Source organism: Anomalospiza imberbis, chromosome 8 (genome assembly GCF_031753505.1).
Source record: "Anomalospiza imberbis isolate Cuckoo-Finch-1a 21T00152 chromosome 8, ASM3175350v1, whole genome shotgun sequence".
Classification (NCBI taxonomy): domain Eukaryota; kingdom Metazoa; phylum Chordata; class Aves; order Passeriformes; family Viduidae; genus Anomalospiza; species Anomalospiza imberbis.
Window position 1 is genome coordinate 27,240,185 of NC_089688.1, and position 123,739 is coordinate 27,363,923.

At 40.3% G+C, this 123,739-nt stretch overlaps 4 protein-coding genes across 9 annotated transcripts; 3 read left to right on the forward strand and 1 right to left on the reverse strand.

Annotated features, from left to right (window-relative positions):
• The first annotated feature begins 6,684 nt into the window (after positions 1-6,684).
• On the forward strand, positions 6,685-21,580 carry HABP2 (hyaluronan binding protein 2). Its single transcript, XM_068198563.1, has 14 exons — positions 6,685-6,694; positions 7,438-7,494; positions 11,630-11,758; positions 12,538-12,645; positions 13,065-13,181; positions 13,496-13,615; positions 14,240-14,411; positions 14,846-14,934; positions 15,064-15,295; positions 16,202-16,347; positions 16,687-16,821; positions 18,320-18,465; positions 19,335-19,535; positions 21,109-21,580. The coding sequence occupies exons 1-13, from the start codon at positions 6,685-6,687 to the stop codon at positions 19,509-19,511; spliced, it is 1,638 nt and encodes a 545-aa protein (XP_068054664.1). The 3' UTR covers positions 19,512-19,535; positions 21,109-21,580.
• On the reverse strand, positions 20,753-69,063 carry NRAP (nebulin related anchoring protein). Of its 3 annotated transcripts, none has more exons than XM_068198078.1 (42): positions 68,808-69,063; positions 68,449-68,543; positions 67,659-67,737; positions 65,347-65,451; positions 64,699-64,803; positions 63,925-64,032; positions 62,998-63,102; positions 62,339-62,446; positions 61,254-61,358; positions 58,364-58,468; positions 56,522-56,638; positions 55,053-55,157; positions 54,019-54,126; positions 53,221-53,325; positions 50,805-50,903; positions 50,191-50,295; positions 48,526-48,633; positions 47,592-47,693; positions 46,877-47,074; positions 46,553-46,657; positions 44,201-44,299; positions 43,092-43,196; positions 42,531-42,638; positions 41,593-41,904; positions 40,446-40,550; positions 38,305-38,403; positions 36,393-36,497; positions 35,888-35,995; positions 35,352-35,465; positions 33,831-34,028; positions 32,365-32,469; positions 31,252-31,350; positions 30,338-30,442; positions 29,865-29,972; positions 27,955-28,266; positions 27,038-27,142; positions 26,272-26,370; positions 26,049-26,153; positions 24,389-24,496; positions 23,412-23,723; positions 23,015-23,167; positions 20,753-21,168 (listed from the first exon to the last, which is right to left on the reverse strand). In XM_068198078.1, the coding sequence occupies exons 1-42, from the start codon at positions 68,877-68,879 to the stop codon at positions 21,067-21,069; spliced, it is 5,205 nt and encodes a 1,734-aa protein (XP_068054179.1). In that variant the 5' UTR covers positions 68,880-69,063; the 3' UTR covers positions 20,753-21,066. The 3 variants fall into 3 exon arrangements, with proteins under 3 accessions (XP_068054179.1, XP_068054178.1, XP_068054180.1); XM_068198077.1 differs by having other exon boundaries at positions 67,650-67,737; XM_068198079.1 differs by lacking the exon at positions 38,305-38,403 and having other exon boundaries at positions 67,650-67,737.
• Positions 69,064-75,394: 6,331 nt separating this feature from the next.
• Positions 75,395-96,959, forward strand: CASP7 (caspase 7). Of its 2 annotated transcripts, none has more exons than XM_068198080.1 (7): positions 75,395-75,509; positions 76,683-76,795; positions 91,265-91,413; positions 92,281-92,409; positions 92,869-93,044; positions 94,700-94,838; positions 95,391-96,959. In XM_068198080.1, exons 2-7 carry the CDS (start codon positions 76,683-76,685, stop codon positions 95,612-95,614), a joined length of 930 nt encoding a protein of 309 aa, XP_068054181.1. In that variant the 5' UTR covers positions 75,395-75,509; the 3' UTR covers positions 95,615-96,959. The 2 variants fall into 2 exon arrangements, with proteins under 2 accessions (XP_068054181.1, XP_068054182.1); XM_068198081.1 differs by having other exon boundaries at positions 75,476-75,501; positions 76,681-76,795.
• A 1,399-nt stretch (positions 96,960-98,358) lies between these two features.
• On the forward strand, positions 98,359-115,890 carry PLEKHS1 (pleckstrin homology domain containing S1). 3 transcript variants are annotated; one of them, XM_068198083.1, is made up of 15 exons: positions 98,359-98,550; positions 100,115-100,249; positions 100,676-100,767; positions 100,859-100,965; positions 102,361-102,495; positions 103,679-103,754; positions 104,418-104,525; positions 105,184-105,279; positions 108,330-108,440; positions 109,425-109,540; positions 110,903-111,112; positions 111,338-111,439; positions 111,808-111,943; positions 112,705-112,796; positions 114,468-115,890. In XM_068198083.1, the coding sequence occupies exons 2-14, from the start codon at positions 100,201-100,203 to the stop codon at positions 112,771-112,773; spliced, it is 1,407 nt and encodes a 468-aa protein (XP_068054184.1). In that variant the 5' UTR covers positions 98,359-98,550; positions 100,115-100,200; the 3' UTR covers positions 112,774-112,796; positions 114,468-115,890. The 3 variants fall into 3 exon arrangements, with proteins under 3 accessions (XP_068054184.1, XP_068054185.1, XP_068054183.1); XM_068198084.1 differs by lacking the exon at positions 98,359-98,550 and adding an exon at positions 99,432-99,644 and having other exon boundaries at positions 100,706-100,767; XM_068198082.1 differs by lacking the exon at positions 98,359-98,550 and adding an exon at positions 99,433-99,644.
• The last annotated feature ends 7,849 nt before the right edge of the window (positions 115,891-123,739 follow it).

Consider the following 123,739-nt stretch of genomic DNA (forward strand, 5'->3'; position numbering starts at 1 on the left):
TAATAGATGCTGAACTTAGCTGAAAACACAGAAAACAGTCTTAAATTCATATTTTCATCCTTTTCTAGAACTATCTTTATAATTTTTATTTGAATCTGGTTTTAGAAGTTTTTATAAGAAGATAATTAATATATATTATTGGTGAAATATAGCAGAAGTCAAACATGGGTTTAAGCAGTAGCTCATGCTGAGTCAGTCACAATAGAACAAGAAAATACTTGGACATTCATGGATCTGGCAGGTTTGGAGCAGAACCCTAGGACAAAAATTTTCATTCAGTTCTTTCATACTACCTGAAAAGAAGTTGATTCCATCTGCATGAATCCAAACTATTTCCATAAAAGGCATAAAGCTGCATGGAGAGCACTGAAATTGGTCCTTTACTTTAGAATATGTGATGCAACTGCATCAAAGATTGTCTTCAGACATGGCAGGTATTCTTGGGTTGGGGTTTTTTACCCCTGCTTTTCATTCCACTTCTGCTCAGCAAGACACTGTAGTAGAAATGTGCCTGCCATCAAGGTATATTGTGTTGTTAAGTATTCCTTAATTAGTCAAAGAGAAAGCCAAAGAACTCTGCTGCAACTGAGCTGTGTATCCTCAGTTATCCAGACTTGTATTGAAGCAACTTTTCTGGAATGCACTGAGAGCTAAATGACACACTTAAATGTTGTGCTGAGTTGGGCTAGAGAAATCTGGAACAGGACAATGGGAAGTTGGATCCCACAACACTCCAGTGACAGCTCTTCCCGTACACCAGGCTGCAGCTCCCACTTAATAGTGTTCTAAAGTGATTCAGCACATGTTTGCAGGAAAAAAAGTTATTTTTAAATCTACCGGTATTCAGATCAGGCCTTTTCCTTGTATCAGATATCCCTGCAAACTCACCATCCCTGGCAGCGGGGAGGAAGACTTGCAAGGGTCAGAGTAGCAGAGGTGGCTCTTCACTGAATATTTTGGAACTTCAAAAAATTGATGTCCACTTAGTTGTGTTGGAAAGTGTTTTGAAATCATGAGCCTTGTTTAATCCAATAACCAAGTGCACTTAGTAGTGGAAAGGGAAGGATAAAAGTATCACATTAAGATCAAACAATTGCAAAAAAGAAGCCCTTATCATAAGGGCCTATCTCCCTCTTGGCCCACAGAACACAAGATACTGTTGCCAGCAGTGCAGGTCTTTCCTTGCCTCAGGCACTTGGAGACCAACATTTTAGGGTGTTCCAAAGTCTACTCTGTCTGACATCTTTTTCTAGCCCCCAGCGGATCCGTTCCTGTTGTAAACTCCCACTGCTGCTTCCCTCACCCTCACTGCAGGGCTGCACCACGCACACAGGGCTTCACGCTGCGCGGTGTCGATCACTGTGAAGAGAAGCGAATGCTGCCAAGCCCTCCTGGATTTGTGGCCCACCAGGTGTAATGCCCTTCTGCAGTGCTCACCTAAATTCGCCTGATGCAGCAGGAAAGCAACAAAGCCCTGGGAGCGCCCCCAGCTAATTTTGCACCGTGCTCTCAGAGAGGGAAGCGTTCCTCCCTGACCCCCGAAGGCAATCAGCTTATGCCCTGCAGCGTGCAGGTTGATATCCCGTGTAACTAAAGGGACTTAATGACTTTGCATAAGCTTTAAGTCTAGCAGCATAACCTGCATTCCCAGTACTGGCTGCAGGAGTGTTTGATAGCACAGGCACTCGTGTTAGTGTGACTAGCTGGCTCCCGCAGCCCCCTGGAACACATTTTGTAGCTTCCCTGCGCCGTGGCATCCAAAGCTGACCCCATTTTTCACCTGGGAGCACGAGTGCACTTCAATCACCAGTGAGCTTTGAAAACATCCAGCTGCTACCAGGCCACCTCTTACAGAGCAAAGATTAATTTGGTAACTTTGATCTCTTGGAAAACAGGAGCAGGTAACTCCTGAGCAGAGGACCAAGCTGGTTTCAGCAGCGCCTCTGAAGGATCTTGCTTTTGTTTTGGATCCCTGTGGGTTTTGTATCAGGAGCTACCATGAGAAAGGTTCACCACTAAATAATCAGCAAAATAAAGATTTTAAGTGTGAGCTTCTCTGGGTACTCTGGGACTGGTTGATAAGGAACACGCCATTTACTCTGATGCACAAATTGCAGTTCAGTGTGGTGGCAGGAGATGCCTTGTTAGCAGAGAAGTGAAGAATTGAAGAGGTTTTGGTGGAATCCTTTCAGAGAATGGTTTCCCAGGCTAAAAACACAACATGTGTTGCATGTGTGCTCCAGATGATAATATGCCCTGCTTTCATTATACTGCAACCATGGCCTTGGCTGAGAAATACAATGTCATTGCTGGAAAAGCCACTTTCTCTTGAAGTTCAAAGACTGTCACTACCCAAGATGGTTGCAGGCAAAAATCTGGCTGATTGTAAGAGCATCAGAACTGTCGATTCCCTCCTCCTTTGGCAAGCAGCCCAGACAAAGGTTCCTACTGAGAGCTGTCAGCAGGATCAAGGGGTTCACTACGAGAAGGCAGTATCTGTGTCTGCCCTCGTGGCTCCTTCATGGCTTGTGTCACTTGTGGATGGAAGCTGATCAAATACCCATCTTCATTCTCCAGTTCAACCCCATCCCACCTCCTTCTTGGCTGCAAAGCTGTGACTGCACACATGAACAAATGAAAGCATAATATTTGTTTTTCTGCCGCAGAGCTCACTTTGTGACAAGTTGCAGGAGAATTTGCAGGACTTATTGCAATTGAGTGAATAAGCCAATTCCTACCAATGCAGTTTAATACTGGAATTCCTGAAGTGCTTTGTTGCAGTGTCTGTGTATGTATAGAGCTGATTTTTGTCTCTCTTGCTACACTGCCATGCAAGCTTGAGCGATTGCACTGTTTTCTCTGGAAGTCTGTTTTGCACACATGTAAATTCACAGCATAACTGGGTTATCACCTTTTTGCTCTCTTTCTCCACCTGCTTTGGTGTTTTAGTGATTCATTTTTATTGTAATAAGAGGTAGCAATGTACCCAAGACACAATAAATAGTTCAATTGGAGAATGGTCTTGACAGCTGCAAATAACTTCCCTTGAATTTAGGGCCAAATCTTCCTGGGTTTATTCAAAAAGAATTGCTGGAGATTAACTGGACATTTTTGTCTGAGAAAGAGCCATAGGATTCCATTCTGAGATAAAGAAAGCTCATGGTTCTGTCATTCCTCTTTGAAATCTATTACATTTCATTAGTCTCTCTTTCTTAAGAAGTTGAAATGGAAAAATTGCATGTATCATGTATGTACAATGTAATTAGTACAAAACATATTTAGAAAAATTTTGAAGATTCTTTGGAGAAATGACATTTTAGTGAAGTGCTAATCATTACAGTGACAAAATACAAGAAAGGTCAGGTGAAATTAGGATATTTTGAATGTCACCATTTTTTTCTAGGAGACCTATAAATGTAGTTGGCTCCATAGTCAGCAGTGCACTGTACCCATATAAAATGTCCCTCTGAGTTTTTTTTTTTTTTTCTTCTTTTTACTGTTTGGGGGTTTTTCGGTTGGGTTTTTGTTTGTTTGTTTGTTTTTGGTGTGTCTTTTTTTTTGTTTTGTTTTGTTTTGTTTTGTTTTGGTTTTTTTTTTTTTGTAGGGTTTCTTTTTTATGAGCCTGAAGTAGTAAAATTTAAAATTGCTGCCTGCAAATTCTTCCAGCTCTGTCCCACTGCAGAGCTGCTATGAACAGAACCCAGTGATTTTATTCCCTCTTGAGAGAGCACACAAAGTATCGGTGTCGAGCTGCAGCAAAGGAGACCGTTTGGTGAAACCAGCCCACGGTCTAATTTCTTCTCCTCCCGCCCCGCTTCCTTTTGTTCAAATCCTGCTCCTCCTTGGGCTCAGTGTTGCACCTCGTCGGAAGGACAAGATCCTCCTCTGCTGGCCACGAGCAATACGGCACTGCAGGCAGGAGGCCCTGCCTTCTCTGCCCCTGCCTGCCTCCCTCCTGCAGCCCCCTCCTGGACCCCCACCCTGTGCACCCTCCGGACAGCCTTCTTCTGTATCCATGTCTAACATCCTGCATCCCCCATCCTGCATTCCACATCCTGCATCCCCCATCCTGCATCCCCCATCCTGCATCCCCCATCCTGCATTCCACATCCTGCATCCCACCTCCTCTCCTGGAGGGGGTGAAGGGGAGAGCTCCAGCACACAGGAGGGAAGGGATGAGCTCTTCCTCCTCCTCCGCTGCACACCACCATGGCAAGCTTCACGCCATGAGTCAAAAAGCTGAAATTTGGCCCTCTCCTGGCTAGCAGGGGTGAAAATGCTTCAAAACCAGTGTGGTCTGGTGAGTGGTCCAGGGGACCCCAGGACAGAGAAGAAAACTCTCCATGCTGAGTAGTCAGCTCTGCCTGAGGTTTTGCCCCCTGTGGCTCTGCTGCTGCAGCTTGTGACAGGCACACGAGGAGGGAGAGCTGCAGCACAAAAGGAGATACAGGAGCCTTACAGTAAAGATTGTGTTTAACTCCTGGATTCTTTCTGCTGGGTGCTCCAGAAGCCTTTGTTCCCAGTAATATTTATACTGTGGCAGCAGACAGAGGCTTTCATCCAAAAGCAGGAATCAAAATCTGGGACTCGGTCACCAGCCACCAAGCTGAAGGATGATACTGTAAACCTGCATAGTGCTGAGGGCACCGCTTTATTGCAAGAGGGAGTTTAGGGTACCTGCCTTTCTGTGGTCAGCTCTACCCACGTTTGGACAGAGCAGCAGGTGGATAACCTGGGAAAAAGTAGTGTAGCACAATGCTGCATCTCTCATCTTTCCTATTTGCTTGGGGAATGAGCACTGTGAGACTGTCATCTCCACCCTACAGCTGGGGAAACTGAGGCACAGAACAGCCTGGTGCACCTCACTCAGCCTGGGCTGAAACCCTCCAGCATTCCCTGGGGTGCCAAGGGCTGCCCCCAGTGCAGGAGCAAACTCACTCAGTCAAACCTCTCAGAGCCAAACCCTTTCCAACCCCATAAGGCAAACACCACAACAGGGCAGCACTAAGAGCTGGAGAGTGAGATTAAATGTTTCTGGCATCATCCTGCCCCCAGTGCTGCTTCCTTGTTCTTTGTTTCATCTGTTCCTCTAAAAGAGAGGAGTACACTTGCAGGGTTTGTTTTGGTCTGTGTTTATGGGTGAACACTACCACTAATTGTAAATGGAGCAATTAGACCTTTGCTTTATGCGCTTTCCATTGGGGTCTGGCAAAGGATCTGACAAATGCTGTACCTGCACTCAAGAAACATATACACCAAGGACAGAGCTTTTACAGCCTTCTCATTTACCATCATCTCTGCACTCATTCAGGAGGGGCAATTGTGTGAGGATGTGTGTCCTTCCAGCTGCAAAGGATTTAGTTCTGTATGTGTGTGGCTCACTCAAATGCACCTGGGAAGGGGCTCTGCCGAGTGGTTCAGGGGACATTGCTCTCATTAAAGTCAGTGGGGAAGAGGAGAACTGGAGTTTCTGTTCTCCCTGGCTCAAACACAAGAGGGATGCAAAGGTGCCTGAAGCAAAAGCTCATTTATATATTCCAGACAATATTCACAAACGTGAATTCTGAGCTTTTTACTTTGTCCTGCTTCTTATTCATTGCTTCTGATTCATTTGTTCTTAGTCTCAACCAGCATTATCTGAGAATATCTTTCTTCTATATTTAAAGTGTGACTAAACAGGGCACATATTTACAGTTAATTGTATCTGTAGCAATGCATAGGTGCACATAATAATTGCGTGTGTATGTATACTGTCTTTACTATCTGTGTTGAATTGTTTGGAAATACATTTTATTCCCTAAAATTATGTGAGGGATGAAGAATAGCAGCTTCAAATCTCCTTCACACCCACTGTTATCATGTGTGTCCTCACTGCAGGTGGGTAATCTTGTCCTCAGCTGGGATTTAGAGCAAGAGGAAAAGCAAACGGAAATTGTCACACTGGGGACGTGTCCTGGTGTAGAGTCAGTGCCTTTCCTTTCAGAAAAACCTCACTCACACTCTTCAAAGGCTAAGAGCTGTTTTCCTTCTTCTTCTGTTCCCTTTTGTTGCTTGCCCTTGATCATGAGCCAAACAGGAAAGGCTGGAGCCCCACATTGGAGGTGGGACACATGGCATTTCCTCCTGGAGAGTGCCAGAAATATTCTCCTACATCCAAAGATTGTTGACAGCCTTCCAGCTCGGGGGTCCAGGTCCTACTAGGTGCACCAAGTGTAAGGTCCTGGGCCATGCTGCATTGCCCAACATCCATTCTGCCACCTGGGCACCTCCCAGCCTCCGGCTTTGGCAGCCAGCTGCAGCACAGCCTCTGGCAGCATCTCAGAGAAGCTGGACGAATAGCCAGTGTGCCATCACCTCATAAGCAAAGAGACAACTTAACTCATTCAGGTCAGGTTTGCCCCAAATCAGACCAGCCTAGCAGCTTAGACTGTATGCTTGGAAAAGCCAGACGTCTCCCATGGGTTGTTGACATTTTGTTACCCTTTTCAAAGAGCTCTTAAAATCTAGGTCAGTTAGCTCCAAAGTGGAGGGGGGGAACAGCCTTATCTGGATGTCCAGCACTACAGGCAAACAGAATCTTTGTACTGTAAGCAAAGCTGTGTGCTGGCTTCTGCTTTATCCAGAAAATGACTCTCTGACCTTTATTATCTCATGCAGGCTTCTCATTCTTCCTTCGGGGCCAACATGATGGAGGGTAAGTGGTTTCAGTTTCTTCATTTCAATTTCTGCCTGCCACAAAACTGAGAGGCTGACAACCTGGTTCATCAAGACCCTTCACTAGTGCCCAGTGCTGAATTATATTAACTTCATAGAGAGCCTTGCTGTGCCTAAAATATGGTCTATGATCAAGTAGAAAGTCTGTTTGACTTTGGACAAGTAATATGGTGAGTTCTTTCAGACCCCCACATGTGCTCTGTCAGTGCAGGAGACAATGCTGCATCATGTCCCAGCCAGGAGTGTGTCTGACACACTGGAGACAAAAACAGAGGTACAGCAGCAGTACCAACGTGCAGCTGATCACAGGGTTCTCCTGGATCACACCTGGAACTCTCAATTCTGTCCCAAACCAGGACTTTTCTGCCATTCTCTGTCTTCTTGTTCTTTGGGGACTCATGGGTGGTACAGTGGGCCATGGTCTGGAGGAGAGGTCATGGTGCTGGGCTGCAAACCTCACAGAAGGATAAGCAAAGAGCCTAGTTTGGGATCAAAACTGGAGGTCAAATAAATGAAGGCTGACTTTCCTTTGCAGCATGCAACTAACTGTGGAACTTATCCCTGCAAGGCTTAGTCCTAAGTGCTAGAAGATTCAGAAACAAGCCCATGCAAGTAAAAATCGTTAAAGGCTGTGTCGCATTAAGATGTTGATAAGGGAAAAGCTGTGATGAATATTGTGTGAGGATGTGTAGGATGTGTGAGGATTTGTACACCCTTTCACAGCCTACGTGGTCCATGTAGAAGGTTACGGTTTTACTGATAAATTTGGTATTTTTGCAGGTAAGCCCTGCTCTTTATTTTCTTGATTTCAGTGGCTGTTAGACCTGAGTTTATAATGCATATCTAATTAAATATTACAATAATTTTGCTCCTTTTCCTTCAAAATAATAAGGTGGATTTTAGTATGCACTCATTATTCATCTGCATTCCTGTTCATTCCAGTGGTATTTGGGCTTTTAAGTCAAACCAGAAATCTTGTTACTCATACAGCAGTGCCCAAATCAGTGTTACTGTTCTAACAACCTGTGTGTAGAAAACAAATTTCCACATCATTTTTATGTCTGAGCTCAGTATTTGGGTTCTGCAAATATTTGGCCACAGTCATGCACTTGATTCAGGGTTTGCACAGCCTTGTGCAAACTGGTTGATCTGCTTTTTGATGGTAGCTTATCCCTTTAACAATTTCTTAACTCATTCCCTGCCTTATGGTGTATGGTCCTACATCTGTCCCCCCACTGTTCCTAAAATCTCCTACTCCCCATCCCCCTTAATGCCTCCACTCCTTCACCCCACATCCATCCCTCTGAGGAAAAAAGTGCTGCAAAACTGCTTTTAAGTAACAGCCACAAAACTATTTGAAAAGCTTTCTGGCTTTGTTGTTAGCTGCTCTCCCTTCTTTCTGAAGCTGCAGCTACTCCCAGCCACAGCCTGCTTGGGAGGGAGGAAATACTGTGAGGTCTCATCTCTGCAGAAGTAAATGTGGAATATCTCATTATTTAAAATACAGTCAGGATTTCAGCCTCATAAAAATAAGACTGCAATAATCTCAGAGCTGGGGACAAAAAGTATTTAGGGGGGTGGTAGGAAAACTCATCCTGCTTAAATTAGGCCAGATTTCAGTCAGTCTCCAGAGGTTCAGAGAGCTTGAATAAATGCTGGGTACTTTCTGGCACTCTTGATGTGTGTTGGCAATAGGCTTTAACTCTGCACATCACTCATCTTGACAACTGCAGTCCAACAAAGTTACCTCGCAATTCAGGTCACCCGATGGCATCCTAATGCATCACTTTCCCACTTGGAACATTAGTCATCACTTGATCCAGGGAAGGTTTTGAAAACAGTGTGACTGTCGGCATTGGGGTATCTGTTCTCTCCGTAACAGAGAGCCCGTGTCAGCTAATGAACAAGGGGATATTGATCAGAAATCCATTGCTTGATTGACAGCTCTTGACAATGTGAAAAACTGCAGATGAAAGCTTGCACAGTTTAAAAGATCACCCAGACCTCAAAGCTGATTTGAAGCTTTAAAAGTCAATCTCTGTCTATCAATTATGGGGGGATTTTTTGTACTACACAGAGGAAAGTTATTCTTTGAAAATTTGCATGCAGGATGTCTAATTTAATTTCATGTAATAGTCACATTTCAGTGACAAATGTCAGATCATTGCTTTTTTAAGCATGTTAAGGTTTTCCAGCACTTACAAAGAACGAACACTCTGATTTAGTAATATGTTTAAATCAACCAGTGATCAGACTTTGTGCTTTAATTATGTGCTCAGATAAAAAAAAGTGTTGCTTTTGCTTTACTAAACCTATGGCTTGTTATGAATAATTTAAAAAAATGGAATGGGAGCACTTCTTAAATAAGATATGTGGAAGCCAAATAGTTATTTAGTGTCAGAACAGTGATAAATAAGAAGACATCACTTAGTTTGAAATCATATGCCCCAGTGAGAGTTTTCTGGTCTTTGTTTTTCACTGCTTCATGCAGCTGGAGATGACATGGAACAAGTGGGAGATGGGAAACATCATTTATGTGACCTGTAGGAGCTATGTCTGTTTCTCAGTTTCATGAAGGATAGCAATGGGGAAAGCAGGGACACTGGTCATTTCTCAGATCTGTTGCACTCTTACATCACCTTGGCTGGTTTCCCAGCCAGTAACCTCAGCTTCCTGATTCCTATATCCACATGGGGGACAGGGTACCCAATAGGGTTTGCTGATGTCTTCTGAGCCTTTTCCACATGCACCCTGAACTCCATGCCTTGGCCATTACATTTCTTGGAATGGTAATTGCCAGCCCTTGAGGGGGTTGCTCAGGGTTGGCTGCTTTACCTCAGCCCTGGCTACCTGAAGCTGCCCACTTCAAGGGCTGCTGGGTGCCCAACTGGCCTCAGGTGTGCTATAGCCTCTCCCAAAACTGCCCCATCAGTGCACATGGAGGATTGTGCCCCCAAACCTCTCAGAGCCACCAGAAGCACATCTTGCAAAATGTGAATTACATCTTGGCCGTCTTGTTTACAGAAGAGATGAACTTAAAAATCGTTCCTAACATGTCAAGTAATTACATAAGTATGCTTAATAAATGATTAATCTGTTGCTGAGAAATCATGCCAAACAAAAATCAAGTGACAGTAGTGTCATTTCTTAAAAACACACACAGAGCAGTTGGCTTAAAAACCAGGGTAGATGATTCTACAATGGCTTAGCTATTTGTGCTCATTCAGGGCACTAATTTTTCCTCTGTTGATTCAGAAGAGTCTTCACCAGCCTCTGTAAAGCATGCTGGCATGTTTTCAGTCTGCCTTTCGCAGTTGTCACTCCCCTGTTCATCCTTCATAACTTTTAGCAGGTATATTTTTCCATAAAAAAGGATACCCGATCCTCCAGACAGCATCTGTGGAATAAAAGCCAGCATGCCTCTCTAAGATTCTGAAAATAAACAGGGGATACAAAATCAGACTACTTCAGACAGTTCCCTCAACCTCAAGTCGTTTGCAAAATCTCCTCTCCAACAAAGTGAACTTGGAGGCTGCATTTCAGGCAAAACTTCCTTTTTGTTTTTCTTCCTTAACTACATCACATTAATTTTAATTTTTTTCAGTGTAGACAATGTCCTTATCTTTCAGCAAGATCCTTCTGTTCCTCAGCAAGGCGCACACTTCTGCAACACTTGCACATAGTCGAGACTCAGCTCCTGTGGAAATAATGAGCTGAGGAAAAGGAGTCTTGACTTGACATAGCAATAAATGAGGTGAAACTTTCCTCTATTTTTTTTTTTTGTGAGAAACGAGAGTTGGCATGTAGGAAAAAAAAAGAAAAAAGATGGTTCTATTTTAATATGAAATATAAAACATCCATTGTACAAATGTGAAATTTCTTTCTTTTTTTCAGAAGCAAAGAAAGAATAAAGATAAAGGCTGCAAGTGAATGAATGAGGAGAGAAAACTAAGATAATGCAGTCGATAATCAGTTCAAGGCAGAGCATTATCCATGGGGCCATCGGTCCAGCCCTAGGGGAGAGCTTTTTAAAATGTCTCTGTACGTAGCTTAGCTTTGCTCATTACCACAGCTTGTCTCTGAAACACTGGAGTGGCTTCCACTGGCAAGAGCTGTACCTGTGCAAGGAGCCGCCAGTCCACTTTAATCAAACACCCCCTGCGCGGCTGGCAGAGCCACGCTCCCCGCGGGCTCCGGGAGTCCTCTGGCTCCTGTAGGCCTCGGGCTGGCAGAGGCAGGGATGGGCTCCTCAGCACGTGTCTGCAGTGCCAGGCCCTCACGGCTCGGAGGCTGTTTTGTGGGTGAGAAGTCACGGAGTTTTTGCAGGTGCCGTGGGCCCTCTGCTCCCCCTGATTGCTCAGACTGGGACTCTGTGTCCCCGCACACAGCGGGGCCCCTGTGCTGGGGAGGGCCCTGCCTCGTTCTGCAGCAGCAGTGGTGATGGTCAGCAAAGCAGCTGGACAAAGAAAATCCCTTCTTCTTACAGGAACCTGAATAATATCTTTTTGTGCTGGTACCAGCCTCATCATCTGCCCTGGCTGTGGTACCACAAAGAGGGCTCCTTATGCTTTTGCCTGAAGAGCCTGGTCTGCATCCCCTCTGGGCATCCTGGCTGTCACCAGAGGAGCCAACTGGGCAGCCAGAGCCCCAGTGCCCTCCAGGAGCATCCTCGAGGGCAGCACTGGGTCCAGCTGTGCTCAGGATGGCCATACTGAGCACTAGATGAGCTCTGCCTATGCCAAGGAAGAGCCGAACAGCGTCTTTGGTCCTCAGGATGTTCATTAAACCCACTGACATCCCAAATGAGCTGAAAGGGAAAAGTACTGTCCATCTCAGGAATAACTTCTTTCATAATTTGTCTCCTTCCAATTTTAATTCCTCTGTTCTTTCACTCTCCTCTCACCCCTCCCTGCAGATGAGGCTGATGACTATGAGAACTATTACTACTCTACAGAACCGAATCAGGACACTAACCTCCAGCAGGAGCTATCGGAGGAATTTAGCTGGATCAAGAGATCATTAGGTGACATCTTTGACATGGAAGGTACCTGTCAGGGGTGGGCAGGAAGGCAAGGAAGGGGTAAAATCCCAACCCTGTGCTTGAAGCATGAGTGTGGCAGGCCTGGCTGCCAGCCTGCTCTCGAAATGCTGGCATCAAAGGGATGAGTTAGGAGAATCGTTTGCAGTGTTCTTCTTTGTATTTCTCTTGTAAGGATCCTGTGTTTTATCTCCAGGTTTCACAGGATGGATTCTGATCATGCAGAACATTTCTGATTGCTACTACAAAAAAGCACAGGCTTATTTGTCTATAGACACTGTAAGATGTAATTGCTGTTTTCATGGGATATATGTTCTGTATTTATGCTAGGAACCAAATGTAGAGCAGGTTTCTTTTTTTTTTTTTTTTTTTTTTTCTTCTTCTTCTTTTATCAGTTGCAGGGGTTTTATTTCCTTTTCATTTTTTGTTTGCCAAACTTCAGGAGAACAGGAAAGGATCCTAGAGATTGCTCAGGGGACTCAAAAGGAGAGGCAGGGAAGTTGCCTATCTCTGCTCAAAGGAAGGGATTTGTCCCATTACAACTCTGTAATAGGGCAAGGGAATAGAGGATCTCCAGACCTAAAGCTATGAGCCACTGCAGCTTGGAATAAACTCTGCAGCAAATCATACCACTCCTGTGGGTGCTGAGTTGATGCACAAGCACAGCACTTGTTACACAGGATGCTGTGCCCAGGAAGACAGACTCCTGCGACCACAAAATGCAAGAAGAAAAAGCAGGTGATGAGGGTTGAGAGACTGAAAGATCTTCATCCTTACCTCTGCAGACTCATGCTCCTCCAACCCCTGCAAGAATGGTGGTACGTGTGAAGCCAGAGGAAGTGACTTCAGCTGTCACTGCCCCAAGCCATACGGTGGGACTACATGTGAAAAAGGTAATGGCTCTTTTGCTAACCTACACTCCTTATTTTGGCAGTTAATGCTACTGTTGCAACTTTATAAACCTGCTGTTTGCTGAGCTGAGTGTTCTGACAGCCCAGAGCAGTCATGTCCATAGTTCTTAGGACCTCATCCAGGCCAAAGTCTGTCTAAAGAGCATCCAGTAAAATAAACTTCAGGAGTGCAGAGAGTGCTCCTCTGTGCCCTGCAAGGTGGGCAGTGGGGAGCTGCTCATTGGTACACAGATTTTTTGCCATAGATGCTGTTAACAAGAAATGAGATCCCAAGTCCACATCTGCCAAATGAAAGCTTCCTTGGACCATCAAGGGAAGGCATCTTGCCATGATCCCTGCAAGGGCACAGCTTTTGTGCACACACAAATGCTGATTATGTACTTTATGTGTGTTTTCCACAGTGGAGGACATGTGTCTGGAGAAGAACTGCCACTTTGGTGACTGCCTGATTATATTAACCCCACCCTATTTTAAGTGCAGCTGCAAGCCTCCCTACAAGAGACCCTCCTGCCAGCGTGGTGAGCACTCAGCTGGGCACAAATTGTGGTGGGGACAGCACCATGGCCAGTCTGCAGTGGGAAATCACCCACTGCAGAGGGTGATCCTGCCCTAGTAATGCTGCAGCTCCCATCCATGGGCCTGGCCAGTGATGAGTTGTGTTTGATTTGAGGGTGGTGGTTCAGTCACTGGTAAACCCCCATTCCACAAGGTATCATGAGAACTCAGAACCAACAGGCTGAGTGGGAGCTCTCCCCAGTTTCCATTGGGATGCGAGTGGCTGTGTAGTGTTCAGCACATTGACAAGGCTGTTCTGTGTTTTGCACATTGACAGCATCCAAACAGTGCAGCCCAAACCCTTGCAAAAATGGAGGCACCTGCAAACGGAACAGATACAGATCAAAATTCACCTGCGAGTGCCCTGAACCTTTCAGAGGGAGATTCTGTGAGATCGGTATGTCACAGCCCCTCAGGGGGAGGGCTGAACCTCCAGAGAGCCAGGGGCTGGCTTCCCCCTGCAGCCAGACTAGCTGATGCGATTCCTGTGGTGACCTCTTGTCACTGGTCCAAGAGCCTGACTACACCGGGGCACCGGGGACCTTGGAGAGAGGGTCAGAGGAAGAGGCTGACTTCTGCAGCTACTGCTGGCAAAGGGACTTGAAACAGTTCCCACCTTGGTGTTTTCTAAGTGTGCTTTGGCAAGGTCCCACTGGTATATAAGAAGTGAGGTCCAGAGGTCCTCAGAGGCTGCACATCACAAGACGTGTTGGGAAGAAATGTTGGGATTTCCTTAAACATTCAAAATCTGATGTAGCGAAGATGCCTGCCCAGTTGCCTGTGACTCTTTAGGCTGAGGGGCCTGCTTCTGATAGGTGACATTTGAAGTCAATCAAGCTAGATGTTGGGACATTATTCTAACTTCTGGCCTGTGTGCAATAAGAAACATAATTACTTGTCCCAGTAGGTACTTCTGATCCTCCATAAAATGAATGTAGGACAAGAAAGGGAAGGAAGAGGAACCACTTTGAGTAAAGAGCAACACAAAAGTCATTTTCATATAAGCATTGTCTTTCTACAGGACCAAATGATTGTTATGAAGAGGACTCCTCTACATATAGAGGTAGAGTGAACCAAGCAGAAAATGGTAGGACCTGCCTGCACTGGAATTCCCACCATCTCTTGGACCATCCTTTTAATGCCTTTATGGAGGATGCTGACTCATATGGCATTGGTGAACACAACTTCTGCAGGTAATATTTTGAAGAAGCAGCTGTAGAGGTCTGTATCAAAGAGATCCTTGAGAACAAACTGCTCACGAATTTAAGAAACTGATGGTGTTAAGATCTCACATCTTTTTAGACACTGCCTGCCCATAAAACACCAGAATGTTAGAGATGCCTTCTCTAACCATGCTGATATGAGGCTTCCAGAAGCTGCCCTCTTTGTTTTGAACCAGTCCCACATTTTTCATATGGCTAAGATAGGGAATAGGCATGGGAATAGTAAAATGGCAGTATTGTATGCCTCACTCAGGCCTCTTCTTTGTCAATCTTATGAAATATTATCTTTGTTCATCTCCCATATGGGAACATGAAGCTTCCCCCTAAGAATCCTCAGCTCCTTCACTAATTTCATGAAGATTTCCCCCATCCCACTGGCTGATTCTCTCAACTGTTCCCTTCAGGAATCCTGATGAGGATGAAAAACCCTGGTGCTACATCAGGAAAAATAATGAAGTGGACTGGGAATACTGTGATGTTTCACCCTGCTCAGGTAAAGAATTAGAAGCAAGTGATTTGGCAGCATGTAGGTGGTCTAGAGCAGCAGGCAACTCCCTGCTGCTTAACCCTTCCAGTCTGATATTAACTCTGCATTGTACATCTGCTGTCTCTTCCAATGCAGCTGAAGAGACCCCAACAGAACCCCCTACAGACCCCCCTGAAATATTCCAAACATGTGGACAACCAGAAGTTCGTAGGACACTCAAGAAGATCTATGGTGGATCCAAGGCTACACCTGGAAAACATCCCTGGATGGCATCACTGCAGAGACAGACTCCAGATGGGAATGAACATTTCTGTGGTGGAGTGCTAATTAAATCATGCTGGGTTCTTACTGCTGCACACTGCCTTGAGTAGGTGCATGTCCTATCTTTAGGGTAGATAAATGTATAAAAATCAGAATGGTTAGTGAAGACAGCTTGGTATCCAACTTATTTGCAATCAACATGATTGCTAGGAGTCAAATTGAAAGGGAAACACATGTGTGGACAGAAAAAAAAATGAACGCATTCAAAAAAAAGGTTTATATGCTTGAAAATGGGAAATAACTGAAAATAACAAATTTAGGCCCCATTCAAACAAAATGAGCTAAAGAAGTTGTGTGAGAGGAAAAAAGGAGGAAAGTAGGAAGATTTTGCGATGTGTAAGAGAAGAATTCTATGCAAACTTCAGGAGATATTGGGATGCCATAAGCAATCCCAATATCACCTGTTACATCACCTATTACATCAGAATTAAGTTCTTCAAAACAGTCAAAATATGCACTTAGCTTTAATTTTTTTCTGTGTCAGCTGGCTTAGAATATTACATTTCCTTCAACACTTGTATTGAATCAGTTGGAAACCACCACCCTAGGAAACAGGTAAATTACACACTGGAAATAATTTCAACACATATGATTTAAAATATGCTCAGACAATGGCAAGCAACTCTACTCCCATGGCTATATGAGCTGCCACTCATCATCACTGCCACAGTAATAGACTGTGCACACTGCTACTCTGCCCTAAAATGCAAACAAAATCATGTACATGCAGCTTTAAATCACTTTATTTCATGATTGCAATAAGTTAAGAGCACATACATTTTCCAACACCACTGCTTTCCTATCTAAGCCTTCCTATAATGATTTTAGGAAATCTCTGGCCAAGCTTTACAACAGGCAGAAATATCTTGACTTCTTGTTACTAAAAATGCAGGTTTACACCACCACTGATATAAAATGTCTGTATATAAATGACTTTTTTTTTTTTTTCCAGAAACTCAAAAACAAAGATCCAAGTCATCCTTGGCAAGCAGAACCTCAAGAAGAAAGAGGATCATGAGCAAATATTTGATGCAGTGCAAATAATTTTACATGGGAAATACAGAGAGGAGAGGGATCATGCCCTATACAACGATATTGGTAAATCCTTTATTTGATATTCTCGTGGCTCACCTCCAACCTTTGTTGTTTGAAGTGCCTCTCTCCCACTAAAGTCAATGCAAAATTCTCATTGAGACTATGCTCTGGAAATGATCAGGCCAAACTGTGATCTAGACCCGTATGAATCCTGGGATGTAAATTGTGATGGGCAGGCAGAAGTCACAACTTGGGAGGAGCCAAACAATAGGAACAGGTCCAGCATAGGGGGGCAAATGGAATGTTGGGTTTATGCAGCTTGGCATGGTAACACCTGCTAACAATAGTTAGGGATCAAAGTTAGCTCCAAATACTTTTTCTTATTGTTTATCTCCTCTCCAGCTCTACTTAAACTGCAGCCTGTTGACGGTTACTGTGCAGTGGAAACAAAGTATGTGAAAATAGCATGTCTCCCTGACTTCTTCCTTCCTGCTGGGACCTCCTGCTTCATTTCTGGATGGGGCGATACAGAGACAGGTACTTGTGGGCTAACTGGATTTTGGTGGGTACTCCAGTGGCAAGGTGGGCTGCTACTTTCAGTAGCAATTGACAGACCCAAATGAGGACCTAGACACTACTGAAACCAAGACATGGAATTCAAAAATAAAGTTAGCTAAACCATGCCATGCAAATTACTCATTAACAGAAATCTGCAACTGCTAAATCAACCAAACCTTTCAGAGTTCTGATGACTGATGCATTTTTTAGCCTGCCATCCATCTCTCCATGTCATGGTCTCGTCTGAAATCAGCTACAGAAGCGAGGCAGTATCAAGAGAGGCTACTGTATAGCTTGTGTGTTTCAAGACAGGACCAAGAAAGACAGGAATTTTCACATGGTTTTCCAGCCCATTGGGTCAGATAAAGCTTTTTGGAAGCAGCATCTGGACCTTCAGATGAACTGAAAAATAAAAAACCATCCCAAGCTTTTCAAGTTCAACTAGCTCTATCCAAAACCTTTTCTTACCCACGGTAAATCCTAAGGGGAGGAATTATTATGCTCAAAAAAAGATAATGGCAATTTTCTGAAAAATGCATTATCTCATGTTCTGATTGATGTGTTGCTGTAAAGCAACAGAAGGTAAATGTGTCACTGAGGCTGCAGTAGGTGTCCTAGTGCTTTGTGACTGATACAGCCTGATACGCTACATGGGACCGAATTCTCCCTTCATATAACTCCCACTGAAGTCCACAAGAGACAAGTGTGTTCATTTGATCAGAATGTGCCAACAGAATTTAATGGACATTTTTTTAAAAGTTCCAAATAAAAAGTCTCCCTTAAAAAGGGTAAGGGGGGTTTTATGAGATTTTCCCCCCAACAAAGAATATCAAGTACCCTGTACGTGTTCAAACTAAATGGCTCCTTCTTTGAGCAGAGCTATTATTAGCATTTCAGGAAATCACTGCAGAAATGGAATATTTCCTGAAACTCAAGAAGAACCAAACTTATAAACCACCTTTAATTATCTACAGATGTAGTACTTTGAAACTAAGGCTATTGCCTTTAGATGTCAAGTTATGTCTTTAGATTCACTGTAATTAATCATTGCCCTTAAATATTGTATGATTTTCAGTTTTCATCTGTTTCATTAGCTTGCATGTTAAAGCATCTAATAGTAGCAGTCTTAGAAGTGCTGAGCAGCTCAAAGTCCCATGGGGACCTCTGGGAGCTGCAGACAACAGAACCTTGGAAAAGCAGGATTACACAGAGAGAGTTGATTGGAACCAAATTCTGAATACCTGACTTATTTAGACAACAACTCTGTCCTGAGTGAAACTTCAGGCTCCACCTCATTGGAAACTTATCATTTTAGCCAGATAGTTCTTTCCTTCCCAGGCTAGCACATGCATGCCCTCTTCTCTTCCCCCATCTCATCTGTTTGCCAAGCAAGCTTGTATTTTGAATTCAATTGTATTTTGAATTATGACAGGAATGGGAAGAAAGTGACTTCATTGTTTTGGTGCACATCCCATAGGTGACCCATCCCACCAGCTGTTAGATGCCAATGTCAAGCTGATTTCGCAGAGGAAATGCAATGAACCCAAACTACATGATGACAAACTGGATGATAGCATGTTTTGTGCAGGAAACCTTCGGAAATCTGGAATCGATTCTTGTCAGGTCTGTTGCTTTTTCTGTATTTGAGCACTAATTTTTTGTGTAAAGAGTCAGACTGTGCAGAACTTTGGCAATGTGCTGCATATGTATCTGTTCTCACATCAATGTATTTCAACAGTTTTTCTGCAGTACACTTTAAGCCGTCCATCCTTAGAGCTAATATTGCCACTGTCACCTACAGGTGGATCTGTGGAATCAAGAGACTTCTGAGGCAGTTTGTCATAATAACCTGAAAACTTGCTCTTTTTTCCCCTCAATTTTGTTATGGCCTCTACCTCGACTGCCAATACTAATCTGATTTTCACTATCAGAGCTAAGGTTTGCAGGGAGTCAATATTGATGTTTCTTTGCATTACAGCTAACACAAATGTGAAACAAGTTCATACTTATACCATTAAAAGGTAGGAAACAGTTTGAACAAGACTTCCTAACGTGCAAATTACCACTGTAAAGTATATTTTGCAATAGAAATCAGAAATGCAACAAAAAAATGAGCAAACAACTCAGAATAAGGCTATTTTGAGGCATGTGAGACAGCTTAAGTTTTCAGTAATGCCAGGGATCACATCTTTATCTTTCTGAGCTCAGGCTCTGAATTCCTGGTACTTTCACGCCTGGGAAATTTCATGTGACCTTGTCAGATTTATATCACAGACTGGAAGAAAATGAAAACTTACATCCAAAAAGTCTGCTATCATTTGACCTGGTCACAGAACTGCAAGTCCACTTTAGGGGCTAAGCAGCATCTGATGGTACATCTGTTAGGAAAAAAACATAATTACAGCTTCAAAGTCTTGTGATGAGAGAGAAGCATTCTGATTTCGGTTACTATTTTGCTTCATGCTTTGAACATGTGTGCTTTCCTTCATCAGGGAGACTCTGGAGGCCCGCTGACTTGTGTACAAAATGGCTCCTACTATGTGTATGGCCTTGTGAGCTGGGGTGAAGGATGTGGGTTAAAAAACAAGCCAGGAGTTTATACCCAGGTGACAAAATTTACCACTTGGATTAACGCTGCAATTCAATCTTCATCAAGGTCGCATCATTAGGAGAGAGTTTTGGAATGACAAATGGTAAGATTGAGAGCTTTACTGTTTTTATTCATTCCCTAAATGCCTGATCTTTGATGAAAAAGATTACTGATATTTTCTCATGGCCTACATGGGACATCCTTTAGCACCATCTTGAAAACAGCCTTAAGAGTGTTAGCAAGAATGTCAGTGAGAGTTTTTCTGTTGTGGGCTTTGAAATAAGCCCACATTTTGTAGTTAAACAGATAGGAAATTAAAGCTACTCCATTTCTTCCCCAAACAAATCAAAGGCCTTGATATCATGTTTCTAGATCTGCTTTTCAAGCCATGAAGATTCTCCCATCTCAGCTGCTGCCAGACATTTCCTCTTCCCCTCATGCTTCTGTCTAAGGTGTGTTTTTTATGAACTCACCAAAGCTATTGGTGTGTGCTCTTAAAGTCAGTACCATTTCTCACACACATAAGAATCACCATGTGACTGAGTTTGCAAGTTTGCAGCCTTTGGAATTTCCTGAGGAGGGAAGACCAGGCAGGACAATTATTTTTAAAAGCACTTTTGTGAGTAAATAAGTACAAATTTCATTAGTGATGCATTTCAGATTGAAAAACCAAACAAACTTTCAGTACTAGAATTATTCACTTTATTCCTGACTAGAGAATAATTACATGTTATGCTCCAGATCTACGATGGCTTATATGTACTTAACCAGTGAAAGCTAGTAGTATTAAATGCTATTAAAAAAATCTGTCTAAAGCCATTGGATAATTTGAGAGGTCTCATAAAATGTACCTGTAAAATTGTGTTATCATTCTGCCCTATGATTCTGCACAGAAATTTAAAAAACAAGGGATTGGTATTAAATCAGGATATAAAGAATAGACTTGTTTGTGAAGAGTCAATTTCTTAAAACAGTAATGTCACTCTTACTTGAATTCCGGGGTTTACAACCTTCTCTAAGCAGCTACCTAATCTGTCAATAGCTACCCCTACTGCAAAGAGTAATTCTGAATTTTTATTTTGGAAGGTTTGAAAAAAACTGAAGAACTGATTGTGACCTGAATACATCCTGATAGTCTAGAACAGATTCCCTGATGTCTGCTAGAAGACCTGCCTTTGGCAAGTCAGTGATAACTTTTCCCCCACTGGCCTTTGACTTGTTCATCTCCTAAACCACCTGAATCCTGCTTTTGTACTCTCTTAGGTCAATGGTGCCAATATTTCAGGAACACAAAAATATCCAAAAATTACATACATGGAATAAGAGTCACCTGATTTATTCATTACAAATTATTTCATATTCTACCATCAGTGGTACAAAGCTGAGCCTGCCAGTCATCTAGTACTAATTTCATTTACAGCTTTAAATAAATAGCAGAATCTGTAATACATTCAGTGATAAATCACAAAGTATCCACACAAAAATAAAATTATCAATTATAAATTGCAATGTTTTGGTTGCCTCTTAAAACAAAAATTCTTAAATGCCATCTGTTGTGTTTCCCAGAAAACTGGAAAAGCTACACGATTTGCAGGACAAGATGAAGATCTATTTATGTTATGTCATGCTTCTGTTTACTTCTGATAAAGCTGCATTTGCCTTCTCTTGACTTGCAGAATTTCTGAAGCATCAGGATTGACTCCAGCTTGCTGAGATCCTTCTGTCTCCAAGTGGTCCTGTAAAATCACAACCCAAAAAACTGTGAAACCTGCCAGTAGATAGGGGAGGGTTTTAACTATTATTCTATAACAATATTTTCATATTCAAAATTACACAACTGGCAAAAAAATGAGGAAAATCTAAATCACTGTTCTGCACTGAGTGAATTTTTGCTGTGGAGAAGGGCAAAAAATGGACCTGTTCAAGTAAGTCAGATACCTGACATACCAAAGGACTAAATGTGCTCAAGTCCTAGTTTCTATTTTGAAATAAAAAGCAAATCAGCAAAGACCTGAGTTCCACATGGATTGCACACCTGTGGGTTTCCCTGGGACCATCAGGTCATTATCATACCTTTGACTTAAGAAGATACTGCCTGTAGTTCCCACTGCCTCCATTACTCAGCCATAGTTTTCACTTATTTCCTGAGCAACTGTGGAAACCCGGGGCACTGGGAATATTTCTCTGTCTGCTCTGGGGTGTTCTGACCCCCAGGAGAACACTGACTTCGACCCTCATTCATGGAGAAAACTTCCAAAGCCTCAAGGTAAACTAAAAACCACAAAAGTGTGAAATAGATTGTAGAGATTGTGGAGAGTAGTGTAGTATGCCACATGAGTGAGAAATTTAGGTTTTAGGATTTTTAGTATGTTCTAGATGGGTTCAAGATGGAGGCTATAGGGTGTTGTCTTGAGTTCCTTTCTTCTTTCTTCTTCCTTCTTCCTCTTTCTTCTTGGGTTTAGGTGGTATCTTGCAATTGGGTAGAAAAATCCACATTGCGGGTCTTTAGGGGTCAGTTATTGGGTAGAAAGGAAAATAATTTAGGTGTCACTTCTTAAGTGGGAAGGTTAGTTTTTTATTAGACTTAAAAGGCCTTGTAACAAGAGATTGTTGGCCATTTTTGTGCTGTTTTTCCTGCACGCAGAGTCTGGTGCAGACAGTGTGCTGAAGTTTTGATAAGATAATAATAAACAGAAGCTGAAGACCAAAAATGTTCAATGTGTCTCTCGTTCCTGACACAGAACTGCTCCAGGAGGGACTCCCCTGCCAGGGGAGCCCCCAGGGTGTTGCCCAACTTGGGGCCCACAAGCTCACAAGCAACTTTTCAGGTAGGAATGTAAATCATGGATATATACTGTTTCTCTTGGTCTGGATTATTGTTTGACTTCTTACCAAAGTTAAATGATCAAAGTATTTCAAGTGCAGTGCTTCTCTTTCATTGTAGCTGAATGCTTCCTAACTGTAAGGGCTACAAGATTCCTGTATGGGCTTGGACTGCTCTCTTGTGCTGGGACACTGCAGACTGGGAGTCATCCCTGTGACAGAAGGAAATCCTGGAAGATCCCTGCTTGTAATATCTTTAACCTTGAGCTGGACAGAGGCAGAGGAGGCTGGAGCATTGCCCCTTTGCACAAAGCCTCCCACAGCACATATTATGCTGCCAGGAGCCTACACTCAGCCTGTCAATATGGCTAGCAGTGGAGATTACCTGACAACATGGAATTACATGGCAACACGTGGTTCCTGATGAAACTAGGAAAAGACAATGGGGCTTGAATGGGGAGTCCCTTCTACCTCTGCTTCTGCTTTCCTCAGAGGTACTAGGACACTTGGAGATATGACATCATCCACAAGTTGGGGAAAACACATCCTGACATGACACTGCTGAATTCCCTTCAACGGTTCCTTCAAATTAAGATGTACACTAATGCACAAAGCTTCACGAGGGAAGTGCACATAGCCTGTCCAGGTAATAGGGAGAACTGTAGACTCCAGGGAGCATTCTAAAGTGTTAGACAGGATGGGTGCAGGTAAGGAGCAGAGCTGTTGGGATTTGTGAGAAGGATGGTTTGCTCTACTTACAGCTCCAGGTCTGTACTGAGTAGAAGCCTGCAGCAATCCCATTTCCCGAAGGTATGCCAGCTCAGCAGCTCTTCTTGCCATTTCAACTTTGTGAGAGCCTGGGGGAGTCCAGCCAATGCCTCTGAGCCAGTTCAAGTCAGACTTGTATTTTATCTGAGAGAATGAAACATGCACCAGGATGTATTATTTTGTTGCACTCTAACCAAATCACATGCCCTGGGTATTCAACAGAGAACATATAAAGGAGCGGCAGAGTCAATAATAAACAAATTATTCATTTTTAGCAAGCAGACTGTGGTTCTTTCAAGGTGATTTTGTTGGCAGGTAAGGTTTGCAAAGGAGATTGCACAGACAGCACCCAGCTCAGGGAAGGACCGTGTTGCTCAGCCACACTTACATCACTCTGCAGCTTGTAGGCCTGCTTTGCATGTTTCACATTTAGCTGCTCAGGGTCACAAGTGTATTGGTGCAAGGGCTGCCTGTAGTTAACATTGCTTGCAAGCTGCTGGCTTCTCTTGGCATGGAGGAATCCTGGCTGGTTGAGGTGACTCTGGAACTGTCCCATGTTTAGGGCATAATCACTCCTGTACTGGAGGTCACTCTGGAGTTTCCCCACTCTGAGGACATGTCTGATTTTGGGATCATCATTTGCACTGAGGAATCCAATCTGCTGGCCTCTGTCTCTCAGGAAGGCTTCTCTGTATTTGTACTGCAGGAAGTACAGAGGAAAATCTCATTTTCACATTCAAATTACCTTCAAATTCTGTTATGAAATAACTTATCCTCCCCTGGCTATCAATCATGTTTCCTGTAGTGCACAAAGACCAAGGGTTTGTTTGATATCAAACCACATCTCCTAATCTAACAAGACACTTTAGAAGAATTACTTTTGTGATCATTTTTAAAGGAGTGGAAAGACTTAGGGGGCCCAAAATGCTCATCTCTCAAAAATAATCAGAGATCCTCCTACTGTTGCACTCTTGGGTACACACAATACACAGCTCAACCAATGAAGCTCCTCCATCTTTAACTTTCTTGCCAGCTGTGGTCTTCTGTGTTCAAAGATAACCCACTTTATCCTAGACCATGCTTTAACTATTCATAGCCTAGTATCTATATTATTTGATTAAAACATAATATGTCCTATTCCCAAGAAAAACTCTTGGCACATAAGACAGAACAGCCTGGTTTTGGACATTACTAATGGCAGACTTTAGCTGGAAGACTTTGCACTTAACCAGCACTTTGTTTCATTGGATCACCAATTTTCCATGCCAAAACAAAGATCACTCATGTCAGACTTCACCCATTTTTTACAGGATGGGGTGGCATAGGAAGAGGGTTGGGAAGTGCTTGAAACAGAACAATTCTTACATCACTAGCAATCTCTCTTGAAGCCTTTGCTGTCTGGAATGGGATGGCGTCAATCCTAAAATCATAGCCAGATGCCCTTGTCTGCTCCCAAGATGTTTTATACAATTTCTGTGTTGAAAAGAAAAGAAAAAAAAAAGTTATTTCCCCCTGCAGTTTCTTAAATGCAGTCCCATAACTGCAATAATAAATGTTTTATCCTACTGGGCTTATTTGTATCAAGAGTCATCAGTACTATCTCCAAGGTTTTGATCCAGTTCTATAGTACTTCAACTTCTTTTCTATTCACCATAATGATAAAATGCCTCCTCTGAAAAGTGCCACCAGGGTTTCCTTTTGTACTTGAATGTGGTTGTTTTTGATGTGATTTAATTTCTATTAGAAACTGTGATGCATCAGTCACATCAATATTGCATTGATATTGCCCTTATTCTCTCTTTTGATGCATCCACTCACAGTATCTTGGGTTTCCTGGCATCCTAATTTCAATACCAGTTATTTCAAGCTTTTCAAATGATCCTCATCTCTATCCCCAGCCACATGTGGCTTCATTAACTCATGTGGAATAACAGCCGGTTCTAATGTGACTTTGAGGATGTAAATCACATTTACATCCTGGAGAGAAATTGCTCTAGATTTGGTTCTTCTTCTATTAATAGCTTTCTTAAAATAGCTTCCAGTCTGCAGGTCCTACTACACGGCCATGGCATCTTAGCTGACATTTTCGGCTGTCCCTTTCTGATTTTATTCATTTGCTTTCTGTCAGTCTTTGATTCATCCCTTCTGGGGTTTGTGACCATAGGAAGAGAAGCACAAAATCCACTCCACATTTTAAGACAATCTTCTGTTTCACTGGTGACTGTAGTGCTAGGTGGTAATAAATTTGAAAGTAAATTTAGATGCCAGAAAACCTGCAAGACAGCCAGGGCAGAAGCAATGTAAGCATCACTGTACACCCTGCTAGCAGGGATGACCTTTCATTTGTGTGCAATCCTTGCACATAATATTTACCTTTTTACATTTTCCTATTGCTTCAAAATGTAATTTCTACTTGTTTCTTTCACCTATCTCAAAGCTCCTAGCAAACTAAGGTCATTCTGACCCTACAGGTAAAGACAACAGCTATTTAGTCAGGGAACAGGACATTAGGAATAGACTGAGTTCCTCTGTATGAGATAATGTGGAAACAAATTCTCTTTAAACTAATTCCACTCACTGATTCAGTTACATCCAGATTGATGACAACTATGCTTAAGGGATCATTTCAACACAGTGTTGCAGCTTCAGAAAGGTAGAATATATAGTCTAGGAAAGAGGAGTCTCCCTCCTCTCTCACCCAAACAAAACCAAAAATATTTTAATTTATAACTAATCATATCTATAATGAAGGTTTGAAATTCTTAATAATAGCTTACTATTATTAGTAAGTAATACTAATAATATTAGTATTTTCTACTTAGCCCTAGAAAATTAAATGAATGCTTAAAAGGAAAATTAGCAGACTTTACCCGATTCCTCCAGCCCAAACCTAGCAACATGTTCACTGCCTCTGGCTTCTTTTAGTTCTGGTCAGGTTCAGAGAACTTGGCTTCTACATATATGAAAGTTTTTATTCCCAAAGAAGTTTACCAAGTCAGCTGCCCAAAGGAGAAGGTTTACTTACATCACTGATGTAGAGTGCATTCTGGCGGGCTCGGATAAAATCCGGATGATCGGGAGGCAGCGTGTACCTGTGCCTGTCTTCAGAACCTCCAGCCTTGTACAGTCTCTGTGGGGCCAAAAGTCATTGAATGCAGGTGATACTGGAAGCAATGTCAAGATCAATTCTTTTATGCATTATGGTACAGCAAAAGTTAAGATCACTTATACATTAGAATGAAACCTACGTCATTGCACTGGAGGTAGCTGTTTTTGGCATGGATCAAACTTGGAGAGTCAGACACAGCAGTGAACTTCAGACTTTCTGGCTTCTGACGGTACTTTATCTGAGAGGGGCAGGAGGCAACAAAAGCAAACAAAGGCAAAAAAACAGGAGATGTTTCTGTTAATGATATATGACAATTCCAGGAGTGTGATAACTGGGGTAAAATATAAAAGACACTTTCCAAAGCCGCTGTTCTGCTTTAGTCTCAGTTGCTCTTTCAGCTAGGGACTGGGGATGCCTTTGTATCAGGCACAGAACTTTTTTGTGAGTGTGTCTATGTGTGTGTGTGTGCACAAAAGACTTCCCACTAAAATTGACATGCAAAAAGCTTTTGAATACTACACTTTTGACAGCTCATAATTTTTCTCCATTAATGCATGATACTGAGCAGGCAAATGCCCCTTCATTGTGGTTGTCAGTGCTGTATCTTTCTATACAACTTCCATAACCACCTGCTTAGAATTTCATAATGGAGTTTCCTGCATTTATTTATTGCTACATGTTTTGCTTATACTCTTGTGTTTCATTTGGAATGGAAAATATTCAGCAGGTGTCACACAGTGGACTTGCATCTCCCATACTGCTTCTTGGTAACTTACACCTTGTATAAACAGGCTCCCACATCAAAAGGAAATGATAAGCTACATTCGTAAGTGTCATGTAACGAGGAGCCTTGATGGTAAACAATTCCTACAGACTTGCTATCCCATGAAAGATTTATCAGTTACCTCACTGATGAGCTCTCCAGCCTTCTTTACACTTTCTATCTGCGGAGATCTCAGAGCCATCCAACCAACTCCTTTCATGAAGTTCAGGTCTGATTTATAGCGATGCTGTTAAAAATGAAAATCATTAACTATCAGTTTTGTATCCACAGCTATTAAGGTTTTTTTTAAAAACTCCCTGGTTCATATTCACATTTTGAGGTTTTTCATTTGCCATGCACATATCAGATCGTAAAGCCAAACTGTTTGCATTTGTTCATTCCACCAGGAATTAAATAATGTATCATATGCAAGTTACAAGAGAAGGCCCCATGAGTGAATTAGTATGACTCAAAGCAGTAAGTAATAACCTGTTTGTACTGGGCGTAAAAGAACCTCGTTTGAAATAATTTTATGAGGTGAATACAAGTCAGGAATACTAATTATTTTATCTGGTTCATGGTTCCTCGTTAACCCCATTTCTAGGAGGACACATTACTCTTTCTTTACTCACATTAAAGGCTTGCTTTTAGCTCCTAATCTATTAAAGAAAATCAGGCAGACCCAATAAAAAGTGAAAGTCAGCAAAGTGCCTGGAATCCCAACAATCCTGACTTCACTTTAGAGTCATAGTGTCTCACTCTATGACTGTAATCCAATCACCCAATTTTCATTTTTGTTCTCCCCTATATGTAAAAAGGACATGACAATCAACTAACTCATGTGTGCTGTACATTACTCTACTAGGCAGTGAGGGTATCAGGCAAAACCATCATTACCATTTGTCTGGACTCCTGACTTGGGGTTCTAAAGGAAGAGCCAAGTGCTGAGGTTCTCCCTCACATCCTATCCTGTCCCTCTCTAGGCAGGCTCAGGAGTAACCTGAGCTACTGGTACAGCCTACCTACTGAGGCTGGTAGGGTCCAAAAGAAAGGTTTTACCTCACTCTGCAGCATGTGGGCTCTTTTGGCACACTTCATCTTCATGTCTTCAGGGAGTGCTGTAAATTCATGGAGTCTCTTTCTGTAATCTTGATCACTTGCTAAGGCCTGGGCTTTCCTGGCATGGACAAGATTGACCATGTCCATGGGCAGATGAAACTGAGACCACACATCTTGGGATCCCTTCTTATACTCTTGTTCACTCTGTAATTTGGCAGCATGCAAGCAGTGCAGCAACCTGGCATCGTCCAGAACACTCCTGGCACCAATGCATTTTCCTCTCTCCATTACAAAATTGTGTTTATACTGGTACTAAAAAATTTAGAAAAAGGGTAAAAGTGAAAATGTGCCAAACTTAGGCAAGCTATTCCAGATAAATAACTTAAGATAAATTACTAAAACATCTATGTTTTCTGTAAAACCAGTCAATGTATGTAGCAGTAGAAAGCAATTGTCTGAATATCTCATTGCTCTCAAATTTAAATACCACAGGAGCTGCAACATTAAAGTTAAGTGCATCTCATTGCATTTTTTGAATATGCCCAAAACATTGATCATGTTTAACCTCAAATCATGTACTTTTATTATCTCTCTAAGAATTCTATTCCTATCACTAGGAATGAGAATGTGAGAGAAACAAACAAAAGACAGAAGAAAAAGAAATCTATACAAAAGCAAAACACCATGCACTCTGTAGCCTTCAGATTTGCAAATGCCACCCAGCTATTTTAAAGAGTAAATTCAGATTTCCTGGAAAGAATAAGAACCAGCAACCCCTCATTCTCATCTTAGCTGGTACTATGACTCTCCCTGTGATCTTGCATTTATCCTTTCTGTGAAATAGTGATGATGATGATAATGCTTATTTATACAGCATCAACAGGGTGCTTAGAACTTTAAAGGGAAGGCCTGGGCCCTGAAGAGTTCTTAATGTAGTTGAAATGGGATAATAACACTTATCTACCACACAAGAGAGTTGTGGGGATTAAATTACAGCATCTAATGTTTATAAAGTGCTTCCAAGATGAAGGGCCAAATTCAGATCTGTTGTAAGTGGATGTAATTCTATTACAGACTTGTACCCTCTAGGGCAGATCTGAAGCTGTAACCAAAAGCACTCTGCAAAATATGGTTAAGTATATATTATAAATTACAACTAGAAATGGTTGCTTCATTAAACAAACACATGTGAAATATATTCATATTTTACCACATTAGAGATAAAGCATGCAACTAAATACTACACAAAATGAAGACTTTTTCCATCTTCCTAGAATTTATTAAATATCTTGTGAAGGAGGGATGAGCTTAGGCTTTCAGAGAAATGAAACCACCATGTCTGAGTGTTTTGCATACAACAATCCAAATGACAGGATATTTACAAGGATAAGATAACCAGTTTCCTCTATTTTAGAAGTTAAGGGGATACATATTTACAGGAATTTGCACTAATTTTTACTTCCTAACCAGACAGGGCACTCCTGAGTTTTGGTGATTCAAAGAACCCTCAGCTTTTTCTGACTTCATTTCAATTTGGAAATAACAAATACTTCCAAAAGTCAGCTCAAAACAGAGTGGACAGAGTTAGTTGGCACTTTATAATATGGGGAGCCAACTGCCTGAAAAAGAGTAGAATTCCTTTTCTTTCTATTTGCAAATACTTTAATTCATTTGCTATTTCCCACTGGAAGATGTTTAACCTGGCTTGGTTCCCGATTAGCAGCAATTCTTCCTCTTCTTTTTTTTCCTAATTCACACAAAGAATCTCATTCATAAGTAATATATTCTGTCTCACACTTGTCTCACATGGTTATGGAGTTGCTTTAATTCAGTAAAATCTGCTTTAGACATTGTTTTACATGAAGTTAACAGAAATTAGGCAAGAAGGGAGGTTGAATCATTCAACTCACATCACTGGCAATTTCTCTGGAGGCCCTGGCAGTCTGGAACGGGAGTGCTTCCATTGTCAGCTTGTAGCCTTGAGCACGTAGATTATGCCAAGATTCTCTGTATTTTGCCTAAAGTAGGAAAGGCACATGTAGACTGCTGCTTTACTTTTAAATGCACAAAGGAACAAACAAAGGAACCATCTTTCATTTGTTATTCTGTGTTACAGTCTCATTCTTTATAATCAAAGGATTTTTTTTTTAAATATCTTTGGGAAATCCTACTAACTCAGACAAAACATGTCTCATTCTTTATGTAGATTTAATTTACTCACAACCGTATGTATGCTAATGGAGATAAATATCATTATAATCAAATCAGGGAAAGCATAAATAGAATAGACCTCAAATTTCCTCTTCTTATCCATCTTCCTTGCCACTGCACAATTCATCCTGCATCTGAAATAATTTTTAAGAAATACTGAAAAAATTCTTACATCACTGAGGTTGGCTGCATTTATTCTTGCCCGTGTAAACTCTGGCAGACCCAGCGTTGGTGTGTAGTGATGCCGACTGTCCTCTCCTGCTGCTTTATACAGGCGCTAGGAAAGAGATCAAAGAGACAACAGAAATTAATTTTCTCTCTTGTTTCAATAATACAACAGCAGAACTTAAGTTGTTAATGATTGTGACAACTGTAGTCAGCCATCACTGAAAATAGCTGAGGATATAGTTGAAATTGCAAAGTTTTTTTTTTGTGGGCATAAAGATGTGGGGCTTTTGCTGGGCATAAAGGACATTTACATTAATTTTTATAAATATATGATGGGTACATTCTCAGCTTTGCATTGTTATGTTCCCAGAAGGGCAAAAGTAGACCTAAGAATATCAAGGGCATCATGAATGCGTGTGAAATAAAAAGGCAAGAATTTCTGGTAGACTGGGCATATTTTCCAGCTTGATTTTTATTTCAAGTTATTATATATGATTTTGATAATTTTTCTATAGGTTTTGTCTTGTTTTTTCAGAATTTAGAAACGTGATTTTTTTCTAAAAAAGAAAAGGGTCTTTGAGAAGCCCTCAAAGGTGCATCACAGTATGCAAATAAGCTCCCTCTACAACACCGCACAGTCCTGATTTTTGAGTCTCTGTTTCGTGCAAAAAACTTGATAATGGAACTCTGCTGTATGGATACTATGTGAGCTTTTTGAAAGAGATTGAATTGAAAATGGTATTAAATGTTTGGGGGAAAAAAAAGGGTGATCTAACTGTGAAAAAGCACAAATCAGTGATGCTTTTGGGTTTTTTGACGCATTTAGCTTTCAGAAGAGGGTTGTCTCTTTCCCAACTCCATCCCCAGCTTGCTGCATTTTGAAAAGCGTATTTTCTGATTCACGTTAGGAGAGCCTACCTCATTAGCAATCATATTGCTGAATTTTGCATGAAGGAGGCCAGGAGAGTCTGTCACCGATGTGTACTTGAAGGAATGTGGCTGCTGACGATATTTACTCTGAGTTCACACACAAAGAAAAATGAGCAGAATAAGTAAATTGCCTTGTCAGATAAGGGATTTTTTTCCAATTCTAGTGGTCGAGTACTGCTTTTTGTGCTTAAAACTCTAGTTTGTCTATTGATCCTCAGACTAATTTACCTTTTGCTATTCTGAGTTAGGTGCATTCAAGTCTCACAAGGAAAATGAAAAGTAAATAAGGAATAAGACATGAAAGAAAAGTGCTGCCATGATGTATATGCTGAAAACAGTAATGAGATTATTTCATCCATGGGTGTCATTAACCCAGGGTAGTGAAATTACAGCAAAGGTGATGCAGTCCAGAGAGAGAAGGAGCTGCACAAACCCACTGGATTTGTTTTGGTGAGTAAACAAGGTTTCACCTGGCCTGTGGCCCGACATCAGAACTGTGAACAAAACAACTGCAAGATCACTTGTTCCCTAGAACACAACTGCTACTTTTCCTCATTTCACATATATGTGAATATGGGCAAAGGATGCAAGATTTGAAACTAGGACAGACTGTATGAAGAAAACATGACAGATGAAATAAAAGTCCAGTTACAGAGGGAGAAAAACAACAGCACACAAAAGCAGCAGGTGAAGAACAGACTGACTGTAAAACAGGAGTAGAGATGAGGACCCTGTAGTATTCTGAGCACTGCACAGCTCATTCTAATTTTGGAGAAATAGTAGAAGGTACTTATTATAGTTAGGCACAGCTTTATTTTTAGTTGAAAAAGCCCATTTAAATTCCTAAATAAATAACATAAAATAAATACCTCCTGGGTCTGAAACACGGGAGAAAAGATTTGCAAAATAAGTTAGCAAAGTTTGCAAAGCCTAAAACTCCATCAGGTTCACCCATCTGCAGTTAGGACACGAGTGGAATGATCAAACGCAGGGGAGGGAGTGTGGCATTATCCAGTGAGTCACTTTGCCAGCCCAGTCTAATAGAAAGACATCTGGCAAACTCTTGTTCGTAGTGGAGAAATCAAAACCCTCTTTTGTTACCTCGCTGATGAGTTCAGAAGCTTTCTTCTTTCCTTCAATCTCCAGAGCCCCTGGGGTAATACATCCAATGCCTCGCATAAAGTTCATGTCAGAGCGATATAAATTCTAAGGAAAACCAAGCAGAAGTAATTACAAGTTTGCATTTGAGATGCCCTATATTTATTCACCGAAAAATATGCAATAACTCCATTAAAATTAGTACCTACCACAGAGAGTTTGTACACATTGCCCTAAGATCTTGTGTCTATGAATGTGTCTGTGTGAATACAGCCCTGACAGCTCTACAGCACAGATGCAGGATTCTGAGGACTACTGACCCTCATGAACACCAAATGCTGCTTCAACTTCTGTCTTCCATTTGTAACCTTGAAAAAACCTTTTTTAGGTACATGAATTTTCTTCATATATTATGCATAAATCACAGGTAGATATTATTGATTTATAAATATACATAGAATGAGATCAGTTTATAAAAACATAAGGAAATATGTTTTTTTCTTTCTCTTTTAAATGTGAGAAACTGCAGACAAACTAGTCTTGATTTTTAAGAGTTCTGAATGGTCCTAATATAAGCAAGGAACACTAAGGAAAAATAGCACTGAACCATTGCATACACTTCATTAAAATATTTTCCAGACCACCAAACCCAGCAGTGACTCCCTGTAAATATTAATTTTTCAAAAGTTAGCATAAGGTTCCTGATAAATACATGACAACAATATTATTTCATTTGATAATGAGAAGGATGAGCAGTAGGATGGATGAAACCTGCTTCAGAATCTCTGATTATGTGCATTTCACCCAAATTAGGATCACACTTGTTTGGACACATCCTGTTATCTCTAAGTCTGTTGGCTGAAAGTGTTAAGGTGATATACAGTAGCATTTTGTGGCCAGGTATGTTTTTAAGATACAGCCCCTCCTGAGGTCTGCAGGGGCAATATGATCTATGAAAAGCCCTTTGCTCAAGGTTCTGCCTATAGATTTGTAAGGCATTATTTAGTTAATTTTACTCAAGACTATGTAGGGAGTTAAGCTCATCCTTAGAATTTCAGTGGATATGTCTTGGGCCAGAGTTTATAAGTGTCTTACAAATCAAATCTTTCTTGTGAAAGTACACATGAAATTTCATCCAGATCCAAACCAAGTCGTTAATACCAGTTGGAAATGGGTTTGCTTTACAATGGGTATTTTAACCGACTGTGCAATCATCCTCTCTTGCAAATCCTTCCCTACCCAATCATCAAAGACCACTGGACTTTATCTCTTGGTGTAGTGTGATCACACACTTTATTCCACTGCCCAGTAAGATAAATGTCTCGTTCCTACACGTAATCAAGGGGGAACAGCCCTTGTTTATCCCTCAGCTGCTGCTCAAACACACGCTGCCAGTTGGCATGAGTTGGAGCAGAACTGTCTTGCAGCAGAACCAGCGGGGGAGTATCCCTGGGACACTTTGCAGTCACCTCACTCTGCAGTCTGTGGGCGTTCCTGGCGCAGCGCAGCCTCACGTCGTCAGTCAGAGCCGTGTACTGGTGGAGCAGCTGCCTGTACTCCTGCTCACTGACCAGCGACTGGGCTCTCCTGGCATGCACCAAGTGGATCATATCCAGAGGCAGGTGGAAGTGAGACTTTGTGTCCTCAAAACCTTGCTTATATTTCACCTATCAAATGAGAAGCAGATCACATAGATATCACAGCAAAGTAATTAAAATTCAGGTTTTGATCAGAAGAGACGTTCCTCGTATTTCTTCCATTTTGCAGTATAAATTATTCTTTTTAAAATAAGTTCCCTAACTTGTTTAAACATACTGTGAAAGAACAGTAATTATAATTAGAATATGAGGCAGCCTATTCTTCAACAAAAAGTAGCCATCTATATTATATAAAATTAAACTGTGATTATTTAGTTAGTTTTTTGTTAAAACTTGATACATTGAATCTATAAAATTAAGCAAACTGGCAAGAGAAGTCCTAATTCACTGCATTTTTAGAAAGTGCCACAAAAAGAGGCAGCTACTGCCTGAGTAAAACATGCAAGCAGCCTTATTTATATTAGAATTAGAAAAACCCTCAGGTCAAAATATTTGTTGGCTTGGCCAGTTTAGTTTCATAATTTTAGACTACTATTTAGTGCTGGGTTTTTTTTTTCCACTTCTTGTGTCTGTCCAGGAGAAGAAAGGTGCAGAAATGTTCAAAGAACTTTTTTCACATGACATTTCCCAATCAGATTATGCAAATTTGAGATGTCCAGCCTGTTCATCCGGATAATGAACATCCAGAGCTATTGGTGGTCACCAAATGACTTAGAGTAACCTGACAGATGGATAAATTCTTCAAACCCTTTCTACTACCTGTTTGTCTAAGCCTGCCATCACTACAAGACCAGCACTTCTGAGAACCAGGAACACACTCCCATATATTTCACTGCTTTCTGGATGAAGCCACAGTCTTCAAAATGCACTGAAGAGCTACAATTCTTATAAGCAAACAACAAATTATGTCATTCTTAGCACATGTCAAGACCAGGTGGGAACCATTCCCCAACCAAAAAGGTCCAACTTGAAATACCATAAACTCTTCCTCTGGTCTTTCAGAAAAACAATAAATTGAAAATCAACACTGAATAACCAATTTCATTTACTTCTGTACAAAGACCAGTGCTAATTCTCAATTAGACCTGCCTCGGAGTGATGCTTTCAAAGAGTAAAATATTCTGTGATAGGTAGCAGTGGTATGAAGCAGAGGAGTGTTCTAGAACACAAGCTTCTTTTACTGCCAAATTAATGTTTTTGTAAATAACATAGAAGATTGGCAAGAATATCACAATTATATTAACATATCTGAAAAGTGGGACAGAAAGCCCAAAGTTTACAATAAGTATGCTATTATACAGCTAGTCCACAGCTAAGTGCATCTTCCTTCAGGAACTACTCACAGTTAGGAAAGCAATTCAAGAATGCCCCCATCTTCTTCCTTGTACTTACATCACTCTGCAGAGCTGTTGCACGGACTGAATGAGCAATACGAATGTCACCATCCAGGCCACATGAGCCAGCCATCTGCCCCTTCATTTTCTGAAAGGCCTCCTTATATTTGTGCTAAAAAGGAAGTAGGAGCAGAAATGTGGATAGGAGTAAAGAGAAGTATTAGTCCAGCTGTTAAAACCTGAATAAAAGGGCTTTCATAAGATAAGTAAATTCTGACAATATTCAGTATGATAATAAATCTGAATGAAGCTCTAGGAAGACCTCACCCAACTGCAACCCCCGTGACTGTGCAGTCACTGCAGCAGGTAAACTGCTCAGCTTTGCTTTCACAAACCTGCCTTTGCTTCTTTACCAACAACACCTCACTGTGGCTGCACCTCCAAAAGCAGCACTGACTAGTCCGAGGCCAGATGTGTCCCAGATGCAGAGCTGGCTGGACATGCTGTTTCCATTAAAAGTTACTCAGCAGGGCAGATACAGTCTGGAGTGACTGACATGTCCTACTGGACAGTATCAGCAGTAGGTTCACGTACATCACTTATAATTTCACCCGAAGCCTTTGCTGCCTGGAAGGGGATGGCATCCAGTTTCAGCTGATATCCACCATCTTTCATCCTTCTCCAGGACTCCTTGTAACGAATCTAGGAAATATGGAACAGAAATAAATAAAGAAGAGTTGCTGTTCAGAGGGTTGACATCGCAGCATTATTGAAACCCTAGAAATGCTACCAGATGAGTTTCATTCTATTCTAATGCAGAAGGCAAACACAAATGAAACTATCAAGGCACAACAGGAATTATTGCAAGACAAATGTCCATTATAAAAGATTATTTATTTGATCATTCTTAATCTTTCTAATGTAGGTGAAGTTGGATAAGAACTTTGATTTCCTACATTACTTCAGAAATATTTAGACCATAGAATGATCATATACTGGAGAAATGAAAGAAATCTAGTATGATTTCCTGTTTAGGACAAACAGCAAGCACTATCAACATTTCCACTTTCATTTAAAATATTAAAGGACAGGTTTATACCTCACTGATATTCATAGCATTTAATTTGGCCTGGAGGATTTCAGGAAGATCAGTTGTTGGTGTATACTGATGCTTTATACTCTCTCCATGCTCCTTGTACAGCCTCTGCAAACAGAGATGAATTTCAGTAGCAAGTACTCGCTACATGTTCAATCATTAGTTCAAACAAAAACATTAACAATTAAGTTTATGGAAAGCAAACACTACAGAAAAGCAGCAGAGGCATTAATAAATACAGGTAATTGTATCAGTCAAAATGGATTCAAAAGGCTTTGGGATCTGATACACTTATCAGCTAGAGTATGCTAGAGAGGAGCTCCTTGAAGTTTTGAGTGTGTAAATCAATGTATATGAAAATTCAGATATTTGAATATTAATTTGATAAAACTTCTAACATATGTGGGTGGGGAGAAGAAAAACAAACAGTAGTGATTAACAGTGTGCAGCAATGAGTAGCCCACTAACACTTTGAAATTCCACAGAAACAGGGAGTGGAAGATCCCCAGACACCTCTCCAAAGCTGTTCAATTTTAGCAGATAAATGGGATGGTAATTATCTGTGCAATTACTCCAAATTTATTTCCAGAGTTAGTTGCTCAATAGTCATTGGGAAGAGATTGAAACACCTCAGAAGGTGATTTATCCCATCACAGAGGAGGTGTCTGTGTGTGCCACTCACATCAACCCTTGGAGGAAGAACACAGAGCTGGCCCAAGACCAGGTAACTTTCAGATGTTTGCAGACAGATAAGAGGAGTTCTATGCAATTAACTGGAACTGGAACTTCCCCTGCTCTGGCTATGCAGAGTTTTCCTTATATTGTTTTTCTTTGCTAGCCTAGTTTTCTTCTTTCACTGACACCATAACTTTCAGATGGGTACAGACAGACCTTTCCTTGGCCTTAGATATGACCCATGTCTGGAGCACCTGACTTGCCTTTCCCAGGGTATTATTTCTGCAGAAGGGTTTGAGACCCTCTAGATTAGAATGGACCCCTCCATTTCACCTGTCTGACACTTTTTTAGCAGCTGGGCCCACTTGGATTGCAGCTCCATAAGAGGAAAATTAATGAGAACTCCATGTGTGAAGAAGTAGAGCACCAGACTGATTTTGACTGCGGCTCAGTGAAACAAAATTACTTATATTTATCCTGCCTGAGATGTAAGCCTTTTGGATCTTATTAATTAAACCAAAGGCACAGACACCAAAAGTATTACAATAGCATGTGTTTTACACAAAGTCTTTCATCTTCTCCTTCACTTTAAAAATATCTATTTTCAAAATAAAACATCCTCTCATGTTTGAAACTTGTCTTTTTTGAGTGACTTTTGCTTATTATTCACTTCTGTATTATCCCAGTTAAGTCTACAATATTTTTAAATCGCTCTTCTATTAAAAATAAACATGTTTAAACACCAAACAGCCTCAATTCTTCCCTTTAAGGTTTCCCCTCCTGGATTTCTCTCTCAGCAGGATGACAGCTTGAAATAATTTATTTTTCGTTCCTTGTCATGCTGCCTTACATTTTTTCCCAAAGAATATACAGAAACTGAAATTTGAAAGATCTGTTTGAAAAGGGGAAAGAACCCCAAACATGTTCTTCCATAATGAATATCAAAAGGCCAAAATTCTTTAAAGGTCAAAGGTCAGTCTTACTCCTAAATTTTACTTCTGAAAATAAATGAGACAGAAAGTGCTTTCTGTAGGAAAATCCCATTCACTTCTGAAAGATCTCCTCCCAGTCCAAGTTAGAAACATGCTCTTTGTGGGATGCACCACACCAGAATACAGAAGTTTCATGGTTCCAAAGGATAATCTCAGAGAAAGAAAGAGAGAGAAAGCCAGTGCTTCAATCAGGTCGTTCAAAGAGGATACCACTCTTATAATCATAATGTATATACATTATAACTTACATCCACAGCCTGGTTATAACTAATTCTAGCCTGGATCATCTCAGGAGTGTCTTTAATACTGGTAAACTTCAAAGCATATGGATGCTGACGGTACTTCTTCTGTTGAGCAGAAAAAGATCAAAGCTGTGAATTTTGTGCTGCTCTTTCATGCTATTTGAAAGAGAAAAATCATAGGTTGCTGGAGATTAGAGTGAATTTGTGAACATAATTATTATTCCTCTTTCCTCATCTTTATGTCCTAGGTACTTTCAGATTAATATTTGTTTCAATTCAACAATAACCTTTTGCCAATTAATATTAATCTTTAAATATAAGAAAAATATTTCAAAATCTGGTTCTGCTTACCTAAATACTCCAGAACTCAAGATTTTAAAATCTTTTCTACAATACTTCAAATACAGTATGACCGATTGTATTTTTAATTTACAGTTCCTTTAAGCAAGAAATGATAGACAGTTGTAGTGTGTTAATAATGGCAACTATTTAACTTATTGGTCAGGGGTTTAGGTTACCTCCTTAAACCTGCAGCAAATCTGTGCAGTCATTGACACAGTACCTAATTGTTATGGCATATCTTCTAGATAATGATACTAATGTTGCTTGCTGTTAAGGACTCACAGTACCTTCTGAGAGCTTCTTGGTCTTGTTATATATACATGATTAAGGTGTAGGGAGTTCAGTGGAAAAACTACAGTTTTTTCATTTGGCCAGGTCACTAAAAGCTTCCCTTCCTGCAGGACTTGTCTTAAATCCATCAATACCTTTATCACTTCTCCAAAGAGCACACACTAAATTTTCCAAATGCCTGAGATAAACTCATGGCTTGTAATTTTCTTTAAATTTGAGCTGTGACCCACAGAAGTTTATTTGACGCAACATCTTGACCCTTCGAAGACTAAAAATACCAATGTAAAACACATAAACACTTTAAAGTATTATAAACTTAAGTAATGTTTTGGTTTCCAAAAGTAATATCTTAAAACTGAGCAATCTTACTGAGTTTAACAGGGAACAAAAGTGGTTTATGCCTTGTCTTAATCAAATGTGGAGAAAAAGCAGAGTTGACCAGAACATCTCTGCAAAAAATTGCTAGAGATTATATCCTGGCAATTGTTTTTTATCAGTATTAGAAGGACTGGTCACTATATGTAAGGATAAGGCTCATAGCAACCTAATATTACTTAGTACTCACAAAAAGGTTGAGATTAACAATCTAGGGGGTTAAATTTCTACTCAGCAGTTTTCACTACTGAAACACCCAATTGGAATAACTATACAGATTCACAGTTACTATTCCAGCTGGCCTTACTGTAGCAGCTTTTATAAAGCTACCTTGCTTGACACTAGCTGAGGATTAATTGTGTCTAAAAAAATCATCCTTCTTCACAATGGATGATTACATGGGGGAAGAAATAGTGTTAGCAATCAGTCTAAAAGATGACTGTATTTTTCTGAGACTCCACACTCCACAGACTGAATGGACACATGATTAATGCATCATAGTTATTGAAAAAACACAGGATTCAATCTCTTGCAGCAACAGATTTGTCCAGCAGGACTACCTCTGAAATAACAGAAACAGAATTCTATGAACCTTTTAGCCATTTCCACCAGAACTTCATTTGAAGGCCTCATGGGACAGGCACGAAGTACTCTAGTCTGACTTTTCCTGTAAGTGATATCGGTTATAGGGAGAAATAAGGATGAAAACTGCTTGGGCTGATAGATAGCTACAGACAGAGATTCTATATGAATTTCAATGAAAAACGAGCAAGAAGGAAACATGTATCTGTTACAGAAGAAGGTTCTGGGTCCAATGGCTCCATCTTTTCATCATCTCTCCTGTTTTGGTTCATTAAAAAGGTAGGCTAGTGGGTAGCAATTGAGCACTGTTTGATTGCCATTATTATTCATAATATCATTTGTCACCTACTTTGTTTTTGCAAAGGCTATATGGACTCCTACTGGTATGTGTTTGGTATCTGGTTTCCCTCTAATTACCAGTCCTATCCCTGGTTTTGAGGGCTTTCATGTGGTATGCCTTTTTCTTTCCCCTTTGAGTGGAAATTATTTTAATTTTATACAGACATTTTGCACGCATTATACAGCAAATTCTGTTACATGCTGTCATGAAATCTCACCTCACTAATGAGTTCTCCTGCCTTCTTAGCCTGTTCCACATTTAATGACCCAGTGGCTATCCATCCAGCTCCTTTCATCCAGTTCAAATCTGCTCTGTATCGGTTCTGACAAAGAAAAGAAAATGTCCTATTGTTGGTGTTCATACACTTAAAATGCCATTAAAGGATTCAGACATCTCCAGAACAACAATGAAGTCAAATTACTGTCTGCTTTTGTTTTATTCACTATTGCAGAGTTGCAAGGAAAGCAAAAAAAAAAAAAATAATACAGAATAAAATAGAAGTATAAGGACTCATTGTGCACTATGCCTTGCAAGGTAATTTTTAAAAGTGGTCTACACCTTACTGTTGCTTGCAATTTTTACTCTAACTTCAGTTTTATTGTATATGGAGCACTTTTTAAAAGATCATCTGTGACTTGCAATAAAAAGAAAATGACACTTAGCATTTCCCAAAGCATAAACTTTTGTTTTACTGGTGAGAAAGCATTTTGGTTTGTTTGTTTTTCCATGTGTTTTGAAGGAAGAAGAGAACAGGAGCACTTCTCACTTTCCTCACAAAATCTCTCCTACCAACAGTACTGCATTTCAAATGCTTGGCTGTAAGTCAGGTTTCTCTAAGCTGTCACAAAGGTTTCAGCAGCCATACCTCAACAAGACCTATACACATTTCTGTCTCAGTCTCCTTGAAAAGTTCTGACTTACAACCTCAGAATGGAAAGTTTAACTCAACTGTTTACAGTATCAGACAGTTCATCTGATGGTTACATGTGGTGTCCATATGGAATTTTATCACCAATTTTATCACCATAAATTTCTTAACCTCCCTGCACATTAGAAAACAAAAATCAATGCACATCATATAGGAATCCTAGTGTTTTATTAGCATTTGAAGTAGGCTTTGAAGAAGCCATGCTCATAAACGGAGTTATAACCCTCCTCAGAAGCACTGCACAACTTAAATATACCTCTTGAGGAAATAAGTGGTTAATAGTTACTGTTAATACCCACTATTTAACAGCTGAAAAAGTAGGTGCATAAAGATGTTGTGGCATTACAAGCATAAATGCCAGAATAAAGTCAGCCCTAAGTGGGCTGAGAGTGGGCAGGATGAGAGGGCACTGAAACAGGTGAAGCTCTGGACTTACATCACTTTGCAATCCGTAGGCCCACTTGGCCCATGCCACTTTCCTGTCAGTAGGCAGGGCTGTGTACTGATGGAGAGAGGTCTTGTATCCTATATCTGTGGCCAGATTCTGAGCCCTTTTGGCATGAACAAGATTAACCATATCCATGGGGATCTGGAACTGACTCTTTGTGCCCTCAAAGGCCTTCTTGTACTCCAGATCACTCTGCAACTTTGACATCTGCAGGGAGTGAGCCATCTGCGAATCTTCCTCCACAGCTTTTACCCCAATGAGCTTACCCTTCATCTTCTCATAACCTTCCTTATACTTAACCTGTGAAGAAGAAAACAGACCAAGAGTAAATGTTTTCAGCTGCCAAACTGACAGCTCTACTGGGAGTAAAGCAATGATCTGTCAGTGGTGTGGCATGCCGGGTCCTCAATACAAGCAAGAAAGAAGATCATTTGCAAAAGAGAACTAGAATGCCTTAGAAATTAGAGTCTATGAAGAATAAGCCCTTTCTTGATGATAATAATATGTTCACAAAAACCTGTAAGAAATATTTTCTTTTTGGTTCTCTCTAGGAAAAACAACATTCTTCGGGCACGGAGGTAAGAAGGTTCTCTCAGGAATTTTCTGGCCAGGCAGAGATATATTAAATTATGTTGTTTCACAAGAGATTTCCACTTCATTTTGAGTTCTAAAATTCACCCTCGGGTCAAAATGAGACTAGGAAAACACAGTCAGCATGTGGGGAAAAGCTCTGAATGGCTCAGAGCAAACCATCTGACTAATTACCGAATGCCAATCACCCAGACAACTCTTCCATCGCTGCTTAGCATGAATCGAGTGAGGGTGGCTCAGGGCACTGAGACATATGTGACACATCCCCAACACTAGCAGCAACCTGGACTGTCAGCTGTCCTAAGAAAAAGGAGGCTGATGGAGACCATACTCACATCACTTGCCAGATCCCTCTTTGCCTTAGCTGTCAAGAATGACAAAGCATCCAAACGAAGCACAAATCCTTTCTCCTTCTGCTTCTCCCAGCTACTCCTGTAGAGTTTCTAAAGAGATGACAACAGGACAGTTTCTTTATTACTATCAATCCTTTCTCTTTGTTCTACAGTCACAGTGAAAGCTCTCAAGTAATGAGTCCCTCCTGCACTCCATGCCCAGAGACCGTATGACTACAGATCAGATCCTGGTGTCGTCCTTACATCCTGTATCTGTGGATACTGTGGTTACTGCAACCCCAACATCTCAGTGGTTCCAGTGAAACTGGCAGTGTGCCACTCACCTGGAAGCATGTGAAAAGTGCACAGCTTCAAGCTCCAGAAGTGGCAAGTCTTCAGAACAGTAGATGTGACTACTATTTATTAGGAGCATGGAATTAAATTTCGAGTTTTTATATCAAAAACGTGAGGACCTTCTCTGAGAAAGAATATAACTTCTACCTAGAGAACAATTATTTCACTGCAGCTGTAACTATTCACGGGAGTGAGGGAATCACACAGTACCTCACTGATATTGGCAGCATTTGCTTTGGCCAGCATGAAGACAGGGTCATCTTTGCTGATGGTGTACTGATGAAGAAACTGCTCTTTCCCTGACCTGTAGGCAACCTGTCCACAGGAAGCAAAGCAGGGTCAACAAGCAGTGGTTCACATTTAATGTTGAAGGAATACTGGTTAAAACACCCCAAATATTCAAGGATTTGTATGGGTTAACTTATCTGGGAAAGTTATTCTTTAGCATCTTTAACTTAAGTGTTAAATATGGAGTTAAAAACTGACCTACAGAGTCAGGTTGACCAAAGTACTCATGGTTCAATTTCAAGGAAGCTGTGAAACAGCACATATATCAGGATACTTTAATTTTATTTCCCAAAGTTAGCTACCTATCTAGCTATAAAGCTGACAGCAATTCATACTCTATATAAAATGCAAGAACATATTTCACCCAATGTTAAACTGCAGCTACTTCTCGGGTAGAATGAAAGTCTTTAATGGGACATAGAAACATAGAATTCTAGGCATGAAATGAAGGATACTAGCAATTGAATCTGCAGAGAACATTTGTGACCTAAATGTAATTGCTCACACGATACTCCAGTGAGGACTAACATTACAACTTTGAATGAAAACATCAAGGACCTTTTATGATCTGAGTAGAAATCATCCCCATTTTATATTCCAGGGCTATGACAGCAGAGAAATGAACTTCTCTGTTTTAGCCCATGAAGTTCTTGGAGGAGCTGTTGAAAAACTATGAAAATATGCCCCATTCACAAAGTATTACATTTCTTACATCCCACAGAAGAAGTCCCTGCTATAAAGCTTGAAATCTATGGTTACTATTCTGTTTTCAGCACACACAGAAAGGCAGCTTGTCCAGCACACAAGAGATAAGCACACCAGAGATTCCCAATGGTGCTTGATTTTTGTTGCTGTTGTTCTTGTTCAAAGAATTCAAGGAAAGAATTAATCAAATAAACAAATAAAACCCCTTAGAATTAATCTGAAGAAACTTTATATATTGAAAGGTTTCATGACTGTGTACATATGTCAGGAATGACCACATTACCACTAAGCTGCTTGAAAAGAGACAAATTCAGTCAAGGACTCACATCACTTTGAAGTTCCTGGCTTTTCTTGGCGTGCTTGATCTGAGAACTGTCAGCCACACTGGTGAACTTCAGAGTATCAGCCTTCTGCCTGTACTTTTTCTGCAGCAAATTAAAGCAAGTTACACAAAATTTTCTGCAATACTTGTCCTCCCCTAAAAATGTATCACTTTTAAAAAATACATGAGTGATAGAGCCAGAAGTGGCCTGTAAATTCGCAAGACAGTTTTAGCACAGATATCAACGAGATAAGCTTCCAAGTCCGGTATTTTGAGGTAAGGAGGGCAGTGCATAGGTTTGTGCCAAATGCACTGTTGCTGACACTGCAGGCATGGATGCCTTTGGTGCCAGATGTGCTGTTTACATATCTTACAGGACCTAGGTTGCACACCAACCAGTGAGTGGTGCTCACAACCCAGGTATGACTTAAATCAGGACCCAAGAAAGCTGATAAGGCACACAGTCAGTGTTACTCTATCATTTCCTTGTAAGAGACTTCTCAAGCACGTGCATGGGTGGTTCAAATCACTGAACATTTGTTACTGAGATATTTTTAAATTATTAAGATGATACTTAAATTAGAGTGAGCTATTTCAGAGTCCTGAAAGTAACTTGAATTCAAAATCTTCCCCATCCTCTCAAAATCTTCGTCTTTTCAAAGCAGAGCTAGGCATAGACATTGCTGTCAAGCCTTTCTGGAATGAACAGCTATGAGAGGCCTCCACTAGGCTCAAGTCTCAGATATGGGGAAAAATATTGTTCTTTATTCATCCTCTGGTGCCAGTACTTATATAAAATCCATTTGAATGGACAAATGTGCATAGAGACTAATATTTTTAGTTTGGTACATAAGACAGTCCATAGTTTCATTCCAATTTACATTCTGTTTTACATCTGAAATACACTGAAGTGAATGGAATACTTTATTTGACTTTACAAGGCTTTAGCCTGTTTTAAATTAATGTCTTTGCCTCAACCTTTTGCACCACTCATTCGAGAGCGAGTTTTTCTTTCTTTGAGATAGTACAAGGAAATGCAGGACTCTGTTTCAAGACCACAGTGTGACAGGGGAGACCAAGCAAACTCTTGTTGTGCACTTCAATTGAATTCTTATTCTACCAGTTCAGACATGAAGTGGGGCATTCCACCTAGAAAGAGTGTAAATACTTTTTTTTTTCATTAACTGGCATTTCAGGAGAGAAATTCTTCTGTTTGAACTGATGGGTGAACAGATCAGTTTACACTGTGTCTCTGCTAGGGGAACACAAAATAGAAGTTAAAAAAGCATGCAGCACTTCAAAGAGGTGCTCATCGCTTTACTTTAGAAAGCTGGAAGGGAGGGCGGCAGATTAAAAACAGCATGTTTTGTCACATTGCATGGAACACAATGTAGTGACATCCTGCAAAGAAATGACAAAACACCAGGCTTTGTATGGCAATAGAGATCGCTAAAATAATATCCACCAGTCTCCAGTTTAGGTGACTGTCAGCCATCTCGTGGCCTTGCACAGCACTGGAATGAAATGGCAGATCATTATGGATTAAATATTTGTGGAAGTGATTATTACTACAGCACACCCCAGAAGCAGATGTCAGTAGCAAGACACCAGATCTGAGGTAGCTGCTCTTCTTTTGTTTCTAAGATGTATTTTTTCCCCTTGTAGGAGTAGTGAGAGGATGTCAGAGACCCAAGGTGTCAGAGAGTGTGATCGCCAGTAACTAACTGGCTTCTGTTCCTCCTTCCAGAACTAAGTGGGATTTTATCCCTCTTGTCAAACTTCCCCTAATTTATTCTTCTCTCTGTTCTCTAGTTTTCCTAGCACTAGTGAGACTGCTCAACCATAGCTAAGAAGTTGAGGAAGTTTACTTCCATAAGGTTAATGGCAGTGCAAAGCCATGAATTAATAAGGCAAAAGCAATGAAAAGCAGGAAAAGCTGAGGCTGCCAGTGAAACCAAGCCTCTAGTTGCCAAGGAGCAAGGAAACTTTCAGCTATGGCTAGCAAATATCTAATTTTTCAAGACTGCTCCTTAAAGCCTCTTTGTTCTTCATGCAGCACATGAAACTCAATGGAAATTCAATGCTGATCTGCAAAATGTACAGGAGAATGAAAAGAGGTGGAAGCACAAATACAGGGATTTCTACCTCACAGATTATTCTGATAATTATATAAAGGGAAAACATAATTTTAATCTTTAAGCCAGGGTATTCTAAATTATAGAATAACTAAATTATGCCCATCAGTTTTACCATTTCTCAGATACTCCTTGTTAGGAATCCCTTACCTATTCCACATAATGTAATGGAATGAGTCTTTGAACAAAACAACAGACAGAAGCCTGAGAACTTTGCTTACCTCACTGACTAAATCTCCCGCTTTTTTGGCTTGTTGTATATTAAGACTTCCTTCTGTGATACATCCAGCTCCTTTCATCCATGTCAGATCTGCCCTATATTGGAGCTGCAGAGGAAATTGACATTTACTGGCACAGGGAACATGAGTATAATGTTTGTAAGTGAACATGTGCACCCATTCCAGTTTCAAAGCCGTCTCAAAGACATTTAAAAAGCCATAGTACAATCAGATAGTGTTCATAAGAAACAAGAATCAACATCAAATGGAAAAAGTTATAATCCTTTGCACTGTTTTAAGAGTTAAGCTGGGTGTACATCATCTTACATCACTCTGGAGATCATAGGCCTTCTTTGCCCACTTGGTCTTCATATCTTCTGGAAGCACTGTGTACTCATGGAGTCTCGTTCTGTAATCCAAGTCACTGGCCAGTGCCTGAGCCTTTTTGGCATGCCTCAGGTTTATCATATCCATGGGCAGATGGAAATGGGCCTTGCTCTCCTCAAAACCTTTTTTGTAGGCAATCTAGACATAGGAATGAAAACAGAATATATGTATCAGATATTACAAAGCCATCTCAAATCACCCCTCTTGTTTGGGTCCTTATGCTGATTGGGCAAAAAATCCCCAAAAGACTGTAGAAATCACATCCTAGAAGTGACAAAACAAATGCCAGGGTAAATTTTCTAGATTCTAGAGATATTTTTTTCTATTACAGTAAATCTTGCTTTTAAACATACCCTTACAGACTTGAAAGTTCTGTGTAGAAGTGTTTATAGTGAGGTTTTAATATGATGATATTTTATTCATATTGCAATTTTAACTGGATGTTATTTTCCTGCCCCAAAATAAGGGCACCACTGACCAAAATCCCCTGCTGTGCAATCATTGCAGACTAACAGATGGTGAAGGAAACCCATTTTGTTAAATGCTTCCAAGAATTTGTTACAGTGAGAGCTGTAACAGTGGTAGATCGCATAGTGTTGCTGAAAGTTTCCTAATTATGAAAAACCTTACCTTTTGAGTAAGAGAAATAATTTACCTCACTACTCATCTTAGCCACCTTCAGAGAGTGCAAAAGTCTTGAATCCTTGGTTTCAGTTGCTTTTCCTTTTGTTTTTTCATATTCTTCTTTATATTTAATCTGTCAAAAAAAAAAAAAAACAGTATAAATTTAAGAATATTTCCAATTACCCATGAAATAAGCAGTAAATTTTTCACTGGTGATTTGGATGGTCAAAATTTAGAAGAGCTTAGTCTGATTCTCTCATTGTCACTTCAAATTTCCCAGATTTTCTCAGAAATTCCAAAGATGCAAGATCAGTCTAATTTATGAGGTTTTTAACCTCATTCTTTAAGGCTCAGCCCTCTGAGGTGAATATGCTTATAAACTTAAATTCTTCTGATTAGCTAAATTATCTGGCTTTTAGAGGCAAAGATAAAAAAATCAATCCAAGCAAGGAATTTGAGATTTGATTTTTTTAATGAGGTGGGAGTTTAGAATCCCCACCACTGCTGAACACTTTCCAGCTGCAGAAAAAGTATCTGCCTTTTCTGCATCTCCATGGGTTAAAAATCTTGATATAAGTTGTTTAGAAAGATTTTGTTGGAATTTTTTAATATACATTTATATATATTTACATTAAGGAAGCAAACTAAAAAAATATGCATTCTCTTTGTAGTAGAAGATAATACTATTTTTGAGGTTATAAACAATTCAAAACACTGAATTTAACTGTGGGTTTATTATGTAAATTTTGCTTCTCTTTGTACACATGATTTTAAAAAAGTAATTTTTGGAGAGTGAAATTTCACAGCAGAATCTGAGAAAGTTTCCAACTGCTCATTAGCCATTGAGAAAGATGGACAGCCAAATGCAGGATTTAAAAATCCAGATGAACTGAGCTGTGCTTTATTTCCCTGTGTTATAGCTCCTTATATAAAGAATAATTCCCAGGTAACTAAATGTAACATACATCACTGGCGAGATCCCTTGAAGCTTTGGCAGCAAGTAAAGGCAGAGAATCAAGTTTCATTTCAAAGCCCTGGCCCTTGCTCTTCTCCCAGCCTTCTTTGTACTTAACCTGAGAAAGGAAAGACAGCAACATGTCACTAACACAAACACACAGGATTTTCAAACAAACGTGGAAATGGCTCAGAGAAAAACAGAAGCATAAATATGCTCAGTCCACAAACTGGGACCTTCTTAAGTCGCAGTTCATTGTCATTTTGAGCTAATTAATTGTCTAGGATTGAGTCAAAATTTTATTCTTGGAGATCACAGGCACTTAATGTCCCGGAACATCCAGCAATAACTCCCAATTTCAGACAGATATGGAGGAAGGAGGGTTTTTCAAAATTGCCTCTGGTTATGTCTACCTAGGCAAATAGTATAGATCTGTAGGAGCTGATCTATGGGCAGAACAGCTGAGAACCAGACAACACTTGACTAATTTCAGGATTTTTCTTTCCCACCTCCAAACTGTAACCAGCCAAGCCTCATGCACTGAATTTGAAGGTGCAGCTCTTTACACGATCTGCTGGAGAGCATTCAAAAGGAATCCAGCTGGTGTGCTCTGAGATCACCCCACAGGGTGAGGCAGAGGTCAGAGCAGCATCCCTCGTGATCAGGATTGTCTTCAAAAGAACACTCATGAGCCACACTGCCTCACAAACACCAGTGAAATGCATGAGAATCACACACAACTTCTGAAAGTCGGTGGAACTTCAAGTCATAGCTTTTTTAGCTCTTTTTCAGGATTCCACTTGAAATTCCAGTAAAGCAAGATTAAGCATGCCTTCATCCATACTATGCATGCACCTAATGAAGGTAGAAGGTTTTCAGGAAGCCTCAGTTTCTGGATTTGGCTTTCTGCATGTTTATATTTTACCAATATCTAACAATGAGCATGCATCCCAACACAGTACAGTTGTAAAGAATGCTCCTCCATAACACTCTGCCAATGCAACTCAAATAATACTTAGGGGAAGAGCACAAGACACAAAAAACCTGCAGTAATGGCAACTCAAAACCATGAAAAATTGTGAAACTGCTTAAAAAATAAAAGTCACGCCAGTCATAGCTGGAGGTTTTTTCCTCATTTTGCACTTATTTGTCTTAGGTTTTTTTTTCCTGCAAAACTATCTATGAAAAAGGAGGCCTGAAAAATACTCTAAAAATTAAATAGAAATTCAACTTTTCCTGCAAGCACATGGTTTTAACCCACAAGACTCTAAGTGAATCACTATTTATTGCCAGGAATGGAGCAACAGTGGACTTGATCTAAGTTGGCTGAAGTCACTGTTTCTTTCCATTGCCTTCAGTGCACTTTGAATTACTAGAACTGTGCAAATGTTGGTTCTTCATACAAATTTCACCTCAGAAGCACTTAGTTTTGTAAAGTGAATGTTGATTTAAAGAAATTCAGATCATCTGAAAATATCTTGGAAAAAAAGTCTAGAGGTTTCAGTGCCCTTGAAATTGGATCGCTGTCTATTCTGGGCACCATATTTCATGTTGTTTTGTACAAAGCCAAATGATAAATGCTAAATGCTTCCAGAAAGAGTGTCATCATCTTTATATTAATTTCAGTCTAGGAACAGCACTATGAATGCCAGTATTTCCCCAAGGCTTGGCTCACCTCGCTGTATAACTCAGCATTGGCTTTTGCTTTCACCAGCAGTGGTACATCCTGAGGCAGAGTGTAATTTGTTTTTGTCTTCTCATACTGGGCTCGGTAGTTCAACTGCATATGTTGAAAAGATCAGCAAGAAACTCAGTTATTTTTAACTTAATAAAAATATAACCATTAGACTGAATGGTTGCTGTTAAATTTCAGGTTATTGGTGCCATAAATTATAAATACATTCATAGGAATTTGTGATGTAAGTATGAAGGCTATAAGGCTAACTTTTACTTAAGAAGTAGGAAGTAGAAATTTATTCTATAAATAAAAGTTACTGATTATCTTTAAGTACAAAAGATATAATTTAAAACCTTGCCTTAATAAAGATAAAGAAAATAATTTCTTTAAAAAGCATGCTGATACAAATCTTAAAAGTGGAGACGAATATTAGATCTACTAGTATGCTTGCCACATTTTTGAAAGTGATTTCATTCGATATGTATTCTTGGTTTGGCTATGAATCTGCTGAAGAACTGTCAAGAATAAAACACATAAGGCTACAAATGCTACGAAATTAGATTACTTTATCATTCTAATAAACAACAGTAGCTAATGATGGGAGAACTTACATCACTGAGCTGCTGTGCATTTATTTTGGCTTGAGCAATTTGTGGAGTACTGGCCACAGAGCTGTACTTCAGCTTGTCTATGCTTTGCCTGTAGTTTACCTAATTTAAAATTAAATTAAAAAAAAAAAAAAGATTTAGTAAAGGAAGAAATGGTCAGACCGGAAAATGAGAGATTGCATAGATGAAGTTTTGCTAACTAATACTCTGGATAAAATATTACTTAACCCATAATAAATAGAGCTGAGGAAAAATGCCAGGATCTCTTGGATGAGATCTGAGGTAGTGCTCTGAAATTTCCCCTGTCTGAGGTCACAGTTTTTATCCCACTCTGAAAATTACTTCAGTTATAATCCCTTTCTGTCAGACCCACAAATTCCTACAAAGATGCAGCACCATCTGCAAATCATTGCTATAAATCCCCCAAATCATTGCTATAAAATCCCCCAAATCATTGATAAAAATCCTTCCTAACCATTACTTAGTCCATTTTTATCTTTATCAGACAAGAATTACTGTAACTGCATATGAAGTGGTCTGTCCAGTGTACCACTGGATAGAGCAAATGAACTCTCTTATACTTGGTCTTTACTGAGTTTTAATGTAATAAATTAACCACAGAATTTCCCTGTGGTCAGAGGTTTGTGTGAATGCTGAGAAAAGAAAAATATGTACTTATAGTACAAAAAAAGTCATTTTAATGTCAGCCATCAAGAGGTCTGGACCCCACTAGATTACTACTAGTTATAAAATAAATATTTTAAAGCCCCAAATTATGCATGATTAAAAAAATCATATGACACTTTCTTTCAAACCTGTTGCTGCAAAAGAACTCATTGCTATACTATAAAACATAATTATTATTCTCTGTAGGCCCTCATTAATATTCACTGAAGTTAATCACCACTTTGCAAACATTGCAAATCACGTTGTTTAAAACTAGTTTCTTAAGAACCCTTCTTTCCAGTAAAGTGGAGCATATTTCTGGAGATTTTGAGTTACTGAAACTATTTCAATGCAAACCTTCTTATCTCCTGTATCCTCACATAAACTTCCTCATTCTGCCAGAATGATAAAAGCTAGGAAAGAAGGCCTGAATTATCTCACAGGTCCAAAGTGATTAAGGTACTTAAAACAGTGCATTTGCTTTCTCAGAGAGAATTTTAACTCCATGGAAAGGGATCATTTCTTTTTAACTGAAGCTATTTATTGCTACTTGTGATTGCTAAGTGTACGAGAGAGCTGTATTCCTAAAAGAGTTCAGAGTAAACATGTCAGTTATTTGGGAGCACACAAGTCCTGGGACTAATGCAAAATCCTAGATCAGGACTGGTGCAAGTGAGTCTCTGAGGCCAGTGAATTATGTGTTTCAAACCCTGATGCTGACTATCAATTGTAGAGCCACTGGAATTGCTGAAATGTTTTTTACATTTTCGACATGAATTTATGCTTACCTTGAACTCTTTAAGAACACAGCTCTGTCACACACTAAGCAAACAAAAACTGAATTTTACTGTTTTCAGCTTTTACAAAGGTAAAGCTGAAATTACTGCTGTAGAGGCAAGAGTTCATCTTAGAGTTGAAGTATACGCGATACTTCCTCAAAAACATCAGGGTTCCCAACTCTAGCTCTTCATGCTACCATCCTTGTCTTGGAAGACCTGTTTAGGCCCAGATAAATCTCACATAATGTTAATGACCTCTCTAAGGTATAATGCTCCTGGATTTTTGCAATTTCAGTGTAAAGACAGGGTGTATATACTTTAGTATATACAGTCAGAAATGCCCTGCAGAGCTGCTGCTCTCTTCCTGTTGATTTTCTAAGCAATGCCTGGTGACTGTGCTCCTGACTAAGGCACAGGGTGAGTTGCCAGTGGTAGAGGAGATCGGTCAAGCTTTCAATGATTGTGAGAAGTGAAAGTATCATACTTTCACTTCCCACAAGTCAGGGGCACAGGGGGCTCCTCTCTCAGGGACCACAGCTGGAGGAAGGTTACGTGACCAACCCGTTCCCCTCCAAAGGGGAACGCCACTCCCCAGGGAATTCACAGAGGATTCACAAAGGCTGTTTTAGTCTCCCTGTGCTTTCAGTGCTTGATGCTGCTGTTGAAGATGCCTCAGGATGGTGAGACTTCAGCAGCACAGAGCTGGGATAGAGCAGAAGTCACTGATTTCACATGGCTCTACAGTCCGTGCTGAACTGACACCAGCAACAGGACATGGCAGCACTTCCTACTGCTCTGAGACCTCGTGACACTGCACTTTTTTGCTTTAGCTTTGTTAGCAGTGGCTGTTTGTTCCTGTCATTAAATCATCATTTGACACACACAGTCTATCACAATCTCTCCTACAGAGAGATTATGAGCTATGCAAATCATAGGGAAAAAAAAACCAAAAATAAAAACGTAAAATTATTTACATCTTTCAAAGGGACCAACTTTCTTGTTGTCTGGTATGAAGGAGTGAGAGTAGCTGGGTAATTGTAGTCAACACCATCATGTTTGTAATCAGACTTATAGGCTATCTGAAACACAAGGAGAAAAAAAAATCTTTTTTTTTCAGCTGTCATTTGTTTGAATAATTATCAGTCAAGAGGAAAGGAGAAACAATAATATTAATATTAAATGCAAGAAACAAAGTAAGTTCAATGTCATGAGTGACAAAGAAAATGAAATTATTTGCATAGTTTAGCCACTAATTGATTCTTTTTCAGCTTCTCAATTAATCCAATGCCAACAGTGGGAGCATTAACTTAACTTCCACCTATGACACATCTCTTTTATCTTTCTGCTTAGTTCTCAAGCTTCTTACAGATTTGTAAATAATGTACTTGAAGGAATGGTATGTAATGAAATAGCTTCTTGACTAACCCAGTAAATTAAATTGGAATCCAGAAATCTTCATTAAAGACTTTTTTTTCCAGCAAAGGTCTGACCCTGGGGGTGGTGGCAAACAACCTTCAGCATCCTACTGATGTCAAAGAAAACTGAAGGATCTCAGTATGTTGCCAGATCACTGAAATGTCTTATTTTAACTTCTTCCACACAGTGAGCCATAAAACAGTACAAAAGGGTTTCCAAAATTTCACCTCTTCTCAACATATCTATCCATCAGATTCCCAGCACAGTATGATCTAAAGTTTTCTATCAACTTAATTCTGGAAAAACTGAAAGGCAAGGAGGCCACAAGAATACAAGTGTGATTAAAAGGGACTCACATTGCTTGCCAAGCTGCCAACTTTCATGGCATGGAGCATCCTCTTGTCCATGCCAATACCCACATAGTGACCTTTCATTTCATTCTGGTAGGTTTCTTTGTATTTAAGCTGTACCAAAAAAAAAGGTAAAAATACTCTGAGAAAATATATTTAGCTTTTCTACTGAAGAGTTTCAGCTTTTAAGAGTTTCTATATTTTACAGCAGGGAGACAAATTGTTACAGCTCTGGTCTACTAGTGCTGCTCCAATACAGCAATTCATTAGTCCACAACAGCCTTGGTATTTTAAAAAATAAAAGCTAAAACCCTCAGTGAGTTTCTTTTACTACAAGATATCATTTACTTGCTCTTCATATCACCTAAATGCCACATAAAGAAGATACATCTGTGTTTCATCAGAAATAAATACTAGAACAAAGTCCCAGGGAGACAATATTTGTACATTAAGAAATGAACAAAATTGGGTTGTTTTGGTGCATCTTTCAGCAGTCCCAGAATGGGGGATTTGACAAGAAAAATTGATCATTCAACCATCTGAACTGTACGGCAAAATATTTACTCCTCTGGGATTTCAGAGAATGGTAAGAAGCAGTATGAAACAAAATTGTATTTCATGAGAATCAAGAGGTTTAACTATTATCACTGATTATTTTCACACAGTAATTATGTTCCTCTCTGGCATGAACTCTGGTGAAGCATCTTCTGCCTACCTGTCCAGTCAGGAAATAGACATGCACAATGAATTCAGTAATAATTATGACAGACAAGAGTAACAAGTGGCTGCTACTTCTCTAGATCAGCAGTAAGTAACCTTTCTTCTAAATACCATAATAGTTCTTTCCATAATCCTAAGTAAAATAAATGTCCCAGCTATACATCAGGACACATTAGGATAAGTGTTGTATAAAAACAGGCTAAAATGAGTTATAATCACATTTCCAGCACACATTTATATGAAACACACACTCACAGATGACCTGTGATTCCAGCAGCTACCAGGGAAAGCAAGCTACACACGAGGTACTGCAAACTTACATCACTGGTGAATTTTGAGATCTTGCTCATATTCTTGAATTGTGGAGTGTCACAGTAGTTCATGCTGTAGCCTTTGTTGTTTCCAAGATCCTTCTTGTACTCCACCTCAGTGACAAAAATGCACAACGGGAAGCTATGGTAAAACCTTAATCTGCTCTATCAAGTTCCTTCACACACCTTTTATTAGGCAGACCCACTGTTCAGAGATTTTGACACATGGTATTCATCAGATGGCATACAATGAAAATTAATATGAAGAGAATATTCATATACTCAGTTCTCATTTTATAAGCAAAAGAAATGCAATTTCATTCTCTGCAAAGTATATAAGACAGTGACAGGAGGAAAACTATTAACAAAAACAATGATATACAAAGAAATTCTAAGTTGGGAGTGGAGCAAATGAGCATGTATAAATGTGCCATGTACCAAATTCCAGCAAGACCTCAGCAAGAGCTTTTGTACTCTTACAGTCATTCCTGTTTAAGGAACTCAGCCTGTAACAGCTGCAGTGAAAGACTGAGAGATGAGAAGAACTCAGCTTGCTTAGCTGAGGAAATCAAAGGCAGAGAGAAGAAAATGATATATTTGTAAACCTCTCAGAAAAGTAACCATGCAGGGAGAAAAACTTTTTAAACTAAAGGGCAACTCTAGCACAAAAAACAGTGGTAATAAAGTGGACAGGAATAAATGTAGGCTAGAAATTGGAATAGGAGGATTATACAGTGCTGTGTTGAAGCAGCAGGAACCAGGAATCATTGGCCCAGGAGGCCCCTTCCAGCCCTACTTCCAGGGGTTTTTCATTATTGAAGGTTTTATACTTTGACATCTCAAGAGTATAAGTTTTTAAAGTGCCATGGGGAAGTTCTAGAAACTCACATTTATTAATAGTTTTATAGCTGGTATGACACTATAAATAAATTAATAATTCAGAATCTACTGAGAATTCTCTTGCAATCTTCCCTTATCAAGCAGAAAAAGAATCAATTATCAGCGACTCACAGTCTTTCACAGGATGGAAGAAAAGAGAAATCTGCATAACCAGAATGGTATAAATTTTGTCTCTGGTCTTATCTTTTGATTATTAGAATACCTTTTGAGACACTCTAAGGCACACACCAAATTGGTCCTAAAGCATTACATCTTAATATCATATTAAAAGCACAACTCAGGTTTGGGGTGGATTTTTTTCAGATTTCAATTCTTCATGTGGTCAGAACTAGAATCACTCTCCTGGGGTTAATTTCCCACACTTTCACACAGATGATTGGAAGGGCCACAATGCAGCACCTAAAGATTTGTTCTTGAGCTTTTCTCTCCAGTTGCTGTGCTACACACAGATAATTTTTGTTATGTACAATGCAGTAAGAACAACAGCAATTTTTTTAACTTGCAGTCCTTACTCACCAAACACAAATGTTTGTATGAGCTGCTCCCAAACTTGTTAAGAGATCGATTCAAGCCCTTACCTCACTGACAAGCTTGTTAACACTTTGGGCTTGTTTAAGGACCAAGTTGTCTTCAGCTGTTAGGGAGTGAAAGTGAGCTGCACCTTTCATCTTGGAAAGATCTTTCTTGTATTTTATCTGAAAAGAAGGAGGGAGAATTAGAAAATAGATGTGCACCTTTTCATCTTTACTATTTAGACTGGCTTCATGAGTCAGGATAGTATCTTCCCTGTGCTTGCTTTGATAAGTAAATGGAACTTGCCAAGCTGAAACACTGTATTTACTACCTTGAATAACCCAAATATAACCCCACAGCCCTTCACAGTTCCTCTCAAGACATTTTACTAGATAGCATTTTTTATAAATTTTTGACGTAGACTGAACAGCACTGGTTTTTGTTCATGGCTTGAAGAGATTGCTAGCAGATTCTTGGCTGTAGCTTGTGTGCTCTTCTATTAATGAACTTAATCCTTGGTACTTAATTTTAGTCAGAGGATTACAGATAGTCATCAAGCACTCTGCAAACTTTTCCTTTTGTAGAAACCCACTTTTTTAAAAAGCTGTATCTTTTTGTACTTTTAGTGTGTTTAAGGGAATTATATTTCTCAGTAAAATCAAGATTGAAATAAGGGATTTCTAAATTAAATTTAGACATCAGGTTGACATAAATTGGACTTGGATAGGTGAAGAGAGGCAGTACTTGGCCTTTTATAAATTATTTTGCATGAACTGAAATGCAAAGTGATTTGGGTTTTTTATTTTCCAAGTCTGCACACATTTCCTCGGGCTTTAAAACTATAAGGAAAGTTTGTTAAGTACTGTAGTGTGCAAATGTTACTTCCATGAACCAATCCTCCTTTTCCCTCTATGTATTATAAATTAATGAGGAAACTACTGACCATTGGCATTTTCAAAGCCTATGGAACTGTGATCTTTGTCTGGAAAGGTTAAATATTTCATGTTTAAACAGGGGATCACTGAGTTTGTCATTAAACTGGGATTGGTCACAGAGGATTTGTGGTGTTTTATATTCTCCCAGTGATAAGCTCAGGTAACAGAACATGACTGATCCTTTCACTCCAGTTTACTGCTCGTGTCTAGTCCAGACTAATACAAGCTGAAAGACTCCACCATCTGTTAGCTTCCCAGAAGACAGACTGAGCTCATCAGCTCAGGCAGCCCCATCGGGGACAGGTGTCCACACTACAAAAGTTGTCACTCACAGGAACCCTTCAGAGCAGCCACAGACTGACCCACTTTTTGTCACTGCCTGAAATGGTCTCCCCAAATAGGGCTGAGACCCTCTAATGGATGGGCTAGATGCAGGAATCACACACCACCACCTCTTTGCCAATTCTTTAGTTTACCACCCAAAACCAAAAATCACATCCCAGAAATAAGCTCACTTTTGTGAAGTGACAGTGTCATACTCCCTGCTTCTTTTCCTCCGTATTACTTGCTTTGTGCTAGGGGCATGATACATCAAAATATCAAAACCAGTACAATTCATTCATCCTCCATTTATTCACTACTGGGAATACCACAGTAGTCCACAGGATGATTAAGGCAGTTGAAGGTTTCATTAATAATACAGGTGCAGATTTGCCAGGAGGGTTAACCTAACAGTAGGGATCCCCATTAGTTGCTACATCCATCTCCTCCTTCATGCAAGTTGGAGCTGTGCTCCCTTCTATTAATGGATATTATTAATCCCCTGAGCCATCCAGTTCCCAGCAATGCAGCAAAATGTCACTTTTGTTTACTTCTCAAGTGCAGTTTTAGCATCCTCCTCCCAGGCACTGCTCTGACAAACTGCTGGTTTTAATTGTTTATGAATTGTATTGATTCAGGTTTCATACTTACATCACTTGCCAATTCATTTGCTTTCTTGGCATTTTGATAAGCTGGAGTGATCATAGCAGGAAAGCTTCCTTTCCCTCTGCGCTCCTCAAACTCATCCATATATCCCTGAAGAAAATTCAGAGTGTTTACTCATCACACATGAGCAGGTGGGGCCACGGGTTATTTTACAAAGCCCCACAGTCCTTGTTAGTAGGAAGGTTCATAGCTTCAATGATTTTTTATTTTAATGAAAAACTGACCAAAATATAAGAATAAATTGTCCTGTTAAATTACTTATGCCTCTGAAGCTACCTGTGCTGCATTCCAAGAGAAATTTAGGTAGCCATTAGCTGTGGTAAAGATAACATTCAAGTGTACAATGACATAAACCCTTCTGCTCTCACCTCATTTCTCACAGAGATGATATCTGCTTGCTTCTCTGTTTGTCAATACATGTTACCCTGGAATATTACAAAAATAGCTAATGGCTTGGTTAGCCAGGGGACTGGCTCAAAGTTTACAAGTTTAACATAGGATCAGCCTTCCTTTGTGGTGTTACATGAGCCGTTTGATTTTTCCATGGTCATTTTTCACATCATAATTGACCAAAAATAGTTCACTAGTGCAGTGATGTATTTTGAAGAGGGATAAATAAATGAAGCAGAGATACCTGGGTATCAAAATGCCAAACTCCTTAGTGAACAAAATCACAAAATTCCATTTGTCTGATTAAAAAACATCCGATTGTTGTGCAAGTAACACCCTTAAATCCATCTATAGATAAATTTAAGTGTAGATATCTGACAATTTGAAAGCCATTTAGATAGTTTAACAGCAAAATACTGGAGATTTTTTTTAATGTAATGGACAATAATAATGTCAAAGACTTCTATGGCAAGAGCTGGGGAGAATACGGCATACAAACAAGAATACAAACAATTGAGATAAAGTGTAATGTGTCTTCTTTGCAATATTTTACAAATCTTTTGTAGTAAAGAGGCAGTTTGAGTGAAAATAGTATGTGCCATGAATAGAATGCATGTCAAGAATGCCATGGAGAACACAGATAGGAACTGCTACAAATATCTGGGATATCTCTTTTGTGTGTTCTCAATGCAAAACCATCCATTGTTGGTCATTTTGGGCACCATCAATGTCATGTTTAAAAATAGGTCACGCCACAAGTTTGTGAACATTATGATGCACACTAGTGAATAATAGTTACAATGGCATTAAATTATTCTATAAACAGGCACAGAAAAGAAAAAATACAGTTGAATAATCAGCTGAGTTAGTTTCTTAAAATACCATTAATGAGTTTGAATTCTCCAGACCAACCTGTCTTTTGCTTCTAACTTTCTTAAATACATTTTAATATAATTTCTAATATTATGCATATGTTCAAAGTTTCAGAAAACTATTTTAGCCACTCTTAAGGTTTTTAAGAATAAAACAGATGTTCAGCAAAGGAATTTTATGGTAAGATTCCTTAAATTGTCTCATGTTATATCTATAAATATGCATGAACGTGTATATATATATATCTATATATATTTGTCTGATGCACACACAATTCATTGTTAATGATCTCAACAGTTAGAAATCTAATTCCTTTACCCATGTTAAGTCACAATTTACTCAGAAAGATCCATTAATTTCAGTGACTCTGTGTTATTTGACTAATAATATCAGTATCCAATCTATAAAGATTAAAACTCAAATCGAATTTGAAGTCTATGACTGAAGTTTCAAAGACACTTTCAAAGAAAGAAAACTTAAATTAATTCTAAAACAGAGGCATTCTAATGCTTGAAAATGTAATTAGTCATTTTTCAAATTAATTTCATTTGTTTATTCTGATTAAAACTTGTAGTAGTTCAAAAGACAGAAGTAACTGAAGGCTTCATTGCTACAATTCTAAACTCATGTTTTTCAAGGATGGTTTGCTTTCCACAGAATACTAAATGTAGATTTCGACAGAAGAGATGAAGAAATGTAAAATACCAAAGGTTTTAGGAAAATACAGCCCCTGTTCCTTCATTTCTCCAAAGTATATGGACCTACTGAGAAGCAGGACAAAATCCCCTGAGATTAACCATGTAGTTTTCTTTATACAACACCACTATTCAATTCCTTTCAAATTCCATTTAGCTGCTTCCACTCAGTTCTATGTAGCTGTGCTATTCCTCTAACCTAACTGGAATTTGGGTGCATTTTGGGCAACCACAAAACTAATTGTATTCCCTTAAAAATTAAACATAAGCAAAACAAATGCCACTGACCAAAACAGAGCTAAAGCCTATCTGGCTTCACAAATACAGAACTACAGCTTGTCAGGTTTATAATTCCCCTTTTGTAGAGGAGGTGAAATCTAAGAGATTGTGTATCTAAGAGTTTCGGTGCTGTTCACACATATTTGGAGCTGCAAAGCTCCCAAGATTTGTGAAAATACCCACAGGGAGAAGGCACCTAACTATCTGCCAGCTTTCTACCATTTCACAAGCCTTTGGCTTTTCTCCTGACTGAATTTCCTTATTCATGGAATGGGAATATTTCCTCGGGTAAACACATTTCAGTGTGATACATAACAACACAAAAATAGAAATGCAGAAATGCAGTGCCTACATGCACACAGATAAAATTTGCCAAGGTCAGTCTTTAGGAATGGCCCTACCATAAGGGTCATGCAGTGACAGTGCAGCCACATTGTAGTCACATCTTCAGGTGCCAGTGATAGATGCATTACACTTTAGGTGCACAGTGCTGTTTGCACACCATCCTTTCCATTGAGACCTTGCTTTCTCACACAAGAAAACAAAGTGAAAATAGGTGTCACGAGTTTCTAAAGCCTTGAGCAGTCAGCTGTAATAATGATCAACATCAGCATGGCTATCTCTTGGATGTTGCATACCTGTCCATATTGGTCTGCATTTTCTCTTGCAAAAGCAACATCTGTTCCAGCTGTATGGCTGGCTTTTCCCTTGATCTCTTTTTCATATCTTTGATGATACTTCACCTAACAGGAAAAAAAGGAAATGAATAATCCGGGTGAGTTTAGTCTGGTTCACAGATGCTGCACAATAAATAACAACCAATGGCATGCACATGTTCTCAATAAAGGATTGTCAAAATTCCCATTGCCACCAACCTGCACAAGTCAAATATGCCACTTGAAGATACAAAAATAGAACTATAGCTGTACTCAATAACGCACTAGGAACACGGGCCTTGCCATTTCAACCCAGACCGTTGGGTCAATGTGTTCAGCACCACCTGCTTGACAGTGGCTAACCCCTGATGCTCCAGCAGTTTAAAAAAATAGAACTGATTAAAGTGCAAATTCACAGTTACCACAGAGCACTTTTTTACCACAGAGTCAGTCACCTGAACCCCATCAATAAATGGGTTTGCTTCTGAAAGATGCTTTATCCCCAGTGATAAAGGGAATTTTAGGCAATCGTCCTTCAAGTTTAGACCAAGATTTGCACTACGTTTGCTGAAATCAAAACAATGCCTGTAACCTGATGCTGCCCTTTAATCACCATGTGTGTTTGCTGACAAAAGTGAAGGGTTTTCCACAGATCAAAGGAAATTAAAACATCTAATTGTTTTATAGTCAGTTCCTTTTTCCTTCAAAATTATGGATCTCTTATTTCCCTCAATGACTCTTTAATTTAAAACAATGTTTTAAATTCACTTCCTTTGAGTTACATGTTCTTCCATATGTTATCTTCTCCAACAAAAAGAGCTTTTCTTTCAGTTTCCAATAACAAAGCACAATTAACTGTACATTTTGAAGAAACACTGATGTCCTTTTATGGTGCTTATTAGAGTACAGGGGTGTTGTGGTTTTGTTATGTTTGGAAAGGAAAAGAAAGCCAGTAAAGATCAGTATGCCATGCTCATGGAATTTCTGCCAGTAAATGTTTTAATTCAAAATTTGTGTGACCGTTTAGTATTTTCTTTCCCAGAAGAGACTTTTCTTTGGACACTTACATCGCTGGCTAATTCATTCGCTCTCTTGGCTATTTGATAAGCTGGAGTGATCATAGCAGGGAAGCTGCCTTTTCCCTTCCGTTCTTCAAAGTCTTCTGTGTATTTCAACTGTAAAAATTCAAGACAGTTCAGGAGCAATTAGAGCAAATGTGTCTTGATTGCACATATAATCAATCCTTAAAGTTGCAAAGTCGAGCATTCAATGGTCGTCATCTGCCAGAAGGAAGATGAACCATGAAGTTTGAATCTTTGCAATTTGATCTTTAACTACACAATCACACAGCTTCTTCATGGCCCCTTTGTCTTGTTCAGGGTGTAGGATGAAAAGAGTTGTTTAAAGAAAATACTTAAAGTGCCTGCAAGATGCCTTCTCTATTTACGTTAGACTCAGGCAGCTTCTTTCTTTACTTTGCACGGCAGCCAGTTGCTGGGTATGGAACAGACTGGCTCCCCAGCTTCTGTTCTGACAGCCTAAAATGGCCTCAAATTTAATGTGGTCTTTGTAACTGAAAGCATTAAATGCTTAATGGTGAAATGAGTCTGCCTTTAAAATATTAATTTTTTATTTTTCTTTGTGTTCATATTTTCAAGTAATTTATAAACACCCTATGAACCACTTGCAGAGCCAAAACCAGATCAATCTATTTTGTTTTACTTACATCACTTGCAAGATGTGCTCCAGCCTTTGCATGAAGTATATCAGGAGTGTCTACAACAGAGGTGAACTTTGAAACTCTCTCTTCATGTCCACGCTTATATTCCACCTGAAGAGGAAAACATATATATCCATATTACAAACAATAAGCAGCAAAAGTATATTTCCTATCAGAAGGCTCCAAGAGAAAATAAGCAACAGCAGTCATGACACTCTCCACTCTCCACAGGCAAGCTATCCATATATTTAAGCCCCAATTTCCTTAAAGTGAATACCAAATCCAAACAGAAATAGATCCAGATATTCAAATTTTCACTTGATTTGTGTGAGCCATACATTTGATTAAAATACCATGAGAATAGTCAATAATGTCCCAAGATCATACTGCAATGACATTGTAGATAGTATCTGCAAAAAACAATACAATACTTTAAAATCATTTTTATGGGATTTATTTTTACTTATCTTTTTCATGTGAATTGTTCTTAAATAAACAAGCAATTTTCTGTGCATAAATTTAAAGTAGCTTGTATATGAATTAATTTCAATCTTACAGCTATTTGATTTCAAATAATGAAGTGAAAAATGTCAAATGTAAATAATTTGATGAATACAGCCATAATGGGAAAGCAAAGGTAATGAATTTTATGAACATTTCAGTGCAAGTCACAATCTTTTTCAGGTTGTGATAAATTATGTAAAAGTTGCTACATTTTCCAAGAAATATCTACATTGTCACTTATTCTATATGATTGTCTTCCCAGGCCAAGCAGTTTATTAACCTTGTTTTCTCATCACGTTAACATTTTCTCGCTTGGTAACAGTATAACAAATATTCACAGTAGAATCGAACATCTCAAGTGAATGGCCTGAACCCAAGATTCTCCAAATTCAGAAGTGTAAAATATAATTAAAAACCCTTGTGACTTACATCACTGCTTAGCTGGGTGGCTCTCTTAGCAACCTGATAACCTGGAGTGATCATAGCAGGGAAGCTGCCTTTGCCTCTTCGTGGCTCAAATTCTTCTGTATATTGAAACTAGAAGATGAATTTGTTTATTAGAAAAGCATCCACTGTAGTTTAATGTGATTCATGCCTGCTTCCTAAAGGTATGTATCACTTTATTTAAAAGAAAACAAATCAAAGAACTTCCACTTTATAAGTTTGTTAGTCACAGCTATTTCCTACATACAACAGAAAACATTTCTCATTTGTATCAATTATCCACTGTCAATTGCCCATGTTGATTAGGTCACTAACCCATTGTATGGACACAGTCATAATTCAGAAGAGATTTTCATCAGTCTTGGAAATTCAGTCAATGAAAAGTTTGGTCTGTCGAAAATATGACACATTTTTCATCATGAGTCCTTGTCTACTGAGAGAGCACTGCCTGCTAGATCAGATCACCTCAGCTTGGCCAGCAGTTGAAGTGCTTCAGAGTTACATAAATATATAAATGTGCGATGACAATAGAACTCTTATGTGACTTTAATCACTTACATGGCTAAGTATTGTTGTTGACAGAAACAAACATGTCAGACTGTCCTTTGGCAACATCTTAACAGAGTGCAGACAGACCCTCCAGATATCCTTTCTGCAAAGCCTGGAGGTGATTTCTTACCAAAGACTGACTTGGATGCATTTGGAAGTGTTCAGAATATGATAGACCATGAAAATAAAGGCAAACATCAGTTCACTTACGTCAGTCAGAGCCTTCTGTGCCTGTGTTATCTTGACCATCTCAGGATCTGGAATTGTTCCTGGGTACCACGATTTTCCTTCCTCATAGGCAGCATAGTAAGCGTTCTACAAAACAGGAACTAAATAACTACCTATCTTCACCCTGGTTTTAGCACTCAAACAGCTGATCTGACAGGAAAAAAAAAAAAAAAAAAGAAACACACAGTGCCGTGGAAGTGAAATTGTGCAGCACAAGGCCTGAATTCCACATCCCTTCAGAGTGCCAGGCAGAACTTGTACAGCAAGAACTGACATCAAGATGACAGGATCTAGGATCCTGGAGTGAAACTCAAATAACACCCCCTGGGAACCAGATCTCCTGCTGTGAAGCTCCAGTGGCAGTAGAGAGAAGACACACAGAGTATGGTTGTACATGCAGCAGGCCCAGCTGCTGACTATAGACACACTCTTCCTTCCTCACCTTCTGATTTTTCTATCCTAAGCTATAGTTGAGCTATTTGGTCTCGAAAAGTGTAGCCAAATGAGAAGCAAAGGCTTTTTTTTAAGCATTGAAATGTCATGGTTAAACCCCTGACAATCAGGACATCCCGGGCCAATCCTTGGTGTCCTGCAGGCTGCTGGCTGGGAGATTTGAGGGATATTTCTTACCTGGGTAGCCAACTGTTGGACTTTATAGACATTTTCAATTTCTCTGGACCTTGCATCCCACTGAAAGACTGATTTGAATTGTTCACTCTCTTCTCGATATTTTATCTAAAAAGAAAAGATAATGACTCAATTTAGTACTTTGTTAGTGCATACTAACACACACCCCCTTTGGAGAAGAGTATAGTTTTAATAACAATTGCATTTAGCCCTAAGGCCAAAACTCTGCCTTCTAGTCCACACCCAACTTCTCCCTAAGATTTCTGCCAGTATAGGAGCTGCACATCAGTAAAGGAGCAGCATATTGCACCTGAGACCTGGCATGACATTCTGAAAGAATAATTTGATCTTTAGATAATATTTTTGGGGGAAATAATCTATGAGACTTGAAATGCCTAAGAAATTTAAAGCCGGATGTGTCAATGCATTACATGAAAAAACTATTAGCAAGTGAGCAATATTCTACTCTCCTATTTCCCTGCACAATGTCCACAAAGTGTCATATCCTAACTGTGCATATGTAAATGACTACTATATTTAGTCCTGGGTCATTATGTTCTTACTGCTACTTTTATCATGATAGCATGTAGAAATCCAACTGAAATCACAGATCTGTTATACAACTCACTCTTCAGATGTAAAAACCCACAGTAGAGAATTTAAACTGACTGGACAGAAATGTTACTGAGCACATGTACCATTATTCCCATTTATAAATTAAGCACAGAGGTGCAGAGAGCTGAATTTTTTGCCTGCTAACACAGAAATTCTGTATAGAGAGACCTAATTTTTATCTCTGCATTCCAGTTGATGTCTCAACATAAGACTTATGTAAGAACATAATGTTGGGATTGAAGAAACATTCTATTTCCTACATCAGAGATAAACTTTAATATGGAAACAACAAACTTCCACATCAGCAAATGAAACCTTCTCCCAAGTTATCATTATTTTGTACATTTACTAGCGAAACATTTTCCTGCTCTCAAATTTTTTAGAGAAGTACTCCCTTTAAGCAGGTACTGCAGAATCAGCTTCTTTACTACCCTTAGCAATTTTCTCTCTGGAACAGAACCTCATTATGTGATTGAAAAGGACAGAAGGTGTTTAAGGTGTATAGAACAAGGGAAAGTGATCTTTGAGCTATAATTTCTCTGGCTTGTGTACTCACATGCACTGGAAGTATCAGTCTCATATCACTGCCTAAACCAGAAATAGAACCTGCAGTAATCCCAAACTCATTCCTGAGCAGATCTGTCACACACAGTTTAAAGTAAGTGAGATACTCATTGCTGAAATAGTTACAGCCCATGATACTGCAAAAACTGAGGCATAAGAATGCTGTACAAAATTATAAATGATAGTGTCTGACGAAGGCTATTCATGTGCATCAAGTTTTTACAGCTAATACAGGACATCAGAATGAATTTAGCATGCCATAATCCAAGAAATACAACTTTCTTTGTTAATTTTAGTGATGGCTAATCACATCAAAACACATTGCTTTGCCTGTGAAACATATTCACAAGTAATGTTATTTTAGGATATAGAAAGACGTGACATTCAAGAAAACAGCATTACACAGAGAAGTGAGATAGCCGATCAATTATTGGGCATTCCTGTATTTTTTATTCCAGCGGATCCTTAGCAGGGCAGGTTTGAAGATGATGTATCTGGAGGGAAACAAGGCGGGACATGCAGGGGTGGCGCTGGGAATGCCGGCGGGCCCGGAGCACCGCTGGCGGCTGGATGGGGCATGGCAGCGCCCGCCGGGGGATGCGCCTCCATCCCCAAAAACACCTCCAGCAAAACCCTGCAAAGCTCCCCGGATCTGCTGCTCTCCCACCTCAGGTTCGGCAGAAATGCATTGCATTTACATTTACAAAGCATTTATGGGAACCTCTGCGTGCGTCCCACCTAGTTATAATTTATGTGTTGTTTCGTAGCGGTTTCTGATGAAATCACAAAGCAAGTCGGTTTTCTTGCTTCCAGAGGTTATGAAACCCTGCTTAGTCACTAAGTTTACACAGCTCTGGGCAGTTTAGGTGAATTTTGCTTCCGTACAGATTATCAGATATACAGGTGAGCATCTCCAGTCAGTTTTTCCTTCTGAGAGGAGAAGGAAATCCAGATCTAAGATTTCTTTCACATGAGTAATTGCATTGAAAAAAATTATGATTGAAACCCAGCTGAGGTTTGAGTCATACACAGGAAGGTAAGTAAAAAGCACGTATTTATACTTACAAAACAAGAGACATCAATATGTTATCAAAATGTAGAACACATTCGACCCTCAAGCTTCTCACCTCACTTACCACTTCCGACAGTTTTTTTGCATTCATATTTACTGGTGTTTCAAATACGCTCGTGAATGCGTTGTTTTTTGGATTGTGCCTAGAAAAGGGAAAGTGTAAAAGGATATTAGGAATGCACCAGACAACCCACCAGAAAGGTTCTCTTCGAGCACACAAAACCACAATACCAGCCTCCATCCCTCTGTACACATCTTTTCCCCCACTCACACAGAGATCTTAGACTACATTCAAGTTATTATTTTAGGGAGTACGTGCCTAGAGCAAAATTAATTTTAATGATCATCATATCAATGCTGTGTTTCTAATAACAAAAGAGAATAATAGAATAAAAAACAACTGTCATCTCTCCTTTTTCTGCTGACAAATTTGACAGGAATTGATCATTATAAAATAAAACTTCCTAGAACAAACCAACTCCAAAATCTGTATTTTATACATTTTCCTTATGATTAGCTCAACCTTGTTAACTCTTAACCACTGATTTGGAAAGCACTGAATTTTGTGGTTGGTTTTATTTTCTTCCCACAATACTGAAATGGAACTTAATTTGGTATCTTTTAACACACTGGCCAAATGAGGAAGCTTTATGCATGGTAAATAGAGTTTCCCACCATTTGTGATTGACACAAACCCAAATATACACATGAAGGCACTGACAATGCCTAACTTCACCTAACACATGGGATATACTGAGTCCAAATGGTGATCTTCCATTATATTAAAATGACTAGCCAAATTAAACCTTTGCTTAAAAAAATAAAATGGGAGAGAAAAAAGGAAATACACTTACGCTTGACAGTAAGGCTTTTTCTCATGGCTAACAAAGTTGTTTACTGTTAACATCATCTTGCATACTTCACAGTGAAAACAGGCTTTATGCCACGTCTGGATACACAAAAGAGAAACCAAACAGACATTATTTGTATTTCATTATTATTCTGCTAAGTTTAAAATCTCACTGATGATCCTTACCCTTCATTTACAGAATCTGACTATTATTTTCTTCAAATATATACATGTTATTAATTCATTTCAGTTCTGAACCCAGTTATGAGCAAAGAACTTTAGGAACCCAGAGATTTGCACAGTGTTAGAAGTGTCAATCTGTACATTTATTATAGTCCAAAATGATAAAAAAAGAGAACTGACCTGATCTATACAGTTAATCTTCTCAGCAGGGTAAACCCCATAGCCACATCTAGCACACGGCTGCACATTCATCTTGAAATCCACAGAGTGAAAAATATATCGGTTTATACAAAAGGTTCAAAGAGTATGAAAGTGACTTTTTGGCCTGCGCAAAGCACACTCTAGACACTCCAGTCAAGGCCTTTTGCTGTGGTCAATGGCTCCCATTAAAGCTCTGAATTGAAGTCTCTTGCTCCCTTTGCTGACCTTCTGTTTCAAAGTCAGCTGCAGGCTGGCTTTTAAAGCTGCCAGTTAGTAAGAGCGGTTATTTTGGCAACTGTGTCAGTGCAGAAGGGAGGGTAGCAATATCTTTCTCTAAATAGAAGAATGAACTCACAGAAACGAATCACGTCCATGTGAATGTTAGAGCTGATCATTTTGTATTTCAGTTTTGCAGTCATAAGCCCAGGATGAAGAGAAAAGTACACACAGCAGCAGCAATTTACCATTAGTTTCTCCTCACCCTGATAAACAAGTGACCTCATGGGGGAGCATTGTGTATTTAGGAGCAGCCTCACAGAAGAAGGAGGTACCACCAGAGACACAGGGCAAAGATGGGTTTGAAGCTTCCTGGCCCTTGGGTGGATGTAGAAGTTCACTGCCATTGCCCCAGACAAGTCATTAATTTTTTCCCTTGGTGCCAGCTCAGTTTCACCTTGTATATTATGTCAGCGCACTCTTTTCTCATATCTTCCTGATTCATCCACCTGTCACTCCATCTCCAGGTGTAGGAGGATGCACTGTGAAACAGGCAGAGCCTCTTATCTCAAAGAGTTCTAAACATGATGGGTACAAATCCAAACTTCTATCTCCTACAGGAAAAACTTCTGAAAGGAACCATTTACTTTTTAATAGATTGAACAAAGCAGCTATTTAACAGTGTTCACCAAGAGTAGACTGCAATAGATCAGAATATAAAAATTCCTTCACCAAAAAATGATAAGGAATGTCTGATATTAGGATTCAAGCAAGATATTAGAGTTGTGAAGTCTGCTCTGAACAAAAGAAGCTATTAAATTCTACCAGCTACAAATGGTCAGTATTTAAGATTTACATCTTACCTAATCATAATACCTCCAGCTGCAGGGCTCCATAACCCTGGGACACAGCTAAGAGTTATCTCAATCTGAGTAAAAGTCTAGTCATCTATGCATCTGCCCCACTGCCTGCAGCAGTCCTGGAATATTGCTAAGCACTTCCATTTTCTATAAATTGCAAACAATTCCATCAAAATAATTTCTGTCTAAACCTTCTGGGTATGCTTAGAGAGCCTCCTATTCATCTCTCTATTGGGATATGCAGTTCTGCTTAACTTATTATTGCTACTTTTACTGAATGCTGACAATGTACTGGCACAATGTCCTGTCAGCAACTGGTGTGCTGAAAATAGAGTCTCTAATCTAAAGAGCAGTGGCACAAAGTCCTGAAAACATTTAAGACCTTTCAAAGTAACTAATATCAGTATATAAACAGATGCATTTTCATATTTTAAAAATGTCCCCAGAACATAATTTTTTACACTAAAATAACTGCTGAGTTACCTTATGTTATTCTTTTTGGGATCAAGAGAGATTTATGTTGACCAAGTTACATCACAATAATATTTATCTCACTCACACCTGTGAACCAAGGCAGTTTGGAAGGCTCCCAGTTCCCTTCTCACACAGCTTTGCAACTTGTCCCAGATCGCCATTGAGTTTATGCAAGTGACCTGTCTTAGGGTCGCAGTGGGCTGTCCCCTCCTTCCTTAGCACTTGGCACACTACCAGTTGTCACCTCTTTGTGTTCATCTACTCCAAGACTCACCATACTGTGTGTTTTCTAGACAGTCCTAGTTGTCTCCATGGTGTCTGAAGCCAAGATGGAGCCCTTGTCTCACATTTTAGCAAGAATAAGGGTGCATGACCTGCTCCTGTCCCTTCATTGCTTAAGACCCTCCTGAAATGAGTTCAGAGAGGTGGTGAAAGCAAGACATCCCTGAACCACACAAAACCATAAAGACTTGGCAATTACAGAACAAATAATGAATCCAGGAGTCACCTGAACACTGATCACCTGGAGAGGACTCCAGCATGGATCATCATGCTGTCCATATGCACTGTGTACCCACAGAGCACGCAGACGTCCCTGAAGGGAATGACACCATGTGCTCCTTCCAAGAGGCCTCTCAGACAGATAAAGCCCTTTATTTCACAGATAAATCCTACTTCATTTCAAGATATACAAAGCCTGGTTTTCTCTTTTCACAGTGACAGATACTACCAGCTTGGCTGGAAGTCAGCAAATGCAGTTTCCAAGTTCTCCTGCTTCTCCCAAGTCACAGGATGTTCAAGAGGAGAAGAGTGGTAAGACACAACGTCCTCTACAGCTACTGTCTTTCCCAGCCACACTACTTCCCTCACATCCACTGTGCACCAGTTCTGCTGGAGTCTCTTAAAGACTTTCCCATTTCTGAGGACCCAAAAACTGTCCTGTTCTTCACCACCCTGGATTAAAGCCGAGTTGCTAACCAAAAAGGGAGTTTATTAAAAAATAAACATTGAATGGTCTCATTACAAAGTACGTGCTGCATTTTGATCATACAAGGAATTAAATCACAAAACCAGGGCAAGTTTGTTATCTTGACAAATCTTAGCAAGACATTTTCTCTTCAGTTAAAAGCTCATTGTGGCTTTTTTCCTCCTTTAGTAAGGCCTCATAAAGGCTTTTTTGATATCAATGAAAATCTTAAAAGGCTTTACTTAACAGTAGAACCTTAATCAATGCGGTTTAAAAGGACTGGGGTTACACGTAAAGTACAAGGAGACAGTACCTTGAAAGTGCAAATTAGTGGGAAGAAACATTGTTACCTCTCCAGCCTCCTTAAATTCGTTGAATTAACTGCACAGAAAACTTGAAGAATGTCTGCATCCTCAATCTGACTGTAAAAAAAGCACATATTAGTTACACAAAGTAACCTCTCAAGAGACATTCAAGACGAGGTCACCTCCTCTGTCACTCCTGAATTGAAGCTGTGCCCTTCCAACTGCAAGAACAGGAAGCCAGACATCACAAAATATGGCAATCCTATCTTCCCTCTGTTTGCAAAATAAACCCCAAAGGTTTTTCACTATACAAAGTGGGAGTTTTATCCACTGGTAAAAGCTGCCTGTAAAATTTCAAGTACTCAACCAGCCTTGTCAACGTTCACCTTCTCTGAATGCTGTGGCTAATTAGTTACCTGGGCTCAGGGCCTTTTGCCTCACACAGTCTCTCCATGCCAGCATGGTAGCAAATCAAGCTTGGAAAAATATTGAAAGAAAACTGGAAAAGATTTATCAACACTAAAATCTCCCAAAACATGAATAAAAACTTCTAAGGAACCTTCCAAATTTATACAGTTGCTTTTTCCATTTTTGCTGTTTTGGAAACCAACCAACTGTTTAGATTTCATGATTAGAGAGTTTATGCTAGCACTTTCCCCTTGTTGTCAGTGTCAGGAAAAGCTGAGAGTGTAGGGATTGTGCAAATGGTTCTAACAGAGTGAGATAAAGTAAGAGAGAAATAGAAAAAAGAACCAAGGGCTAGGAAGATATCACTGTTACGCAGCAGAGAAAGAATGGGTTAGGATGTGCTACAATCTAAGCTAAAAGCTTGAAGAAAAGTGTGAAAAGCACGTAGAGTATAGCCCACATAACCACCAGTGTCCAAATATGCCCATTTGCTGTGTATCATAACACAAATAAGACTAAAGTTTAAAACTCACAAAATATGGTATGTGCATTATTCTCATCTCTGATTACAGAGACAAAACACATCCATCAAGCTGACTGAGGTGCATCATTCTACAGAATTCCATGAAGTTGTACTGTGCCCAATCACCCTGCCCTACCCCCATATTCGTCACAGCATATCAAAACCATCCATCCTTCCTTGCAAAATACATGAAAAACTAACAACTGTTCTTTAGAAGGAAACACACTGTGAGTCACTCAAATCCTCCATCCTAAAAATATCCCCACACCTGCCTCCCAGGTCTCACAAAACCCCATCCTTGTTTTCACAGATGTTGTGCAGAACACAGGACGCAGTTATTATTCCAGACAGGGACTGCTCAGTTGCCTCGAGCCTTCTAGTTTGTACCTGCCATCCACCTTCCAGTTTCCCAAAGGCATGCCCCATTTTCATCCTGCAGCTGCATGCAGTGGTTAAACACTTATTTTTCCCAATGCTAATATCCAGTCAAAAGCTCCATTACTAATGTTTTTAAGGAGGAGGCTGAGTCTTCAGGGCAAAGGAGAGGAATGATGATGCTATAGGTACCACATTGCTGGCTCTTTCCCCTGCCCAGTAATGCACACTGCCAGCTGTGCCACGTTCTACATGAGAATTTCTTTCCTTCCTGACCCTTTCCTAGGTGGCAATCACTCCATGCCCTGAAGCAAGATACTTCCTTCTTTTTCTATTATATTTCTAATTTTCCCCTTGCTCCATACTGAAAACAAGCAAGATTTTCTGAAAAATAAGTCTAGCACCTTGGACTGCATTAAAATTAAGATGTATTTAAGAAAGGTATTGCAGCCCACTGAGGAATCAAACTTTCTCTTTGTGAATGCCAGCAACCAATGTGAAAAGAAAATAGAAACTGAAGTTTCATCAACAGTTTGAGTTTGAGAAATTCCCTATAACCAATTCTAACAGTAAACTCTTGAAAATTGGCAAGCATTATCAGACCACTTTTCTGATAGCAATATGATGGCATTTAGAAAAAAGTAATTTCTAGGTCTGCTAATTTGGCTGTGGTCACCAGATGGCAATGGATAAACATTTTCGTGAAGATATAGAATCAAAGAGTTTCTGTATTTCCTGGGTAACACCCACACATATCATCAGAAAAGCATATTTCAATGTTCTGAATTTCAGGTGCCATGTCAGTCACCGCTGGTGATTACAGAGTTCCTCTCCTCTCCTCTCCTCTCCTCTCCTCTCCTCTCCTCTCCTCTCCTCTCCTCTCCTCTCCTCTCCTCTCCTCTCCTCTCCTCTCCTCTCCTCTCCTCTCCTCTCCTCTCCTCTCCTCTCCTCTCCTCTCCTCTCCTCTCCTCTCCTCTCCTCTCCTCTCCTCTCCTCTCCTCTCCTCTCCTCTCCTCTGTCCCTGCTGTCCATGGTGATCCAATATGGATTTGGAAGTGTCGCTGTTTTCTTGAAAAGAAGCAGCTAACAGATGGCATGAGAGGAACCATGGGATTCTGTTAGTTTGATTTTCAGGAGAAAACTTTGGCTACACATCCAGCCAGGAGCCACAGGCTTGATCCCAGGAAGCAGGGAGCAGTCCCAGCAGCTGCGTGCAGACACACGGCAAGAGCTCCTCCATCACATGGAGGCACTGACCTGCCACGGAGCAAAAGCCTGTTTGTTACCATGACTGTGTTTTGTGCCAATTAGGAGGCAGTTACACTGAAAAATGTCTCTTTGATGTAAATCTCTTCAGGTAGTGAATGTTAAACACCTCGCACCGCTGGGTAGGTGTATGATTTTGCAGGATTGGAGCCTGCATCCAGGAGTAATTAGCAAGACTGTGCCAATCTTCAGTCCATGTACTGGACTGCTACAGCTGCACAGTGGGATACCGTAATTAGCAGAGATGCAACACACAGAATAATTGGGAGGATAAGGAAATGCCACTGAAGTTTATATAAGGGGGAAAATTTCCTTAGATCTAGACAACCTCGTGTCACCATGAAACTTTCCACTCTTCTTTGGCGGGGGTGTACCGGAGCACAGCTATTAAAATGTGGTAATTTCTGTTTCGCTGTGATGTGGCCATCATTACCTGGGGAGCAAGGAGGGCCCGAGACCCTCTGCTGGGGGGAGGGACAGGGACAGCAACAGGGATGGGGTCAGGGATGGGCACGGGGACAAGGGTCAGCGACGGGGACAGGGACAGGGATGGGGATGGGGATGGGGACAGGGGTGGGGTCAGGGATGGGCATGGGGACAAGGGTCAGCGATGGGCAGGGGGACAAGGGTGGGGTCAGCGATGGGGACAGGGACAAGGGTCAGCGACGGGGACAGGGACAGGGATGAGGATGGGGATGGGGACAGGGGTGGGGTCAGGGATGGGCATGGGGATAAGGGTGGGGTCAGGGATGGGCATGGGGACAAGGGTCAGCGATGGGCAGGGGGACAAGGGTGGGGTCAGCGATGGGGACAGGGACAAGGGTCAGCGACGGGGAAAGGACAGGGGTGGGGTCAGGGATGGGGACAGGGACAAGGGTCAGCGATGGGGACAGGGAATGGGGTGGGGTCAGAGATGGGCACGGGGACAAGGGTCAGCGATGGGGAAAGGACAGGGGTGGGGTCAGGGATGGGCACGGGGACAAGGGTCAGCGATGGGGAAAGGACAGGGGTGGGGTCAGGGATGGGCAGGGGGACAAGGGTCAGCGATGGGGACAGGGACAGGGGTGGGGTCAGGGATGGGCAGGGGGACAAGGGTCAGCGATGGGGACAGGGACAGGGGTGGGGTCAGGGATGGGCAGGGGGACAAGGGTCAGTGATGCGGACGAGGACTCGCCAGGGGAGCCCGCCCCGCCCCGGCGCCGCCCCGGCAGCGCCGCCTGCCTCTTTCTCTTTAAGTTTCCCGTTAAGTTTCGCTTTCGCTCCCGCGCGGCCGGACCCAGCAGCAAGGCAAGCCCCGGGCCCTTCCCAGCCCTGCCCCTGCCTGCCCGGCCCCGCTGCCCGGCTCCCTGCCCCGCTTCCCTCCCCTCGCTGCGCGTCCCTCGCTGCGTTCCGCTGCCCTGCGGGCCCCGCGCTGCTCCTCGGCGCCTCCGCCCGCGGCCTGCGCGCTCTGCTTCCTCTGCGCGCGTGTGTTCGCCAGAGCCGGGGCTGGACCCGGCTCTGGGAGCTGCTCCTCCACCCGGGGAGCTCCCAGCCCTCTGCCAGCGCCCCGCTCCCCGGCCGGGTGGTGCAGCCGTGGAGCCGCTGGTGGGCTCTGAGCTGCTGCTGCTGCCAGCTGTCCGGGGTGGTTTTCCATGTAAACGTGTGCTCTTCTCAGTAAATGGGTGATAAAAGCAAATTTAATCTGCCTAACTGTGGGAAGGGGGCAGGAATCGCTGCTAATTTCCTGATGAAAGTCTGGAAGCAGAGACCAGATGTTTCAGTGCATCCCACCCCGAGTGAAGGTCCTGCGTCTGCCCTGCGCTTCTCTCTGCTGAGCTGGCGCAGATCGTTCTGCTGCGGTTTCCCAGCTGCTTAATGACTGAATTCCAGCCGCCCATAGGAAATACACAGGACTCTTTCACTTGCACACATCTGATTATGTATATGCAAATGAAAACACGGGAGCCCTTGCTTTCATCCCAACATGCTTCTTTCCAGACCTTGGAAAACTATCTGGGAATTACTTCTGTGATGAGGACAGCTCACTTGGGCTCATGGCAGGGTACTTGGGACTGCCCTGTGTAGGCCAGGTGTTGGACTTTGATGACCCCAGGGGTCCCTTACAACTCAGAATATTCTGATTCTATTTTATGATTGTATTCTATGATTCTGTGATCTTTCACCATAGAATTATTTTTGATTTTGCTGTAATCTGCATTTTTTGAGAGTGGTGTTAGACGAGTTTCTTTTGGTAACTGACACAAGGAAATAGAGATGGCTGAACATGTGCAATGCCGCAGCAATTCAGGACCAGAAATCTGTAGGCACTCTTTCTTGAGGAAGTATTATACAATAAAACTGACTAAAACCCTCACATGTATCTTCTATAAACCAGACCATAAATAATCTGGTTCATAGAAGTGTCTCTAAAATGTCAGTGCTCACTGAGGGACACTTACGTTCTTGTACTTTCATTTGTAGATGTCAGAGGATCAGCATGGTGATCTCTCTGCTGGAGAGGGAGGTGAGGAAGATGGCTGTGATGCAGTTGATGCAAGGCCAGACAGAAGCAGCAGGTTCTCACTTTTTGGAAAGTAAGTTCCTACTTGTACTCTGTTTTTGTTGTTGGATCAGCTGCCATGTTACCCTTTTAATAAAAGAAACAAAAAAAGGCTTGATTTGGTCTTCAGTTAGCCATGTCCACAATGTTATTGATGGTCTGGATAGAAAGGTGGGTTATGTTGTGTGAATTTAAGGTATCTGGATGGTCTGGATAGAAAGGTGGTTTATGTTGTATGAATTTAATGCATCTTGTCTGTACCTTAAAGTATTTCTTTGTAATATTGCCTAAAGGGAAACCTATAATATCTCCCATAAGTTTTATTTGGCAGCTAAGAGACCACCAAGTTCATTTAGCATCAATTACAGTCCCATATCTTAAACATTGACCTTTGGTGGAGCTGGGAATTGAATATGCCATTAATTATCTATTTTACTGCACTCAGCTCAGCTAATCTGCAGCATCACTGGAATCCCCTGCTGACTGCCTAAGTTACTTTAAAGCCTGGATGTGCCATCTAGGTTGTAGCACAAAGAAGCCTCACCAAGTCTAGAGATACAACCCCTTACAGAACACATTAAAAGCCTTTAATTTTAAAGCATATTAGTCTCACTGAAGCATAAGCTTACTTTCATTAAATCAGTGGGAAGCAAGAGCTATTTACTGCTCATCTGTACTCCTGAAAACACTGGATAAATGTGATTAGAAATGCAAAAGATGAAAAATGAACATGCAAAGTTTATAAATACTGTTGAATGTCAGCAAATGGTTACTTCACATTGGATTTAGTGAGATTTTGTAAGAGCTATTTGATGCAAAGTCTAATGCATTTACAGAGAGGTTTTGATTTCTTTTTACTGTTGGAAATTTACATTAAAGTGAGCAGTGTAATTCAGGGAGTACATGGTAAATATACTTTTGGTTTTGCTGTTTATTCTATGAGTTTAATAGGGGCAACAAATTTGTGAGAGAAATGAAAATTCTGTAGTCTTAGAAGACTTTTGATGTGCTGTTAAGCAAATCACTGTACTTTCTCTGTCTCATTTTATCATTCCTCAAATATGTTTCATGATATATGTGTGTATTATTAATTTTAACAAATAGACAAATGTAACATTTGTTTCTACATCTTGTCAAATATTTTTTCAAAGGTTTCTTTTCAACTTCATAAAATGTGTGTTTTGATACTTGATTTGGTCTTCTTTATGAGGTGATATGCTAATACTATTATTAAATTATGCAACTCAAAGTTAATAATTTCCAAAGGAAAGGCAATAATCAGCATTTCTATGACTTTTTCTATAAGAAATATTTAAAATAATTTGGCTATTCATCACTTTGAGGCATTCATCTTTTGGGAACTCCTTGAAGATGCAATTTACAACATTTTTCTTTAGAAGTAAAAAATTGCTCAGATTAAATATGAGGTAATTGAGAGAATTCAACTTAGATTTTGTAGAAAAAAATACTTTTAGAAATCTAACAGAATTTCTTGAAGAAGGAAGTGATTTCTTACAGAGGAATGAGGTGCTTGACAATTAAGGTATTTGTCTTTGTCCTACAGAAACTAAAAGTCTTTGGTCTGAATGAAGATAGGGGAGGAATGTGAGAGGATAAAGGAAAATGGGATCTGCTCTAAACTATGATTGTAATAAAGGGGAAAGTGAGGGGGGAGTGATCATTCTTTGTTCCTGGCAGGGAATCTAGGGACATCCAATGAAAAGTTCATGCAGTAGGTTTAAATCAAGTGTTAAGGTGTAATTTTAACGTAGTGCAGAATGTCACTGCACCCAGGGGATGTGCAGACGTCAAGATTCCAGGTAAATTCAGAAGACATTAGATGTACGTGTGGAAGAAAATTCCAGATGTTAACATCTTTGGTGAAGATGTTCCTAAGTCACGTCTCTGTGGGAATATATCCTGTATCCAGTTTCTTCTGTTTGCTTTCTTCAGACTCATTCCTAGTCAGTACCAGATACCAGGCTAGATGTATTTGAACTTGAACCAGTGTGGCTCTCTGTCTTGATTGCCAAAGCTTCATTTTGACCACATGAAGTAATGCATCTTAAATAAGGTGCCTAGAAAGCTTTGGAGTGACTAGGATTTTATTGTGACTAGGATTTTATTGTGACTAGGATTTTATTGTGACTAGGATTTTATTGTCCCTTTTTTCAGTTTATTTTGTCAACCCAGTCTTTACCAGTTGTGCAGTACTCTCAATGAAATTCTTCACTGCATTTCATGTATTACTGCTTAACACAAGTTCAATAGGAAAACAAGTAACTTGTGATGTTACATAAGCACATTAATTTTAATTGGAGAGAACAGAGCAGTGAGAAGCCAAATTCAAAGCTGTGCAGAAAGACCAGCTGTTTCCAGGAGCCTCACAGCTTCAATTTGCCACTCTCTGGCTGTGACTGGAGATCTGCCTTGTCACAGCAGTGACTAGAAGTAAATTAAAATCTTACTCACTACCGCACATTTCTCTCTGAGAAGTCTATGAGGCTGCTGTACCAAAGAGGCCATGAGGCTCAGAACAAGCCAGGATGGGCAGATTCTTCTGATATCTCAACGATTTAGGGGAATTGTCTTCTACATATTTCCTTCTCTTTGGAAAAGTGCTAATACTTAGCTAATGCTGGTGAGAAAAACTGTCTTGTGGGGAAAAGTGTTGGAAGAAATTTTGGATTCAATCTGCCAGCCGTGTTTGGCTCCGGGTTTTTATTTAGCCACTAGATGGCAGGAGGGGATTAATTTTGTGTACTGCAAAAGAACGAAAAATTGGCTGTGCTGAGCAAAAAGTTACGTTCCAGAAAGCAGAAATACCAAGACACATTCTGGCAAGGCTGCACACCAAAAAAAATTTAAGACCTGTTTAAGGAAAGATTCAGCTAAGGATTTCAAATGTGCATTTTATTTTTTTAGCTAACTAATAGAACTTTTCCCATATGAGCTTGGGGTTTTTTACTGTGCTATCTGTGCTCCTTTTACACTTTCAAGGCTTAAATTATAGTCTTGCTTCTCCACAGGATGATTTAATATCTTCATTTGGTATCTTTTGTGTTTTATTAGGGACCTCCATTAGGGAGATTGATAGCAGCAAATGCATTTTAGCATCTAGGAAAGCTAATGTAAAATGAAATAGAATTAAACTGCAGTTGCACTGTGTTAAGTAGAGCTAAGATTTCTCTTAATCCTAGTTAAAGTTGGGGTTTTTTTTTAAAGCTGCATCTAGAAATTCCCAAGGCTTGGTAGGCTTGTATTTGCACTGTCAAAAATCCTGACTGCAGGTGGGCTTCAGTGAAGAAACAGTGCAGAAGAGTTTTGTTATTAGTAGTATCTAGGCACCAATTTTATCCTAATTTAATTGTATAGAACCATTTGTCATCTGGTTACTTTTATCTACTCCAGCCCTACTGTCTTGTTTTATAGTCAATATACTCCTTCTCATCTGGAAACAGAAAACACAGTTTAAATATCTATTCAAAAATCTTTACAAATACTTAGAAATGGACTTAAAAATGGACCAATGGACTTAGAAATGGACTTAGAAATGGACAAATACACCTACAAATGGAAATGTGTGATTCCATGGTGCCCCCAATGCAGATGGATTGTAAGTAAACCCCACTAAGAAGTTTCAGAGGTTTTGTGGGGCATGTAGTCACCAAGAATATTTTAGCTGTTTAACACTGCAAATCCAAAATATCTGTAAGATTTTTCTTTCTGTCAAGTCACACCACTTTAAAGTTTGAGACTTTTGAGTAATTTGAAAGTTTCCAGGAAATGCCAGTGTGCCTCTCACCTTCTGCAGTTCCATGGTTGTGATAGTTACATAGTTAAGATATCCACCAGGTTTGTAAATTAGTATTTAGATTAAAAAGATTCAGGGATATATACATTTTTATTTCATGTGTACAGTGTTCATTTGGGTTGCAGAACATCAAAGTGAGGAAGCAAAGATGTTACCAAAGGCTGTCTGTTTTAACTTCATGACCCTTGTGTCAGTATAGCCATATTTCTCAACTTTGTCCTTCAAAGAATAAATATTCATTTTTGAGATTCATCCTCAGCTGAACCTCAGGTCTGGAGTTGTAACAGGTATAGAGAGTTGTCTTTCTTTCAGTTAAGCTTTCCTGTTGTCCCTGTGTCTTTTGGGGATCTATTTTCCATCCACTTTTCACAGTATCACATTCATTCTGAATTGAAAGGGACCCACAAGGATCATCAACGCCAGCCCATAAGTGCCTGTATGGGGATTGCCAACAGTTTGTTTTTATATTGATTTGTAAAAGAAGCTGCTTTTCAGGTAGAAATTTTATGAAGAACAGTTTCACACTGATGCAGATATATGTGTTTTCCAGAGTTGTCCATTCTGTTACATGTTTTTCAGTGTCACAATATTATAGACTTCTCAAAATAAATTGTGCTAAGAAAAGTATCTCTTTTATCCTTAGATAGACTAAAAATAGCAAGCTACTTTAAACAAATAACAGCTGATGAATCATTCTCTGAAGTTATGTTCTGGGCTGCAACTCAGATGTCTGAGCTGACCTCCTGTTTCAGCCTCATGTTTCCTTCATGTCTCTAAGGAAGTCAGTGTGTGCCTTAGTTTGTCCTGTAAATGGGTGATGATCTTTCCTTCTACTGTCACAGCTCCAAAATCTATCACAATATAATTTTAATTTTGTTTGGAGTTTGCTTGTTCTGCTTAGCACAAGGTAAACAATATCAATTGTTTATGTTCACCTGAAAGCACCAAACATAACATTTCAGAAGTAATTTAGAGTCTGGAAAAGTTCCCACAAAGACAGTTAAGAGATTGCAACAAAGAACAACAGGAATATTTCATTTGTATTGCTCTTTTTTGAAGTCAGAGGTTGTTTTAGTTTGTTTTGGTTTTATGTTTGTTTGTTTGGGGGGTTTGGTTGGGTTTTTTTAGTGTGTTTGTGTGTGTGTGTCTGTGTTTTGGGGGTTTTTTGTTGTTATTTTGTTAAAGCAATTTTTGTTAGACCTGGAACTCAGCTTCTGGAGAACACTGCAGGAGTATTTAACAATGAGTGGAAACTCATTGATTTCAGTGGCCAGTGCTTGTACTTTCCCTTGGATGCTTACTGCATGTACCTCATAGGAAAAGCCCAAGTATCTTGAAATAGAATTTAGTCTATATTACAAGAGCTCATTGATTCACAGTCAATATTTGTTTCCAGTCTCCTTAGAGTCTTTTTAATGTGAAGTACAGCAAACACTGGGTTATCCAGGAACTGTATCTGAAGTAATCACAGTCAAGTATCCTAATTACTTCTTAGTGTAGTAATTTATTTCCTTCATTACAACAAACTCTGGGCTGTGTCATACAGAATTTGGGAGACAGTTATTTTGTAGTGTCACGTTTAAGTTTTCAGAGCAATCCAAACAAATTTAAGCCAAATTTATAATAAAAACTGCTTGAGGGTAAACATGTAGGAAGTAGTTGTAAAAGAGAGGCTTTGTAAACTATGCATGTTAATTTGCATTATTTTGCTAGAAACATTCATTGGGTAAATATTGTAGCAATGGTGGATCAGGCTTTGACAGAAGGAAGAGGTGAAGTCTGCTGTCCCACCTCCATCTCAAAATCTGTTTTCCTGTACTCTTACACAGGAACAGAGATAGAACGAGTGATGGGAGCGTGTTTTCTGCTTGTCAGCAAAGGTAGCTCAGGCTGCATGACCTCAGCTGGCAGGGTGATGGCTCGGGGGCTTTGAATGGCCCCACAGAACAGAAGAGTCCAGCGTGACCCACTGCTGACACAGGCGAATGCTGGGGCCTGGGCACACAGAGCATCCTGTTCTCTCTGCAATGCAACCCCGAGCATGGTGGGCTCCTAGCATTGCCAGAGAACACCAGACCTGCTCCTGAGGACAAGCTGAAGCTGTTTTCAGATGCAGTGTGGAGTACCATTTGATGATGAGCCAAGGTACTGTAGAATGTTATTCACCTCCTTCCTTCTCTGCCACCTGTTTGGAAAAATCATGAGTTTATACCCTAAAACAGTTTAGTTTAGCTAGTCCTAGCTCCACTGACATTTTGCAGTTGCTAATCCTTGCCAGAGTGTTCTCTGAGCATTAGTGTTTGGAAGGCTTGCTTTATTTTGAGTAATTTTCCAAGCAATCCATATGTACCTGTTAATTTATCTTAGTACCTATGAAAGGTAAAAGAACCTTCATCTTTTTTTGCATGTAATTGTCAGTTGCCTGTGTACATTATACTGCCTAGGGCATGATCATGCAAGATTTCAGTTTCCAGAACACCCATGGAAGGTATGGATGTGCAGGTTTTCTAGAAATGAGCAGAAAGCCTTTCACCAAGCAAAATTCTTTATCTGTAAAAATTAACCTTTGAATGTTTTTGGCTATTATGTTGCATACAATATTGTGAGGCCTTCGTGGCAAATAAAATGCAACTAATTGGGAAGCTGAATCTCAATTACAAAGTGATGATTGAGAGTTTAGATCTGGAACTCACATCACACCACAAAATTGTCATGTGGGTTGTGAGTGATCCCTAAAATATTAACTGCAGAAAACTAGGGCACTGCTACCTGTTTCTTTTCTTTTTACTTTTGTCTTTTTTTAACTGTTGTGAAATGTGGACAATATTAGATACTGATCTGTTGAAACTTCTTGTCCAAAGTGCAGCTGGCTTAGTCCCAATGCACTTGTTCTGCTTCATTTGTATATATTAAATTAAATTGCAGTTGTGGTTTTGATTTGCTTTAGTTAAGGCCATCACTAACACATACTTAAAAAGACAGGAAGGCATATTTAGATTAACTATCAGAACTTCAAAAGACATTTGCAAAGCATGCCAGAAGTTGTAGTCTGAGGCTTGTTCTTTCAAACAGCTCGACTCTTTCATTATACTCTGAGTTATCTTGGACTGAGTTTCTCAGTTTTCCAGGTTTTTAGAAAAGATTATCTCTTCTAATTGGAGATGGCTCTGAAACTAAAATGGAACAAAAAAGCTACAAGAGTAGCTTAGGGTCTGAAAAATGTCTCATAATGAGGTATTGAAAATGTATTCAGTGTTTCAATTGATGTTAAATAGTCATACAGGCACTAGCATTGTTCTCTCTTCGGAGAAACTAATGTGAAGTAATCAAAGTAAGGAATTTGTTTCTGGAATGAGATCCACTGTAAACCTCCATAGTGGAAGTTTACAATAAGAATGTAAATAATAACTTTACAGTAAGGATGGTTTGTTTCATGCATTTTCTTTCCAGGAGGCACCTGTCAGTAAGCTAACCCACACACTCTAGACATAAACATTGCACAGATGGACAAAATACAAATTTTAAAATTATTCTCCACTTTACTGGGCAGAATCCCAGAGTGGGTCAGGTTGGAAGGGACCACAGTGGGTCATCTGGTCCAAGCTCCCTGCTGGAGCAGGATCATCCCAGAGCACATGGCCCAGGATTGCCCCTGAGATGGGCTCAGCTGGTTGGAACATGGGGCATCAGTTTTTAAATGACCCTCCCCCTGGAAAGAAGCCACATGATCTGCAATTGCTGTATGAAATACATTTGTTTAGACTTCATTTTGTGATGGAAGAACTGAGACCAAGAAATACGGAGTTACTTTCCCAGAGTTATTCAACAGCAGAAGCACAACTCATTTGTTTTGTTTAATACATTTCATCAAGTAAGTTGGGCAAAGCATAGCTAGCATATGGTCTTAATAAATATATTTTATTCTGTGTTGTACACTCAGATGTAATATTAAGAAATTTAGGGAAATGCCATGATGTCTTTAAATAAATTGAAGCAGTTTATTCTGCAAATTTTCTGTGAAATCTGTAACAGTACTGTTTCATATGTCATATCAAGAACAAAAGTATGGTTTTAAGTATGACATTGGTTTTTTGGATGAATGAACTCAGTCCAGTCATGAAAAGAATTTTTTTAATGATAGCTTAGGTCCTTCCCAGCTCTAGTATTATCTTGGTAAGTTCAAGTAAATAATCACATTGTTTGCCTAACTCCTTTCTTTTAATACTGCTACAGCAATATTTTCTTTTCAAAATTACTGTGTTTACAATTATTTGAAGGGCCTGTGACATGAGTTTCCAGATGAACAAGAGGTACTGTCCTAGTAGGTTCCTAACTTCAGGTTCATTCAAAGAAAAGGCTTTGCCTCTGTTGGCTTTCAAACTGGCTTTGTTTGGTCAACTGACATTCTGATTCCAAAGATGCCCTTAAGAAGTCATGAACTAATGGGCACTTCAAAAAGAAGCTGAAGGCTAATTAATTCCTATGGCCCTGTTCTTGAGAGCATTTTAAAATCATTATTTCATTGCCTGAGCAGTCCTGTTGCTCCCAGGAGGAAAGTGGAGTGTGTTTGTTGGGGGCTGTGGTGTTCCAGGAGGCACACTGGCCATTTCCCTTTATTCCACCCATTCCCAAAAATTACTTTCAAAGCTTAGACATTTCAGCAAAGCAATATATAAATAGGCAAGGGCAGCACAGACTTCATATACCATCAATAAATATGAACTTCTACTGAAATTTTGAATTTCTTTAACAGATGAAACAAGATGGTGACAGGGAACAGAAATCTAGGAACACTGGTTTTTTGTGTGTGTGTGTGTGTGTGTGTGGTATTGTGTTGTTTATGTTTGCTATTCTAAATTGCAGCTGTCAGTTTTCATGCCTTTTGTGTGAGACATCTGTGTGCCGTGGTAAGCAGTGTAGGTGAAATAATTAAGGTAATGTAAGGTTTAAATGCCTTTTGGGGAACTTCTGTGTGCAGTTTTGTAGGATCACTTTTCTTCTCTCTGCTAAATGAAGACTTTCTGTTGTGTGGAAGACATCCTGACTTTATTATTAGAATTTTTTTTCAGTTTTCTTTTGACATCTATCTGGAATATATTTTAAAATAACCTTCTAAAGACGGGTGATTTTGTTGGTGCTCATCTCTCAAAGTCAGCAGTCCTTTGCTAACTTTGCTAATAGGGAAATTGAAAGTATTCAGTGCTTACTTGAACTTCCTCCTATACAGTTTGTATTGCCCCTTTTTCCTCAGAAGAGTTGTGTTTCAGCTGTTAAGCTTTTTCTTTCAGTTTCTCTCAAGGCACATAATTTGCAAGCCTGAGTATGCACTTTCAAGTGCACTGTAATGCAGTTTTAGTATTTGGTCTAGTCCTTCAGGTTTAGTCTTTATCCCATGTAATTTATGCTTTCTGATTTTTAGCAGTAAAGGAATATTCATTTTTATGACAGACAGTTCAAGTAGTGACACATTCTTCTTGTCCAGAAATGTTGCTGTTCTGCCAGCCTGATGCAATATTAATAAAAAAAGGCAACAGGATAATCTGTTATTTGCATGCAGTTTTAAATCTGTGTGACACTACCAAAACAGATCTGACAAAGAACAAAGAGTGTGGCTTAGAGAACTCAAGATCTAAAAAACTCTAGTCAGGTTTAACAAGAGTCTTTTGCTTGATACTGCCCACAGGGTTCAAGATTAAAAAAATCAAAGTGGGGAGAATGTACAGTAATTAGAGGTGTATTAAATGCAGTGAAATTAGAGGGAATAAAGGTATTAAAGCTGAATAAAAGTATTAAAGCTGGTAGTTTGAAGAGAAGTTTATGCAGAAGTAAAAGATCCTAATGCATGATTATCAGAAAGCTTCAGAAGTATGAATTATGGGGCCCATATCAGACCACTAATTATTGAGGATAAGGTAGAAACATAGAACAAAATATTGAACCTTGTTTTAGCTAACTTATAAATTCTGTTTCCTGTTCATTTTTTTTTAATGAATAAATCTAAATTAATCTTCAGCACACTCAGTTTTACTGCACATAGCTCGGGGATGCCTTATGAATTCAGACACAATCTTATTTGCATTTTCATTGTTTTCTGTCTGTCCTTTCACTGTCTTTTATTATAACTAAGTCCAGTCCAGGATTTTTCCCCAGGAGAGCAAACAGCTTTTGTGATGAGCAGTAGTCACAAACATAGTTTATACTCTGCATGCAACAATGGAAGGAGAGTGAGGGGTTTTAGGCAAAAAGAGCAACAAAGAGCCACACAAACTGCATAAAAATAAATCAGCAATATAGGCTATGTAAGTTTCTTAAGAGGCCTTAGAACTAATGCATTGTCCCATGCCCCCCACAATACTATAACTTAATGGGAAGCTTATTCAAATGAAGCCTGTAAAGAAGCCAAAATGAAGCCAAGTGTCAAAAGTCCTAAGGGAAACATCTCAGTTGTTTGTAACAGACCACAGAGCATTGCAATTTAAGACACCTTGCCTCCCACAACACTTAAGTGTATGAAAGTTCTGGTGGGTGTCAGTGGATTACCTGAGAACGTTTGTACTGTCCGCTGCTCTAATCTTGCCCAGACTCAACAGAAAGGCTGAGAATGTGACAGAAACTAGAATAAAACTATTCACCAATGCCAAAAACGCATTTGGACTCCAGAAGGAATCCTGAAGTGATGTGTTTTGCAAAGACACTGTGTTTTCAAGGGCAAATTTTCCTTTTATCCAAAGCATGTTATCAGTTATTCAAAAATCATATTGCACATTGCATAAAAGAAGGAAGTCAGAGTAAAGCTGTCAGTGTTTTGAGATATTCCTTATCAAGGAAAGGTGAAGTTTACTGAACTGCATAGAGCAGAGTAAGACACAGTTCTCTCCTTTTGTGGGTTTACTTCAAAGAGAAATGAATGGAATCAGTGTGGCCTTTTCCACCCAACTCTGAATGTCAGCTCCCTTAAATTAAATAATATAGAATTGTAGAATTTTTTACATCTGCTTACATTTTTCAGTACACCAATAAAAGGCCCTAATTTTCCTGGGAGAGAAGGGGACTATAGCTTTCTTTAAAACCTGGATATCCCTATGTAATACCATTTTTAGAGTTTATTTTTAACAACTCTCCTTGGAAAAGAACAGTCAGTTAAATAGCCAGGCAGAGGAGTAGATGAATACTAGATGAATAAAGACAATGCTCAGGGAAGCTTTTGTCCTGCACATGGATTCTTAGTATGTTGGTATGTCACACTAATACGTGGTAGCAGCAGGAATGGAGGAAGGTGCAAGTAGAAAGGAAGTCAAAGGAGCGAAAATCAGAGCTGCTAAGAGACACTGATTTATTTTTTCTAAATAATCTTTAGGTATAGTTAAATGCTGTCAGTGATATTTTTATCCTTAAATATTGAACCACATTGAAACAATAATTTATTCGAAGTATAAGAGAAAAGAAGGTTTGTTGTGATAGGTAGCAGTCCTTTAGAAGATCAAGTCCACTACTTGTGCAAGTGAGATATCTCCATTGACTTTGGCAGAATTTTAGCCACTCATGATGATAAAACACTTTACTACTATTTAAAAGTTTGGTAACAAAATGATAGCCAGAATAGGTAACTTTTGTTTTATATTTGAAAAGTGAGAAGTTGATAATAATGATTTTCTCAGGGTTGATACCGAGTCTAGACTTGATGAAATCACATTCCCAAATATGCAGTAGGCGAACCTAAGGCCTGGATTTAGAGACATGGTGAGGGTGAAAATGTGCAAGCTATATGAGAGTGCCAGAGTGGAGTTTCAGTTTTTCTGAACTTTTGACCAAAGGGAGAGAACATAGAATATATATGTCAGTGACAGGAGATTTCTCTTAAAGCCTGATTACTTACTTGTAACTTTACTAGTTATCATTACAAGGTCTGATTTAGCTTCTGGAATCTAAAATGTTGGACATTATACTGTCAGTGTAGTCCAGTCAGGCAGTTCCTATATTGTGCTATGTTGACAGAGGAACCAGAATATTCAAAAAATAATTTCTGTCTGGACTGCAGGTCCAGGCTAAGCATAATCCGCAGCTTTTACTCTCTTATTCATTCCGTTTGGACTGATGCCAAAAGATTTCTGGAACTTTTATTGTCTGCCAGTAAGGAAGTGATAGGTGTAACCCCACTGTGGTTTTTTGAGTATCACATTAACCTGTTCAGCTTGGGAGGAATCATTAGAATAAAACCACGGTGTCCTGTGTAAAGGAATGGGGAAATGCGCTGCCAAGGCTTGTCTGTGGTGTTTGCCATTGACTGGCACAGAGCTTCTGGCTGCTCTTGAGAATTCCAGCAGCAGGAATTACATCCCTTAAACTCACGAGTATTTCTGCATGAATGAGTGCAAACTATTGAACTTGGGAGTGAAGTGGTTTCAGAGAAGTTGCGTGGCTACATTGCTGTGCCACTTAACCCTTGCTGCTATTTTCAGTGGGGCTTTTTGTGGGGTAACGTGGCTGTCTGATTTCTGGGCTGGAGTTAGGTCACTTCCAGCATTTTAGAAGAGCAGACAGTGCAAACATGATACTGCTCACATGGGTCCATCCTTGAGTGTTGACAGCTGTTCATGGGTTGGACATAAGCAGAAATGTGTGCATAATCCCCTTGAAAATGTCCTGTTGTCTCTAGCAGCCACTGTTCGAACAACTCTTTCAGGAAATCACTGGAGCCAGATAAATCTTTAGAAACTGGAACCTGTGGGCTGAGGAAATGCCTCTTCATGGACCTGAGTGGTTATTTGTTGTTCTGGATTCTCTTTTTCTCTCTTTGACAAAGAAATGTCTGGTGATGGAGGAGCAGGGGGAATTTTAGGTTAAAATAAGAATCCAAAATCTCTTTGAAAGTCAAATGTAATACCAGCAGCTCTGGCTAATTCTTTAAAAGATTTAGTTAAGAATTGGTTAAAACTTTTCTTGAGGCAAAGCATATTTAATTATTGCTTCCAAAGCCCTCAAGAATCATATACAAGGAGAATAAGCATACTTGCAATTTGTCAGAAAAATCCCCTGTATTTCCAGACATAATCCTCAAGTAGATATGGTTCAATATCTTGTTTTTCAGTCCCTAAGGGAAGTCTCAATGAGGACATGATATGAAGATGGTCACATGTAAAAAGAGTATAATGGAAGCCTGCCAGGTGCAGCTCTTTAATTTGGCCCTTTATAATAGAATGTGAAGGCACTCAAAGATAAGAAGCAGTTTTGAAATTGAATTGCAGTAGCATTTATACATGATGAATCATTTAAAGAATTTATTTCAGATTCCAATTGATCTTGTTCGTTAGTAATAAAAAAGAGGACACTTAAAGCTAAAAGACAACCATTGTTACATCAGGCAGGTAAGAAAATAGATTACCTAAACAACATTTAATCAATTCATAGCAATCTCATGTCTACAGGTTATTATTAAAGCTAATAAAATAATATTCCTTTAGGAAGATGTCAGGATGAGAATAGTGAAAGTACTTAAATTAATTGAGGTTATAGGAAGAATCTGATGTTGTTATAACCATACTGTATTATACAGTTCTTTGTGCTGTTAAAGTAGTTTATGTTTTCCTCTCAGACATCAGCAGTAAATACTATTGGAAGCTGGATGCTGGAACAAATAAGAGAGGTGCCAGTAGCTTCTTCTGCTCTTTCCTGAGCATTATTTTTAAGTGGGCTGGCTCTAAAGCTTGCTTGTAATTCTGGGATTGAATCAGACTCCTTATAGGTTCTTACTGGCTTCAGTTTTGCTTGAGAAAATCTTAACCACACCTGAAGCTACCTTCTTGGACCAAAACATCCACTGTACTCAGTAAGTACTGCTGAGTTCCTCATGCTGGTACATCAGGTGTGCATGCTAGCTGTAATTGATTTGGTATTAATACTTTATTTAGATTAAATCTGTGAGTAATGGCTGTGCTATCCCTTGGCATCTCTTTCTAATCCAGTGTAAGACTCCAGTGCACAGCAAAAAGATCAGTACACAGTCATATAACCAGAGAAGATTTATCAATATAACCCATTAACATAATTATTGTAATAGTTTGACTTGTTTTTTCTTAGGTTTTATTTGATGTGAAGTTCAGGTATCAATGATTACATTGTAATGTGCTTGGGTTTTTGCATAGGTTCAGACTGCTGCTTGGCAGACCAAATTAACCCGTGACTTGTTCACATCTGTAACCTTTATCAGCAGAAACTACCTACTTCCCAGTCTGCACAAAATTTAGGGATGATGGTGATTCAGTAAACAAATCACACAGTTGGGTAAACTGCATATCTTCATGTTCCTGGAATAGCTACAATGGGAAATCTGTCTGCTCTTACATTAATTGCTTACAGTAAAAGTAAAATATGTCCAGAAACTGTTTGCAAAAGGTTACTGCCAGCCTCACTTCATGTCGGCCATTTGTTTTATCTCTGGGTCAGGATCTGTGTCCTGCTGTTGGCTGCAGTTCACTCCAGAGTCATTTCACCTCAGCAGACTCCATCCACACACAGTAATCACTTCATGGAAATCACAAGATCTTTGTGCCTCCATCCAAAATGTAAATGAAAAAAACAAATATTAGGGAAGGAGAAACATTGGGCAGGGCTGCATGAGTGGTTTGAATTACAGTAAATAGGCCATGCATGTGACTGGTCACTAACAATAATTTCATTTGGTTCACCTAGAAAAAGGAAGAATGGAGAAGAAGAGCAGCCAAAGCCCCCTCTCAGTAATCAATACCGAATTGTTACACCCACATTCCAGTATAATATGGATTACAAGAAAGTTGGCAAATGTATTATTATAAACAACAAAAATTTTGAAGACAAAACAGGTAATGTTCTTTCTTTGATGATACTCATTACAGACCACAGCATCTTTATACTTTCTTTAATCAATAAGTATTCTATTTTTACGACATGGAATTTTAATGAATGTTTTTATCTTTTTTGATAAATAGTTGTTCCTAAAACTTTTCCTGTTCTCTAACACTTACACTACAATGGCTCTTTTCAACATCTTTTCAGTGTATGTCTCAAAGACCGTGTCTCCTTGCTGTACCAACTTCAAACTAAACCTTTGTTCCGGAGTTTAAAACTATGTTGTTAAAATTTGAACTTTGGCATCTGCAACCCATGTTATAAATTCTCTGTCCCTGAGCTACAGCTATGAGCTACAAAAGCTAATAGCTGTAGGTGTGCTCTGTTCACACTCCTGCATTTAACTTTCCAGACCACATGTGGTTCCAAGGTAGACAAATACTTGGTGTTATCATCAGGTTTGTAGGATTTTTCCTGTACACTTGGCAAACGCAGTAAGTTTTTTTCCCCTGAAGATTCTGTATCAGTTCCTTTTACTGGGTATAATAGGGACACTTTTCAACAAGTTTTCCATGGGGTGCTTTGTGCCTGTGTTGTACTGCATAACCAAAAGGAGATGGATCATCCTTAGAGCTCCTGTGTGCAAGGTGCTGGGGGCACGCCAGCATTTTTCAGGACAAGATATGTGTTGGCACTGAACATTGCATTATTTTTAAAATCTCACAATTTGCTCTCAGTGCTGCCAGAGGATTGTTTTAAAAACATGTCACCAAGACACTGTTTAATTCTATCAATGATGAACTTGAACATTTGCCTTTGAACACGTGAAGCATTTTGAGTTGTGTAATGTGCAGTCAACCATGTTCTTTGTTTTCCGGCAGGAATGGGCACACGCAATGGCACCGACAAAGATGCTGGAGACCTTGCTAAGAGTTTTAAGAACTTAGGGTTTGAAGTTGATATACACCATGACCGAAGCCGTGGTGATATGGAAAAATTACTGAAGAAAGGTAAAAATTCAGAATCCTAGGATATTTTAGAGAGGAACAGACCTTTGGAAGTCACTGAATCTGCTCCCTGCTCACAGCAGGTTAAAGCAGAGCAGATTGCTTAGACCACACACATATAATTTTCTGTATGGAAGGATTTGTTTTCTGAACAGACTGGGCTTAATTCCCCACCTCATCCCCCAACATCAATTCAGAAATGCATGATGTTCTTGTGAAGCACTTGTCCTGTGTATTAGGTGGAGAGCCGTGTCATATTAGATAAGGAGTTCAGCCTGTTGATTCCAGTGGGCTAAACTCAGACTCAGGTGAAGGATGGATCCATGTACTCATCATGTTGTAAAAGATGATCCACTCCTTCTTATGCCCAGTGTATATGTAGCCTCAGAAAAATATGTATGCTAAATATAACATCCATTTAAAACGTGGCTTCCTTTTGACTCAGAAGTGTTTGCTTTGTAGCTGCTGAGGAGAACCACAGTGATGCTGCCTGTTTTGCCTGTATCCTCCTAAGCCATGGGGAAGAAGGGCTCATCTATGGCACAGATGGACCCATGGCTATCAAGACTCTGACTGCACTGTTCAGAGGAGACAAGTGTAAAAGCCTTATAGGCAAACCCAAACTGTTTTTCATTCAGGTAATAGCCCTGAGGTAAATACAGTGTCCTACTGCTGCAGCAGGGAAAACATGCTTTGTTGGTTGTCTGCCCTAGAAAAACCCTGTAGCTTGACTTACTGAATGTTGCTGGAAGTTTGTGAAAAAATGTGTTGAGAGAAGTTATCTATGGGTAAAATTACTGTTTGTTTTTAAAAGATAATTTATATACAAGATTCAGAGGTGTAAAGAATGTTATCATTGTAATTTTTTACATGGATTCTCTTGGTAATATATGGACTTCAAAGCAGAAAGATAAACTCACTTTTGTGCAGACAGAGCTAAGGACAGTACATGATTTTCAATAGGAATAATACTATCCAGGTGTCTTTGAATTAAGGCTGCCTCTACATATTACTGCTTAAAGTAACACTTTTCCTCAGTTGCCTAAAAATATATATTGCATTTTTAAATTAGCATGTAATTAATTGTATATCAGTTAAACTTTTAAAGACAACTGTTTCAAACAGCATTAACTGACATATCATGGGTCTGAATTCTCTTTTTCACATAATGCATAGTACTATTTACAAATAAGAGTTGCAGCAGATGTGTTTTTCCTTAGGCTATTCCATCAGTTAATCCTCATCCTCAAGGTGAAAACTGTTTTAGACTCTTTATACTACTGAAGTGATGTTTCTTCTAATTACACTTTTGAAATGGTTACTTTATAGACTTTAAAATTATCTTAATAATGGCAATCAGGCCTCTTATATAAGCCAGTCAGACCTGTCCTTTTGCAAGAGCTGTTAGTCAAAGCTACTGATCTAGAGCTGAAAATTACCCACCTGGACCATTGTCCCAGTGTGCCCTTTAGCTAAACCCATGATTAAGAGAAAATTAAGAATCAAAGCAATAAATGGAGAAGTATTAAAAACACAGTATACTTGTAACAAGTGGTCAAACACTAGAACCTGTTGCCCACACTGTAGAGTCTCCACCTGTGGAGTCCATTGTCAAGAAATTGTCCAGAAGTCACACTGCACATAGCATTACGTAAAAATTGGGGCTGAGAATGACTCTAGACTGGTAAAATTAATCATGGTTAGAATTAACCAGTGCTGGCATGGCAGTTGTTGACCAACAACCGAGATGCACAGCCTCAACACCTTTGCCTCCCTCTGCTTACAGGATGTATATTTTTCAAAGGGTAAGCTAGTGACTTTATCACTGAACAATTAGATACCCCCTGACGCTGTTGGGCCAGGGACGGGCGAAATGACTCGCACAATTTCAGAAGGCAAATGAGCATTTATTCAAAAGCACTTCTCTCTCTTATAGAGAACATCGTGAACATTAATTCTATTGGTCTTAAAGTAAAAACGTTTCACCTGATTGGTACACTGGACTTGGGTCAGTGTGGTAGAACATATCTATAAGCAGTGTGAACAGAAAGCAAGATAATAGATTGTTTACATTCCTCTCGGACTTTTTCCCAGGCTTAGCCTGGCAGAAATCTTTCTCTTTTTCTCTTCACTGAACTGAGAATATCTACAATCCCCCAGAATTGCATCTCTGTTTTTAATACATTCAAAGTACTGCTTAGAACTGAATCCATTAAAAAACTTTGATTAATACTAATTGTTATAACACCTTGTGTCTGCTTACTGGAAATATTCTATTCTATTCTGCTTTCAGGCCTGCAGAGGCTCTGAATTTGATGAAGGTATACAAACTGACTCTGGACCTGCCAATGACACCCTGGAGACAGATGCCAACCCGAGATACAAAATCCCAGTAGAAGCAGATTTTCTATTTGCTTATTCCACAGTGCCAGGTAATAAAAAGAGGGTCAAGATGGGGGTAGAAGCCTGAACACTCACCTTCCATACTGACTGGATTGGAGATGGACCCCCTGATGATACATTGTGCACTGATGGATAAAACACAAAGGCCCGGTGTACATTGGGTATCCACCCATTCTACACTGGCTGCAGAGGAAAAGGGAGACTACAGATGGCAAAGGCAGTATACTGTGTTCTGGGAATCCTGCCCTTCCATGTCCTGGTGTGCTGAATCCGTGATGAAGGCAGGAAGGGGAATAGTTACAGTACAATACTTATTCTCTGGAAGGAAACCTGTGCAATTTTACTTCTTGCAGATTCCCTAATGCCAAAATGTAGAATGGTACTTAAGCAGTGTGAGGTTTGGAGAGTTAATATGCATTATTCTCAGCTTTAATGAAGTAGTAACATGTATGTATCTAATATGTAACACAACAGTTAAGAGATCAGCTTTCTGTGTGTGCATTGTTAATCTTTGCCCAGAATCTTTCACACAAAAGAGCAAAAATAACTCCCTGTATTTTCTTCCTCGTCTTTCCTGTTAGGTTATTACTCCTGGAGAAATCCTGGAAGAGGCTCCTGGTTTGTGCAGTCTTTGTGCTCTGTGCTGAATGAGCATGGAAAGCAGCTTGAGATCATGCAGATCCTCACTCGGGTCAACTACGTGGTGGCCACGAATTTCGAGTCCCAGTCCGACGATCCCCGCTTCAGTGAGAAGAAGCAGATTCCCTGCGTGGTCTCCATGCTCACTAAAGAACTTTACTTCTAAAAATGCATTTTAATGCAGCCCGTGGTGAAAGGTCAGGCTATGGTTTTGGGTGGAGATGTGATATTGGACAGGAGTAACACATTTTTAATAACAGAAATGTGGTAACACTAGATTTTTATGTTGTATAAGCTGGGGTGTCTGATGGATGGGGAATATGCAATATTTTAAAGAAGCTGTGGGCCAGCCTGACAGCTATTACTAATTATTGTGTCTTGGTTTCCCTTAGTGTGGCTGTCATGATTTATGGCTACTGAAGATACTATGAGTCAGCTTCCTGACCCATAAAGCTTTTTGCCAGAAAGCAGATTGTAAATTAAGAATAAAAACAAAAAAATCTTGAGACTCCTTCTCGTTTACTGCTAGCTCATGGAACCATAACCTCCTTGGAAGTTTCCAAAGACCATCATATTACGGGTTTGTCCAGTAGTAAAACAGTTTGTAGCTATTTAAAGGGGTGTTTCTTAGTCTAATATATTAATTTCCTTTTAATGAACATTATTCATGAAGGCTAATGGTTGCTCTGTGCTCAATTTGGAAGTCAGTTTACTTAGTCATCATTCTAGCATAAGATGAATGTATAAAAAAAATCAATGTTTTTAGATTATTTACCTGAACAGTATAGAAATGTAACAAATAGAACAATCAAAATTAAAATCTTTTTAATTGGCAAATTTTACTTGGATGGTACCATATTGAAGTGCCTTTGTAAAGATATTTTGCCTTGCAAATGACAATTGACTGAGAGAACACCTGAACGGTGGTGTTGCAGTTCTTCTGCTTGCAGAAATAAAAATGTCTGCTTGTTGCTTCAAAACTTTTGAACCATCAGAAAGATAACGACAAGGCTTTAAAACATTAAAATCTAATGCTGAAAAGGTAGAATTATATATTCCAGCAACAAATGCACATTTAGATTTAACTTCTGGTTGTGAGGGGTTTTGCCAAAACTGGAAATGCTTACTTGAATCAGAAACCAGAAGTGCCTTCTTAGTTACTGTACGGTCTTGATTTTGTGTTTTAGACTTATGTTCTTGATCTTTATATTTCTACTTTTTATATTCACTTTAGTTGGTAGCTAAATCAAAAAAGTAAGTTTAATGATATGCTTAAACTGATAAAGAATTAGTTGTTCACCCTTTTCCCAGTTAACGTACTCTATACTCCTTGCAATCTTCTGAGAAAATAAAGCCAAGTTACCAAATTGTTAAGTTTATTTTCTTACAAATACTGTGACATAGTGAGACATATATTTTTTTCATAAGTCAAATTTATAGTTGTTTGAATTAAATAAATAATGATTTATGGAAGTATTGAACATGACATCAATAAAGACCTTTTTTAAAAATTTTCTTTTGTATATCTGCATGTTTGTCACTTGATCTGGTAAAGCAAAAACCAACCAAGATATATCCCAGTCCCTTTCTCTTTAAGGAATGCAGGTGGTCTCTGGCATCTTTTCAGGAGGACGTTTACAGTGTCAGGAGAAAGGTAGATTAGAAAAGTAATTTGGCATTGGGTGACTTGGGTTGGACAGGCCACGTCCTCTCTCGGAGTAAACCAAAGTTAATGGAAGTATTTTATTGGAAATACCATGTTCCACAAGTGCTTAATCTTGCCCTTTATACAGTAAATTGTACAGTGCTCTAGCAGTGCATGTGAAAGTGTTCTCCCTGCTGCTTCTGCCAAATAGCTGCATCTTAAGCTATTTTCTAGAATTAAGGATGTTCCTGGTTTACCATGGCCAGCCACCATTTCAGTATTTGTTACTTCTCTAGAGGCTCTTTCATGTCTTCATAGTTCATTAGTGTTATTTGCTTGAGGTCTAGCCTGTTTTTAAATTTCTCTGAACGATATTCCCCTGTCTCCAGAACTGTCCTTCAGGCCAGTTCCAATATATGAGATATAGAAAGATCAGCATAAAATACCTGAATACACTGCCAGAGAAGAAAGTAACATGGAAAGATTAACTTAGAGCAGAAGTGAAATATAAAGATAAAAACATCCCCTTGTGTAAGTACCAGGATCTCCGCTACATGAGCATTGCTTTAGGTTGTGTCCAGAAAAAATTAATAGTATTTTAAAAGAAAATTGTGCACCAACATCACCCCTGAGTGGTGATACTGACACAGCTGAGAGCTGTGCAGCCCATGAGCCTGAAGGAACCCACTCAGAGTGAGGAACCCTTGACCCATTCCCTCCAGCAGAGCCAGGTTGCTGAATAGTGATTTAAAAGTTGCAGGGTGTTTCAGCTTTTTTCCCTGATCAAATTTATGACTATTTTCTATTGGAAAGCAATTCCATTGCCATCTGCAGGATTAGCCAGATGGTTTAGTGTGTAAATCCACTTTCATTATTGAAACACTGAATGTTTCTGGAGAGAATCCCAAAAATCCACTTTCAGCAGAGACTAACTGAAATTACCTTGTCATGACATAGGCAGCATAAGAAATCCTGCTTCACCATTGTATATTTAACGAAATGCTGTTTCAATTTATGGTACTTTTATGATCTTTTAGTGTTCTGCTTTATATTCCAGCCATGGGTGGATATTATGCCTTAGAAACAGCTCAGGAAATGAAGGGACTGTTCAGAAAGTTGAACCAACAATACCAAGCCGGCTCCAGGTTTTTTTTTTCTGTGTGGGAGACATTTATCACTGCCTCAAATGTGCATATTTTTCATTGCTTCTAAGTGAATATTAATCTTCTGGATTTCCCCTTTCCACGGCAGTTTTTAGTTACTTCCCATGCAGAAACAGGAATTTCCTTGTGGGTCAGATTTCAGGTGTTTGTATTTCTACATGGACTATAAGAGGGCAGTCACAATGCAGGGCAAGGACTCATCGTGTTTTGCTGCAGGAGGCAGTACAGGGAAACTGGATTTACTTGAAGGTGTACTTCTCTAATAACTTTCTTCATCATGAAGACATTTTGCTTGTAAGTATTAACACAGTTAGTTTTCCTTATCTTGGAATTTTTTGAAGTTTTGTAATAGCTTTCATCGTAATGATTTAAGGCATTTTATTTGCATTTTGACTGAAATGTCTCATTGCATTTCAAAAGGTTTGAAGCAATCAAATCCCTTAATGCCTGGCATACAAAAATCTGAGGGGGTATAATCATGGAATTGGCATTTTCTGTTTTGAATTAGATGTAACCTGTTTACAATGTTGCTTTCTGTTGAAGAGACAATTAGATGTAACAATTAAAAACTTTTTCCCAAAAGGCAGAGTGAGATAGCACAAGTAATCTCACATTTGTCTTCCCACATGCAAATCTTGACTTTTGCTGACATCCAGAAGAGACTTTTATCCTGTCAGAGACTCTTGGAACATTGTTCTGTAGTAATTGCATCGTTTGCCAGTTGAGGTGGCTGTCAGTCACACTGAACAGAACAATACATTACCTTTCATTGCAACCCCAGGTGTGTGTCCCTACTACTGACTTTGTGTACAGTCATTTTTAGTTTTAGAAATTGCTTTTTTGTCCATTTATTTTTCTGGTAGGCAACGGATGAAAACTCTAAAAGCAAATTTCATAACAGTTTATCACGGCATTTGTACAACAAATCTTTCTTCCCAAAAGGCAAAAATTGCAAAGATTTCCCTGAAAAAAAATCAAAAAAATAGACAGAAATGTACAGAAGCCTCTGATGAACCTAAGCTTGCAGTGGTTCATTCCCATCTACAGCCTGGAACAGGAGGAATGAAGGTCTATAGCTTTAGTTGTGTCTCGGGGGTAAAATTCCATGTATAACCCACTCATTCCTGACCACCCTACTCCTGACTGGACCATGTTTACTTTTGGCACCACGGAGTGAATCACTGAAGAAAGAGAAACAGAGGAAAGCCCTTAAATCTCTTGCTGCAGCCAGGGTTCTCAGTTAAGAACCAGAGAACAGCACATGTAATCCTTCACATTTTCCCGGGAGAGGCTCTGTGGCTTCAGGTGGCACAAGAGGGTCTGTGTAACCTTGTAGGTACAACAACCTCCAGCCAAGATCTGATTTTGCAGGGAATGAGAGTTTTGAAGTAAAATAAAGGAAAACTTTTGAAAAGGCATTGCATTAATACGACAAACGTGCAAATTATTAAAATTGCCATAGTTTTATAATTCAATTTTCTACATATATTTTAAACTCTTTAGGCCAAGTTATGCCAGTTTTATACAGGACTGATCATACTGGCAAAGCAGTGTCAGAAACCTACATGAAGGCAGTATTCCCAGGTTACAGGTGTTGTGACTAGTGCAAATGAAGTTCTCTTGGCAGCCCTCATCACTTCCAGGCAAATCATCTTTTTGGCCTATAAAAGTGGATAATATTTGTTATTTGTAATTATGTGATTGTATTATAAAATAACAAATGTAGCATATAGTGTATAATTTAATGTGATATAAAATTACTTATAAATCTATTTAATAGTTATTATGGCTGTTTTATGTATTTTGATCAGCAGTATGAAAATTAACAGCTGTAAGATTTTTGTTATTTTGTCAACAGCAATTGTGTGTGCAGTGAAATGCTGCTCAGCAGCAAGCAAACTGAAAGGAATTAGCTTCAACATTTTTGCTCTTTTTGTTATCTGGATGGAAGAAACAATCAGGATGACTTCTACAAGTAAAAGAAATTCTGCAGGTACAAAATTTCTTACACTAAAATTTGTCAGTAGTAAAGTTGTGAGATGATCTATCCTTACCTGACTGAATGCCATCTATTAATTTCTTTCTGGGTGCATTTCAGATCACTAATTACGAAGCTAAAGAAGACCAGACCCCAAAAGTTAAATAAGATCAATTCAATAAGACAGCAGCTCATGATATCTTCTGAGCCCCAACATTTTCACTACCATTACTTTGCATTTTGGGCCAGTTGTCAGCATTAACATCAGGGAAGCAGGGCTTCTTGGGTCTGTATTTTATAGCCTTGATTTATGTTTGTCTTATGGCCATTTAAGCACAGAAACCCAGTGCTAAGCAACAATTTCCAATTCAAAGAGGTCTTTTTAAAGAGATTAATTGGCAGCATGTTAAGTAATGGTGCTGTTCATTTCTCTTTGATTAGTGAGAATTCAAAATACATTTTGCCCTGAAGGTGGAGTCTGCAAGCACGGACTCCTCATCAAATCACCACCTCCTCAACTCTTCAGCTCACAGGTATACTAGCTCAGATGAGTCATATTTCAGCAATCCCTCATATCTGCTATCCTGAATTTTAATGAGAGACAAATTGCTTTCTCTTTGGCAGAATTCCTGGAAAAGGCGTCTTTTTGTCCTGTCCAAATCCAGCACAGGGAATTACATCCTCAAGTATCTAAAAGGCCAACACGTGAAAGGCTCCATAGCTGTTGATCAGTATGTAGCTCAAATGCATCATCTTTTTTGTTTTAAGTCATGAATCAGCACTCTTCAATGGCCACTGATTGTACAAGCACTTGTTCCTGAGTGAAGTCAAGATTGGGTTCTTGATTCAAACCCAATGAACTCCACAAAAGAGTCCCTTGGGATTTGTCAGGTTTGGGTGCAACTATGATAAATATAGGAGTGAAAATACGGAATAGCTTTATTATGAGTGATTTGAGTGATTGTTGTGATGTATCTCCCAGAGAGATACCTGGCTTGGCTCCACGATCCCACAGGCTGTGTCCCTGCAGTAGAACACATTTTACCGCCTGTGAGAACAGTGCCATGCTTTCATTCACATGTGAATAAGGACAGGCTGTGCCACTCTCAGCTGTGGCACACACCCTTTCCCAGCTTGCAGCTTCACAAAGTGCTTTGCAGGTTTGTGCAAAGGTCTCCTGACTTTCTCATAACCCTTAGGGATGATTATGGTTGCTCACTGCCTCTTATTCTGCCAAGAGATTGCCCTGCTTGGCTCGTTTGGGTTGGTCATTTCCCCCCTGTCAGCACATGCCTACTGCAGCAAGACTGAGTGTCCCTGGCTTTGGACTGGCACCTTTACCAGGCCATGGGTGGTATAAGATATGTGCAAGGGAAACAGAAGATGTAATGGGAAATGTAAATATTTTCCTGTCAGATCTAGAGGTTAATACTCCAGCCTCCTGGAGTATTGTTAGGCAAGAAGGTCACTCACCACATTGCTGTTGTGCTTCTTCCATTAAAAGGATTTACATTGTGAAGCTTTCAAAAATATTGCAGCTTGCTCAGTCGTCTGTGGTTACATTATTACCATAATTATTGTTGTTATTACTTTTATTAATTTGGCTTCTTGGAAGTTAATAGAAGTAGTGCTTCAAGTGCTTCAAGTATCCATTAAGAGCACTTTTGTTTTTCTTTCCCTCTATTAAAACACTATTAATATACAATTAGTTTCAAATCAAATCTATTGTTTTATAGTGGTTAAAAAACTTCCACAAGAAGTTTTTCTTACTTTTGTTTCTTTTCAAGATTCTGAATTTAAAAAAAAAAAAAAAAAAAAAAAAAAAAAAAAAAAAAAAAAACCTTTTTCCAGAAATGAGGATCCATAGTCTGGGCACTTTGGAAAAGTTAATTTTATATATTTTGCCTGGAGATTTTCTTCATTGAAAGACTACCTCTTTTGAGTGTGTGCATTTATTTTCTTGAGCAATTTTTTCTGTGGAAAAATATTTAACTCTTCCCTTGCAGATCTCATCATATTATGCTGTGCTCAGAATAGAGTACGAACATGCACACCTAGATGTGTGTGTGTATTTGTATGTAACTGTGTAGAGTTATATAGGATGTTTCATATGGTTATCTTCACAGAATCATAAGTATTCAAGCTGGCATAAGTAATGCTGAAATTATGGAAACGGTGAGGAAGATGTTTAAATGCCTTCCTGAGCAGGTGATGTCCATCAGCACTGGAAACAGGCGTTACTACCTCATTGGGGACAGCAGGTGGGCATAGCACGATGTGCAAAAGCAGTGACAGTGCTGTTAAACTAATGTAGCACTAAGCTGTGCCCCAAGGAAGGGTCCTGCTCCTTCACAGCCACCCCCTTCCTTCTGTGTCTCAGCTACTGGTGGCACAGCTCTGGGATGAGGTGATTCAGCTGCCTGATCCGATGGAAAACAGCTTTTTCTATGGCATTGCCTCCCCTTACTCATGGCTGGGTTCATTTTTTGCTGGTCCAGGCAGGTGAGCTCACCTTCCCTGCAGCCACTCAGTCACAGCACCCAGCATGTGGAAGCAGAGGGAGCACAGGGATGGCAGTGGCGATGGCAGTGGCAGTTCTTCAGCGTGGCAGTGCCATTTCAAACTGTGCTGGTCAGGGGACAGGAAAGAGCAGAGACCTTTGCCTGCTCACCCAGCAGCTCCTGGGAGTTTGAGAAGGTTCTGCTTCTCATGGATAAACCACAATATTGCCTGAAAACTAGGTTGTTAATCAAGGGAAGCAGAGTGGAGGCAAAAATTCTCCTGTAGGAAAACAGATCCCAGAAGTGCCGACTGGGGCTTTTGCTGCAGCAGAGGGGTGCAGTCCATGCTTTTTCAGCTGGAATTAAGTCCTGAACAGGGGCAGAAACAGTTTCTGTGGAGGTGATCAGCCAAAGCTCGGTTAGGTGAGGGAGGACGAGGTTTGTCACAGTGCTCCTGTACTGCTGGTTCCCAGCATCTCCTCTTCAGTTTCCCAGTCACGAGCGTGTCAGGGGGAATTTTTTGTTTTTTGCAGAAGAGCAGCTGATGTGTGAAATCCTGATAAGAAGAAAAACACATACCTGAGTGCTACTTGAGCGTGCCACCCAATGCCTTCCCCTGGGGTGTGGCTCTCACAGCCCACACTCGGTGGGAAGCCTTCCAGAATTAATCCAACTAAATCCACTGCAAGCATGAAAAACAGCTTCAACAGTCCTTTCATGGCGTGTTTCTCATCCTGACGGCCCAAATGCATTCCCAAGCCTTGTTAGCTCTCTGCATCTGGCTATAACCATACAAGAACTCTTTCCTGAAAGGCAGGTGCAGGGTTTTTCCTTGATCTCAGGAATTTTTGGTTTGGGCCCCATAGGAAGAAGAAGGTAGGCAAAAGAATTGCCCTGGTGTTTACCTGTCAGTAAGTTTTCACTCCTCTTGTTCCAACTTCAGGCAGGAAATAGACGATTGGGTCACTCTGATATCTTCAGTCTGCAGGGAGGACAAAAGAAGTGGATGCTGCCCTCAGGTGACATGTTACTGTACTTTATTTTAGAAAAAAAAGCCATTTCTTTTTTTCATTACAAAACTGTACAAAATAATTTTCCCGATCTTTGCCTTGCCAGTTGCCTCTGACCTTGGTTATTCAGAAATTCATTTTCATATAAATCCTGTACCCTGGCTTTATGCATCGAGCAGGCATTGCACAGTCTGTCTGCACGGGGATTGATTTTACATTGAAGAAATCCCTTTGAAGAGTGAGCTGTGTGGAAATGAGGAGAAGATTGATATTATGCTGCAATGAACAACACCTGTGATGCATCAGAGTGAAAACTTGTGTGTTATACTTAGTGGGTGCATTTCAGATATATTTACATGTTGTTTTACATCAGTCTGTCAATGTTATAAATCAGCTGGAAGCCCTGGTAGTTCAAGATCAAGCCCAAGTTTCTGCACCTTGTCAGCCAGCCAGGCCTGCCAGTTTAGACTCAGCACAAAGTACTCACACCCCTGCAGCTTCCAGACTGCTCAAAGTGCAAGTAGGGAAAATGTATGTCTGCCTGAAAAATGCCATGCAGACAACACCTCTGAGCCATTAGAAATAAAATTTGCTCTAGTGATTGTGTCAGTACATTTTAGCCCACACCCAACAGGTGCCTGTTTTCTTATACTGCTTTTCCCTCATTTCTAGAACCAAGATCTTCCAAATGCAGAAGTCAGAAGCCGGACTTCCTCTTTGCCATTATTCTTGGGTTCTGTAGATATGACCAGGCTTCCAGACAGGCAAAGCTACCAGCAGGTAAACAAATTCATAATGTCCTTATTAATGAGTCTGTGCCTAGGCATGACTGTGACATTTCTTTTGCATAGTTGGTTTTTTTCCATCAAAAGATGTTCAGAGTTTCTGCAGTGGGTACCTGGGTGGTCTGTCCTGGTGGGGTTCCTGAGTAGCACCTGGATGGTAACACCACAGAGTCCCCACAAGGGAAATACTTTTGAGCCAAGTCTGCATGTAATAAAGGCAGTGAGAGACAATACTCCTTGGCTGTCTCAACTGACAGGCCAATTTTAGTGAACATTAAGTAAACTCCTGAAGATTTGCTTTGACATGCCTTGGCAGAGGCATGTGATGATTGTTTTGGCAGCTGTTAGCCACATTCCTCCTGATTTGTGATTGTGCTTTTATTTATCTCTCTCTTTTTAGAAGAGAGTTCAGATCCAATTCCTCTCTGCCTTACTGACTTTCCCCTCAATATTTAAATAGAAGGGAGGGAAAGCATTGCTGCTGTCCCACAGCAATTGCAGTCCAGTGGCAGGGTGAAATAGCAGCCAAGGAATTGCTCAGTTTCTGCAGTCACAAAGCTCGGTGCAACTGGCCCAGCGAGAGGAAGCTGAATGTGGGTCAAGCACCTCCAGTGCATCTTTACAAGGAGTCACCTTTTTTCCTTTGTATACAGGAGAATGGTTCCTCAGAAGACAAGAACAGGCCTTATTCAGATCCTGGCCCCCATCAGGCTCAGTGTGACTCACCAAGAGGAGTTTTTCCAAGCCTGGTGAGCAAAACAAATCAAACAGCTCTTTCCTTGTTCCATCTGCAGAAGTGAATACTGGATTTTATCTCAGCTGGGTATCTGTGACTATAGATTATCCACCTACTTTCCTAGCACATCAAGTTGATTTCCACTATGAAAGCTTCCTAAGTATTTAGTCTGCTTTTTTGTTTACCACTGAAAATGATCTTCTGAAACTTGCTTGAAATACCTGTGTTCAGGGGTTTTGGAGTCAGAGCCTCAGAGTTTCTGTGCAGCAACTGCAACTTGTGGCAGCTCTCACAAACTTGATGAAGAAAGTTCTGCATTTGCACTGGCTGAGGATTTGTCCCTCCCTGCACATTTGTCAGCTGTGTCACAGTTGTTCCTAAATGCTTTATTTCTTCAGCCTTTGCCAGTAGCAATCGAGTCAATATAACTAAATTACAGAGCAAGAGCTTGTTAAATTGAGGCACGTCTTAGAACTGACCTTCTGTCAACATTAATATGTCTTCAAGTAATTTCACTTCCATATCCAGCGGGAGTGATTTGGAAAGATAAAAAGATGAATGTTATCTTGTATTAGTGGCTAAGTGTTCTGACCTGTGTTCCCTGAACTAGTGCCTGCAGCAGTTTTGCTCTGCCATGGATTGCTGCCTTTGCAGCAGAGTCAAGAGGACAGAAGGCACAACCAAGGCTCTACCACAGCACTCTGCAGCTTAAACCCATCTTTATTGACAGTTTATGCATTGAACTTTGACCAGGGGTGGCTGAGATACAGGGCAAAGAATCTGTTCTGCTATCACAGCTAACAGGGTGGTAAATCACATGCTGCAATCACCATCCTTGTGTATAGGCTGACAGCAAGTATGAGATAATTCAGCTAAATTTAGCGGAAAGAAGTGAATTGTTGAAACTACATTGCAATGCCATGGGCAGTCAGCATAGCTCAGCTGATGCACAGTACTTTATAAAGTTGCAGTAATTCAATTGTGAGTCTGAGCTCTGAAATGCAATGAGTTAACCCTTGGTCTGATTTTAACCAGTCCTGCTCTGGGTGTATGTCAAGAATTTCTTTGTGTCTCTTCCTTGTGCATACCTTTTCTGTCTTATTCATTAATTCTTCTCATACTTACAATGCCTCAGAGAGCAGGTATTATGTGCAGCTGTTCAGGCTAGGACAGGCTGACCATGAGGGTTAGAAAATAAGGAATTTGGATTTTAGCTTTTTAGCCTGAAGCAGAAGGAAGAGCACAAAGCTCATGTTTCTGTTTTGGCATATGTGAAAATAAATAACCTTGCTGTATAGAGAACAAGAAACAATATTTGTCCATTGGATAAAAATATTTCTCTTGCCTCATAAGTTTAACATCTGCTGACATCTCCAGACCTATTCTCTGCTCAGTGACATGCAGACAACTGACATCCTAATTAATCCCTTGTATTTACTTCCTTTTAGCAATGTGAGTCCCCATTTCAGGCTTCTGATGTGTTTTGCTTTTTATTGGTGGCTCCCTCATCCAGGCCCAGATCTTGAAAAGCCTTTGTTAAGTAGTTGTCACTCATGCAAACAGGATTCTCCATGTCAGTGAGTCTAGTCATGCTAGCAGGGACCCTGCAGGGATCTGGGGACCTGGTTCCTTTTCAACACACCTTTTGGAGCTACCAAACCTCATCTGACTCAGGAATTCAGTATCAGCTATTTTGATACACAGCTTTCAACATCTGAAATACATCAAAATTAGGAGCCCTGCCTTGCATCACCCTATGCTGTGCATTACTGTGTTGCAGGCAGCAAGGCGCCCTTGGGATCTGTTACACACCTGATTTTTTCAAAGAGGGATTCCTCTCTCTAAGGGCAACATGTAATTTTCCTTATGGAATTTATAGGTAACAATGACTCCGTTGTTCTCCAGGTGTCATTTCTATCTTTTGCTACAGCCAATTTTCTCCAGTCTACTTTCTCTCCAGTGTAAATCCATATTATAGTTCCACAGACTCTTGAAGTTTGTCCTGCCTCCCATGACATGAGTTGATTTTAATGCCATCTATACCAATAAGGAAAAAAAAATACAATAATCATCCTTAATTAAAATTCATTGCCGGTTTCTTCTTGTTACATGTAAGAAAGTAAATGGTTTAATTTACTTTACCTTGAAAATGGTAATATATTTATGGCATATTTAGCAATTATTCAAATGTTCACCATGGAAATTAAGGATGTAAGTGCAGAGATAAAAAACAGTTGCATAACAAACATGGCTTGGAGAATTGAACTGGGAGCTAAATACAAATTACCATACTGTTCACTATAGTGAAGTCAACAAGGAGACATAAATATAAATAATTTCTCTTTGCAACTTGAAAAGGTAAACTTGGTGGAGGATTAATTTCTCCTTGGCTTACCAAATTGCTTCAAACTTAATGTTTCAGGTATTTATGAAGACAGAATATCACTCAGGACACAAAGGATTCTGTGTCAGAGCTCCAGTCTTCTGCAGTATCTTTTTGTTCACAGAAAAGTATGAGATTATAAATTTCTCATTAGTCAGGGAAATCCCAAATTCATTCTTTATTTGATAGCAGTTAAAAGCTGCTTTAAAAGGACAAATACATCCCAATTCACCCCTAGATTTCCTACATATTTTCTTCTTAATGTAAGGACTTCAGAACTGATTGCAAAAAGAAAATCTTTTCCACACAAAAGACCCTAAATTCAAGCAGAATCATACACTAAGTGTTTAAAACACTTGATTTTTAAACAAAATATCAGGTTGTGATCATGAAATCAATTGCAACAGCCTGGTTGCCACTAATCCATCTATGAGAGATACTAATACCAGTGGCTGGTGTTTTCTGTGTGCATTGAATTTCAAAAATACAGGCAGGACCACGGATATAGAAACCTTGCTTCTAAAATAGGCTGGCTCTGAGCATATCTCACTTGAAGGAGAAATGTGGCTTACCATGTTTTTGTGAATATTTGCTGATTCTGTTACTTCTGCACACAAAGGAAAAATGCATGTTAATCTGTATAACTGAGCCTGTTAAATACAAACCCATTCTTTCAGCAGGATAAAATTCTGGGAAGAAGTGAGGAAAACCTGCTGTTGTCAGATCCAGAGGAAAACATCAAAAAGGACGAAGAAGATTATTACCAAACTCCCAGCAATGTTTTAGCTAAGGTAGGTTATCAGCTGTGAGTTCTGCTGGTCTGTGAACAGCTCCAAGGACACAGGAGACATTTAACGAGCCAAAGAGGAACTGGTAGGAGGAACCACTTGTACCTTGCAAAAGGAATACATAGATAAAGCAATAGGTAATAGAGTTTATATTTATACAAGAAAAAAAAATACACTAGACTCATTCAAAGGATCTTCCTGGTGCAAAGTGACATTTTCACAGAAACATTGCTGATTTTGTTGAAATTCCCCAAACTGTTTCATTGTTGATGACTTTTGCCTATTGTATAATGGGGTAAAGTTGTTTTTTTTTTCTGAAATTGGAAGCTTCATTTAGAGAATGTAACAGTACATTAGTTTTATGATTTTGAAATGTAATTCTGTTGAAACAGCAGTAAGCTTCATAAAAGCAATACTTTTAAAACACTGCAGTACATTTTGGTATCTACATTTCACAGTGAAACAAGGCAGCAGGAGAAATCATGCTGTTAATTTTATGCAAATTTTGATACACGATTTGGGAGGCTAATTTCAGGAGAAGATAAGTGGTCAAGAGAAGTGGTCAGTTTTCTGCAGAAGTCACAGACTGTACATCTGACTGAAGGACACTAACAATGGTGGTGTGGTCATATAATCTAAGTGCTCTAAGTCAAGCACACCCAAAGTACAATTCTCCTTTTTCAGCCTGCTTGAATTAAAAGACAACAGTTTTTTGTTGTTTTTTTTTTTTTTTTGGTGGTGGTACTTCAGAATATAGCTGGTCATGTCCCAGTCTGGCAGTGCCAATAGTTCCAGCATTAACTTTTAAGTTTCAAGCACCTTCCTAGCTCCCAGTTTCTGGGAATTGGCTGATTTGAGGAAACCCAGTCTATATTAGCCAATATGTTTAAACAGCATGAGCACTGAACAAAATAAGGAAATTAATGGGGGTTTCTTCTGTAGCCAGGGCAATCACATTAATGTCTTGTGTTGCTGTGTTTCTGACAGTGCACTACTGAATTATCAAAGCCTGACCCTACAGCTGAGTCTGATGTTCCTGTGCCAGAGAAGCCAGTGCAGAACAGCCCAGTAAAGGAGAACATTTATATGTCAATGAAGTCACTGTAAGTAACAACTTCATTAAGGTTTTGGAAATTAAATGTGGCACAGCAATAGAGATAGAGCTGACATCTCTGGTATTTGCATAACAAGATCTAGAGACTGCATCTTGTTTGAAAGAGTCCTTGTTGGGTCTTAGTTCACAAAGTTCAGCATTCATGGGAACACTGGAGTCAAATCCAAGCACATCAATATGAAATTTAAGCTCACACTGCAGACTCCTGCACTTACACAGGCTCTGACTATGCAATGCAGCACCTTTTGGTGACTCATACTTTTTCGGAGTTTTCATGACAACAGCTCACCACTTATACTGAGTCACTGCAGCCAAACTCCAACAGCCTTTCAGACAGGTGCTCTCCAAAGCAGGCAGCATTATCTAGAGGTTAAAAGAGAAAGGTAGAGATGGGGCATTAGCTCCCGACTTTTCCATTAAGGAGTTGTGTGGGTTAGGACACATCCTCCCTTTCATTTTGCCATGCAGAGAACAGCTCTCTTGCTGTGTGTTTTGAAGGTACAGTGTTTGCCACGTCAGAAAGAAGGACCTGAACTTTGTGTCACAGTTCTAGGTCCACAAGGAAACTTTACAACCTCCACAATATAGCACTGAATACTGAATAGAATTGTGCCTGCAGGGTGAAGCTCCTCCTGAGCCAGAGGAGTGGTCAGTAGCTGATAGCTGTGGCTTGACACCTACAGACAGTCAGATCTCAGGCCACAACTGGAAATACAGACCCACTAACCAGACAATCCCCATAGATTAATCCAAGCTTGTCTGTGTCTTTGGAACCCCCCAGAGGGAATAACTATAAAACTAGTTATAGTTATAGTTATATAACTATATAAACTTGTTATTCCCAGAGGGAATAGCTATAAAAACCTCACAAGGTTATGCCACCTGAGTTAAAATATACCAAGAGCAGCTTTTGCTGCTAACCCCAGAAGTCTTGTTTGGGGCACAATGGGGAGTCAGCTCCAGGCAATATCAGGTTTATCAAATAAAACTAAAATGAGTTCAAGTAGTTCTGAGTTATCACATCTCCCAAGGGACAGCTTTACATCCCTGCAGAACCCAGTACAGCCAAGGCCAACAATCTGTACTCAGTTTCTTTGTCAAGGCATGCTGTTAGCTGAAATGTTTCCAGGCTTAATAAATAGTTTTTGCATACTGAAAACGTTTATTTGAGATTTATGGTCCATTTTTAGAAGGGCTGTTTATTTTACTTAGGTTTTATTTTGTCCACTGGATATTCTACAAGAACTTGTTATTCTTTGCTTTATTGAGGGCTGCTTGATCCAGCTTCAAACACAGCAAGAGTGCCTGAAATTGTCAAACCCCTTAATTTTTTATCATCATTCCTCTTTAGTAAGCTGCTGGATGAGACATGCCAGCTCACGTGCAGACGTGATGGGCTCCCATCCCCTCCCAAATGCCAGAACAACAGTGCATGTCCAAGAGGCTTGGAAGCAGACAAAGGCACAAAACTCCCAGAAAGCAGCACCAGCCTGCAGCCAACCCTCCAGAGAAGGCAAAACTCATTACCCCTCTCAGTGGTTCACTTGTCTATACTGCTCAGGTAAGTGTCTTCTCCAGCTGGTTGCAAAGAAGACAGACATGTTCATGGGTTTCATCTTGCCAAGCCTGTCAGCATTCCAGAGGCACTTTAGTCATGCTTTTAGTCATAGCATTTAGTTTTAGGGAGTCTGCAAGGAGCAGGGTGTTGGACTCAATAATCCTTATGAGTCCCTTCCAATTTGAGCTCTTCTGTGATTCTGCGGTCTCTGATGTTTTTCTCTCACAGTCAAGTTACAGATGAGATGCAGCTGCAGAAACTGGATATTTTCGTACCCCTGGCTGATATTAACAATTACCTAAAACTTACTGAAGCAGCAGGACGAATATGGTAAGTCTGGATGTCTTTTGGCAGTGCCTGTGAGATGGGAATAAGTGACAGGCACAGAAGTGTTCAACTGCAGACACCCATGTGCAGTTTTGGCAGGGCAGAACAGGGCAGGGGCAGTGCTTGCTGGCACTTCAGTGATTCCTTCTGCTCTCCCCGATTCTTTGTGAACTTGAGTTTGTGTTTCAAATGCTGTTGTAAAGGCCTCCAAAGAATCCAGCACGCTGTGAAATAATTAGTGATGGTTTCAACCAGAACTAGATCAAGAATTTACAAAGTCATTGAACATGTGTGTAATTTCCAGAGGGCAGCCCCATAAATGCAACTGCCTGCATATCCTGTGTGTTTCCTTTATTGTCTGTCCTCCACAGCATTTCACAGTGGGCTGGTCCTCTCAGGCTGGGGTGTTTGTTTAACCATGGAGACCATGTGGTGGCTGTGAATGATCTGCAGCCCCAGGGTGTGGAAGAAGCTTTCTTCTTCATCAGCAGGTCCACAAGAAAGGAGGTAAGCTTGACTAACCTTGACTGAAATGGATCGAGCCAAATGAGAAAGCAATTCCCTTTTTTGCATTTCAAGAGGCTCTATTCAAACCAGTTTACTCTGGTCTAAGTTTGGCTTGAATAACTCCAGCACCAAGTATGTCCTCAGCATCATTCTGATGGTGTCTTGTATTCCTGAGCTGTGTGGGGAACACAGGGTCAGCACTGCAGAGTTTGAAGAAGAGTTTGAGCTACACCAAGAGATGTTACTGGGCAACCATAAACCAGAGTTACTTGAGTGTTTTTTGCCTAATGCATATAAAATATTGCAAGTTTTGGGAAATAAACCATTGCCTCCAGTAGCTGTGTGTTTGCTTATAATGGTTTGGGTACTGAGGGCAGAGCCCTGGACTCCTATGTCCTATTGCTTATCAAGCACTACACATCTCCTTGTGTGAGACTGTGTTTTTTGAAGAACATGGGGCATTTCTAAGATGTTCTTTAACCCAGCTGTGGTCCACAACGTGTTTCTGAACTCATATTTCAGTATTCAGGTTCATGATCCATTTTCAAACACATTCATATTTGAATTCTGCTGAGAAGACTGGGGTCATGAGATGCTATTGCCATCTAAAGAAAGGAAAGCCAGTCTCAGCAAGGAAAAAAAATACTTATCTCTCTTAATGGAGAATTTTTATTTAGCTAGTTCAAATACAAGTCAGATAATTGCACAAATATTGACCAAATATAACAAGATATAAAAATGTCCCTTTTTTTCTTTTTAAGGTAAAACTTACTGTGTGTAGGATTCCACATTCAGATATCTTCCATGCTAAAGGCTGCTCATGTTCCTGAAAAAAAAAGACCTCAATGATTAAGTAAGTGCCAAAACTCAAAGGAAAAGATCAGGGAGGAGAAGGTGATATATTGTACGTAGAGATAATCATCTTCTTGAGCTGCCAGACATCTTTTGTTGCTGAAGTACAAGGAACGGAGAATGCAGATTTTGTTTTATGTCCTCATAACTTATTTTGTGGCATGAATGGCATGTATTTGGCTTATATTTCTTGTTGTCATGTATTTCTGTTACATGGAAGAAAATGAGGGTCAGATAATTTACGTGACCTTTGCACTGTGCATGCTTTTCATTTCAGCAGAAAATACTGGTCTGTGCCTCTGCTCACCTCTTTACACTGAGTTACAATGGTTTATTAGTGAAGTCCTAATCACTTAGAGGTGGACAAACAGCCAGCATTTGGACTAAAGCCATGTTTTCCCTGGTTTCCCCTTAGCTACAGAAAGGCTCAAGTGAGCTAAGAGCTGCAGTGTTGGAGGAAAGGCTGGGGTATAAAATGTTGTGTAGTGATTCAGTGGGGCCTCCTTTTGTGTTATGCCCCCTCTTATGATATAGCCACAAAAACACATCCAAGGGATAACAGGAAGAAGAGCTGGCTGGAGAAAGAATGTGTCTGGAGCACCTTTGGGCTCACTGACAGCTCAGATAAGCCCTAAGTGAAAAAGGAATTAATGGATTTGGGAGAGAGAAGGGCTGGCCTGCTCTGTGAAAGGGTTCCTGGTAAAGACAGCTGGGAAAACCACAGAGAGAAATGATGTAACTGAAGGCATGTGCCCTCACCCCAATGCAGAGTTCACTGTTTCTCACAGAGAATGTTTTGATGCTACCAAGTAGTACCACAGGGATGTCACTGGTGCAGCAGGATTTCCAGAGCAAGCGCTTATTTGTTTCCCAAACAAGGATGTTTCCTGTAAGTATTTATTTGTGGATATGCCTTCCTCGCATTGGTCATAGAAACATGACCAATTTTCAGCTGATAGCACACCAAAAGGAAATTGTTAAGGGACTGCCTTCAGGAGTGATCCAGTGGATGCCAAAAGGGAGTTTTGTCCTGTCCTAGAGTGACCTCTGTTGCTTACAGCACCATGGTTTGACATGGCAGAACACATACCTGTGCCCTGCATGAACACACACTTTGTGTGGGCATTTTTACACACCCACACTGCTGTAAAACAGATAGTGTCAATATACAGTGATGTGGCAACAGACAGAATCACTGGGTTTGAGTACTGATCATTTTATCCTGCCAGATACAACCAAAATAACTCCTGGGTTTAGCAGGCACAGGATTACTCATATATATAAGTTTTGATTAAGGTGGATTTGGCTCAAAGGAAGTATTTATCCAGCCTACAACTGAATAAGGCCAAGCTGGCTACTATGGTAAGGAACTACACTTACTAAAAATCAGCATTGGTGCAACTTATTTCAGTAGTAAATTTGACAAATCTGCTGGACTTAAAAAAATCGTTATAAAATTTTATTCAGCTGAAGATGAAAATAGCATCATGTAACTCAAAACAGGCAAACAAAAATATGTATATAATCTATTCAGACTCAGCTCCTGTTCAAAAGATTAATTTCCAGCCTGAATGTTTCCACAGCCTGTCACTTCTGCTTTTGAGATAAGAGTGTTTGGGACATGCTTGTTTCTCAAGGTGGAAAGGATCACATTTTGATTTTTCTGTTTCAGTGGTGTTCAAAGGCCTGTTTGTGCTGAATTCTGCATAAATACAGAGGGAACTCCCAGTTCTGGAACTACAGAGGCTGAAAATGGAAGAAAACATTCCTTGGGAGCTCTGCTCCAAAGCTGCTCTGGGATTCCTTTGCTCTGCAGTGCTGCTTTGAGCACAGCAAATCCATTTCTGCCTAAGGAGCCCCTGAGGGATGGATGGCTGGCTATCACTGTCCAGGGCTTCTTCCAGCCCTGTAACTCTGTCAGTCTGCTAGGACAGTCCTCATGGCCTGAATCCTAAAATCACAGATCACCTACTTCAAGAGCATCTACTGAGAATGTAGTCCTCAGCCTTTCCTGGCCACAGTTTGCCTCAGCTCTTCTGAATTTTGGAAAAGGAAAGTCCAAACTTTTCTGTGTTGTTCCAAGACTGATCTCTTTAAAGATCTCTTTTAAAAATCAGGAAATTATTTTCAAATATTTACCCTAGACAATTTTTCCAGAAAATTAACATGATTTCTTCTTGCCCTGTTTTCAGTGGGCATAGGGAACATTTGGATTGCCACTGTCTGCAGAGAAATCTTCAATATGGAAGGTATTTTTAATACCTATTCTCCCTTCTCTTAGACCAAATATCCTGCATTCTTCCATCATTTTTTCAAACAGTTCCTGAAAATGGTAATGCAAGACAAACAACTTGTGTTTCCAGCTATGGATGAACGAAGGAGGTGAGAAATTGAAATTTAAAGAATTCAATTCAAATTACATTCAAAGAATACAAATTCTTTTTGAATTTCATCAAAAAGAAATCCAAAGCCATGAAGCAATTTCCTAGAACTTCATAGAGAAACATTTCTCCAACGAGGTGAATTAGTGAGGAAGATCCCCCATGGTGGTGGGAGAAGAGCCACCTCCATGGAACCTGCTGCTGAAGCAGATGTTGAGCACTGCATGCTGCACCTCTCAGCCATGGAAGAATGTTACTTTTGGACAAAACCAGGATTTGGTTAGATATAGCATGTACAGAATAATTCCAGAATATTTTAGAGAACTGGGGGATTACTTCTGTACTTTAGTAAACAGTTACAGATGTGTTACTCCATAATTGATCATTATGTCAGTTTGCACAATGCTAAATGCAGATAATTAATGTCACATATTGGCTGATTCATAACACTTACAAAGATACAATATGGAAATTACATTGGTACAGTAAATTCTGGTAGGGTGTGTGAAGTTGCCCACATATAATTAATAAATGTCCTAACAATTTACAACACATTGTATGCTGCAAAATACCTCATTTTCTCCTAACATGGCCCCTCCTTGTTGTACAAAGATTACCTGTGACTTCCCAGTAATCTGCAGCTGAGTCACTTAACAGCCTGTTTTAAAAAAGCTTCACTTAAATAAAGATTTAGGTTGTTTCCCTGGCCGTTAATTTGTGGCACTTCCTATGCTGCTCTCACTCATTAGTGGCTGCTAATTTTTCCCCCGTGGATTCCCAAACTTGAATCATGCTCTTTCTACTCCAGCATCTAACTACGAAGATGGCAATTGCCCAGGAGAAAAGCAAGTCCTGGAAGAGAGAGAAAGTAATGGTAAGGGAAGTCTCTGTATTGATGTGAGGTCATTGGAGTTAAGAAAAATAAAAAGTCCATTGAACAGAAAGCACAAACCAGACCACACAACCTTCACACTTCCTCCCAAGGGCAACACTCCTGAGAACTGGGCTTGGAGTCATAAAGTAATCAAGAGAGCACAAGTCCTGCAGGAGAATGAGTGCAGCCAGGAAACGTTGTCTGCCCACCCTGAAGTGAGCCAGAGACAAGCTCTGTGTAATGCTTAATTCTCTTATTAGAGCCCCTCCAGCCAGGGGATTGGAGGGATCTATATATGTAATAGGGATATCTAAATAAATACCTACATATCTAACAGGGATATCTAAATAACAACCAGACATACTTCAGTGTGGCTGGAATTTCTGCAGAGGGATGCAAAGAGGAGCAGCTGCAGCGAAGGAGAGTGATGATACCCTGCACACTGCAGAGAGAGTGGATCCGTGGTGAGCTGGGGACACCAGGTGCTTCATCTGTGTTTTGCCCCAGATTTTCTGGTGACCTCAGGAGAGCCATTCCCTCTCACACACTCAGTAAAATTCAAGGAGTGGTTTCAGACACATTTGCATCGTGCTGTCTCTTACCATGGTAGTGATCTCCAGCACCACATTCTATACTAGGAATTGCTTTAGCTCCCAGAAAATTCCTGGAAAAGCCTCCATCAGACCTGTATGTTACAGGCATGAGGGCGGGTTCATCGATGCCCTGTGCTATGGGGAGATGCTGGTTCCATGCCAAGGGAGAAGCCACCCTTGATGTCCTGCAGAAACTGGCTTACCTGAGTCCCTTCAGGGGCTCTGTCCTGAGGGAACACTGGGTGATGTTCCCACTTCCCTGCAAGGAACTGGCTCACAGCATCTGTGCTGCCCTTGGACAGCTGAACAGCAGGGACTGTGGAAGTCTTCTCAGCCACATGGATTCCTGCAGCACTCCAGGCCCTTTAGGGGACAAACTAATATTTACAAAGGTGTTTCCCTGCTGGTGCTCCCTTGGTCAGAGCAGGGGCTAGAAAGTGCATGTGCTGACTATCTGCTCTTGGGTCTCTGGAGATGACAGGGTAATCTGAGATGCTCTAAGGGCTTTTTTGGTTTGTTTCCCAGGGATGAACACTCCTTCTATGCACATGCCTTGCCATAGCCATCCACTTCCCTCCTGCAGGCTGCCCAGCAAGTCACTGCGAGGAACTTGGGGCATACCAGGCAGTTCCTAGAAATGGAAACTGGAATTTTGGATGTTCCTTTGGCCCCTTATCACCTTCTAATTTATTGCATCCCTTAAAGAATTGGAGAAGCCAGACAAGGTTGGTACAAATCTTTCATTCAGGAAAATCACTACGAGGACCCTCAGCGACCAGGAGCCCTTTGCTTGCTGCTGACAGCTCCTTGGTGGCTCCATCTTACAGCAGGACCAGCACTTTGAGGGGCACCAAGCTGCTCTGGTGGCAGCAGGACTGGACTTGCCACAGCAAGTGTCTGGCCATGTTCAGTTTTTCATCCTGGAGTGCCTGAGTTGATCTGTGCCTGAGAATTTGTTTTGTTTGTAACCCAGCAGTGGAGGATGAAATTGAAGCATTGGTGGGAGCATTAAGATCTTGGGTATCAGTGATGCTAATCTCCTTTTAAAATGTTGGGTGTTTGTGATGTTCATTGGTAGGGACATCACTGAGGTACATCCTTTTTTTATTTCCTGCCTCTGTAAGTTTTCCCAAGAAATCTGTTTCTGTTTCTGTCTGTGCCTGTAAAACACAGCATAAAGCCATGGTCTATGCCTCAAGGCTGTTGGAAGGATACAACCTCCATCAGGGATGAGGATTGCACAATTTTTTTAACCAGAAGAAGCCAATGTTTTCGAGTAGTTGCTCTCAGCAGCATCTACTAATCAGTCACATATTCTACACCAGGACACTTTTTGCCAAAATAACCTCATTTATATGCTAAATGTCCTGAAACTAAGTGCCCTACAGGAATTCTGGCCTTCTGACCTCCAATTTGCCCCTCTTCTATTTTATTCAATGTCCAAAGTCATTCTTCACAGATGTCATTTTGCTTCCAAGCAATTGCCCTTTTGCTCCAGTTTCTGAGAATAAAAGTGAATTCTGGCAGCATAACATTTCTGAGAAATCCCCAGTAGTGGAAAAGTAGCTGGGGGGAGAACAAAGAGGAAGGAAAACTCAGTCATGAGGAACAACTATGAACAGCAAGAGGGACTGCGGATAAGGGAAAAAAATATGTCAAGGATAGTAAAACAGGAGTTCTCTGCTGTAAGTACATTTTTGTTATATTTGGTGTTAAAAAAAAAAAAAGTCTCCTTAAGGTTATTTCCCGACATCAGACAAGTGGCTGTAAGTAGCACCTTCCCTCAAGGTCAGCTAAAACACTGAAATAACCCAGAGTAAATATGTGTCCAGTCTCTCTGGCACCTGGATGAAACATCCCCTGCACAGTGGTCTGATCACCCTGGGACCTCTCCGTCCATTTGTCTTTTTAAGTTCTGCCAGTGGCACACATGCTGATGAGCACAAGGCTGGGAGCAGTGCAGGCGTGTTTTGGCATTGCAGCCAGGACACAGGAGGGTGTACGTGCCTGCAGGAGGGGATGGTCACTGCTGTCATTGCTGAAGGGGACCCACACCAGTGACCCACACGTGTCAGTGGGCTGTGGCACCACGTGGTGATGTTAGCTGTCCCTTTGGCTGTGTTTGGTGTGAAAACTTGGTGAATGAGGCCCATTGGAGTTCCTGCACTGCCCGGTTCAGAGCCCTCGCAGAGCTCAGGGACTCGAGAGCTGCTGCCACCTCTTGAACTGAACCTCTCTGAAGCAGAAGTTCATGGCAGGTTCCTGCCCTGGTCCTCAGGTGGGACAAAGCCCTGACGACACTGTCAGGGAAGGGTGCCCAGCAAGGAGGTTTAGAAATGTTTAGAATGACAACATTCCCCTGAGTCACTCCAGCTGGAGTGTGGGGGGCTCTGCCGGTGGTGCTGATGTGGGCAGGAGGATGCAGACCCCCAGCTCCCCCTGACAGCAGCTCCAGAGCCATTCCTGCTTGCCTCCCACCCTGCTGTCCTCAGCCTGACTTTTCCTGAGTCATCCTTTGCCAAATGAGCCCAGGGGACATCCCTGCTGCCCCCCACCCCACTGATCTGCTAAGGCAGTTGGGTAGTTAATAACTTCCTAATGAGCTGTCACTAACTGCACCACTGTCCTGCTGCATTCACCCCCTCCCTGCCTCTCCTTTGTCAGATACAGAATACTTTGGGTTTATATGGCAGAAAATCAGGAACCTTCACACACTACTGGAAGTGTTTGCCATCTCCTGGAAGGCACGGATAGTCCCTGACAGCCCTGCCATGGCCCACTGCCCCCCAGGGCTGTCAGTCTGTGCCCCAGCCCTTCTGTGGGATGCCAACTGCCCCTGCCTGGCTGTTGGCCCCACAGATGAGCTCCAAGGAACGAGCTGGGCTGTGATCATGAAGGTGTTAGTGGAAAACCAGGCTCCTGCTGTGCTGCAGAGCTCAGTTCCTCAGATGGTCGCTGGGTTGCAGCACAAAGAACAGAATTTCAGCTTTACCTCCCTTGTTCATGCAATAGATGTGACCAAGAGCAGGGCAGAGAGCCAAGTAAATAACAAGGTCTCATAACAAGAGAAATCCAGCCTGCCTTTCTCTGATTGAAGAAATCCTGCTGAGATAAATGCTCCAATCCATCTCTTCTCTGAAACAGGAGCTAAAAGTGGGTCAGATCCTACTGCTGGCAGTGCTGTATTTGGGGAGGTCTCTGCCAGGAGCTGACAAATGACTGGAGTGATCAGAAAAAAAATCAACTTTGCTTCTCACAACTGAGTTCACTGAAATCATGGCTTCAGCAGGGAGGAAGATTGCGGTGGACAAGCAGGAGGGGTGGGAGGCCGCAGGAGGCAGCACATGTAGAACCCCACAGCCAGCCCTGGTCCTACTGAACTCTGCTCCAAACTCACCACTGTTGGCATTTGTGTCCTCGTGTCACCTTTTCCTCCAGTGCATTGCTTGTATCTTTTTCCCTGAAGTGGTGAACTTTCTTCCTCTTCCACCCCTAATAAGCAAGACAACGTACAGAAGGAAAGGTGAATAAAGTTTAACTGAAATGCCAAATGGGGAAGCTTAGAGGTTTTTGAAACTGTTTGGTTTATATAAGAACTTATTGGAAACTGGCACAAACAAGTGCCTATCTGCTCTGAGATACCAGAGCAGATGTGACAGAGTGGAAAAGCCTTTTCCCTGCCAAAGTATTTGCTGGAGATTTGATAACAAGGTGCCATTGTACAACAGTGGGTAAAGGTCCAGGGTAAAAAGGAGAACGAGAAGAGGCCTCCAGGCAGTGCAGGGCTCTGCCTTTGTGGACTGCAGCTCCTCCACCAAACCTCCTGCGTGCAGACAGCAGGTAGAGCTGGTTGGATTCAGTGGGAAGGCAGCAGTCAGCTCTCCTGTGCTGTTTTCCTTCTCTGCAAACAGTGACAGACTCTCTTATCCCTTCATTTCTGTTAGAGGCTGAAATCTCCTAGATTTCTCTGCACTGCTGGGGAGAACATTAAATTCAGCACTCCAAATGCACATTTATAATCTGTACCACGATGTGAAACTAAGTACCAGATCTTCAATTTTTAATATTGGCACTGACAAGCTTTCAGTATTTCCTGTGAATTTAATTCATGCCGGTCATAATTCCCACTAGATACTAATACTATGTGGTTTACAAACATTAATACTGAATGTTTTGCAAACACACTTGGTTTGGAATGGTGGTTATTGAATAAAATTTCAAATTGCATCATTTCATTATAAGTCCTTAACACATAAAGCAGCCTGTGACACACCCTTAAAAATAATGGCCTTATTTGTTTTGGTTCTGAAAAGAGAAGCAGCTGGTTTTCTGTAGCCAAAGGAGGATGGAAATGTTTGGGCTGCATTCTCTTGTTTTCAAAACTCACCTGCTGCTTTTTTTTTTCTCTACCAAAGAGAACTCAACAAAAATCAGTCAGACACAGAAAACACACCAAATCAATCTTTACCCTGACATCAAAATAAGTCTCCCACAATCCCCCCAAAGCATGCTCAAATTCAAAATTCATGTTCAGTCAAAATCAATCCCTAATTGTGTGAAGGGTGTATCTGAAGTCACACTTCCTTAAAAAGAAAACAAACTTAAATGGCAATTTATCCTAACAACCTTTACCAAGCTCATATGAGCAGACAGGTTTGTCAAATAAGATAAATCCTTTACCCATGTCAATGGCATCTCAGTTCCTCTCTCCACTCCAAGTTGCTATCAATTGTTATTTCACATCAAGGTTTAGAGAGATACCAGCACCTTGAACCTCCCTTTAGCTGCCCATATGCTTTTATTCTTCAGTGTTTCACACGTGCCTTCCCAGCAGCCTCCCCAGTGGTGGCCACAGGCCGTGGGTGCTTTCATTTATCACAGCCAGCCTGAAATGCAGTGCCAGAGTCAGCACAGCCAGGAGCTGCTCTCCTCATCTCCCCTCTCTCCTCCTGCTACCCTTTTCCAACAGAGTTGCTTTTAGCTCATTTATCTGCCTATTGGGGTGATAAGTAATCAGAGCAGGAGTCCTGATGGCAAATACAAAGTGATCCTTCAGAGGGGCTGGCTTTGGAAGCCGCTCTGGGCGCCGATCAAGCCAGTGCTACAGCTGCCCCTTTCATTTGCTGTGCCTCCTGCCCTGAGCCTGTCAGCACCAGACAAACAGCAAGAGCCTCTGGGATCTTCACAGGCCCATCTTGCTTCAGTGAAATCTGGTAGTGTTTGTGTCAGTACAAGCCGACTCCTCCACTCAACTGTCCAGGGGACCCTGGTCTAGTGTTTCTATAGCAGCACAGAGGTCTAAGTCCCCATCCACTGACTGTGAAAAGGTGACACCTTTGCTGTAGTCAGAACCCCCACACTCAAGCATAATAGTAAATGCTTTAATTCATCCATCTCTAATGCCAGCACTGCCCAAAGACTGAAAAAAAATCCAATTGTCCATTAGGAAAAGTAGAGCCAGACTCAAAGTCCTAATTAATGACATCTGTACAGTAACACTGGAACTTGGTTTATCCCAGGTCTGCGTTCCCCAAAGGACTTAAACTGCTGAGATCAGAAACATGCCCCTTGGAACCACCAAGACAAGGGAGTCTTGCCACACATCTTCCCACAAAATTCTTGTTAAGTTATATTCAGTTTTCCACATCTGTTTGTATGTCCTCCCACACAATCTAATCCTGTTATTAATCTCATTATAAAGAGAACAAAAATAATTTATTCCTGAGTTTGGATTCTGAAAACACATTTTTTCCATAAAAAGGAGGCCAAGTAAGCAGGTAAGATGGAGATCTCCCCTACCGTGAAGGTGGATGAAACGCTCCGGAATTCATCTACACACAAAAACCAGCTGGTGGAAGTGCAAATACAAATCAGAGAGGGAGGAATGAAAGCACCCAGTGGGCCAATGCAGGAATACCTACAGCAGAGCAGGGAACTGGAAAAAGCCTCCAGCACTAAAGTCCTTCTGCTTTGCTGACTGAAATGAGGCCCTGACCATCTGCTCCACATCAGGGCAGGATTAACTGGGTCAGTTCAGCAGATGCCAGTGCCAGTTTCTTCCAAGATACACCATTCCTGGGGTTAGTTTCAGAAATCAGTTTGCTTTTAAAAGAAAAAAGACCCAACCCCTCATTCTGGGTAAGATAGAAACTGATAGCAGGAGGTCAAGAGCCACAGAGAGCTAACAGGTGCCTCACACTCACCAGGCTGCACTGAAAGTTGAATTTTTTGGGTTCTGAGTTAGCAGTGGTACAAACTGAGGGAACTGCAAAACCAGGAACAGTATCAGCACAGTGGGAGCCCCCCGCCCCCTACTCATTCTCTGTAGGAACAGTCATTTTTGAAATGCAACTATGGAAGCGAGAAGATGTTCAAGTTGTAACTAAGATTTGACTCTGAGGTGCTCATTCCAGCCTCTCATACTCTGTGCAAAAATTAGACAGGAAAAAGACTCTGAGGGCCAAAAAAACCATGCATAATTCCTTAATGATTCAATGGTAAAAACAATTGCCTGCCAAACAGAATCCCCAAATTTGCTTTGATTTGTACAAGACATTCTTTCAGGTTTGGTACTTGCAAAAGTCATAAGAGATACTTCTTCATACACCTTCAGAAAGGAGTGGAATCCTAGGAATGAGCATTCCAATCCAAGACAGTTACTGTTCTTGTGACAGCCAGCTAGCACTACGCATGATGTAAAACAAAAACTTCAGATTCTTTTAAATGCTTAATGGAAACTGAAGCATTTAACAATGCCTTATGTCAGTGAAATACTCATTCACAATTCTTTTAGTACAAAGAATCTTTTTGCCATCAGTTCCTCAGTTATTTCTCTCACAAGACAAATAAAACAAGTGACTTCACATTACAGAGCTCGTCACTCAGAGACAAGGATCTGTTTATACTTGCATTGATCATTAAAAAAATGTTTTTACAACATAAAATAGCATTGAGGATTCCAGACAAGCCACTCTGAGGGACTGGACAATGATTCTTTACATGTGATTCCATCCTGGAACTTTGGAACAGTTTTTATTTCAGTGATTAAAATTTTAATAGTGTGCTTGCATGTACCCACATACTTCAGTACATAAAT

Coding starts and splice junctions, on each gene's coding strand:
- PLEKHS1 (XM_068198083.1), top strand. CDS start 100,201: ATGGAAGAAACAATCAGGATGACTTCTACAAGTAAAAGAAATTCTGCA. Junction 103,755..104,417: donor GAAGTGGATGCTGCCCTCAG/GTGACATGTTAC, acceptor CCTCATTTCTAG/AACCAAGATCTTCCAAATGC. Junction 111,440..111,807: donor GAAGCAGCAGGACGAATATG/GTAAGTCTGGAT, acceptor TGTCCTCCACAG/CATTTCACAGTGGGCTGGTC.
- CASP7 (XM_068198080.1), top strand. CDS start 76,683: ATGTCAGAGGATCAGCATGGTGATCTCTCTGCTGGAGAGGGAGGTGAG. Junction 76,796..91,264: donor AGGTTCTCACTTTTTGGAAA/GTAAGTTCCTAC, acceptor TGGTTCACCTAG/AAAAAGGAAGAATGGAGAAG. Junction 92,410..92,868: donor GGAAAAATTACTGAAGAAAG/GTAAAAATTCAG, acceptor TTTGCTTTGTAG/CTGCTGAGGAGAACCACAGT.
- NRAP (XM_068198077.1), bottom strand. CDS start 68,879: ATGAATGTGCAGCCGTGTGCTAGATGTGGCTATGGGGTTTACCCTGCT. Junction 40,551..41,592: donor CCTACGGATTGCAAAGTGAT/GTAAGTCCAGAG, acceptor TTTCTTTGTCAG/AACCGATACAGAGCAGATTT. Junction 28,267..29,864: donor CCAGAGAAATTGCCAGTGAT/GTGAGTTGAATG, acceptor TAAATTTTTTAG/TACCAGTATAAACACAATTT.
- HABP2 (XM_068198563.1), top strand. Junction 11,759..12,537: donor TGACATCTTTGACATGGAAG/GTACCTGTCAGG, acceptor TTACCTCTGCAG/ACTCATGCTCCTCCAACCCC. Junction 16,822..18,319: donor ATGGGGCGATACAGAGACAG/GTACTTGTGGGC, acceptor CACATCCCATAG/GTGACCCATCCCACCAGCTG.